General features: G+C 43.8%; 3 protein-coding genes across 5 annotated transcripts; 1 reads left to right on the forward strand and 2 right to left on the reverse strand.

The window, feature by feature from the left end:
- Nucleotides 1-12,381: 12,381 nt before the first annotated feature.
- CWC15 (CWC15 spliceosome associated protein homolog) lies at nt 12,382-27,078 on the reverse strand. 2 transcript variants are annotated; one of them, XM_059465879.1, is made up of 7 exons: nt 26,978-27,078; nt 24,979-25,117; nt 23,297-23,409; nt 22,299-22,387; nt 21,450-21,560; nt 13,122-13,240; nt 12,382-12,836 (listed from the first exon to the last, which is right to left on the reverse strand). In XM_059465879.1, exons 2-7 carry the CDS (start codon nt 25,107-25,109, stop codon nt 12,707-12,709), a joined length of 693 nt encoding a protein of 230 aa, XP_059321862.1. In that variant the 5' UTR covers nt 25,110-25,117; nt 26,978-27,078; the 3' UTR covers nt 12,382-12,706. The 2 variants fall into 2 exon arrangements, with proteins under 2 accessions (XP_059321862.1, XP_059321861.1); XM_059465878.1 differs by lacking the exon at nt 26,978-27,078 and adding an exon at nt 26,728-26,892.
- A 14,684-nt stretch (nt 27,079-41,762) lies between these two features.
- On the forward strand, nt 41,763-51,485 carry ENDOD1 (endonuclease domain containing 1). The gene is made up of 2 exons (XM_059466566.1): nt 41,763-42,194; nt 47,439-51,485. Exons 1-2 carry the CDS (start codon nt 41,901-41,903, stop codon nt 48,570-48,572), a joined length of 1,428 nt encoding a protein of 475 aa, XP_059322549.1. The 5' UTR covers nt 41,763-41,900; the 3' UTR covers nt 48,573-51,485.
- A 6,466-nt stretch (nt 51,486-57,951) lies between these two features.
- On the reverse strand, nt 57,952-102,898 carry SESN3 (sestrin 3). Of its 2 annotated transcripts, XM_059493712.1 has the most exons (11): nt 102,711-102,898; nt 79,502-79,567; nt 76,990-77,187; nt 76,136-76,318; nt 75,491-75,727; nt 73,793-73,940; nt 71,411-71,526; nt 68,854-69,044; nt 67,409-67,553; nt 66,382-66,504; nt 57,952-66,068 (listed from the first exon to the last, which is right to left on the reverse strand). In XM_059493712.1, exons 1-10 carry the CDS (start codon nt 102,804-102,806, stop codon nt 66,418-66,420), a joined length of 1,467 nt encoding a protein of 488 aa, XP_059349695.1. In that variant the 5' UTR covers nt 102,807-102,898; the 3' UTR covers nt 57,952-66,068; nt 66,382-66,417. The 2 variants fall into 2 exon arrangements, with proteins under 2 accessions (XP_059349695.1, XP_059349694.1); XM_059493711.1 differs by having other exon boundaries at nt 57,952-66,504.
- Between the last annotated feature and the right edge of the window lie 41,281 nt (nt 102,899-144,179).

Below are 144,179 nucleotides of genomic sequence, written 5' to 3' on the forward strand. Positions count from 1 at the left end.
TTATTTTTTCTTGAGGGTCTGAGGCTTCTTTATTTGACAGATGTTGGATCAGTGTGTGAGGTACCTAAATATTTTTTATATCTAGATGTTCTTGAATTATATACTGTGCTCAGTAAGGAATAAAGATCAGATCCCATTTCGTGCTGTAGTGCTGGCAAGGGGAATGCTCCAGCCTGGTTCCTATGAACATATTGTTCCTATGTTTGTTTATGCAACTGAAATAAATGGGGGGAAGGGAGCAAAAGTGAGCCAAGTGTCTGGCTCTGAGTTAGGGAGGTTTGCTCAGCAGGCTCTCACATGCTCTTGAAAGTGTCTGTTAAAAAATTCCTGAATCAGGTCCCAGGGAGCTGCAGGCATGAAAGGCATGAATGCCACTGGGGGCCTCTCTCTCCTATGAGTTCTCTGCCTGTCCCAACCTTCTCTCCCCAGATCCTTGCACACATTGAAAAGAAACAACCTGTCCTGAGCAGGAGTGTGTCAGCAAAGATCCAGGGAAGCTGCAGAAGCATGAGGAGAAGTTTGCTTGACCCAGATCCCGGCACCCTGTGTTCCTCATGCAAACACAGGTCAGCCTGACCCATCTGATCGCTCCATCTTCACGATATGGCAGCTGGCAGTATTTGTTGTGCCAAGAACAAAAGTTTGGTGATTGCTGAGATTGTGGCTTTTTGACTTCCTTCAAGTCAAGATTTGACAGTTAAATTTGGCATGTATCTTGTTTTTCAAGATATATGCCAAAAACATGGAAGAAAAGGAAACTAACAGAGGCCAAACCATTATAAGGATGGGAAAAGCCTCCTGGCCAGCTGTGTTCAGGTACAACAAGGAGGGGGCTTATTTCACTTTTGGATTGTGTCTTCACTAGAGATGCTCTGGCCAAAAACCAGAATGTCACTGTAACACTGCCTGCAGGTTAAATATTTTGCATATTAATGTCAGGAATAAACATGCAAAGAAGCAAACTTCCAGAGTCAGTTTGATTAAACATTAAAGTCCATTATTCCAAAAGTAAGTAACAGATCTGCATTGTGTAAAGAAAGAGCTCAGAATAGCTAAAAATATTAGCAAGATTGCCATTTAGAAGCATTCAAAAATCTAGTCCCATACAAAATGACAGGACCTTTTCAGGATTCGCTTGGATTCCGTGCACTGTGCAGCTGTATCATCCCTTCTGTGCTGGTTTGTTACCATTTTCAGGGCTTTTCTCCTCCTAAAGTTTGAAAGGGGCAAATATACAAACAGTAGCGAGGTGCATTCTTGGGAAAAAGCTGTGATTTCACACATCTTTAAATACCCTCTGGGTCTGGACTTAAAGTACATTGCAGTGAAACATGAAAAGTTCAGATCTCACTCCCTGGCAGAAAGGACGCTGCCAGGATCCTGCTTGTCTTCAGGATCCCCAGTCTGGGGTCTGGATGCAATCCAACAAACCGGGCTGGTCTTGAGCACCCCACTGCGTTCCTGGACCACTCTGGGTCAGGTAAGTCAGCCTGAAGGCAGTAACCCCCTCTCAGCAAACCAAACAAGTGGGGAAAGCAGGGCACAGTGTGCACAGTGCAGTCCCACCTGAGGGAGGGGTAAAAACACGAGCAGCTGCCGTCGTGCCGCTGTGATTAATGTTCATCCAGACCTTAAGCTGCAGCTCACAGCCTCGTAAAACCAAACACGAGTGCCCAGCATTCCTGAGCTATAAAAGGCCCAGGAATTCATTGACTCGAGGTATGAAGACCACAAGATATTTTCTTTCATACCGACCACTTCAGCTTTAGATGAACAAAATATCAGTGTGCATATTTTCCAGAGTAACCCTGCATGGCCCTGCTGCAGTCCAGAACCCAGTCCTGTGCCAGTGCCCTCCAGTGTGACACAAAGCAGGGCAGCAACTAAGAGATGAGCCCCAGGTCTGTGTTGGCCCCCATCCTGTGAGAGGCTGAAGACCTGCAGTGAAGTTTAGTGCTGAAAGGGAACATTTTTCCCCCAGTACCACATGATGGACGAGGCAGCGATGGAGCTTTTGGCAAGCTGAACATTGGAGGATGGCAGTGCTACAACCTTTGAGGAAGTCATACTCACACCTGACCTCTGACCATTGTGGTGGCTTCTCCAGCTGCTTGGTGGACTCTTTGACTCCTTGTTCATGGCTCCCTTGGTGCCTGTGTGCCCTGTGTCTGTGGACAGCCCGTGACCCTCCAGGCAAGTGAAGCTTCCTCCAGAACAGCTGGGCTCACAATGAGAAGAGGGGACCGTTGACAGCTGACATCCCTCTGCTGCTCCCTGCTTTGGGCCTTGAGCAGCCCAGGTAGGGAAATCCTGCTGGGAGGAAGCTCCAGAAGGAAGAAAGGTATTGTAAGGTGTGAAGAGGTGGAGGCCCTCTTGCTTGGCCAGTTACTTGTAGCATTTTTAAGACGACCATTTCTGGTAGGCTTGCTATTAAAACTGCAATGCAATTTGGTGTGCAAAAAAATTGCTGCTTGGTGTAAATCCCATCTGAATTCATAGAAGGAATCTTAAAGAGCACATGTAGTTCCAACACCCCTGCCCTGGGCAGTGAGACCTTCTGTGAGACCAAGTTGCTCAAAGCCCCATCCAATCTGGCCTTGAAGGTTTCCAGGGATAGGGCATCCACAACTTCTCTGGGCAGCCTGTGCCACTGTCTCACCATCCTCACAAGGCAGAATTTCTTCCTTATGTCCACTCTAAACTTTTCTTCTGTAAAGCCATTACCCCTTGTCTCATCACTACATGCCCTTGTAAAAGCTCCCTTTCTGGCTTTCTTGTAGCATCCCTCTTGTAGCTCTGGCTTTCACCCTCTCAGTGCACATCCTACCCTGCTCTGCTGCACCCTCACCCTGCTGCCTCCCACATCTTTTTCCAGCTCAACCCTGCCAGAAACAGGCAGTGAAAGCCCAGGCAGTCAGGTTCTCATGTGCCACCAGTTTTACTGTTCAGTTTTGAGACTGAACAGCTTAAGAGGTATGAGCTACCCTCATCTAGGTGCTTGTACAGTGCCTTCACAGTGGGGCCATGTGTGGTAGCCCCAAATCATACTCTCAAGCTGTAAATAAGGATATTTGTTGAAGATTATTATTATGCCAGCTCTGTGCACATCTGCTTTTAAATGAAATCATTGTATGCATTCCTCAAGCCTAAATCTGGCACACAGGTCAGAGCCCTTTCAGTTAAGGTGTTAAATAATGCCTTATCCCCACCGCGGGGCTTTTTTTAGATGGCTGAGCCTTTCTTTTCAGATGCCATGAGTGCCTTATCGTGTTACCCAGATGGCTGTGTGCGCTGGCTCCTCTGCCTGCAGGGCTCTGAAGCCTCACCCGACCCCGAACAGGACTGCAGCACCAGCCTACATCATCCCTGTCCCCATCCACCCCTCCTGTGCCATTTTCCGGAGCCATGGGCCAACTCCTGGGCAAAGCCAGCTGGCACAAGGCGTCTGCGTGGGAACCGCTCCCTCTGCTGGCTCATTCCGCCTGCTCTTACCTGGCACTGAAACTGGGAATGCTCTGGGATGGGGGTTTTGGTGAGTCCAGCACGTGATGAAAATGCTAATACCAGTAGTAAAATAGTTACAGCAATTATAGTAGCAGCGGTAGTAGATGAAGAGAGAAAGCAAGAGGGATAAAACTAAGCCAGACTAGGAGGAACCTGATCTAGTTGAAGATGTCCACTGTCATTGCATGGGGGTTGGACTAGATGGCCTTCAAAAATCCATTGCAATCCAAACCATCCTATGATAAAGCTATAAATAAAAAATAAGAATAGGAATCAGAAAAACAAAATAAGAAAAACAGGAATGGGAATAAGCACAATAAAAAATTTGGTTAATTATAGGGAACAATAAAATTAAGAAGAGAAGAAGGAGAACAAGGAGAAAAATAAATCTGGTCACCTCCAGTGGCAGAAGAAAGTTGGAATACAAAGAATTTGATTCTAGAGTGAGCTAGACTTTCATGCTAAGGGAAATTTTTCTGTTATCCCCCAGTGACTCTGGCTGTGACCAGGCCTGTTCAAATGTGGAACTTTCCAGGTAAAAAATCTTGACCTAAGCACGGGGCTTTGAGCTTGCAGCGAATAGGAGTGTGTGATCGTGGGAACTGGGTCTGCATTTGAACACTAATTTATTACACAGCCCCTGGGTGTGACAGTTCTCTGTGCATCATCCAGTTGAACTGTTCAGACCCAAACCAGCTACCACAGACCAGGTTCATTTCCATTTTAGAGAGGAATTTCATACACCCTTTAGAGCAAACATTTCCTAGCACTCGACAGCCTGCGCCCCACCCATGTCAGCTTTCTCCTTGGATCTTTCACCAGCAGCAAGATTTTTCCCACGTGAGAAACATGCATGAAGTTGTGCTTGAAGTAGAAGAGACTCTGCTCTCAACCCTGTCCCTAACCCTAGGCCTAAGCTTGAGCCCAAGCCTAACCCTAATGGCAGCTTGGCACTGAGGCAGAGGTTCTCATTGCCACAGGTGTACGGATTAAGAAGTGTTGAGCTGGAAATGTAGCACCCTGCCCTGATGCCTTGCACTGCCTTTCCGAGCCCCAGTGTCCCTGGAGCTGCAGGCTCTGCAGCAATCTGAACCCCAACCCAAGCCCTAATGGCAGCTTACTGCTGCTCTGAGACCCACAGCATCATGGCTGGATTCAAATAGTGTACAGTGAGCAGTATGGGCACCCTGCTGTGACAAAACCCCTTCAGTTCATGAAAGTAAACAAAATCTCAAGATTTCAATGAAAATTATTTCATTATTTTAGCTTCATTTTGATGCACTTCCTTTCTCCCAATCCCATTCCATTGTTTTCACTTAATTCCTTCACGAAAAATCTTCATTTATTGAAATTATTTATTTGAAATGTCAAGATTTCATTTCATGAAATAAGTGAAATGAGGAATCAAGAAATGAAGTGAAATGAAAAGATAGCAAAGGAAATAAAATGCCACAAAATGAAATTGAAAAAAAAGTGTTCTGGCCTACTGAATGCTGGATGAAAAACCTCAAAAAGAGCAAACCCTGGACTCACTCCCCCATTTCCAGAAGATGTTTTTGCTGAAGACCCAGTGCCTGTCCCACTGTGTCCTTCATGCTCCCACTCCACTGTCCCCAGAGTGTCTCTGCTGTTTCTGCTGCATTGGCCAAGAAAACTGGTGGGGAGTTTTCGGCTTCCTGACAAATCTCTTTTCTTAGGAAGAGCAGCTTCTGGGTTTTTCCATAATTATGCCATTCAGCATCAAACCACCCCTCCTATGCCCAGCTTGCCTCCTTGGGTTTGGAGATGATTTCTCAGACACTCAGTTATTCACTGTCCCTGCAGCTGCCAGGGGCAGCTTATCCTACTAGACTCCCTGCACTTGGCAGGAAAATACATAGCTGACTCTTAGGATGTCCAGGATATTAAAAAAACTCTTTGGTTTATTGATATTTTCACTCTAGAGATTGTATTTCACTAAAAAAAAAAAAAAAAAAAATTCCAGGTATTTAGAAACATATTTAGAAACGTCTTGGTCTTGCTCTCCCATTTACAACAGCAAGGACCAAGACTAACTCCACCACAGGCAGCAGTAAAACACTGGGATAAAACCAGAGCCATGCCAGTCACAGGACTGACATCTCAGAGCACTGGTTTTTTGAGCATTTTAGGACAGAAATCAGAGCTTTAAAATCTTCCAGCTCCCTTTCAGATGGCTCTTAACTGACCACAATCTCAGATGTTGCTCAGCATTTCCCGCAGACACCAAGACCCTTGGAAAGCCTGGCTGAAAGACAGGCACCTGAACTGGCTCTCTAAGGATCAACTGTCTGTGCTGACTCTGGAACCCGTTCTTTGGGGCAGCTGAAACAAGTGCTGCTGAGCCCTGGAGAGCACACAGAGAGTCCACCTGGGCCCACTTAGTGAGCTATCACCTCTTTGCCCAAAGCACATTGCAGGAGTGGGAAGAGCTCCTTTCTGTCCTTGTTACTCTGCTCATCTTTCCTGCTTACCCATCACACTCCTCCTGATCTATTCCCTATAGCTTTCAAGATCTATTCCCTTTACTGAATTTCACAATTTTATTATATTTTTCCTGCATCTGCCAGTTCTGCACTGTGTTTCCCTCCAGCTGAGTGCAGTCCAAACACCCTCCAGGTCTTCTGTGAAATCCCTCCTCACATTCCCTTGTACCAAGGCAGTTTGTGGCATCTCTCCATTTTCTTGCAACACACTCACTCCAGTTCTCAGATTTGATACTCTTGGCAAGGAGTAATTACTGGGGGGGAAAAAAGGGATGAAATTAAGTTAAAAATCCACTCCAAACCAACAACTGCTGAAGAGGAGCCAGCAAGGCTACGGCAGTAAGGAATGGAGAAACTTTATCCGTGCATGCTCCCATTCGCAATCAGCAATTGCCAGTAGCTTTCTATTAAAAGGAAGAGTAAAATTAAAAAATATTTCTGATACATATCACTGCTAATTGATGAAAAATGTGACTTTGAAAATGTGGAATTTCATTAAAATTTTCATGCCAAAGGCATTCTCCCTCTGGTTCCAGACATGCTCTCATGCTCTGCAGCTACAGCTGAGCTAAGAGACATCCCAGCAGCCAAAGGATGTCCCAAGCTCCATCCTCCTGCAGGAGTCTGACCTGGCAAGTGTGAACTTCCCCAAGTGACCAATGCTGAGCACTTCTCCTGCTATCCCCTGCCTTGAGCAGCATTAACTCAGAGCTTCTGCATCTCTCTTATGCTCTAAGGAGGGTCCTTGTCTTGCTCCGAGTGGTTGAGCACCACAAGGGTAAAACTACACCCACTTCCACCAGGATCAGAGCTGGGATTGCAGCACCCTGTTCTCTCCTCAGATCCAGGCTTGGGACTGGAAGAGTTTACATGCCTGGGCCACTCCTGTAAATTCATAAAAGCTGAAGTAGAGCCAAACCCTGAACCCTGCTTCCCTCCCATCTCAGAGCAGGGCTAAAGTCATTGCCTCATCCCTTGCTCATGCCCGACTCCATGAATATAACAAGTTCTGCAACACAAGTCCATCAAGAGCAATAAAATCCAGGCCACCATCTTGGCTGCAAAGAGACTCCAGAGCCCTGGTTACAATCCCCTGCTCTAATGCCCACATAACACCATCTGGCTTTTATTCTATATTGGAACAAATGGTAGAAAGGCATATTACATAAAGAACAAGTTTTATTTGCCTTTTTTTTTTAATTATATGGCCCCAGAATTTTCTAAAACTATTCATTCTCTCACCTGAAAAGAGGATGCATTGAAAGAGAGAATATACATTTTTAAAAGCATGCGAAAATTAAAATATGAGGTGGGCATAAAACAGCTAGAGATTTCAACATCTACAAATAATTTCTATAGTTCTCAGAAAACATGATTTATTGTTGTTATCATCAGCTTATCTATGTTCCAAATGAAATTAATTCAGCACTCAAAGCTTCAAACTGCAAAGAAGTTCCAATGAAGTCTTACCTTCTAAAATAAATCATGATGCTGCACTATCCAAAAAGAGTGTTGCAGTGAAAATTTGTAATGAATCCATCTATTGCTAGGAGGAGTAATTGGGGAAGTTGGTTTAACACAGTCCTTTTAGGGGTGCAAGTGACAGTTCTCATCACCAGAAGAAAGAAACCCAATTTCTTGCCAAAGAAACCAAACTTATTCCCAAAACACTCCAATTTTTTCTACTCTTTGTTTGGTGTTGATAACCTTTGTTGCTGCCTGGTTTCACCACCAATCCCAGCTTACCTATGCTCCAAATGAAATTAATTCAGCACTCAAAGTTTCAAACTGCAAAGAAGTTCCAATGAAGTCTTACCTTCTAAAATAAATCATAATGCTGCACCCATGTGCCACCAATTTCAACTGGGCAGCCCCAAAAAAGACCAGCCACAAGGGATCCCATCTGAAAGTAAGCAGACTAACTGGCAGATGTATCCTTCACCCTCATCCAACTCAAATTCACAGCTTGTTCTCCCAGTGCAGGAAAAAAAATAACCATTTTTCACTGGAGAAAGCCCAACTGCTTGAAATCCCATCCACTAAACTCAGAAAAAACAGAAATAGCCCAATTTCTTAACAGGAGTATTTCTTAACAGACAAGATCTGGTTGGAGTGGCAGATTTTTAAGTAATGTAGCCACCAAAGGGAGAAGAGCTCAATACTCAGCATCCAAATACAGCTTTTTGGGGGACTGAACACCCTGTTTTCATTCTGCCCTTCACCCTGAGTGCTGAGCATTTAAGCTCTTCAGAATACAGCCTGCTTTACAGCCTCCATTTCCATAAAACTTATCAGAACAGATGCCCATTGTGGTCTTCCAAATGATACTCCAGTATGCAATTTAGAAATAATCTTTTCCTATGCAGCTGATACTGATTTCAACAGAGAGCAATCAGATTTCTCTGTTCCATTCTTTCACTGTTTCATTCTGTACAGCACTTCTTCCCTCTACTTCAGAATGTGTTTCTTAGGCTTGGGGGCAAAGTGGGATTTGGGTTAGGAGACATAATTTGTTTAGATATACATGACCTTTTCCTCTCATTAGAGCTGCACTAGGCACATTAGAATTCTAAGCAATTTTGTGCTTTCTTGTCTGGTTTTGTTTTATAATGAAAATTCTCCACTTGAAAGTACATGTTTTGGTAAAATCAGTGACTTGAAGGTTCTGGTCCTGAGCTACTGGTCAGATGCTACAAAGGGGAAAGAAAACTACTACACAATCCTTTGGTATATTCCAACTCTGAACTAAAGCAATTTAAAACTAGACATAGTCACTATTTAATTTTTCCCCACCAGACACAATATTATTGTCATTCTTGAGTTACATCCCATCATACACCCACCTATGCCAAGAAAACAAAGTCAAGTCTGAGATACAGAAAGGCCAACCTGTCTGACCTCAATCCAAGGAGGAAAGCAGCACAAAGGTAATATCTATCTGTGATTGAGTAACATAAGAATTCAATGTGTTGGTTTTTTGTTTGTTTGCTTTATTTTTTTTTTTATTTATTTCAAATCAGTGACTGGGGCATGTAAGGAAGTATTACTCTTTTTTCTGCTTATCCACAATGCAAAAAGAGAGCTCAGAGAAGCCTTTCTTAGGGAACATGAATTTTCCAGATGTGCCCAATTTTGCTCTGCTGGCACTGTATCTTGGGACATACAGTGTGGTAGCAAGGCTGCACTTGCTTCTATCACTAGATACGATGTTTCAGTCTGCCTTGGTAAGGAAGATACAGCTGAACTCACAGCAAAACTCACAACAAGACTTTGTTTCCTTGGAAGAAGCTTCCTTGGAAGAAGCTTCCCAAAATTTCTCTTCCAAACAGGCATGACAAAATTAGACAGGGAGTTTTGGTTTTGAATAACAACTAATTAAACCCCCTTCTAGAAGCTGACAGGAGATGGAATGAGGATGGAATGAAAACATGGATGAAAACATTTCTGTGGGTACTTCCTTTCCCTCCTCCTGAATCTGTATCGCAGAGCACTATGCCATGAGAAAGAAAGAAAATCAGAGAAGCACCTATATGTGATTGACTTTCCTTACAAAAACAAAAAACCTTCACACTCCAACTAACCCTGACTGCAGATATGAATAAACACTTGAGTCTGAAGCACTTTCTGAGCATCAGCACATCCCTTCAAGGCTTCAATCCTAGATTTCTTTGAAGTGAAACACTTGAGGGCAACATCCCCCATGCATTTGACCTTGTGTTCAGATCTCTCCTCCAGCATGAAAGACTTTCAGGTATTTGTATTGTAGAGAGAAATTTCAGCACCTCAGTGGGAATTGATACCTGCCTGGCTGAAAAGAGACACTGGGCTGTCACCACAGCAGGCACCAGCTGGGCTGCCCATGAGACACTCCAAGGGAAACAGAGCAAGTACCAGTTCACCCCTGCCCCAGGATTTTACTTCAAACAAAATACAAGTGCACAGTAAAACTGGCACTCACCAAAAAAGGTTTGAAGACAAATAGACACTAAATGTTTTAGAACCCTGTATACACACAGCACAATTATTTCCAGCTGCAGGACTACCATTAGGCTTTATTCCACATACTATTAATCCCTTCAGAATTATAAAACATACTCCAAGAAAAATTTGAAAGATGAGGTTTTGTAGAAAACCTTAGAAGTTTAACTGTTAGCCCCCATGGAAAACAGATCCTAGTTTTCAGTTGCAATGCTACTCCAAAGGTAGCCATAAACAATAGGGAAACTGTTTATAAAGCAGACAGGCTTTGTCTATACCTACCTAGTAAGTTCAGATGTTGCTTACAAAACCACATGATTGAATGATCCTGATTGCCAGAACTGCAAAATAATGCCTCCCTTGAAATACTGAACATTAACTTTCTTCCACTTCACTTCCTGGTTGCCTTTTGCCAAAAGTTGCCTTTGCCAGGTTCACTGTCCTTGCTGAAAGCTATTTGTCATACTGAACAGGGGTTCCTGGAAAAAAAGCTCTGCTGAGAGCAGAGGTGTAGAATGTCAATCTGATTTCTTTTTTCAAGAACTCACACTGCAGTTTTACAAAAACAAATGACCTGCTTATTTTTCCTGGATGCATGCAAGAAGGACAGTAGAAAATTAAACATCAATATTGAAAGCACTTCCCTGACAAAAAAATCACAGAGCACTTCAGATTTTCCAGTACTAGTAAAGGAAGTTCAGTAATTAATGATACAAAATCCACCAAAAGGTAAGATTTGAGATTCCTTAATTAGCATATTGTGTTGGTGTATTGCTGAGTCCTCAGACTGTGGGTCAGCTCACACTCCAGAAGGCTAAAATACAAAAGCTTCAAAGGAGAACATCAGAGATAAAATCTGCAAATTCTGTGCTGGAGGTGAAAAACAATGCCAACAAAAACCCTCAAATGAAGCTCCAGCCTGGAGCTCTACAGTCCCTACAGATCTTTCTCCAGAACCTGTGAGGGAGGGAGCTGCTGGGAGAAATGACCCAGCACAGCTTTGTGTCATGCTTCAATGGCATGCTCCTGCAGGTGTGCAGAACTGCTCCCCATGCCTGTGGAATGGATGCTCCTGCAGGTGTGCAGAACAGCTGCCTGCATGCCTGTGGAAGACCTCATTCAACCCCAGCCATCTGACTTCTCTAAAGTTATTTTTTCCAAGAAAAATTACGTGACTTCAGGAACACAAATGATTGTCACTCTGCATGTGTGACTTCCCATGAGGGCATTGAACTGGCATTCCATCTGTCTCCCCACCCAATAAGACTCTGTGCTCACCCACTTTGGCACAGCAATTCGATTTCAGAATACTGCAAGACCAATGTATTTTTTGCTGTTGCCATGACAACTGTGCTGCTAGGTTGGACCTGAAGCAGCAGCTGGATTCTCCACTGCCAGGCCCTGACAAGTACAGCCCTTAACTTTTTTCTTCCCACCTTCTAAACATGTTGCCTATATACCAAGATTTTAGTCACTTAATTTTGAGACTTACAAACTACACCCATTTTTCTGCTTCCCAAGAATAATTTCTACCGTGAGGCAGGCAGCAGAAATAACACAAACACATATTCCTCCAGTAGCTCACATGACCCCAAGCATGCTGAAAATCTCATTTCCAAGTAAAGGCGGGTATGAGCTGCTGGCATTAGTAAGCTATGCATAGCTTAGTGAAAGGGTGGTAAATACAGCTAAAGCTAAGGAAAGCTTTTACAGGATGCCAGTCAAACAAAAATCTGAAATGCTGTGCTCTACATTTACTCTCTTAAGAAAATTGGGTAAGTTTTCAAATTAAGAAATTGAAAATAATACTAAGAAACAGCATCTGTGAGAACAAACTCAACAGAGCATAATATAGGCAAGGAAATGGGCAAGAATTTTACATAAATACATCTGAGTTCTGCCACTGTCACCTCCTAGGCAGAGAGGTAACTGCTCCATTTTGAAAATGTTATGTTCCTATTCAGTGCATTACTTGGCCAAAATTTCAAATGCAACTGAGATGACAGGAGAACAGAACAAAATAAAACCTTCATATTTTAGCTTTTTTTGCAGTCATTCATATTTCATATCATCCTAAATGTTAACACAGATATTAGAAAACAAAGTGCTCTATGGTATCTTGGTATCACTTGTTTGATAAAAGCACTTGCAAGTTTCTAACAATTATATTACCACCATTAAGGGGCACACACACAGACTGAAAAAAAGAAACTAAAAATCAAGATTAACTAAGTTTCTAACTAGCTTTTAAGAGGAAGTCCAGTTTGCCACAGAAAGTATAGTTCTTTTCAGCTCACAATGCTTCCCATACTCAGCTCTTCCTCACCTTTGATTAATACTGACATCTATCTAAGCTGTGTAAGTTACAAACCATCATCACTACAAATACAGGGCATTTTGGAAAGCAATTTAAATGATCAGGAGTATTTATTGCAAATCAGCTTCTCTCTTTTACCATTTACAGGTGGACAGTAAAAGTAAACACACATGAAGAAAAAAAAAACATTCATGAGACACAAATTGGTTTAATTAAAACTGTAAAGAAAAACAATATGCAGGAATAAAAACTCCAGATACATATCACTTATTAATTATGAAGCTGTTGCTGGTCTTGGAAAAGCATTTGAGAATCCATGACCAAACATTCAGTCTTAAATTCTGAGGGAAATGGAGGGAACAGCCATGACCTACCAAGTCCTTCTGCACTACTGCACACTGTACTACTTGATATACTTTTCCATGAACTTTTTGTGAAACTCTGATCGCAGAGTATCATTGACAAATCTTTTGTCCTTTTTCGTTTCGTCTATCCCCTTGGCACAGTTCTTGAAGACAACATCATCATCCCACCTGAAAACAGAAATTTTTCATTTCAGTAAGCTTGTATCAAAATTAGGTGAGATATACAAAAACATATAAATGGAGATTGACCCTCTTACAGAACAACTAGTCATTAGGATTAGATTTCAGTCTTTCAGAAAAGATTATCTGTTTTTCTACTCCAAGCTATCTCCTACATGCTTGTGACAAGATCTGAGGAAGGAAACAGAAACCAGCTACAGTGCTAACACTTTCTGACTCTGAACAGTGAGAGTCAGCAAGAGGATGGGTGTCACTGCACAGACTGCACAGTACCTCCTTTTAACTTTGAAGTTTGCCTGAGGCTGTGCTGGCCCAGTGAGGTTCAGCAGTGGGTTACCACTCAGGATGTTCTCCATCCGAATTCTCTCTTCTTCCGCCTTTTGCTCTTGTTCCTGAGAACCAGAAATGCATATATTATTTTTCTAGGCCACTTTTCTCATCTAGTTGGTAGAGACACACATTATTTAGCTTTGAACACTCACACAGATGGAGCTTTAATTCTTAGCTCAGATTTTTCAGAGTGTTTGGCACTTGCACATGAGGAGATTAAGGACAGAAGCAGATATTCTACAGAGCTTGACTTTGCTAATAAACTGTCAAACTAGCAACACTCATATCAGCTCTACTTAGATCTGATGTGCCATCAAATATTCAGGTAAATTCTAGCTTTACCGCATACATATTTATTATATTAAAAACTGTATACACATTAAAAGTGTTTCTTTATCCTCATGAGAAAAGACAGTACATCATACAATATTCAGTAGGCAGAAGAAAACATACAGCATATTAAAACCTCTATTTTCAGCAGCTGTTTGGATTTTACAACTACAACTTCCCTAGGGACCAATTAAAAAGAATATTGAGAACCTCACCACAGTGAAATGAACAGAGGATGTCATAAGACTATTTAAGAGTTTCAATATTAAGAAGCAGACAAATTTTCTTGTCCTTGTACTGTCAAATGCATATAACTCAAGCCTAAGTGAAGCAATGCACTACAAGTAACACAAAGTAATTTCACTGCCCACACTTTCAAGCTCTATTAGCACATCTAGTGACTTAAATGTTTTCAGACTTCAAAATTAATGTTTAATATTAACTTTATATATTTTTCCACAAGCTTCCACAGATGTTGCAGGGAGTTTTCTTTGATGAAAGAACTAGTAGGGAAAGAAAGTTATTCTTTAAATTAGGATAACTAAGTAGGTTTCCTACTCTGAAGTACAGCGTGAAGACACTGGTTAAAAAATGAACTGAAACCTCATTAGCACTGCAGGAGAATCAAACCATCAAACCATTTTAAAAATTACATAAATTAAAAACAAAGAGATCATGAGGTGAGGGTTTGTCCCCAAGCTAGGGAGAAAGAAAAAGCCTGCAGTAAATTAACTGCTGAGGACTTCTACAGGATCTCAAGACAGGAAACAGTTTCCTTGCTGCAGGAGTTAACAAGGTTTAAAAGCTAAACTTGATGATGATGCTAGCCAGAGTTTCCTAGCTTCAAACATGTAATCAATACTAAGTTATTTATTATTACCTACAATTTACAGTATTTTTCTATTAAATTGATCAGGCATGTGAAATTTTGGATGGATGCCCTATCCTTGGAAGTGATTAGGGCCAGGCTGGATGGAGCTCTGAGCAACCTGGTCTAGTGGAAGGTGTCCATGCCCACAGCAAGGGGGTTGGAAGGAGATGACCTTTAAGGTCCCTTCCAACCCAAATCATTCTGTGATTCTACGAAATTTTCTTTTAAAATACCTCTGCTTTCTTAAGAACATGGACTTAATGTACACACAAACAGTAGATGATACAGAATCACTGGTAAAGATTTTACTTTTCAAAATATACTCAAGTTTTAGTTATAAAAAAACATCTACCATTACACCGCTTCTCACAAAATGTAGAACCAGCTGCAATTAATTGTTAGTGGGATGGAAAAAGTTCCCCAGATGGGCACATTGCTCAAAAGCAAAGTACAGCTTCAGGACAAGCCCTGTAATGCCCTTATTAAAATATATGCCTTGGAAAAACTTGCTCTTTCCTGCTACTGTATCCATGGAGCTTTAACACAAACCACAACAATTAGAAGTTATTAACACAAATCAATTGAGGTTTTGAATTTTCAAACAGCTCTAAATCTAATATTTGCTGTCCAGCTTCTGTTATTATCACCCCAGTAAGTAAGAAAACATGGAGAACAAAAATATTTGATATGGAACAGCAATTACCTCCCATGTTAGAAATATAAACTCAAATAATACTTTTCACTGTGGATCAGAGACAAGAAATGTATGCAGCTGCTTAAGCACAGGATGCCAACCTTTGATTTACCATCTTCCTTCCATGTAACATGGAACAGCCAAGAGCCATGAAATCCCATTTACTGCAGTCTGTTGCCATGTGTTCCCAGAAATCCAGCAGCCCTCAGATTGTTGTACAGCACATGCATGCAAAGCACTGCTTTCAAACCAAGCAAAATCCTGGATACTGGAACAAGCGAAAACCCAGTACTGATCTTCAGGTACCTCCCAGGAGGTGATCAGGTACTGCTTATGGCATCAGCAAATTTACAGCTGGATGCAAGCATGTGAAGTTTTCCCTGTGATGTCCAAAATGAGGTGGGCTCTGCACCACTAACTTTAATCTCCAGTGCTGCATTAAAAGTGAGGCTTTGAAAACACAACAGGCCAGGGAAAAACACTGAGAGCAAATGAAAAGGTTACAAACCAAAAATTCCTAATCAAGAGAAGGCAGCACTATTAAGACCATTGTAAGAAATTAATAGCCCTCTATTGAAAAATGGCTCTGTGGAGTGAACTTATTCCAAGCTTCTATATGCAAACAGATGCAGCAGTTTCTCATTTTAGAGCTGGAGTCCAGGTGAACTCTTCTGAAGGTGGCAGGTAGAGCATGGCACAGTCTCATCCTCTAAGACATTAACTTCAGCCACAATCCAAAGTCACTGAACCTGTGCATCACGCATTACCTTATCTGAGGCAGACATTACTAATTTGGTTTGGGTTTTTATGATGCATGAAAATGCATCCACCCACCACTGACATGCAGAGAACTACAATGCATTTCACATACAATTTTTTTAGTGGTCAAAAATCGACTGGAGTCAGCCAGTACCTCTTCAGGAGGAACTGCAGTTCCTCCTGCCTCCCTTTCCCCATTTCAGATTTAATCTCATCAATTCCTACAAAGCTGACAATTCCAGCACTCTCCACCATGCATGAAGAGAAGCAAAAAGCACTCAGTCATTTGAATGGGAAATATTCAGAATCACTAGAGAAAGATAAAGCCAATATTAAGAATCATAAAAAATAGGCAGACAGTACTCCCTTGTACTTCCTACACACACACAGAATCACATTCTAATCTTCTATACTAAGATTTCTAAAAGGCATCACATACATACATCACTCTAACCTTTTATCTGCTTTGACATAACCCACATGATATCCTTCAGCCTCAATCAGTCTGACATAGTTCAATTTCTAATAACAAAGAAAAGCATTAAGTGACAAAATGCGGTGATAGAAAAAAAAATCAAAGCTGAAATAACACTTTTAAGAAGTGTTATACTACAAGCACTAGTGTAAGACTAAAAGAGGGATTTAGCTCTGGATTAAGACACCAACAGCTGGACATGGTCCCATACGCACCTGAGCTCACATCTTGGCAGATGTGAGCTTAGAGGATACAAGAGGGAGCCAAGACTGCTTTTAGAGCTCACACTAAATTATGACATAGGAGACCAACCACACTCCAGGCTCTACTGCCTGCATCTCCACTGCACCACCATGCAGGCTATGAGACACAACTTGTACATTGGCCCCAACAATTTGGCTTTTCGGGCTCAACTGAATTCTGTCTACAGCTGATTATTGCTAGCAAAAACACTGCATTGACTTAAGTCAACTACAGTTGCAGGGGATTGGGAAGTGGCAGATAAAACAAGTGGTAGAGGCAATCTTGGGAATTTCTTTCCTTGGCATATCTGTTTCTGACTGCAAAGGAAAGAAAAACATCATTACCATGTTTATTTTGAGCATAGTTCCTACCTTTAGCACAGAGCAAGATTACTTTTACAGAAAGTGCTGAAATTCCCCAAATGACTCCATTGTATAAAAGTTAGTTATGCTACTCAGTTTTTATAGATGTTGAGCAGCTGAAAGAAAACCTGAAATACCCAATCTCATCAAAGGCTGAAAAAAAGTTTAAAAATATGAATTGCATAACCTGATTTAAACGCTAATTTTTGAATGACAAACTATGACAGCACTGCCTTTAGCAGCAGGGAATGAAATTCAAGAATGCACAGACACACCCTGTTATCTGAACCTGCGCAAGTTACTAACTGTGCAACACAGAGATTCAAATAATTAATTGGAACTTCAAAAATACAGAGCAACAAGTAATCACAATGGCAGTGTCCACACATAGCTTTGTTGTGATTTTGTCCACAGGGAAAGGGATGTTATCACTAGTTCTTGTCACGGTTTAAGTGTTCCTGGCATGTCTCACACACTGAATGAAGAAACATACTCTGCCATGTGCTTTTTTCTCTTGACTGAAGTTTTCTTAATCACTGATTTGATCTTCTAGTTTTAGTCAGATCCTTGAGATTTAAAGTGAAAAGGTTAATAGCTATCAAGACTCATTTTCTGATGTTTTATTTGAAAGCCTGTGACATGGCTAAAATGGGGGGTGCAGAGCTAAGATTTACTCTGACCACCAGTAAAGTAATATATTCAGTTATAGAGAAATCACTTGGTGAAATAAAACTGTTAGAAAACAAATTGAAAACTTTTTCTGCTCTCAGCTAAGCAAAGAACGACTGGATATTAAAACAGGTTTGCCAGAACTGCACACATACATTCAGCTGCTCACTGGTTTGATGTTTCTTTTTATTACTTCAACTTACTTTTTAAGGAAGCACTTGAAAACTGAAAAACAAAAGCATTGTAAAGCTTAATTTAGAATATTGAAATGTTTCCTGAAACCTATCTGTGGATGGCTAAAACAGACACCGATTTTGGGTTTGTACAGTTTTATACAGACCTAGAATAATTCCACTGAAAGGGCATTCAAAACTAGAATTTCCTGGTCAGCTTAGTGTCTACCAGAAACAATCTGAGATTACAATTGTAGAGGAAACATCAAGAGGATTCCCACGCTCAAACAATTTTTAAAAAACATCCATAGTATTTATTTAATGATTCTACATAACTTCAGGGAATTAAGCATTTTGAGAAGTTAACAAGCTTTGAGAGGAACTGTTTATTTGACTGACAAACAATTAGAATCTCTTAATATTAATATTGTCAAAATCAGATTTAGAGGGTTTCTATGGAAATTGGTGTTGCCCATAAGGGAAGTTAACAGAGAACAGGACACCCCATAAAAAGCAGACTCACATATTTTGTTTTTAACTGCTGTTTCAGCACAGATACATTTGGAAAGAAGCCGTTCTCCTTTAATGGCAACTTAAATAATGGACACCAAAGTTATGAGTGAAGACTATTAACAAAAATACAGTTTACTCTAAATGAAGTCCCAGAAGTAATCAAAATAACTAAAGTATAAGAGAAAATATCTATATATGGCAGAGGTTTGGGATATATTACAGTAGTTTACCTACTTAATCTTGTTAAGACCCTGGAATGTTCCAAGAAGATGACAAGAAGAGACACATTAATCTGTCTGTGTAACAATGGGGTTAGAGAATGACGATCAGTGTGAAGAGAGAACATTCACTCCACAGTTTCTCTTTGCCTGGCCACTGGCTTATCCACGTTGTCTACTCTGGACAGCAGCATTTCAGCAGGTAAAGCATTCCTGAACATGGATTTGGATTAACAGCAACAGCACAGCTAAGACTTTACATGAGATGCTATCCTGAAGTCATCTGAATTATTAATACAAGGTTACCTATAAAATTAGGTCTAAATTATGGCTTGCAGTACATAGTAACATGAAATAACATGCACCTTAAGGGAAAAGGATTTTATCTAAAATAACTCTAAAATGCTTAGCCTGTAACACCTTATTCCAAAGCCGTGGAAAACAAGGCATAACCTAAAGAGATTGCACACCAAAGCCAACAAACAGAAGACTTCTTTCCAAAGATGACACTCCTAAAGACTCTTTCCAAGGCTGTGGCCCACTCTGGCTTTAACTTTTTCCATCAAAATAGTCTTAGTTTGCTCTTCCCCAAAAAACCACAAGAAAATAAATTCCAGGTACCTATAGAGCACCCTCTATTTATTGAAGGTGCCAATTTTAAAGAGAGACTACCTGTGAACACTGTAGGTCTAGATTCGGAGTGTGCAATAGTGGGCACTATTGCAAATAAATAACACAATCTTATTCACTGTGCATGCAGCACTGGACATTACAAGCCCTGCTGCTGGGTAAGAGAACATCAATGAAAGTAACATAGAATATCTGTAGGAGACAGCAAAACAAAACAAGAGCTATCCCAAATACTTTGTGGCTTTTAGCACCATCTAGTGACAAAATGACAATTTCAGAGAGATTATGATATTCCTACTTTCCACACATTATAAAAGAAGCAAGCACTTAGTTATCTGAGCTGTAATTTACTATTATTTTCCTAATGCAAGCTTTCTACACTGAAATGTGACCAGTTATGCTGCTTAATCTTGATGCATAACTTACAACTATCAAGCAAAGTGGAAAATCCACACAGACTGACAATTTCATTTTAAGTACTGTGCAAGGACACATGAAGTTAAAATCTTTCCTACACATGGCTACACTTAATTTGTAGTTTAGTACATTTCACCTAGGAATACATGGTCGAATTGTTGACAGGGTTTTAAGTAATTTTCACCATGTTGTTACTACAAAAGACAAATTCATTCCTTCATGATGTGTGCCTCAAATGCCTAGATAAAGACACAAGAAATACTTTCAGACATCCTTTAATGCAGAAAACCTCTCACAGGCCAGATGGGCAATCAAGTAGCAACAGTCTTGTACAGCACAATTTCTGCAATGAAGCAGCATGGTACAGCTTTTAGCCTTGCATACTATTTAAGTGCAAAACTGCAGAGCTCACTTGTTTTACAGGCCTTGTTGATTCTAAAGGTAAATTTTTATATTGTTAGGCAAGAACAGGCTCACAACTACAATGCTGCCAACAGCAGTAAAAACATTATCCTCTCCTAGCTTTTCCTAGTATCTGCTGGAAGCTCAGCCCTGTTTGCTCCAGCTAAACATGCATGAAAAACACTGAACTATGAATGTGTATGTTAAGCTACAGGAAAGGTTATAAGTAGTTCAGAGGCACTAAAACATGACATTGTCAGAGCAGCCTTTGACTAGTCTCCTAATCAGCATCTAATGTGCTTATTTAGCATGTTCTAAAAAATACCTCAGATAAGTTTACACACAGGTGACAGGTAGCTTGGTTTTCTGATAGACTTTTTGATGGTTTGGGGGTTTTGTTTTGTTTTACACTAATGGAGAGTATACTATAAAAACGTACAAAACCACTCCAGGTGAAGGAACCAAAGTTTCACAAAAGCACTAAAATTATTTAAGCCTTACTCAAAAATAGAAAGCACTTAGTAAAAGCAGATGAGGGAATGCTGTACATACCCACTACTTCTGTTGCACCACCAGAGGAGTGTTTCAGCAGTGCAGATGAAATACCTGGACTCTAAACACTGCTGCAATACAATGTTACCCCAGTACCCAATACAAACCTAAAACCTGGTAAGTTTGACAACACAAACCACTCCCAGAAACTAGTCCAAACTCCAAAGTACAATGGATAGTTAGGAATCTTGCTAATGCACTCCACACCAACAATCCCTCTTACACCAAGGACCACTAGGATAGGATTGAATCCCACTCACAGGAAAACATCTGTCACTACAGGGACTTTCCTCCCCTTTCAAGGGCAGAATATGATGTAGAGAGAGAGATTATAGACAGGTATGAAAGCTGCACGTGAATGGAGTCTCCCAGTTCTGAAAAGACTACTGTATTGTTATTTGGTTTTGCAGAGACAACTTTCAAATGAATTTGCCTGTGTTTAATCACACAAAAATAGTTCTGGTCTTACAGTTCAAACTGGAGCTCCTTGCAACACCAAAGGTGTAACAGAACAACTGCTGTATAAAACCTGTAGCCATAAGAAGCAGCACCAAAAAGCACACATTTTTATTTCATAAATAAAAATATTACTTCTTGTTTCATAAAAGCTAGTTAGCAAACTAAATTACACCAGATTGCATGCAGCTCACTAATGCCACTATATCCTTTGGTATGATAGCTGAGTGCAGAGGACTTACACATGAAATCAAGACTATCTTTACTCACTGCCTGTACAAAGTGTAAGAAAAGGGAATGAAATGTTTCAGTGAGTGAAATATTCAATATGTCTTATTTGGAAAAAAAACCCAGTAATTATTAGACAGAAAAACAAATCCATCTGAGAGGAGGTTTGAACAGCACTTTGTTTACCAGTTCTCACTCATCCCAAGTACTTAAGGCACACCAGTTTTAACAGACATCAGTTCGCAAAAAACAAGTGCTTTTTAATGTCTGAGATTTTACCTTTCGAGCTTGTTCTTCAGCTCTTTCTTTCTTGATTTTTTCCAGTTCAGCCAGAAGGGCTGCAGTGTCATCATCATCACTGTCTTCCAAGTCCTCATCTTCATCATCTTCCTAATAGTAACAAATGGAAAGCAAGAATCAGCTCATTTCCTTTAATAAAAAATGGCCCTGGGCTGCCAAACTAAGGCTACATTTTGCTGCTGGCTGATTTCTGAAACACTTGGGTAGCAACAAATACAATACAAATAGGGTTTTTGCTCTTTTATAGTAAAGTCAAGAGAAAAATATGTTTATGCTTTTGGGATGACTGCAATTAAAAATGCTAGGTAACTGACAGACTCTAGGGACTAGGTGTCCCCAGTCACTCTCCAATCATTGTGATACAAGTAATTCTGTGTGCCTGATTAACCTGTCCGGTACTGCTGGGACCAAAAACCACAGGATTAAAAAACCCAGAGCTTATTGTCAAGCCTCTGACTTAACTCCTACATATCAGCAATAAGAAGCACAGTCATAGGCAAGCACTGGTAGCTCCTGCAGACAGTCATTCGCAGGTACCCCAACAGCTCTACCCTTGGGGAATTCTTACTAAGCCAGTGGTAATTCCCCATACTGCAAGTGGTATTTTCAGTTTCCTAGATTTTTTGTGCTTTCCAAGAATACCACTACAGCATGGACCAGAATCCTCTGAACCACTCTGGACTTTCACCACACTTCAGAAGCTGTAAAAGGAAAATACATTGGAACCTGTCTGAAATCTTTAGGCAACCTAGAAGTATCTATAGCATTAACAGCAAATCCTTAAGGCAGGGTAATAAATGGAAAGAAGACAGAAAAGAAGATACAAACATCAGTAAGAGGATCATCTGCATCAAGATTTGCAGCAGGAATCTGGTCTAGTCGAGGCTTCTTAGACACAGAAGATGATGTTGTATGTTCTACGGAGTAAGAGTAAAAACAAAAAGTGTCTAAGTCACTTCATTTAACAGCATCTAGTGTCAGAAAGCAAAAATCTTCACAATTTGTCTTGCATTAGAGTGAGATAAACAAGCTTATGCTTACTTTCCCCTCACTTCTCAAATTTAATGTCCCTGTTGATTTCCACTGCAGGAAACCTCAAGAGCAGCAATAACATCCCACACTTGTAGTTTGGCCTCCAGAAGTTTTTTTAAGTAATTACTATTGACATTATTATTAATCAGAAAAAAATCCATGAAAAACAGAAGTGGAGAAATATTTTTATTACGTATATCCAACTGGAGGGTTGCCATTTAGGATGATCCCAAAGCATTACTGTTTGCTAGTTTGGTCCAAACCACATCTACTTTCTCCTGTGAATTTGAAAGCCATGCAATAGCTTCACAGCTAAACCTGAAGTACAAGAGGCTGTACTTAAATACTAAAAATTAATATTTCTCAAAAGGCTCTCTGATTTTGTTATTACTTCACCATATGTGAAAAGAATAGCATACTTTCAAACAGATTTATTGTTACACTGGTGCTGTAACAGAAGATGAGTCATTACTTTCTCCTTCCGGTCTTGCTGGTCCAAGTACAAAAAAAAGCCCTTTATTAGCTGTACACACTTGTTGCCAATTCATTACAATTGTCCTGTATCAGCTGGCCATGCTTCTCTACGGGCTGGCCTAGATTTCTGCTAGCATGAAGCCAGCGTGAAAGCCAGTGGACATTCCCTTGCAGGTCAACAGCTCTGAACTATCAGGCCAATACCTTACATTCTACTCTCATGACATGCTGTCTGCAACTGCAAACTTCTTACAACACCAAATTTCATGCAAGAGCAATGTTTCACAAAGGAGTTAATATTTATGTTTCTTGGTTTTTACCTCTGGTTGGTCTGTCTCTGTTCTTTTCTCTGGCAGCAACTCGTTCTCTCTCCTCCAGCTCCCTTCTGAAATCCCGGTTACGCACCTCCTCAGGAGCATCCTGAGTGGTCTGTCTACAACAACAAACAGGGAGAAAGCCTGGAGTTTGACACTCTGCAGCTGGGGACAAGTTTTTCATGGAGGCCACTAAATCCTGGGCTGACAGGTAAGGACAGGGAACAAGAACTGGGTTCCATGTAACATATGTTTATTCACTCTTCAGCAGAGGCCTCCTGTGTGCATGTGCATTGCACACACAGACCTGCCACACCACACAGCCCTGCCCCTCCTGGTGGCTCTTGAATGCATGAAAAGACCCTGCTTAAATTCCTACAAAACTGGATGGTAACATCTGTCTGCATTTCACTAGGTTGAACACATTGTGTGCACAGCCTGTCTTTATGATTAAGCCTTTAATTGGCTTTTGTAATTAAAAAACTGAATTTGGAATCCCTGTTAGAGCTGCAAAATCTCCCCAAACCCTGTGCCATGCACACAAACATAGTGGGATTGAAACACTGGACTTCTCCTGCAGTGATACAGTCCTGGCAATTTAACAAAGACAACTTTTTATTAGCTATTTGGGAGGAAGAAGAAAAGACACTTGATGCTCCCTCCATCTCTCCCTCTCACACAAAAGGAGGGATTTAAAACATATACTGTATAATTCTGTCCCCACAGACATCTTCCAAAACAACAGACTGGTGCTTCAAACCCCACTTTTTTTTACAAAACAAACTACCATAAATTTTCCCCATTTGGCAGCACTTTTTGTGTTGTTTTTTTTGGTATTCTCCAAAACACTTAACTCCCTTATGAATACATATTCTTGAAAACCAAAGGGGCAGGAGGGAAGAGGGGGCAGGGTAAATATCTACACAAAAAATGGCAAAAGTAAAACTTTAATAGTAATTTCACTGACAAGAGTAACATCAATTAGATAAAATAAGCATTTTTAGATTGACAGATTTAATTTAAATTTTATCATACTGACTCCAGGTTTTATTTACTCTTTCAAAAAGAAAAAAAAATATTATTCATTTCAAACATAGGAAAATATTAATGAGATCACTTTATCTTTCTCACTGGTTAAAGAATTTTCTTCTCCTAGGACCTGTGTAAACTACCTGCAGCTCAACATCAGCTCTTCCAACACATCCCACTACCCGAGTGCTATTCCATGGCTCCCCTGCCTCCTCTCAATGCCCTTACAGTGGTCCTTTGCCAAATACATGATGTGGTTTTCCAGCTCTCAAGATGTGCTCAACTTCATTTCTCTCATCCCAACCTGCTCTGTAAGTGACAGTACTCCCTGTGGCTCAGCCACAATGCCAACTCACTTTCCACTTCACTGGCCAAGAAGTCCAGTCTCCAATGTTCATCTTCTGATAATTCATGTACATAAACAGCAACAAATTATCACTAAAATTAAACCTCCCCAAATCACCTGCAATGCATTTGAACTCCTAGCTCTGCTTTTGAGACTTTCACTTTTAGCCCACTTGTTCAGCACTCCTGCACAATCTGGACCTTGCTCAGTGTCAAGCACATCAATATGTATTGAGAAAATTTTAGAGTGCCACTCATAACAAAACAGTCATTCCCAGCCTGCTTTGCCCTGACACTCCAAAAATGATACTAACCTGTATTTGATTTTAGTATGAGAAGGAAGATCTCTGCTAGAATACTGTTTGGATAGCTGGCTTAAGTCTCCTTCACCTTTTCCTCTTCCTCCTCTGGCAGGTTCAAACGTTGGCCTGGCTGCTGTCGTCATCTTCACTCCTACAGAACCAAGGGATGAAACAAGTTGTTACTACAATTCACAGGGTAAGACACTCATTAGGAGCTACTCTGCCCCTGGAACAGTAGAAGCAGTGACAAGCCCCAGGGGTAACACATAGCTGGTATACCAGCTGTCACTCAGCTCATGATCCTCCAAGTTTAAGTAGCATTTTATTGACAGAATCTATTCAGGTTTCACAACAGAGTCTTTTCCAATATGCTTGAGAAATGATACATGGACTCTATTTAAGTATGAAGCTATGTTTGTAAAGCAAATAACGCCAGCCAGGAACTGATCTCCCATCCCTAAAGCAAGCAGTACAGTCTGGTAACTAAACTCTTTCCCCTCCTGAAAAACCACCCTCAAGAAGGACTGCCTACTGGGCTGAGCCCTTCATCACTCCCCAGAGCACTCCTGGCTCACAGGGACACAGCGTGCCTAGGATGGTGCTGATCACTAACCACTCATGAACACCAGGCAACATAAACAAAGGGCAAGGAAAAAAGCTTGGATAAAGGGAAAAATTGTCACCAACTCTCCCCCAGAACATGCAGGAACCAAGCATGTCCTAAAAACCAAACTGGCAGATGCCCAAATTTCCACTATCAGCTCTTCCATGCATGAGAGTGAAACAGGCTCCAAGCAGCCTCAGCCACCCTGGGAGCACACACCGCGTTCAGCACTGCCTGACAGGACCTGGAGACCCTGCAAGCCCAAACCAAGCTTAGTTTTTTAGTTTGTCACTCTGAATGAGAGCACAAAATACCCAACTTCAGCATCAAAATGATAAGATCATGTGTGGCCCAAAGTAACGTCCCATCAGGCCGAACAGCTACTGCCACTGAACTACCACTCAAAAAACAAAATTAACAGAGGGAAAAACCTTTAAAAATAAGTGAGATGGTAACTAGCCTTGGTTTATTTAATCTAGGACAGCTGTCACTTTTCAGTGATGCTGTACCAGTCAGCTGAAGATCAGTGAGCCATTTTAGATCGCTTGGCACACATTCTGCCAGACCCATGATCCAAGAAAGTCACTTGTTCCCACAACTTATCCTGTTCTAATGATGTGTAACAGGGGGATCCATGAAATCAAGTGAAGAATAAGATCTGGTGTGGCTCCAGTATTTTCAGGAAGCATCTGGAAAGCATCCCTGCTTCTCTTAGGTTACAGAATTAACCAGGTTGGAAAAGACCTCTGACATTGTTGAGTCCAACCTGTGACTGAATATAGCCTTGTCAACTAGACCAGGGCACTAAGTGCCAAAATCCAGTCTTTCCTTAAACACCTCAAGGGACAACAGCTCCACTAACTTGGGCGGCTCATTCCAATGTCCAATCACTCCTTCGGTGAAGGAATTCTTCCTAATGCCCAACCTAAACCCCCACTGGCACAACTTCAGGTCATTTCCTCTTGTCCTGGGACAAGAGCCCACCCAACTGGCCCCAGCCTCCCTTCAGGCACTTGTAGAAAGCGATGAGGTTGCCCTGAGCCTCCTCTTCTCCAGGATAAACAACCGCAGCTGCTCGCAGAACTAACTCAGTCTGGATTCAAGCTGGCCTTCAAACACCCAGACTCAACCTTAAACCTCTCGGATTTCAGAAGTACCTGAAGAAGCCTCTTTAGCACTACCAGGAGTTATCGGCCAAGAGGGAACGACCGAGCTCGGCCCGCAGCCGGATCGCCTTGGCCTTGCCGGGCTGAGCCCTGACCGGGGAATCCAAATCGCAGCGTCAGACCCGGCCGCAGCCCGGCCCCTCGCCGAGCCCGCCTCGCCCCCGACACCCCCTGTTCCAGAGCCGCCTTTCCGCCTTCAGACCCCTCCCGCAGCCTCCCCGCCGCTTTCCCAGGCACTCACAACGCGGCCCCCTCCGCTCAGCACAGCCGAGCCCTACACCGCCACCATAACTCCGCCAGACACCCACAATGCCCCGCGGCAGGCCATAGACTCGGGAGCGCTGACCATAGAGACGGGCACAGAGAGCGCGTCCGCCATGATGGGGCCGGAAGTGCTGGAGCGGCAGCGCCGCCTCGGTGGCAATGGCGGCTGCGCTGCGGGGTCAGGGCCGGGAGGGATGGGGTTAGGAGAAAGGAGGGTTGAGTAGCCTTGGACAGATAACAGGGGAGGATAGAAACAATGGCAGGCGGAGGAGAAGGCATTCTCTTTATGCGGCGGGGTGTATTAGGAACATCAGCCTAACTGTGACTGTAAGGTCGCAAGTCACGTCTGACTTGTCCCTGCCCTCCTTGCGAAGAAGTCCTTTATATGGTGTAGATGCTTATACGATAGATTTAGATTGGCTATAAGGAAGACGTCTTTTACTGTGACAGTGTTGAGGCTGTGAAAAACGCCAATCACTTGTTTTTAAAATTTTAAAAGTTTAATAGTCATAAAATTAATATAAAAATAGCAATACAATTAGAGTAATAATAATTTGGACAATTTTAATTAGGACAATGTGAGACAATAGCGACAAAGAGTTACGGACGTCCGGGTACCTTTTTCTGGGCAGCACGAACTCGAAGAAGGACACACATTAACAAAGCATTAATCCTTAAAAACAGCCTGTTGCATATTCATACACTTCATACATGCTGCATAAATTCCCTTCAAGTACAGGATTCTGTCTGGTCATAGTCAACTTCTTCCTCTAAATCCTAACAGCACCTTCGAGGTGGGAAGAAGTTTGTTTCTTCTGATAAGAGGGCAATAAATTCTTTTTCTCTGAAAGATTCAGGTGTCCTGTGGCTGCTATCTCACTGCAAGTCCTTTCTTTTAAAAAAAGTATCCTACATAGCATAGTTTCTATTTTAACATTTTTTATAACCTAAAACTATATTTAACACACTTCCTAAGAGAATTAATACAGCATTACTTTCTAACACAGCAGATGTAATATTCATTTTAATATTTGCAAAAAGCCAATCATAAAATACGCATTTTTCACAAGGGTCTGGAACAGGGTGCACAGGGAAGCCAAGGATGCTCCATCCCTGGAAGCATCCAGGGCCAGGCTGGACGGGGCTTTGAGCCATTCGACAGGGGGTTAGAATAGGTGCTCTTTAAGGTCCCTTCCATCCCAAAGTGTTCTGTGATTCTGTAATCATTGCTGTCTGTGTAAAGAAGCCGAAGGACAAACGACAATCACTAAGGAATTAAATTCCCCCTCTTAAAATGCAGCTCCCTCCTTGTGTTTATCGCTCCTTTTAGATGCACTTTATTGTCAAGCTTCTGTGAATCCACACTTATGCATGTGAAGTAAAAGGCTCTCTGATGTACCTACAAGTGAGCACAGAAACATTTTCCCGAGTGCCGGACATCCAAAATGCAATTTAGGAGAGAGCCCACAAGAGGTCCCACAGATATTGCTGTCCAGGGAGCTACAGTGACCATGGCAATTGCACCCTTTGCCTCAACGAGCCGTCAGAGAAAGCACTTGGAAGAACTGGACCTTTAGTACAGGAAAAAATCAAATATTTTAAGCAAGTTAAGCTTCGCTCTGAAGTTGAATAAATAGTGGCTGTAATTAGTGTGTCAGGTCCTCAAAGCTATACCTGTCAGTAACTAAGTATCCAGCATTGCATTTTCTCATCTACAAGCCTCTGTCAGCACCCTGTGAAATGGGTTTATGATTTCTGCCACTACTAGCAGTTTAAACTCAAGATCAAACCTTGCAGAGAAGTCTGGCTTTGGGAAATTGGTGTTGTTGGGCTACAGCTCGCAGCAGCCTGAACTGAGTGCATCATTCTGCGATGGTGGGTGTTACTCCTAGATTATGGATCTGTGGATGCACTGACTGTTATGCTAATTTGACTTTCGTGGTGCAGCAGAATGTCATGTTTTGCTCATTTCCTGAAGGCAGTGCCTACTGTCCAGTTGTAATATCCATCTGGCAGAAGGTATCAAGTCTTGATTAAAGACCTCCAGAACTGAAGGGACCTCTCCTGCTCTTGGGTTAGAGGAAAAGGCAAGCATTCCATTGTGTGTAAAAAACTACCACAGTCCCTGCTCTGAACAGATTGGAAGATTCCTCAAATAGTAAAGGAATGGCTTTGTGGCTTTGGCCAAAATTGTTCCCCAGGGAGCTTCCCTTCCCCCAGATTGTGTGTACCAAGATTTGGTTTATGGTCAAGGGCTTGATTTCCTTGAGCGCTAAAGAAGGATATTGGTGAAGTGGAGGTGCCCGAGCCCAGACTCCTAAAAATACAAACTCAGTTTTGTTGCAGAAGCACCTAACCTTCACAGGTGCACAACTTTTGGGTTTAAAGATGTCAAATCACACAGAGTTTTTCCCAATCTTGAACTTGTTTGTGTTTAGTTTAGGAGTAAGAAGTTTAGCACGGTATTGTCTCCAGGGCCTAACAATAACAGCTGGTCTATTCCCCAGCTCAAATGCTCAGAGAGCCTTCACCCAGTAATTATTCTCAGAGCACATCCACACTCATCAATAGCACCATCAGCTTCTCAGTCCCTCTGGGTCGTATCACGGAGCTCCTTCCCAAGCAGAGCTTACCCCACACATGGAGAAATATTGCCCCACCAGGCAGGCTTTGACATTTAGGGGCATTCTCTGTGTGGTTTGGACTAGCCAAGCCTAAGTGAAGGGATTAAAGATCCACCAAAATGCAGGGATGTAGAAGGGGACACCACTCAGGTTCAGTGGTAAAGGTGGCAAGTGTGAATTCCTGTGTCCTGGATTCTGCATTGAAATGTCATCAGATAATGTAAGCAAGTAGACAATAACAAATCCACAGATCTTCCCCCTTCCCATGGCTGCTCCAGTCTTTGCTGAGCAATTTGGCTGTGGCAATGCTTAGAAAGGTATTATGTGCTGCATGGAAAACATGAAAAGCAGAAGTCACCACTTCCCTTGATCATTTCCTTCAGTGATTAATTATCCTCACAGTTTAAAACTGTACTTTATTTTTAATTTCAGTTGTCTTTGTTTCCAACCACGGGTGCCTTTTGTGCCTTTGTGTGGTAATTTTAAAAGACTGTGTTCTCACTAGGTATTTATACTTTGTAATCTAGTCTTGCTGCTGCCTAGGCTCTTCTAGTCTTGGGATTGTTTTCTTCCTCACACCAATTATTTGAGGGCTTTTTCTTGCTCTCTATCCAATCCATCAACAACAAAAATATAAAAACTGTTTCAGCATCAGCTCCATCAATGTGAACTAGAGAGATGTAATCATTTTCCTACCACAGCTTTCTATGTAGTTGTTTATCTGAGGATCACGCTGGCCTTTTTACCCACACCACTGCACTGGGTGAATCCAGGTATATGTCCATGGTGACTCTTGAATCCTTCTCAGAGTTGTCATTATCTGGATTAGAAAATTCCATGTAGTCTTTGAGCTGCAATAAATAAACATATTTGGTTGTGTTACAGGCATCGGTCTTAAAAATAAATCCTTTGCTGGTGTCACTGACATAGCCTCTTAGTGTCCCAAATCCTTTATGGTACCTTACACATTCTCAGTGCAATTTTGTATTTGCTTGTGGATCACACCAGGAGACCGGCATTCTTTGGTTATCCCAGTGCTTTAGGATATAGGTCTCACCAAAGTGCTGGTCCTTCTCTGAGATCATGGCAGGACTGAAAACAACATTGTGTCCTGACAGAGAACAAAAACATTTCTAAAAACCTTGTGCCTGTCTGGAGCCTTGTTAATGTTTTTCTCATCTACTTCTTGGCCTGCAGTGTTATGAAGATTGTTTATGTTCCTAATGGACTTTAAAAACTCCCTTTTAGCCTTGCCAGTGTAGGGATTTTTTCCTGTTTCCTGTGTAATTTTTCTGTTCTTGAAATCTTTCAATGTATATTCTTTGGGTTTTGGTTCCCCTTTCTTCCATCTCTAGCATTCTTCTTACTTATTGATTTTCACAGATTTTTTTCCTGGATCCAGAAAGGCATTTAGTTGAAGCAATTGTAATTCCTGAGTTCTCATGTCTCCCACTGTAGGCTGTCATCTTCCCACCCTTAAAGTACAGCAGAACAATGTGCAATCTCCTCTTTCAGAGCAGTGCTCTGAAGGTGAGCATTTTCCCCAGAAAGGCAGAGGTTCAGTGCTGGAATGGAAATCTCCCAGCTTGAATTTTCCCCTTGCCTCCCGTTTCTTGAGAGAGCCTGTTTTTGGCCATCTGAGGCCCAGCTTGCATGGCTGATCAGCAGTAAATGTCAATCCTGTTTCTGCCTTGGAGTGGCCACAGCACCACAGCACCGTTTCCTCCCTCAGGACACTGTGTGCTTTGAAGGTTTGTGTCTCCTGCTAGGAAACAGATACAGAAGGGCACAGGGGATTGTCAAGAGTGGAAACTTGGTGCAGGAATGCTCAGCATCCAAACCAGCCTTAAAAGAAGTTCGTGGGAAGTTGCTGTTTCCTTGATTGGAAAAAGAATAGAAGCTGGGCAGGGCTGTGAGTCAGCTGGTGAGTCAGCAGGGGCTGCTTTCCGATGTTGTGTTCCTTTGCTCTCTGCCACACCTTCCCTGCTGCCTGCCATGGGACAGTAAAGGCCATTTACTGCTGCTTCTCTCTGCTCACAAAGTCATTCCAGCCTGTAGCATCTGCCCTGACTCCTCCCACTGCACCATCTCTCCAACTCTCTGCTTCTGTGCTCCATTCCATTTCATTCCATTCCATTCCCTGAGCTGCTGGGATTTTTGTGCCTTCAGTACTCCAGTCATGGGTGCATTTAGCAGCTGCAGACTCTTGCTTTGCAGCAACAGAGACGTGACCTAGATTGTGACATATTCACCACAGAGGAAAAATCCCAGGAATGAGCAGGAATTCCCTGGAAGAAAAGACACAGGATGAGGGGCTGATCTGGATCCTCCCGAGGCATGATGACCTGCATCAGACACCGCAGACTGTGGCTCCTCAGCCAGCCATTAAACGAGCCAGACCAGTGCTGCAAGTCCAACACACTGGGATTTGAATACATCTTCTGTCAATGGTTTCTTCTCTGTCTGCTTCCCCACAGCACGGCTCTCTGCTGAGATCCCAGTGCTTTTCCAACGTGAGCCATGATGTCAGCCAAAAGGCACTCAGGGACTTGGGGAAGGGAGGGTGCTGCAGGAAGGAGTGGCGCCCCAAGACACACACAGCTAATGCTTCCTGGACTCACGGTCTTGGATGCATGCTCAGCTCCATGGAAGCTCTCTTGTTTCTACTCAAGGGATTTTTTTTTTAGCTTGGACAAAGCAAATAATTTTAGCCATGCACTATTTACATCCAGGCAAGCAGCCAAGACATACCTCTGTCGATGGTTGCATCCACTTTTAAGCAAAAGTCCTACTGTTTTATTTATTAACCAAACATTTCTAATAGCCAAGCTAATTTTATCCTTTCCTTAATGCTGGCTGACGATGACTCAGTCTGGCTGGGAGGAGTCTCAGGAGCACGGTGCCCAGATTTTGAATACTGGTGTTATAGGAGGGAGGGGCTGGCTGTCCATGTTCCACAGTGGCTCTGGCCTTGAATCTGTTCACTTTACCTCTCCCTTTGTGTAGGTGTGGAATAAAGCAACCAGTGAAGTAATTCACAAGTGAGTTTGTTAGGCAGGGTGGAGTGGAGATGACCTTGTCTCTGTAAGAGTCAGCTGCAGCTATAACTTTTAGCAACAACATCAGGAGCTGGTACACATACTTCTCTGGAAGTTTTTTAATGTTTTAATGCTTTATCTATATTTTCTGTCTGAATCAGTCCTCATTTTATGTGCATCTCTCCCTTAGCTTTAGGCTTACTCTCATACCACTCCAGGTAAGTGAGATATCTAGTCTAGGCAAATCTTTAGGGCCATTTATCTGTTCAGTGGACAGTGACAGGTTCCTCACCTCAAGGGAGGTGATTCACTCCCTTGCTTGAGCAATCCCAGCAAATCCTGCTCTATATTTCACTAGTAATTTACAAAGCAACCAGAAGATGTGGAATTTACAATGTAAAACTATCTAAAAAGATGAGGTTAAGTTAAATGAGATCCTTCTGGATTCAAAATTTCAGTTACTGAAAGTTTCAAGATGCAGGTAAGTACTTCTTGTAAACAGGGCTCTAAGGAATAGAGAACCCAATGTGGAAGCACAGAATCTTCTAGTTTATCTCCAGTCTCCAAACCAGGAATACAAGGAAGAGTTTATAAGAACAGTGAAACAGCTCTCTGTCACCCTGAACAAGTTAAAACACAATTCAGGTTCCTTTCCAGCAACATCTCAGTAGTGCAGTCCTCAAACCAATTGAAAGAAGGTCAGCCATAGGATCAATTTCTACTACCTGCAAATATGCCACACAAATATAATATGTGTTCCTACCTAAGAGGATTCTAGCTGGTATCAGCCAGCAGTGAGTTCCCTTAACCACTGTGATAACCTTTAGTTATTCTTAGTTATCCTTTATTTACTGAACTAGCACACAGAGTAAAGGGTTTGGCCAGTAATGAGGCCTCTCGGGCTTGAAAGAGTTTTAATCAGCCACATTGTTTCTTTCAGACGTGGGCAGAAGTGAGTTTATTCTGATTCAGATGGAAACAAAGAACAAGAGCTGGAAAAACAATGAAATCCCCATAAGTGGGATCAAGCAGGTTGTTTTTCTTTTAGTTCTTGATTGCAAATTCACAGTATTTTAGCTTCTGGGCCTCAAGGGAGCCTTTTGCTTTTGTGGAACTAAGTGCAGAGGGCTGGCACTCAGGAAACTCTTATTTTCTTCCTAGCACTGCCACTAGCCAGGGGACCTTGAAAGAATCACCCCCTCCCCCCAAATCTTGTGCATTTCCCTTTTTGTAAAATCACAAATAATTGACCAAGGACTTTTGCTCTGCAACTTGTAGATGTAATGTCCCATTTAAGTGCAGGCTCTGAAGTTTTATTTCCCATATTACAAAGCCCATAGGGCTTTGACATTTAATTTTACCATCAAAACCATCACCTCTATTTGAGCAAGACTTGTGAACTGGGTCCTGTTGTGGGACTCAGACTAAGGATAGAGCAGGCTTCTCTTACCTGATCAGTAACCCTGACTTAAGCCATTTACAGATTACACCAGCCTGGCAAAACTTGTTCCCTTCCTGGGTTTTAATCTCTGCTTTGTGATTTGTGCAGAAAGATGGGAGGGGTTCAGTTGAAGTTCAAGTGGTTAATACTGGTTAGGAGTAAGAACACATGATTAGCAGAATTGGTTTGTTCAGGATTTCTGGTGGCCAGTTCCTTCAGCTGAACATGGAGCTCCACCATGGGTTAAGCAGGAGGCCTTTTGAACGGGGCATTGCATGCTCCCCTGAAGACTTGGAGCACACCAAGGAGGTGTGTGTGCTGCAAAGGCCTCTGCAGATGTGCCTCATCTTGGCAAGACTCTGCCTGTTTCTGTATCACTGCTATTGAGGATGAGTAATTGCATCCAAGCTTTGCAATTCCCTCCCTTTTCCTGATCTCCTTGTCCAGTTGCCTGTCATGAGCATGGTGAAAGCAGCCACATCTCTGTCCCTGTAAACACATGCACAGTGAGCAGCTTGACCTCATTGCTCCTGTCCAGAACTATCTTACTGTGCCCCTAATGACTTGGCTTTGCTATCCTTGCAGGTAAAAATTTAGGCAGGAAGAGAGGGAGGAGGCCTGGTGCTGTGCAAGGTGCTGCATCCCACTGGTGGGGAGTCCCACCCACCAGAGCACGGCAGCTTGTGAGCAGCTGTGGAGGAAGGACCGAAAGAGCTGGTGCCTGTAGGGGTAGAGCCTGCACAGGAATGTTTGGCGTGTGATGAATGTGCCTCACTGTTTACATCTCTCCCCCCTTCAAGTTTTCTTTGTGCGGGACCCTGCCTACTCCAGCAACTCCAGCTCCTGCAGTGTTTACCAGCTATGAGCTTGGTAGTCCGTGCTTCAAAGCACTTCCCATCAGGTGTAAGGATGCTCAGTTAGGAACATGTGGGGTGGTTACACAGGCCTTGTGCTGGAGGGAGGTCAGAAGGCTGTGGTGCTCTCAAGGGAGTTCTGGCTCCTTTGGCTGCTGCACACAGGAGATTGAGAGCACCATGTCCTGGCACAGGGATCGCTGCTCAGAGGCACTGCAAGCAGGGTGGTCCAGGCTGCACTGTGAGACTCTTGCTCTTGTGCTTTCACTAGAGAACTAAGGGGCAGAAGGGGATTCTCCTTCTGACTATTTGTGCAAAGGTCAGTTGCAAGCCGCCCAGAGCATCAGAACAGTGACTCCTGTCACTGGCTCTTGCAGGGGTGAGACACTTGAGGCCAAACCTCCTCTGCCTCCTGATGGAAATAAGATCTAAACCTCAATTTCCTAGATGCTGAACTAGCTTGAGAGAGACAAACAAAGTTACCTTGAGCTTGAGAGAGACAGAGTTAGCTTTCCTCAGGGACTTTGGGTTTTGCACTTGTAATTTACCTGCAATCCCAACAGCCACCTGTTTGTTTAGAGGTCTAATTTGAGGCCAGAACTTCCTTCCACCCTGCTGTCAGTGTGACTAAAAGCATTGCTGCTTTTTTATTTTAGAGGAAATATCCTGTCCTGGCTGTTGTGCACTGATGCTACTCTGTGAACTCTAAGGCAGAATCTGAGCCCTATATTCATGGTAGTGACAGGATCCTGGGACTGGTGATTGTGTTTTCCACATCTGATTTTTTCCCTAGGCAGTACTGGCCAAGAAGAAACATATGTGGAAAATATGATATTACATTTATTCGTAGAGCAGTTGCTATATATATATTTCAGTAGCAAGCCAAGGCCTGAAATGAGAATGGAGAAAGAGCTGCTCACTCTTCTCTCACACAGCCTACACACTTAATTTTTCATGAACTAAGTCTCTGTGGTGGCAGGAGTACATTAGATCCTGCCTGAGGTTTGTCTGACCAGCTGTGGGGATCCTGGGTTCACTTTAAGCTGGTGCAGAGACAGAGGCACAGCTGGAGGTGCCACCTCATCCTCACCTGGCCATGTAGAGTGATGCAAGTCAGAGCCTTGTGGTGCCTGCCTCTCTGCTTTGGCTGTTGGGATGAGTGGGCTCCATAGGGGCCTCTCCATGGCCAATCTGAGTGGCACAGAGGGCGCTGGAGCTGGGGGGCCGCTGAAACCTCAGAGCCATCTATCAGGTCTGGCCAAACCTTTAGTGCAGAACATCTCACTCCTCCTACTACTCCTTGGTTCCAAAAACACAGTGCTGTTTCTGGAGACAGGCAGTCCTGGGTGTGGTTACTATCTTGCCTCTTGATTAGAGGTTCTGGATCCCGCCAGCAGGTTTAGCTTTCTCAAGGGTTATGGCTTTCTCCTTCCCTCTTCTGAAGATGATGCAAGCCTAACAAGCCTGTACTTCTAATTTTCTTCCCACTCACTAGTCTTTTGTCAATGCAGACTGTCAGGAGCTCTCTCACGCCTTGTTTTGGGCAGCATGCAGCACAGCAAGCTCTCAGCGTTGACTGAATCACACCGCGCTTTTGAAAATATAAAATAAAACAAATAGTAAAAAAAAATCAATATTAATACCTAGAAGAAAAGCATGTAAGTGGATAACTTCCCTGTACAAAACAGATTTAAAGTGTGGAAGAACTGTTGTGGCTCTGACTAATTGACAATCTGTAAAACAAAGGCCATTACAGTTGAGACATCATCTCCTTTTTTTTAGCTGTTATCATGTTAAAAAGCACCTCCTAATTTAAAGAATGGACATACTGCAGCTTTCAGCAGATCTCTAAATAGCTCATTTTGACAGATAATCATTTGCACTATTAAAAACATTGCCTTATACTGCTAATCTACATCCATCCTGCTTTTGCTGTCTAGCATGGGATTGTCATTGTGCTTCTTTTAGACAGTCTGAAGATTAACAGAGATCTCTTGGGTATGAAGACTGTGATAAAATGCCAAAGGAAGCAGCATTTGGATTTTCTTAATTTTATTCAGTATTTATGCAATGCATTTATACTTCATGATGCATGGTTCATTTATACTTTACAAGGTGCCTGTCAGACTTCCACTGTGCAAGTTTTTGTACAAAATGAGAATGTCTCTATCCTAACGGTGTTACCATCCATAGATAAATGTGGGTGTTTCACTCTTCCCAGTTGTCACCTTTTCCTCTGATTGTACACCGTGGACAACTTCCTCCATAATGTTTTGTTTAAAACTTAACGCTCTTTTTCTCTTCTGAATTCAACTGTGACACCACTTCAGAGCATCCACTATCTGCTGTGAGTGGACACTGAGTCTGGACAGGAGAAAATGCAAGTGAAGAAGCAGAGGAGCCAGAGCAGCTTCCTTGGCAGTCTGAGGCATTCGTGGCCTCTCCCAGGGCACCCTTGCTAGTGAGCATCATGGCAGAGCTGAGCAACAAAGCAGCACTGCCAGTGGAGGGCCATTCCTCACCAGCACCAGGGACATCATGGGGAAGGTGGGAAAACAAAAGGCAGCAGAGATTGGCATCAAAACCTCACTTTAGGTGGGACTCAAAATCCCAAAAAATGTGGTTTTATGTTCTTCCCTAGAGTTCGTTGTCCTTCTGCCCACCCCTTCCCTTGCCCTTGAATCTCTTAGTTACAATAGGAAAATTGTTTCCCTCTTGCTTTTCCCTGTAGCTCAGCACTGGGCTCCCTTCCCAGAGCAAGTTTTTAAACTGATTTTAAAAAAAGACTGTTTCCCCATGAGACAGTGAGGAGGCAGATGTGCTCTCTGACATGCCATGGCGTGTCTGCTGGCACTGCTGTGCTCCAAGTCCAAGCTTGGTATGCCTACTGAAACAAAAGGTGTCTCTCTGATGAGACTGCTTGCCCTTGGAGACACTGTCTTCTTCCTTTTCTTCTCAGGAGAAAGAGACAGTCACATACAACACTTGAGTCTCACAGAGGCCATGATAGGAGACTGGAGATCCAGTCTGGAAAAATATTTGGAATCAAGAATGTTTTGAGAGGCTAGGGTAGAGGGGTCAAGCATGTGAGTGGATAGATTTTCTATTTGTAGCAAATCCAGTGTCAGTCGTGTGAACAGAGACAGGGCTGGAGAAGAAGTGTGGGAAAGCAGACAGACAAGCCTGGCAGCTTCTTAATGGCTAGAGAGTTTGGATGCTGACATGCTTTTCAGGTTTGTTTTGCAGGGAGGTATTCTTCCTTTTGAGACATTGTTCTTGATGCTTGTTCTTGGTCCTGCTCTTGACCCTTGGAGAAAAACTGCTCATCTATGGCAGGTCAATGAAGATGGATGTAAACCTTTCATTTTCCTTTCCCACTATTCCTCCTCATATTTTCTCTTCATTTTCTTATCACAAGAGACTTTCCTCAGATTTCTCTCATCATCTCACTTGACCTGTCAGAACCCGCACACCTATTTCCATTTGTTTTCCTTCTTCACCTTTTCTTAGCACCCTACATTTTCAGGAATGCAGATCCTCCTTCACTCTAATTTTTGCCCAATATCTTCCTTTTCCTGCTGGTCAATGCCATTTTTTTGGATCCTTACCTCTTTTCTTCCCTTCCTTCTCTCCAGCTTCTCTTAATTTTCCCCAACACTCTACCTGTGTCATGCCTTGCAAACTCTGTGTCTATACAGTTTGTTGTCTACAGCCTCTCTTGTCTCCCACAGCCTCTGCCTGCCACTGAGTGATCAGCTTCCTCATGAGGGGAAGAGGAGGGGCAGGCACTGATCCCTTCTCTCTGGTGACCAGTGGCAGGACCCAAGGGAATGGCCTGAAGCTGTGCCAGGGGAGGTTTAGGTTGGATATCAGGAAAAGGTTCTTCTTCCAGAGGGTGGTTGGACACTGGAACTGGCTCCACAGGGAAATGGTCACAGCACCAACCTGACAGAGTTCAAGAAGCATTGGGACAATGCTGTCAGGTACATGGTGTGACTCTTGGGGCATCCTGTGCAGGGCTAGGAGCTGCACTTGATGATCCTGTGTGTCCCTTCCAACTGGGGATACTCTGCGATTCTATGATCACTTTTCTCACGTGTCCCTTTGGCCACATCACTCTGCATCCTCTCTGGGTTCCCTCTGCTCCATCACATGAAACATCAGGTTCTTGCCTGCACTGTTGGCATTGCTCAGCTTATTGCACTGTCACTCCTTGATGGGTTTGGAGAAGGCAGCCCCAGGTCCCAGGGCCACACTGCTGGTCCCAGGTCCACCAGCTCACACTGCCCATTGCCAACCCAATGTGTATTTTGCCAGAGTTCTTCTGCTCACATCAACAGCCTTAGGGTTGTTTTGAATCTGATCTTAACACTCCTTTTGGCATCAGCTCCTACAGGCATCACCACTATCACAGCCTATAGGCATCACTCCCTATGATGCCTATAAAAGTGTCTGATAGCAGAGAAGCTACTGCAGCACCAGCTCATCAAAACCTCTGGCCAACTCCATCTCGCTGTGTTTGAGCCCTCTGTCTGTGGTGCCTTGGCTGAGAATGTAACCTTCCTAGGGCAGGGCAGTCCTTTTGTCTTTATCTTTTTAGCATGGTGAGTGACACAGCACGATGGTGGCATGAGTCCCTTCAGTAGTAGTGATGTTAGCAAGAGAAAAAAATACACAGCTCTGTGTTCAAGGGTCACAACAGCTATCTTAAATGAGATAGAAACTGGACAGGCACCTCGTTTGGACAGAAAATCAAACTGGGAGCAGAGGAGTGGAACTCCATGCTGGCTTTCAACTGATGCTCCTCATGGGAGGTGAGAACCTGAAGCTCCTGCTCTTCAGGATGAGTCAGATTTAGCTGTTTGCTGGTAAATGCAGACCTGAATTAGCACACAGACCCCAGCCTCACACCCTGAAAGGAAAGAACTCCTCAGAGTTTCCCAAAAGCCCATAAAGCCCTTCAGGCTCAGAAGACAACTCAGGGCTGTACATCTGATGAGTCAGAGTTGCTGCTTTGAGGCAAGGGGTTGATTCACAGGTATAGGACAGACGCAGGATGTTTCCTGGTGGGAATCATTGATCTGTTCAGCTAGTGCCTGCTGTCATGCACATTTTGAGGCACCTCATGCTGCTTTTTCATTGGACTGGGACCATGCCCATCCTGAGGTAATGCATGCCAGCCTTGAAGTGGGGTGTTCAAATTCATTGTCTGACCTAGCTTTGCCTGGTAGTAGAGCTTACCAGGCTTATGAAAATATTTTCTTCTGCTGCCCAGGCAATTGCAAGTCTGGGATCAGAAAAGCACCTAACAGCAAAGGTTCAGCTTCAGTTCTTGATTTTCCAGGAGCCTTTTTACATCCAGGAAAATGAAATTTTATGTCTGTTCTTTCCTTTCCATCACCTTTCCTGAACATGACTAACTCTTTCTGGCAGGGCTGGGTGACCAGTCATCTGCCTGGACCAAACCCAAGCCCACTTACTACATTTCCTGTTGTTCCCCAGCCTGTCCAGGCTGCCTCCCCTAGCTGATATCACCACACCAAGAGGCATTGACGTATTTCCTTGTCTTGCTACTTCCAGAAGTCATCCCTGAGCAGAGGAATGATAGTCATACAGTGTGGTCTATTTTTAGCCTTTCACAGACTCCTTCTCTGCCCTTGGGCAGGCTCACCATCTTTAACCACTCACTGTTCCACCTCATCATTTTCAGTATGGACATAATCCTACCTTGTCTGCAAACTACTTGTGGGATGGTAGCACTTGGGAGGTTTTTTTGCTTGGAAATTGTATTACAAAAAGCACTTGTGCCCTATTGGCATCAACGATTTTTAAAGATTGTTGGCAACACAGCTGATGGCATCTCACTTCTTGGGTGGGAAAATGCTACCTTTTCTTGACTCCAAGGTACTGCTCTGTAATCCCTTTTCCATCTCCATTATTTTGAAAACATCATTTTCCCAGTCACTGAAGGAATGCTGCTTTTACCCAGCAGTGGCCAATGTATCATAGGCAGCTGCTTATTGGGTAGATGGTTACTCTATTGAACATAAACTCACGGGAGAAGCTTCATTTCCTTTTTTTTTGCCAGTTCCATAGGTTTGGCCAAAACGTTCTGTGGTGGATGCTGACTAGGGGTACGTGATCTGAGGGTCCTCATCCTTCTGCCTGTTGTTAATCTCCTCTGAGAGAGGGTCTCCCAAGATGAGGTGATGCTAGAGGGTTCTGAATTCCCCATATAGCACCAGGAGAGATGGGAGCTGAATGCCTTTCCCAAGCATCTAAGCAGCATTTGGCTGGCAGCAATAGTGATGACAGACACCCCAAAAAGGGACAAAGGGGGCTCCCAGCAGCTCCAATGTTGCCACCTCTCTTCTATCTCTCCCTCTCCTTTGGCCAGCCTCACAGCCGGAGAGGACGGCTAATACCTTCTTTGGGGTGGTGGAATCTGACTTTGCAGCATCCCCTCTGACAGCCTCAGGAACATTTCTGGCTGTGTCAGCCAAAATTCCTGCCGGAGACTGCTGCAATGCAGCACACCACACCCCCAGCCCGGACAGCCGGCGCTGCTGCTCGGCCCCAGCCCTGCCGCTGCCACGGCCGTCCCTGCTGCCGCTCCCGTTGCCCGGGAGCAGCGCCGGCGATCGCGGGTTGCTGGGCATCCCGTCCCGCGGGCAGCGCCCTCCGCCCGTCCGCCCGTCCGTCCGTCCGTCCGTCCGTGCGTGCGCGGCGTGTGTCGGAGCGCCTCGCGCACGTTCCGTGTCCAACGCGCCGCCCGCAGAACGCGCTGCCGCCCCGGGCACCGGCCGCGGTTTCGGATTGCATTCCCCGCACACCCCGGCTGCAGACGCTCCCCGGCCGCGCTGCTGCATGGACTCTGCGCGCAGGGCCCTGGCCGTACCCCGCGGAGGCACACGGCGCTCCCCTCGGCTCCAGGGACTGCACCATGAAGACGTCAATTGCGTTCTTGCTTTGCATCTCGCTTTTCCCAGGCTTTTCCCAGGGCAGAGTTGTTAGGAAGGATGAAGCTGGTTTTGCCGAGTGTAACGTGTTCTTCGCAGGACAAGTCCCACCCGAAGGATTTACGGAGCCGTTCCATGTGAAAATCTGTCAGCAGTACAACAAAGAGCCACGCTTTGCAACCCTCTACAGTACTAAGGACAAAATCCCTCTTTATTCGGCTTTTAAGTTTACAAAGTCAGCTCAAAGTGGGAAGGAGAACTGGCTGGTTGAACCGCAGGTAAGGCAGCTTTTCCTTTGCTGAAAAGCGACTCTTCCTGGAGAACGTTTCCTCTGGGGTGAAGCGGGGCTAGAATTTGGCAGAGGAGGCAGGAGCTCTGCTTGTTGAACTTGTGTTGGTGTGAATTTAGCATGAGCAGAACTTATTTTTGTGCTTGGAACTGAGCAAACAAATAGTTTCTTGTCCCAGGGAGCTTGTAATGAAAACGGAGAGGCTGCTGCATGAAAGTGCAGTGCCAGGGGAGAGGAAAGCCCTCTCTGACACCCGTGATGTGTTTGTCCTGCCCAGCCAGCTCTTGTGGGCAGGGAGCTGCTGGTGGGTTAAACATTGCAGTGTCAAATTCAAGTTTGTTCTGCTGCCAGTATGATCACAGTGTTGATAGGGGCTCTTTAGCTTCACTGAGCAGAGATAAAGCATCCATTTGTGGTTCACCAAGTTGATGCTGCAGCTTTTCAGTGTGTCCCAGTGTTGCAGACTGAGGTAGGAAAATGAGTTGCTGTGTTGTGGGGCGTGCAGGTTACAGTCAGGTCAGAAATATGAAGTATAAAATTAATTTTTCCAGAGCCTCAATGATTTTTGTCTGCCCTGTCACTTGGCATGTTTAAGCAAGGCCTTCAGGCTGTTCAATTTAATGGAAATCCTTTAAAAACTGGTGGTGCTGTAAGAAAACTTTAGCTCTTCTCGCCCCCTCCCCACAATGTTTTAGATTTTTCAGCAGTGATAATGACGAATATTGCCGCAACATCAGGCTACCCCATCTGTTGAGCTCAGGAGAGATTATCAGTGTGCAATGTGCTTTGTTAGGGCAGGAGTGGCTGCAGAGTCAGAGCAGTGTGTTGGGAGTGTGGCCCTCAGCTACTGGATGTTGCCACTATCCAGTGGCAGCTCACCCCTCTGTCAGGAGAATGTTGTGCTTATTTCTCTCATGTGTGGGGATGAGAAACTAAGGCCACAAGGCCACAGGCATTGAAGACAGGAGATATTAAGTGGTTATCTTAGCCTGGACTGTCTTCTGGCTCTCTGGGCTGGGTTTTGAGTTGCAGGAGTTTCTAAGGGCGTTTTGATCTGAGCTCCTTCCACTTCACAGGTAAGCTTTGGGAGCTTGCCCTTTTCAAACAGAGGAAACTTTTTGCAGAATCTGTCCTTACTGAGTTGTGGAAGGGTGGCAGATTTTTAAAGTGCAAAGGGGACCTAGGCTGGCAGAATCCTTGGGCAGTGCCATGGAGGCAGCAAGGTAAAGCAGCAGAGATGAGATCCTTTCCCATTTGCCTTGGCCAGTGACACTCTTCATCACCTCTAGCCCCCATATCTGCTCCGGCTTCTTGTGGTCCAGCTCTCCCAGTCCACCTGGGTAGGCTCAGGAGCTGCTCCTGCCATGGAGCAGTGGCCAGCTCCCCCCATCACCCTGTAACTTTGGTCCCCCTGGACCTCCCTTGAGCTGCTTCTCTGCCCTTCCTACTCCATCCTTTTTGACCCCTCATCTTGTCTTGGCTCCTGCCAGCACTTCAGAGTCCCAAACCTTGTGTGTCCTGTCACCAAAACCTTCTGCAGCCTCAGAAATAATAGGGCAGGTGCTGCCTTTATTTGGTCTGGCTTCTCCAGAGCAGCCTCACAGGTTGACTGTAGTTCATAGTCAACACTAATGGGTCTCCTTCATCCAGAACTGAAATGCAGATGTCCCTTAGCAGCACCTGCTCTGCAGCATGGCCCAGTGAGCTCCTATCACCAATTTCCTGGGTAATTTCCTTGCCAAGACAGGCATGGCTGGGTAGGGGCTGCCTCTGCTGCACAGTGGCATGTGCTTGCTCATGGAGATGCAGACACACAGCAAACGGAAAGAAATCACTATAAAAACACTCTCAGCACTCCAGTGAGGGCCTCAGAGTTGTCATATGCGTTTTTTGGGATAATGATGTAAGCGGTGAGGGCACCATCTCACTCCCTCCTCAGGAATGTCTGCAAGAGAAACAAATGCCAAATGTAGCACAGAGGCAGTAATTGGGTGAGAAGTGTGAGGAATGTCAGTGCCACCCACCGCAGATTGGCAGCTGGAAACAATGAATTAATTCAGCAATTAGTGAAAAATTAGAGAGCAGGAAGGGTAGGCTGATGAGCAGGGTACTGATGGGACTCCTCCGGGCACAGGTCTGAAAACATGCTCTGCCACAGATTTCCTAGGGGTTGTGAGCAAATCACTAAGGTGTCTTTTACCTCACTCCATTTTGGTTGTCTGAAAATCTCTGTTTGATTCTTTCTGTAGCTTAGAGAGAGCTGGAAAACTCCGGAGTTGCTTTTTCCATCCTAATTTATGAGGGGCTGGATGAATTACCTTGTGTTTTCATTTGGTTAATGGCCACCACCAGGCAGACAACCAAGGTGGGATTCTTGCCCAGCTCTAGTGCAGCTAGCTCTGAGCTGCTCCTGCAATCTCTCTTAGTAGAGAGTCAAGAGAACAGGCACTTCTAGAGCCACTGGTGAATGTCCTACTGCAGAAACTTCAGTGTAAGGTGCAGTGTGCCTCTTCTCTGAGGTATGAATCCCAACTAAGATTGGATTCAACATTTCCACTTCAATAAAGGTGCAAAGGTGCCTGAGGAAGTGGTGGTGGGAGAGGGAAGCTGAAGTTCAGGGATCCTACATAGCAGGGTGGGGAAGGTGGGGGGTGGCAGCGTCCTGCCTTGTTACATGACCAAACTCAGTGGAAGCTGCCTGCCCTAATAACTGTGTGGTGCCATACTTCTAATCCCCCTCTGCCTCTGTCCCTTCTGTCAAACTGCGCCCTCCACTTAGTGACACACATCAATATTGTTATGTGCTAACTTCCATACAGGCTGCAGGCACATTAATTTTTAAACCCCCATTCTATGACAGGGAGTTTATCTGTCTGCTTGGGTTTTGCCCTAAGCTCTTCCAGGTTGTTTGGACAGGTGGCTTCATGGCTGACTCCATGAACACAGGTATGTTTTGGGGTGACACAAGCCAGAAGCTTTTTGAAGCAGGGAGGAAAGGTATCTTGCAATGCAGATTAGATGCAGTGCTGAGACAGCCTGCCTTTGGGATTGAGCTGGAGGAGGCATGGAAACCTCAGGTGCACATTAGTTATGACAAACCATAATAGGAGTTATTATAAGCATAATTAGGTGATGTCAGAGCCTGACACATGAGCAGCACACAGTTGCATTTTTGTCATATTCTTTTTTAATTGCATCCAAACAATCTTGGTGGTAGGTGCAAAGGCCTGCAACTGGACAGGTAACCAGGGACATATTTTCTTGATAGGATCCTCAAGGTTTGCATGCAGCAGCTCATAGGGAGAGTTTGTTTTGCTTCGTGTAAGTTGGTAATTCCTGCCAGGAGGCAGAGCTGATCCATTTTAGGTCTGTGTGTCCTTGTAGATTGGCAGCATTCACCATGGGAGTGAGGTGGGATGAGTGTCTCTGAGAGGATGTCAAACTCCAAAGGGTCATAACACTGAGGACAGATCCTGGACACAGCCTCACATCTGTGCCCAATCCCCCTCACCTCTTCTGTGCTATTAAACACACTGGGTGCATCCCTTGTCCCATGGCACACCATCATCTCATCAGAAGGGGAGAATGGCATGGGAAGGGGGGGGGGGCAGGAAGAGACAGCGATTTTGTGGAATGCAAAATGTCTGGCCTCATCAGCCAGCTGCAGCCTGTTGTTTGGGGTCAATGCAGCCCTCTGCAATGGCCAGGCTTGGCACTGTGACCAGGCTTGGTGCAGAGGGAGCCCTGTGCCTAGACTGCAGGGGTTTGGCTGGTGCAGGAGGCCAGCCAGAGCTCAGCTCCCAGGTGAGGGTGATGGACAGCTGCTGACACTGGCCCTTTCCCCCTGACAGGCCTGTGCAGAGCTGTGAGAAGGTGATGTGCCACTAAGAGGATGCAAACTCTGTGTAAGGTTGCAAGGACATAGTTGGGTATCTGTCCAAGTGCACTGCAGGGTGGTCAGGAGACAAGGATGGATGACCTGGCAGTGATTCAAGGTTGACTATGAGCTGTCTGTCATAGTGTCTCCAAAGTGCATATTATATAGTGCAGTAAACAATTTATGGGCCAGGGGCAAAGGCAGAAGGTTTAATTGGGCCAGCACAGTGTGGGGAACCTGAGGGCCACACCCTCTGAAACAGAGACTACAGAAGGCAGTGGCTGCCAGAGATCATCTGCCACCTCTGAACTTCTAGCAACATGTTCACCCTCTAATAATTTGAGGAACAAAATGACAATTTGGCACAGCCCTCTGGAGCGGCTGCAGGCAGTGTCAATAGGAATGACTATGGATCAGACAGAGCTGTGGTCACCTGAGAAGGACATGAACACACCCTGGCATTTAGTGCTTCTCCCACTGCTCTTTACCTCCCCTGCCCGCTCCCTTCCCTGGCGCGTGGCTCCAGGACAAATCCCCACTGCAGTAATTGCTACCTCTGGCTGCACTGCATGGAGCCGCAGACACAAGCAGGGAGCACAGATTCCATCGAGGGCCTTGGGTGATGGTACCCTCACCCATGTTGTGCCAGCTGGTCATTAGGGATGAGGTTCAGACTGTTAATGACATGAGGATCAGGTTGCTGATGACCAGCCCTGCAACAGCCCTAGGAGCTCACTGCTGTGTCTCCTGTTCGAGGTGGGGTAGTTCAGGTCATCTGACATGAACTTGCTTCATTCTTGCTTCTTACACAATAAGCAGTGAGAGGTAAATGCCTTCTCTAGACATCTTATGCACCATGGCTTGTTTGAGTTTTGTTTTTTGTTTGGTTTTTTTGTTTGTTTGTTTGTTTTTCTTTCCCCATGACTTGGATTTGATAGTTCAGAGAGTCTTAAGTTAAACCATGGTTAAGTTCTTAAGTGAACTGCAGGTACAACCACAGTAGGAGGTGAAAACATGACCCTAAATCTAGCCATCTGTTGGTCTTAAAATCTCTTCTAGGACAAATTACAAGTCAGAGGCCTGGTATGTGGTGCCTGGTGAGACTTTGAAGTCTGTGCTATGCTATATACCAGGCTGAGAGCTGCAAATATCCTTTGGAGCCTAACCCAATGTGTTTGGCTGAGAAGCTGAGTAGAGAATACACTCCTCTGAAGCACTTCAAGGAAAGTAATGAGAGGATGCAGGATATAATACAAGGCATGGCATGTACTAGTAGTGCTATGTCAGGGCTCATTTTACACGTTGTTTTCTAGGAAGGCGAATTGCATGCAGTAACGCTTCTCCCTACTCTTTCAGATAGATGATCCAGAAAATGACTTGCATGAAATGGTGCGTGAAGCTGATATTGGTGGCACTGTGGCCAACCTTGGTGCAAACCAAGCCCTGACCTCAGACTACGTGGGCTCTGGCTACGAGAGAGGTCTTCTCAATCCCAGTTTGCTCAATGAGAAGGATTTCCAGGTGGCCACTTACACACTCACGAATGCCGTCCCTCTGAGCCCAGCTCTGAGCAAAAGCTGGCACAGAGACATTGGGAAGGTAGTGGAGCAAGCTCTGATCCCTCACTGTTCCAAGATGGATCATCTATACCTCCTTGCAGGTGCAGTTCCTTCCAGTATCCAAGTTAAAGGCAAGGTGTCAGTGCCAGAGAGCCTCTGGCTGGCAGCCTGCTGTGATGCTTCAGAGGGATGGTCCTTGGGACTAGTGAAAAAAACCAGTGATGAAAACAGCTTGGCAGACCTCACAGTGAGAGAGCTGGAGAAGCAGCTTCTCCCAGGAGCTCGCTTTTTCAAGGGCAACTGTGGGAAAGGCAAACAAAGCCAGGAGAAAAGAGAAGCAGTACTGCAAGCTGTCAGTCAGATCCGCTCTGGAGAGCAAGTAGGAACAAATAACAATGAGGAGACCAAAGAGAATGGCTTGGTGAGAACAGTGGCTGGCATCATTGCTACCCCTTTCATCAAACTTCTGGAACTGCTCATCTACATCTTTGTGGAACTGGTGAAATTTGTGTTTTACTTTCTGTGGCTTGTTGTAAAGCAAGTTGTTGGCACAATTCTGGGTGGAGTCTGCAGCCTGTGGAATGAGATGGTGTCCTACCTTAAAGCCATCAGCATGGTGCTCATCAGCATCCCCTATGATGTTGGGAGAGTCATCGTCAACATCTTCCTGGGCTTCCTGCAAATTGTTCAAGATGCGATGTCCCTCACCTACGGGATCCTGAGCATCCCCGTGGAATTCATCCTTCACCTTGCTGCTTTCCCTTACCACTCCATCTGTGCCATTCCCTCTGTCCTTCAGGACATGACCACCGGGATCGTGGGCACCTTCTTGCTGGTCATCGATGCCATGGCCACGGTTCTGCATGGCTTTTGTTACCTAGCTTGGTACATCCTCAAACCGTTTGTGCCTAAAGGCTCTTCTGGTGACTGAGAGGAACAGGAACCAAGGCTGCAGATACATGGAATAAAGGAGGAGCGGGGCAATACTTTAAGATACGTGGCCAAATGCTGTCAATTTCATTCTGGTATTTATTGTAGTGACATTAATAATAATGAACTGACTGGGGAATTACAAGGAAGGCCAAGGCGGTGTCGCTTGGGGCCGCCACCACTGTAACTAGAGTTCTGTCTGCTGTCAAATGTTCGGGTTTTATCGGTGCGGGCCACTAAGTTTCTGTGATTTGCAGGTGTCAAGAGGCTTCCTCTGGGAAATGCACACTAAATGTGGTATGAGGTAATTTCTTTCTGGCTATGATGACTTACGCAGTGGCAGTGAGCTCTGCAGCCCTTCCAAGGAGCAGGTGGTGGTGGTTAGGGGAGGACATGAGTTACAGAGGGTTACTGGGACTTGATGAAAGGAGAGGCAGGCAAGAGTGCAAGGACTTGGGGGTGGGAAACAGCAGGGAGCAGAGTGAAATAGAGGCAAGGTCCTGCTATTGACTGCATTGCTCATTTCTCTGATGTCCCACTTGTGGAGGGGAGGCAGCTGGGTATATCTCACAGTCTTCAGGCCTTTCCAGACATCTGAAATTGCATGGATCTTGCTGCAAGGAAAGACCTACTTCCTGTTTTGTTTTTTTTTTTGCATGGTGGGAAAGCATTTTTCCTTAGCTCTATACCAATACCAAGGTTGTCTTCCTCCAAGCCTTCCTTGCAGTCTGGTGACCACTGAAGGTCTGAGCCCTGAATCTTCAAGATGTGGTGTTCTCTGAAGGTCTAAACCCACAAATACCTTAGCCCTGAAGCCCTCGTGTCTGCTCCAATGCCCAGCAGATCTGGGAGCCACACTTTTGGATTCAAATCTCTTGCAAACTGCCTTGTCTCCCTTGAGAGCTGACTGCTCCTGGAGCACACAGGGGACTATGGACTATCAGGTGGGAGGAGAGGCAGGAGGGATCCCGGGCTGCAGCGCTGGTTTTGCTGGGTGCAGATCCACACACAAAGAGACACCTTAATGTCAGAGGCAGAACCAACTGATCTTCTGCACTGCACATCCTCTCTGCTCACTCTTCACCCCTTCTTCCCTCTGCCAGCATGAGTCATGTCCCCCAACATCTGTGAAATTGGAGCTGGGGCACATGTCAGGGCTTTGCAGGGGACCATTAAGTGTTTGCAGCCAGATGAGGGGCACAGAGACATCTACCACTGCTGGAGAAGGGCACAGGAGTGCTGCCCTTCCCTGGGGCTCAGCAAGGGGCTTTGGATCTCTTGGTGCAGTTGCCCGCAGGAGGGAGGCTTCCTGTCTCAGCAGCATTTACTTTGGTGGGACTCCACGAAGTGTTTGGGAGTCCTACATGCATGGTTCCTTCCTTTCACACCCATCTGTGTCTCTCCCTCCAGTGCCAGCTTGGTGTGGACCCTGATCTACTGTAGCATCCCATAATGAGTCCCAGGAGTGAGCAAGCAGGTGCTGCCATCCCAGTGGTGCTGTGTTGGTGGTGGCCTGCCCTAGGTTGAAGAGAGCTCTGTTACTAACATGGCAGCTTTGCCTCTCTGCATCGTGCAGCAAGGCTGAGCTGGCGTGGATGGATTCAGAGGGAAAAGGAGATTTGGTTCATGATGGGACAGAGCTGTTTCTTTAGCTCAGGGACTGTGTTCAGTCCAACCAGATGTGTGTGAACATCCCAGCCCAGCACACCTGGCCAGGTGGCACCCTGTTCAGCAGTGATGCAGATGGCAAAGCTGGGGATGCCAGCAGTGGTGATGAAGTGGGGAAGCAGTGGCATGAATGGAAAGAGAGGATGACTCCTTGCCTTGCCCTTCATGGGCCACTGCTGTTTGGTGAAGAAAGAGAGGCTGTCTGCAAGCAGAACTGGCTTTGTTCAGAAGGAAAAGCAGCTTTTGGGTGCCAGTATGGGTTGCAGTTGGGTAAAGTCAGTGGCATTTTGATATAGGTATGTTGGGTGCAAGGTCATAGCTCCTAACAGGCAGAGAGCAGCCAGTGGATGCTCTCCAAACTGAACTTTGCATGTCTGCCCACTCAAACATGCCTGGTCTGCTGTCAAGACAGATGTGGAGCTGATTTCCCACTCCTTCATGAGACCCTGTCTTAACCCTGGTGCTCCTCAACAGCTACATGGCAGCTGTGAAGGCAGGAAAGAAGCTAGCTCAGGCCCCAGGGGATGCTAGGGTGGGGTGACAGGATCCCCAGCAGCTTCTGAAGGCAGGTGTGATGGTGGCAGCTCTCAACTGCAGCCCAAGCACTGGGGAGAAGGGGGAGCTGCCCCCCACAGCTGTCTTGCACCTTCTGTGTGACCTTTTTTCTGACCCATTTTAGCTGCATGGCACTGCACAGCAGCCAGCTGTGCACTTCCTGGGGCTCTTCCCTGCACCTGAGCCCAGCAGCCCCTGCATCCCAGGTCCACCAGGGCAGCTCTGCAGTCACAGTGACATGGGGGCTCATGGGCTGACAAGCAGCAGAGCTGAGGCACCTCAGGAGGTCTGCACTGTCAGTTTGCCACCACCATTGCCACCCCACCTAGCTCAGGCCAGCTTGTCTCTGCTGCAGCCATGGCTGCTGACAGCAAGCAGACAGTCCTTGAAATCCAGGGCGCTCCAGCTCCATAGGATTTGGGCAGAGGTGCAACAGTATTATAAAAATTGTCTTAACATGCTCAGATTTCAAATGGTAAGAACAGTAACTGGCATGGGGCATTTCTCTTCTGTGCTGCGTGTCTGAGCAGGCAGTGGGAAATCTGCCTTGAGCATCAAGCAATTATCACAGAACAAGCAACATCCTGCAAAAAAACCACTGTTTGAGATTCTTCTTATCTAGGCATGATTTATGGCTCCTGAGCTTTACTCTATCCTTGGAAAAATATGGCTTCAACAAAATAAAATGACTTTTCCTAAGAGGGGCTGGTATCATTTTCTGTCACAGAAATGCAAATGAGATAACAACCTAGGGTGTCCTGACTAATCAAGAAAACAGCAGCAGCACAGATTTTCCTTGTAACAGCTTGCAATCTGATATTAATGGCTCTTTTGAGCGTTTTGAACACCTTTTCTCTCTCAAAGCACTTTAACACTCAATTAATTAAGCTGCAGAATAAGTAGGTAAAAGCTGAGGTGTTGCAGGCAGTATGACTCTGTGTGTGCCAGAAGAGGGGATTGTTTTATTCTTGTGAGATGCAGTGAGATGCACCTGCAGTGCAGCATGTAGCCAGTTTCATACAGAAATCACTTCTCAGCTCACAGGGAAAAACTCCCTCGTGCGCAGTGCTGGTCCTTGGACTGGCTTTGTCACAATTTCCTTACCTTCTCTAACAGGGGTAATTATATTCCACTGAAGGTATGGAGGTCCTGTGGTGAGTAAACCAGACGCTGGCACCTCTGTTTTGCAGGTACCTCTCTTTGGGCAGATGAACCCCTGCAGCTGAGTGTATCTGTCTCAAGTCTGCAGGGACTGGTGAGGCACTGGTACAGGTTGCCTGGAGAAGCTGTGGATGCCCCATCACTGGAAATGATCAAGGTCAAGTTGGCAGGTTGGATGGAGCTTTGATCAAGGGGGTCTAGTGGAAGGTGTCCCTGCCTTAACCAGATCACCCCGAGCTCTGGCACAGGGGTCTCTGCACCTTGAGGTGCCCCTTGTCTCTGCTGCATCCACCTTGGGGCTGGGCACCCAAAAAGGCAGAGGGACTCAGTAGCCCTGCAGGACAGCCCCTTGGGCCCTCTGGGTCACACTTCTGCTACCACTGCACGTTTTGAAGCTGCTCATCTTGCATGGAGCTCCGTCAGCAGCTCTGTCCCTCCCTTGGTCAGGGAGCAGCTCCTGTTCAGCAGAGAAGTGAGCCATGCTTGCTCACAGGTTTATCTCTCCAGCATAGCCAGTGCCAGAAAATGGAAAAGGTATTGGATAATAAACACCAGTGTAACTCGTTTGGCCAGGAGGGATTGTCTGGGAGCAAGGAGTGTGAGGTGTGTCCAGGGTGTGTGTGTATTAGTGAGGTTGCAATACTGTGGGTTTGGCATGGGCTGATTTCTCTTTGCTGCACAGACTCCTGGGCTCTTGGACTCACTTCGGTGGATCTCACACTGGGTAACATCTGCTATTGATTTCCACACAACTGGTGTTTCCAGCCAGGCAAAAACGCCTAAAGACTTTCCAGTGGTGTTAGTGTTACAGCTGGTTGGAAAATCTCCAAGGAATTATATTCTGTCAGAATGGGGTGATTTATCATACAGGGTTCTTTTCATGGCAATTTACCATTTTTAGTGGAAAATAGTTTTCAAGTCCAGGTTGGAACAAGGACAGGAGACATCCAAGAGCAGCCCAGGGTCTGGATTAGCAGTTTGGATGGTGACATTCAGCACCCACTCCTGCCTAACAGCAAATTTGGCATGTGAACGTGGCTCTTTCTGTCTCAGAGGCATATCCTTCAGCCATGGCCCATCTTAGCACATGTGTGATTTTATTCCATTTTGTAAGGGTGAAAAAACCTTGTCTCCTTTCCAAAAATACTGAAATTGTGACAGTGTTCCTGGGAGGTAGAAGCCATTTTCTACTAAGGCAGCAGCAAAGTTGCCTGCAAAACTGAAGCACAGGCTTCAAATTCTTCTGCAGTATCATCTTTATTAACAAGTTGATGTTTTAATCTAATTTAACATGGTGAAGAATGGACATCTGGAGCAGATGTCACTGTGTGACTTTTCCAAATCCCCAGTACCTGCTGGTAGAAGATGGTTATGGACCAATGCCAGGAACTGCAGCAGGTGGGCAGGACTGTGCTGGTGAGCAGGGGAGGATATATGGGAGAAGAACATCAGACTAAGTAAAAGGAAGAAATTTCCTTTTAAATGAAGGCAAATTATAATGAGTAAACCCCTTGTACACGTTTTCCAGAGAGGTAGTAGGTGCCACAGCCCTGGAAACATTCAAGGTTAGGCTGGATGGGACTCTGAGCAACCTGATGTGGTTGAAGATGTCCCAGGTTGAGCTATGTGGCCCTTAAACATCCCCTCCAAGCCAAGCATTCCATGACTCTGTGAAACCAAAAGGCCAGCAGCTAAACAGTGAGCAGTAGGGGCTGAGAAATGGTCTCTGCTTGGTCTGACACCGACCAGCTGCTGGTGTGAGTGAAACAGCTCCAGAGGGATGATACAATAGGCTCATGGTGACATCACTTTCTGGATTTATGCCATCTAATGTAGCCGTTTAAAAATTCTTCTCTGCAGGCACGGGGGTCCCTGTGTTCAGTATAAATGTGTCACCTGCCTTTCACCTGGGCCCCTCAGCTGGGACCAGTGAAGCTTGGCTGGGGTTGGGGGCTGATGGGGCTTGTCCTATCACCCTTGAAGACCTTTGAGGTGCCCATTGACATGGCTCACCCAGATGATGGTACAGGTGGGATGGTCTTTCCCACAGCCCCTTGGAAGGGGTTAATAAATCCTTCCATGGAGGTAGGACTAATATCAGGGCCTGATGCCTCCTGAGTGCTGCTGGCCATGACCTGCAGTGCTCACAGCCACGTTTGGGTGGTGGGGGTTGTGTGTGGCCCTGTTGGAACAGATGGGATTAACCACAGTGTGCACCTCAACCACACAGCTTGGCCTGACCTGTGTGGCATAAATCCAGCTCCCAAAGAACTTGGCCCAGTTTTTTTGAGTTCATGGAAAACATGTGCATTTGTGGGTTGGATGAGTTCATCCCTCACCCTCAGGCACCTTTGCACTGGAGGTGAGAGCCTGCACTTGAAAACACCACTACACCTGCAAAAATGAGACAAGTGTCTGATGTAGGGCAAGGGGCTGCCTTCCCAGGGATCTGTGAGGGCACAGAGCCCATGGCTGCAGAAGAGGCTTGAATGGTAACAGTGGCTTTCCTTGGTGTCAGAGGGGTGCCAGTCTGAGGCTCATCACCACAGCAGCTGAGGATGAGTACTCAGACACAATCATTAAGGTTGGAAGAGACCTCTAAGATCATCGAGTCCTTCACAGCACTACCAAATGCACCCCTAAACTGCATCCCCAAGTGCCACACCCATGTGTTCCTTGAATTCTTCCAAGGTGGTGATTCACAATTCCCTAAGCAGTCTGCTCCAATGCCTGATCATCCTTTCAGTAAGGAAATTTTTCCTAATCTCCAAACTAAACTTCCCCTGGTGCATCCTGGGGCCATTTCTCTTGTCCTGTCACTTGCTACCTGGGAGAAGAGACCGATCTGCTCCTGGCTACAATCAACTTTCATGTGTGATCAAAGACAAGTGAACAGGCTCAGGCTCCAGTGATGAAGGATAATTTTGTCCATTCCCTGATCCTGTAATACTTTAGATCATGCCCCCATTCCCAACCCAAGGGAGGCTTGGTGGTGCAGGATCTATCTGGGAACCTGGTCCCTGTTCTTTATTTCTCTGAGGAGTTTATTCAGCATCTCATTCTTTCTCCATCCCCCATTTCCAGCCGTGGACAGATGCAGGTGTTCACCATTGAGCACATTCCCACAACATGTCCTGCTGGCGCTGCTGGGGCCCGTGTGGGCACAGCACTGAGGCTTTGGACCTCTGTGGTTGTGGGGATTTGCCCTCAGATCCACTAATTAGAGCTGGTAATGAAGCCTCCAATGGAACTGCTCCTGTTCCTGTTTTTCACAAAAAAAATTCATTTTTGTTGTTTTGTTTTTTCATCAGAAAAAAAAAACAACAACAAAAAACCCCAACAAAAACAAAAAACCAGAAAGAAAAAGCCTAGGAGTTAGCTTAAATCTAATACCACGTTTTCAGCTGATATTTTCAGCATCACTGCTGCATTGCAGATGTGAGCCGCAGTTTCACCTTCTGCGAGCTGAACGCTGCATCCCAGCCGCGTTTCCCCTGACGTGGAGGGTGAGGTGGATCAGTGTCCCCCAGGAGATGATTCAGGGCAGATGCCACCCTCTGGTGGAGTCTCTGCCTCTCTCCATGCATTGCAGAGGGAGTCTAGAGAGAGTGGCTAGGTAATTTTGCCAGGCAAATTAAACGCCTGTGTTCAGGCAGCAGCACCTCCCCAGCCCAGCCCTGCTGGTGCTTTCGGGCACATAAATCAGCAGGACAGAGGTGCTCTGGGCTGAAGCTTAAGCCCCCTCCATGGGGCTGCACCTTGTGGCAGCAAACTGCTGGCAACTCCTTCCTGAGCAATTCAGCACTGAATGTTGCAGCTCACCACTGCTGAAACACTTCTGCTGTGACTGGAATCACATTTTGCTGCATTTGCTGTATCTAGTTTTTGGCTACGTTTTATTGCCTGCATATACAGATACTCTGAACACCAGCCCCAGGCAGGAGAAGGAGGAGAAGGAGGAGAGGAGGAGAAGGAGGGCTTCCCTTCTGCAAAAGCACTTTACTGCAGGTCAGAAAGGTTCCAGGTTTGCTCCAAGGGCCTTAGAAAAGGCTGAGGGAAAAAAACACTCATGGAAGATGAGGAGGGTTTTAATTTAGCAGGGAATACAAATGCAGTGACCATCTTCCTTATGTATTGAAAAGCTTACAAAAAATCAATGTTTCCATGAGCTCATTGGCCTGATGAATGATGTTATTTAAAATCTATGTAATTCCAGCTTGCGTTTGTAGAGCCTCTGGTCCTCTGCCCAGGTGCCTCACCAGATAACTCCATCATAATCCAACTAAAAGCTTCTGGGGGGAGTTTTCATGACGCCCACATTGCATAAAATTTGGTCTAATTAAGCATGTAGTGCAGAAATGAAGTGGTGCAGGTGGGTGCACTTCAGTTAATGTACACTTGGGAGAACAGATCCACTGATGGCTCTGTACAGGATCTGAGGCTGGTCACCATTTCTCCCCCATGCTATGGCACAAGGAGCATGAGGTGATGCTGGGAAGAAGCAAAGGAGATCCCAGCAGAAGTGGAAATCCAGCCCTGCAGCTGTGGGCTTCCTTGGGCCATGAGTGGGCAGGCAGTGTCCATGGGCAGTGGCACACCACTCTGCCAGCCACCCTGGCATGCTCGTGGCTCCTTGGCTCCAGCCAGGAGGCTGGGGGTGCCCACACTCCAGGCTGATGGCCTTGGGGCACACCAGGGCATCCCCCTGTGCTCCCTGAGGAGGGAGGAACCTGGTGAGGCGTGGGGTCAGCCCAGCCAGGTGTCTCCCCAGGGATGTGCTGCCCATGGCAGGGCTGCCTACCTTTATCTCAGCCATGGCCCTTTGCCAGGTCCCAGGGACATCCCACAGCTGTCACCATGGGCTGCGGGGAGATTGTCCCACAGCCAGTCAGTGTGGGCACATGAGCATCCCTGTGACACGGTCCCTGGTCTGCCACCACCCTGTGGTGTCCAGAGTGGCACAGGGGGCACAGGGGGATAGATGGCAGCAGAGTGGTGGCCCAGGAGGATGGGCAAAGAGGTCTTGGGGAATCACCAACACACAAATGTTTTTGGCTCTGAATTTCCTGTGGGAAACCAGCTGGAGAGGTGAGGATGGGGTGTGGGGGAGCAGGGCTGTCCTCTCCTGTGCTGGGTACCCCATCTGAGCACTCACACCACAGACAGGGTGTGAGCAGGGACCAGAATCAGGGCAGGGCTCACTTGGGGGTGGCACTGTCCTGCCCTACTGATCATGCATGTTCTAGGACTTCTAAGGGCTAAAGCAGGAATTCCACAGCAGCCCTTGGCTTTGAGGAATGCTACAAGATTTTTATCCTTTTCAGGATGGTGCTGGTGACATGGTGCCCCTCCCAGTCCCTCTGTGACTGGAGGTGACAGCCACACCACCTGTACCAGGGACCTGGACCTAAGACAACGGATATTCTCAGAGTTTTGGAACTCCCACTGAAAGCAAATAAATAAGCACTTTATATATGTGCAGATATTTATATACATACATGTATTTATCTTATTGTGATGTGTGCATCCTGCAGCTGGAAGCAAAGCTACACCCAAAATATCCCAGGTCTGCAGCTCGTGTTAACTAGTTTAGTTTTTCTTAGGGAAGTGATCATCTCCCCCAGGACAAACTTCCCTGGTGATCCCTCAGCACTAAGTCACCCTTCTCTGGGGATAGATGGGGCAGGGTTTGGGGACTTGGGGACAATTTGGCTGCCAGGTAAGGTTGGCACTGCCCTGAGCCAGCACCCTCAGCACACATTTCCTCTCACCGTTCCTGTTTTTATGGCTCTCACCCACTTCTGCTCTTGGGTTTGTCCAGGTCTCCCTGGAAGAGGGATTAAATAATCTCTGTATTGAATGATACATAAATTAAAACCCACTACAAAGGCATGGAGAGGAAGGACACTTTGAGGACTGGATTTTCCCAAAACACAGGATGTTCTGCTCTAGAGATGTGTTCCCCAGCATGTGGCAAATGATGGCTCAAGCAGGAGTCAGGTTTTATCCATTTTATTTAACCAATGAAATTCCTACTGATAACAATGAAAGTAATTTCAGCAAGTATAAATGCGATACAGTTTTAAACAAACCCCATTGTTCCGTACCTATAAATAGATTTTTCAAAACCTCATAAAAAGTGCAGATTTATGAATTGCTGTTAAAATGTTAATACATGATTCCTTTGTTTAAAAATGCATTTTTGTCTCTTAACTCACAAAAAAAAAGAAAGTTCCTTCTGCATCTGTTCAGATAAATTCAAGTCAGGTAACTTAAAAACTAACAAAAGTCACACACAAAAAATTCCATCCCACTAGGTCAGTCTGTCCTTTAAAAAAAAAAAGAAAAAAAAACAACAAACCCAACCAGCAACAACAGGAAAGAAATGATAAAAGCTGCTGTGGGAACCCACAGTGAGCTCCTAGCAGCTGCCTCACCTTGCAGGCAAACCTCCCATGAAAGCAAGGAGCCCTGGCGTATCCCTGGGGCTCAGGATAGGTGGTGACCTGGGAGCAGGACAGGAGATGTGCCACTGCCCACAGGAGATGCTGCAGGGACTGTGGGACCCACAGAGCTGCCGCACTTCCTCCCTTCCTGGTGGTGGCAGGGAGCTACAGTGTCAGAGCTCTGTCCTTAGCCCTCCGTCCCAAACGCCCGCGCGGCCGCAGCACAGGGAGGCAGGAGCTGACAGCTGCTGGGCTGGGCACAATCCACCCCCTGTCCAGAGGGTCACAGGTGGGAGATGCAGTGAAATGCCCCTCTCTGGGCACGGCGCTGCCCTGCCTGCTGCCCCAGCCTAGGGGGCTCAGACCCATGGCTGCCAACAGGGAGCCAGTGCTGCTTCTCACCCCCATGTGCCAGGCTCTGCAGTCAGCAAATCAGGGGCTAATGTTTGCACTCGAGAGAGGCTTGGAAGCTTTTTGGCTGCAGAAGTGCCATGACCATGTTTGTGGTCCAGCAGCTGCTCTGTCCATCCCTCTCATGCCAGCGAGCTCGTGCGTGCCCCGTGCACTGGTGAGCAGAGTGTGGGAGGCAGCCTGCAGCAGGCTCAGGGGTACAGGGGGCTGAAACAGACCCCAGGCCCCAGCCCTGGCTGTGTTTGGGTCACACACAGGGTGGCTGTGTGGCTCCTGCTTTGTGCAGACAGGGGCTTGGCTCCCACAGTCAAGAGAGGTCAGCTGGTGCTTCTCCCTGTATCTACAGTGGTATCATATCTACAGCAGGGTCTGTTTAGCAAGAGCAGTTTAAAGTGGCTATGTTTATCAAGTTTGCTACTTTATGAATTAAAAAAAAAGAAAACAAACAAAACAACAAAACAAAAAAACCCAAACCCCAACAACTATAAATACAAAGACTCTCACACACCAGACACTTGCAGCCTGCGTGACTCATCAATAACCGCATCAATATTCTGTTAAAAAGCTTATTCTACTTAGAACTATACATAGTACAAGAGACCGAGAGTGGCAGTCGTGTTCGGGCACGCTACCTGCCCCAGGGTGGCCCACAGTCAGGTGCTTCCTAAAAAATCAAGGAGTTACAGTAACATGGCACAGGACTGCAAAGCCGATCACAGCTTCTGCTTACACTGCATACGAAGTACCAAGGGGAACACAAAAAAGAACTGGTGTTAATACTGATGGATTAAAGAGTAACTATAAAGATCAAAACAGACGTTCACAGCATGCTACATATATTGCTCACAAACTTTCCTTTTTTTTTTTTTAAAAAAAGGCTAATACAAAACAAGGAGTTGGCAGTCTGATTTTCAGTTTTGTCGGATAGAAAGGTAAAGCATATACATTCATCGTGTGGCTTTCCAGCAAAAGGAGAAAAGGGTAAAATCCAGAGATTTCAAGTTTGCAAAATTCCTATTTTTTTAAGCTACAGTTCATATCCAGTTCTGGTCGCAGTAGTGAAAAGACCTCTGACTGCACTGCCTAGCAGAGTCCAAGGGTTGTAGCCTACATATTATTATTTTCCCCCTAAAAGTGGCCACATCACCCACCACCATGAGCAGGCTGCTCCTGCAGCCACCTGGGCACATGGCAGCTGGGCTGGAGGGAAAAGGTTTGGGTCTGGTGGCACGACATGAGCATGAAGTGAGGAATGAGACACAGTTTTGGACTGTTGGTGTTTGGAGCTGCTGCTGTTGCTGCCGCCCAGACTCCTCAGCTGGAGACACAATGCTTGGTGATTTACCCATTTTGCATCAAAACTCCCTTCAAAGGGCTGATGGGGATGTGAAAATGCAATTCAACAGCAGCAAGTTTTTCTTGGGCAGAATGGTTCCCTTCCCCTACTCCATCTCTGGAGTAAGGAAAGGGTCCCAGCTCTGTTCCCAAAGAAGCCTTCCGGACACTGTGGAAGGAGGCATCCTCCACCACCTCCCCTATGCACAGGCACACAAAAGAACCTCTTAGACAACTTCCCTCAACATCAGGGAATTTTCTTCAGCTGACCAATCCCTCAACTCCTCCTGAGCTGGCCGTGTCCCCTTGGAGTGCCTGTGCCTCCCAGTGCTGACAGACTGGCTTGCTCCCCACAGTTAGTGTAACAATTGGCATCTCCAGTACCTCTAACTACTGTCAGGAACAAAGTTTCTATTTTCCACAAGCCTGATGATACTCAGTACCCTAGGAACACCCAACTCTGTCTCCAGCAGCTGCTCCACAACATGCATTTGGATTTTTACCCATAGATAAATGAAAAACCCAAATCCACTTGTTTCAGAGGCTGGATGCAGTCTGCCCGGCTGCAAAGCACCCAAGGGACTGCCAGTCAGGTGGCCCTGTAAGCCTGCTTGGCAGAAAGGGACCTCAAATTCCCTGTTAGATGTCCCTCTGAGAAACCTGCACAGCTGATAGCTCAAGCATGGGGCGTTTCACCAAAGAAAGAATTTCCTTAGTGAATCCACTGCATTTTTTACTGTAACTCCAGACACACTCTTTGACTCTGTAACTCTTTGACACACTACTAAGCAAATACTGAGTTTCATCCTTTTGAACCACATTTAGCATTTTCCTGTCCAGAAACAATCTACTACGGCAATTAAGTGTCTCTAAATGCGAGAATGAGCCTCTGCCCTTACCAACAGTCAGTGACAGAGGAACCTTGTTTTCAAGGTTAAGGCTGGGAGGTTATCCCTGCATCTGGGAGGCTGCTTGGGGTTGGGAATTGGGAAAACAGGAAGCACTTGATGCAGGACAGGGGTGGTGGCAGGTTGGAAAATGACAATTTTTCCCCTGATGAGCAGCAAAGGATTAAATATCTGCAAGAGAGACCTGATGCAGACTGGGGGAGCAGCAGCACGACCACCTGCCAGGAAATGTGCTCTAAGGAATAAATTAACACTGATCAAGATGCTCCTGAAGTTTCCTCATACTACTGTGCTCTCTCCATCTCTCACACCTGTAATCTATGCAGTAGGTATGAAATACTATATTAATTTTCATTTGGAGATAAAATATTTCACTTACAATTCCTAAATATAGGAAAGCTGGTGGATGCATCTTTTCAGACAGACATAGTGCTGGGGGACATGAGGAACTGTAAACCTGAAGTTCAGGTAATGAAAACTGACATTTTGTCCAGCTCTTGGAATGACTGCTAACAGCAACTAAATCTTACAGCTTTATAGTCAGATCTGCTCTGGCAAAGTTCATTTACAACAAATCCACTCCCTCTTTTGTTTTGTGCAACATCACCCCTTATTTATGGGAGAAGGATCCAAACATACAGAAAGTAACTGAAAGAACATCACTTGAGATCAAGAAGATTTGGGGTATTTCTTTTGATCCAAAAATGTTTGGTTCAGGCACATGTTATCCACTTACTCCCACCAATGAATGTTTTCTGCAAGTAGAGCCTAAACAACCCAGCTCTTCTAAAAGGGAGTCCAAATTCTGGATCATGAGCCTGAAATGTATGCCTATGTTCATGGAAAACACACATGCATGAGAAACATTGAGAACCTGTTCTGCAAGAGCAGTGGCTTACAGTTTAACTGCTTTAGGAGAGATTTCTCTAAGTCTACATTAGGTCCCCAAAACAATTCATTTCATTAACAATCACTGTGAATCACATGGATCTGGTATATATTATTCCTTTAGTCTCTATGGAAATTAATTTTATTCTATTTTATTTAGGTGATTCAGTTTCTTTAAAATCTGACTCAAACATTCAAATGGGCATTTTCTAGGATTTTGCTGAGTGCCTGGGTGCTTAAATCCCCACTGAAATTTAGGCAGCTAGCTGGTCTTCTCAAATCCCATGAAAATATCAGTAGCACTACAAACAAAAACACACTTGAAAAATCTGGTGCTTTGATTTTCTGCACTCAAATAATACAGCAACAAAATGTCTTCCTTTTTGTTCTCTTCTGATCTGTTCTAAATTTATACTTACATTTGTAATTGTTTACAAGCACTGACTTTCCTGTCCTTAAAGCTTTTTTTTAATACATAGGAAGAGCTGATAGTGGCAATTCTTTAACTCTTACAACTGAAGTAAATCCTTTTCAAGGATCAAGGTGTTGGGCAAGGGAGGGGATTGTCCCACTGTGCTCTGCACTGGGGCAGCTTCACCTCGAGTGCTGTGCGCTGCGTTGGGTGCCACAATATGCAAGATATGAAACTATTAGGGAGCATCCAAAGAAGGGCAACAAGGATGTGAAGGGCTTTGAGGGGAAGCCACATGAGGAGTGGCTGAGGGCACTTGGTCTGTTCAGCCTGGAGGAGACTGAGGGGAGACCTCACTGTAGTTATAACTCCTTTGAGAGGGAAGAAGAGGGGCAGGCACTGATCTCTTTGGTGACCAGTGACAGGACTGGAGAGAATGGCCTGAAGTTGTGTCAGGGGAGGTTCAGGTTGGACATTAGGAAAAGTTTGTTCCCCCAGAGGGTGGTTGGGCACTGGAACAGGCTCCCCAGAGAAGTCTGACAGAGTTCAAGAAGTGTTTGGACAACGCTGTCAAGCATATGGTATGACTCTTGGGCCTGTCCTGTGCAGGGTCAGGAGCTGGGCCTCTTGTGGGCCTCTTCCAACTCCAGATTTTACGATTCTGTGATTTTCATTTTAATGAAGGCTTTAGGACAAAGGATATATGTTTCAGTTCAGCCTTGATGAAAATAAATCCATCTACAGCTCACCAAAATTCTCATAGGACACCACAGCACTAGCTGTAGTAGCTATCTGCACAAACTGCACCCAATTTTAAAATTATTATTTCTGTTTTAATGATTATTTCTGTTCTTGTATAATGATACTCTCATGAAATTCAGCTGTGGGTAGAGTGTTCTGGGAAATGCAAATGCTTTCTCCAGTTGGCACCTTTTTCACTTCTCTTCATTACCAAAAAAATAGAGCAAGGACATACTCTACAGCAACACACAAGTTTTAAGTGACTCTGCAATGATAAGAAGCTGTTCATGCTCAAAAGCTCTGTTCCCTACTCACAGTGTTCCCTGTGCTAGCTGGTTAATTTGTACCTATCAGGCTTTCTCTTCAGCAGACTGGAGACTGTACACTTTGTTTTTATGTTGGTCACGGCTGGGATTTTGTGGACTAACATGAATGCTGGTAATTACCAATTCCAATGAAGGAACACAGAGGGAGAGGATCTACACTTCCAATCATTATGGTACCCTTAAGAAAAATATTAATGAACAAAGTGTGAAGATTCACATTCATGCATGCTTTAAAAATGCAAAAAAATTCCAAGAACACTTGCACATTAAAACCTGGCACAGTGTGAACCTAAAGCACACATGAAGTGTATGGCAGCATTGTCTGACTTTAAACACCTATTTCTGAGCAAACATCTATTAAAAATCCCAAATTTGTGTATAAAAACTAGGCTATAAATTGTTGCACTGTAAATGCAATACTTTCAAAAAAATGCCACGTGGAAAACATTTCCAGATGTTTCAAGTTTGCATGTAATATTAAAGAAAAAAAACAGAAATAGCAAACTAGTTTTACAATGACATTTCCTGTGATGGAATGTCTTGCAGGCCATATGGGACTTGATATGGCACTTAAAAAACCAAAACAAAACACTGGTTTACTACAAGTTTTATGAAGCAATCCATTTATGGTTTCTGTATTTCAAATCTGCTCATGTACTTTGCCCATGAAGGCATTTGAGCTGGCAAGTATATTTCATAAGGAAAGAAGTAAAGGCACTCATGTTTCCAAATGTAAAACTCAACCTACTCCAGAAGTCTTTGCATTTCTGAGGGGAAACAAACCATCATATTAGTTATCCCAATCTAGTTTCACCTCCTTTCCAGAGCTCAACTGTGCTTCTTGAGGACTACTTGACTTTTCAACGCAAAGAAATTTAAAGTAGTACTGAACAGTTCCCATCACTTGAAAAAAACCAGAAGTATTGCATGAAAACTCCTCTCAGCAGAAGCCATTAGGTACGGCCACTACAATCACAAGAGGGGGGAAAAGGATCATAACAATTTAGAAAGTAAATCTAAGTTCACACACAAGAACATCTCAGTATTTCTGAGAAATCTTTGCTGTTAGCTATACAAGATAAGTAAATCTGATGTTCTACCCAATGCTCTCTAGCAGACAGACCAGTGCTGTCTGTTGGGTAGTTTTCTAAATAGCCAACATGACACTTAAAAAAAATTAATTACTGATTTTTTTCTTCAAAAGGTTTTCACATGCAGTCTGCAGTCTGAAAGTGCAGAAAAGTGTACAATCATTGGGCTTTCCAATCTGGAACGGACAGATAAAGCAGAAAAAACAACATGCAAAGTCAAAGCAAGGATCATGAAAAGGAAGAAAAGAGAAAACTAACTTTAGTAGAGTACTGGTCCATGGTTTTGTAAATAGAAAGTGTCAAAATATGACTGGTAGTATTTTTTTTCTAACTATTCTGCAATCACCAATAAAAAAAAAGTCCTGCATTAACTACTGCAATCCAACAGAACATTAAAAATAAACCTGTCTAGTTAGTTTTGAATGTATACCACAGAAATAAAGGTCACCCTCCTCAAAAGAAATATGAAAAGTCCAAACCAACAGACAAATTTGAAGCAGTTAACTTGTGTTCTACTGGGTAAGTTTAAGCATCTCTTTAGGCACTTCACTGGTGCATTAAATGCAATACAAAATAAAGCTATAAATATCAACATTTTGTGCTCTCAAAAATTAGTCAAAAGCAACAGAAAACAGCACAAAAGTGTGACATTTTTGGCAGCTTATTTCTTCCCTTCCCCAATATTACTGGTTGTCCAAAAATGCTTTGTTTTGGGGATGCTTTGGCATCTCAGTATCAAGTTGTCTTAAGCCATAAAAGCTAAAACAAAACTGCTAGGCCTTAGACATTAAAGAAATTTGGTTTTAAAATTTCTTTATGGCTATATAAGAAGGACACTTTAGCAGTGGCATGTCAGGGAAAAAAGCTTGCTTTCTTTTTAAATATTGCACTTTTCTTTTGTTCACTCACACTAATGCATAGAAACTTTTAAAACTTTGAATATTACAATTTCATGCTATGAAAAAGTTATGGGAAATAATTTCTATACATCCAATATGAAAGAATAGATATACTAGCCTTCCTTTACTTTCCTTATTTAAAACATTGATAAAGAAGAGAGTGCAAAAAACCCCACAACCCTATTTTTGGTCAGCCTGTGTATTAATTTTATAGGTGCCAACTAAACAAATTGCAACACGTGATGAGCATGGATGTTGTCAGGACAACTGAGGGTGACTGTCAGTAAAACAAGACTATGCATGATTGAAACACAGTAAGTGTGGCTGAAATGGCAAATCGTGAGGCCTCTTCTCCTTGCGAAGGGGCACGACAAAGCGTGAATGAATTTTGCACTTCAGTAGCATGCTGTAAGATTTATCAAGATTAATTTCACATTAAAGTGTGCTCGATGTTTGCATCCACATCTTGCATCACCTCCAATTGCTGTAGTAAGACAGTGACTGGCAGCAGTCTCCGGGACACACAGGAGAATCCAGTGGGCGATTCAATGCAGCACAGCCCGCGTGTCTCTGTCGCGAGTCACGACGTGGTGGGACGTTCTCAGGACAGGCAGAACTGATCTTCTGCTGGACTCCACTCATCTGAAAAATGATTGCTTGGAAAAAGAAGTCTCTAAGCACTTCACTCCAGTGCCTAAAGAACAAAGCGCTAGGATTGGATACAATAAAACCAGTTCCAGGATTCTGACTGCTGTGCAGAAACCCAGCCGGAAACAATGCAGAGTAGCGCTCCTCAGTGTTACTTTTGTTATCATTAGTAATGTTAAGCATCAAGAAAATAAAACACGTCATTGCACATTACAGCCGCCAAGAAGCACGGCTAAACTTTGACACTAGAGAATTGAATAACCTGATGCTACATCACAAACAGCTTCTGGTGTGTATCTATTTCAAAAGGTCTTTACATACTCAGTAAAAGCCCTGTACTCCTGGCCAGCGAGTGCTTCAGGTTAAGTGACGAGTTATGGCACGAAGGGCATACAGAAGTTCGGCTTGCATCCGAGCTTCCATCAGAAGTAGATTGACATGAACCTGTAAAAAATTGCATCAGCCATTTAGCTCACCTCTGAATGCAACATGGTTTATTCATTCAGGCTGAAAATTCTAACCTTTAGTAAAGTATAGCTGCAAGAAAACTTTGCCATTTCTCCCTGTACCCTGCTGCAGGACTACAGTTCCTCTAGAAACAGCTGTGTAGTGATGCCAATATGGACAACATCCCAGGATGTTGTCAGGACAACAAACAAGATTGCTGCTTCAAGCAATCTTCCATCTGAGAAGCCAACCTTAAATATTTTTTTGTATCCTAATGGAATTAGTTCTTTCAAATTATATTTGGTTATCCTTACTACCACCTGGGACCATTATATAGGAGAACAGAATAAGGAACAGTTTCCATGCCTGATAAGCTAGAAGGCACTCATGCACTGAACCCTTCTCAGGAAGCATTTAATATGATATCTGAAAGCACGTTGACATTTTTATTGCTGAAAACCACTATAAAATATACATACATATATATATATATATATATATATATATATATATATATATATATATATATATATATATATATATGAGTTTAGGTATTTCTTGATATCCAAATCCCAAGTATTGGCATAGTTGATCACTTCTGCATTCTCAAGTTTATCTTTAAAACTTTTTAAAAGTAAACTATCTTGACTTTTCTTTTACAGTTGCCCATTCAATTTTATGGAGAAGTGACTCAAAATAATAACAATAAAAGTTATTTCCAGCACACTAAGAAGCATTTTTGTCAAACTGCTATCTAACACTCAAGGAATGCTTCTCATTTGTTTTTCTCTGATTTAAAACAGTTCATGTGCCAGATGCTGCCATTTTAGGTGTCCTCATATTTTAATTTTCAAAGAGCACAGGGCTCTGTGTGAAGCCACTTTGGTTTTGGAGCACATACCTTCTCCGAGTGCTTGAACTGGCGCCAGTAGCTGTCGTACATGCGCTTGGTGGTTCTCTCGGGGTAGCAGGTCACTGTCTTTATGTAAACCTTCAGGCTGCGTTCAAGTAGCTGATTCACTTCTCCATAATCGTAGTCATCATACCTACACAACACAAGCAATCATTCTGCTTGATGTAACTTTCTAAAAGCACTGTCTTTTGCAGCATCGTGTTCTTAAGCCTGGGAACTGGAACGTTTATCATACATGACCAAAAACCATGTGCTAAGAGAGGATCTTAAAGGCTTAGTAGGATCATAGAATTTTAAGGCTGGAAAAGACCTTTAACATCATCAAATCCAATGGTTAACCCTAAACCACAACCATGTTCACCATTAAACCACGTGCCCTATCCACCATTTTATGAACACTTCCAGGAATGTTTTTTCTCCCACTTCTGTGGGCTGTTCAAATGCTTTACAAATCTTTCTGTGAAGAAATTTTCCCTAATATCCAATCTAAACCTCCCTTGGTGCTACTTTGTTCTCGTCCTGTCACTTGTTACCTGGGAGTAGAGGCTGACCCCCACTTGGCTACAGTCTCCTCTCAGGTTGTTGTAGACAGTGATAAGGTGCCCCCTGAGCCTCCAGACTAAAGACCTCCAGCTCCCTCAGCTGCTCCTCTTAGGACTTGTGCTCCAGACCCTTCCCCAGCACCACTGCCCTCTCTGGACATGCTCCTGCTCCTCAATGTCCTTCCTGTAGTGAGGGACCCAAAGCTGAGCACAGGATTGGAGCTGTGGCCTCAGCAGTGCTGGGTACAGGGGGACGGTCACTGCCCTGCTCCTGCTGGCCACACCAGTGCTGATCCAGGCCAGGATGGCATCGGCCTTCTGGGCCACCTGGGCACTGCTGGCTCATGTTCAGCTGCTGTTGTCCAGCACCCCCAGCAGCACTGAGCAGCTTCCCAGCCACTGTCCCCAGCTGTAGCGCTGCCTGGGGTTGTTGTGACCCAAGTGCAGGACTGGGCACTTGAACCTCATACAATTGGCCTTGGCCCACTGATCCAGCCTATCCAGAGCCCTCTGTAGGGCCTTTATCCACAGCCCTCTGTAGGGCCTTTATCCAGAGCCCCCTGTAGGGCCTTCCTAGCTCCTTCCAGCAAATCAACACTCCTCCCCAACTGAGTGTTGTCTGTGAACTTGCTTAGGGATGCTGTTTTTCCTAAATGAAGGATACAGGCTGGCTTCAGAGAAGACATTTCTGTGAAAATTTCCATCCTGACTAATTTTCTGCAGTGGAAGGGGAAATTATACTGATATGCCAGCAAAACCACTCTAACTTCCAGACAGAGGTATCATCTCCACTTTAAACACCCAGCGTAAAATGATGCTTTACACATGGTTTATTTTTCTGTTTACATAGTTTTACCATGTATTCCTAAGCCAGGGAATTTTTGTCCATACCTGATTCCATACATACAGTGGACATAGTTAAATAAAGCTCTTCTTAGTGTAGTTGTATCAACATCTTCATGTGTTGCCATAGTGTTATATGTGAGGTTATACACCATCCGAAACTTCTCATCCAGGAGATGCCCAATATCAGAATAAAGCCTGTTTACAAGGGAAAAGCCATGATTTTCCCAAGTATAGTCCTGCAGGAAGAGAAGAAAATATATAAAGGCACAAATGAAGTGAATTCCTTAGGTCATCTTCTCTACAACTCAACAGTTTTTGTTGTCTGATAGTTATGACTTTATTCTCTTCCAAAAGTTTGCATTTTGAATCCTTCATCCACATCACTTGCTCCATTTACCGAGAATTCTTGGCAATGAATATCACATTGCAACACCCCAACCCTGGATATCATTAGCCTACAGGCGAAAAAATCCCAAGCTTCTCCTGAAGTGCTTATGGAATCTTCTTCTGCTTTTCCACTCTGACCAGTATCATTCCATGTGGGATTGGCTTTTAAGTTGAAAAACTTGCTCCTCTTGGAAGCTTTGGTGGTTAGCCTCAAGCAGAGATGGAATCTACTTCCAGCGAGGATGTACAATCATTGGGATAAGTACTGAACCATCCCTAAAAACCAGATAAAATCCAGGCTGCTTTGGTCTTAGACAGCCACCTGGATTGCAAGATAAAAGCCTGCCTGCTTATATGAGGAATTGGGAATCTTTGCAGAGTGGTGGCACAGCAGGAAGAACCATCCTGCTCCAGAGCAGGGAGCAAAGGCGCTCCGCACAGCCGTCACACGGAAAGTGAGAGTGTGCCCACATCCTTGTCAAGTGCTCTGTCATCCCATCACTGATGGCATCTTTACAACTGAGGGCATCATCTCCATGTCCTTCCTGTTTCTGGCTGTTTTCCAAAGGTACTGCCAGGCCAGGATCCTCACCTGGGCACCTTGAGGCATGTCCACTGTCCTGTCCCCCAAGCAGGACAGCAGGGAAGAGCAGAACAGTGCTCCGTTGTCTCACAGAGGCATCAATACAACATCTAAAACATGTCACACTATCATGTTTGGCCTCTGGCTGCCAGCACAAAAGACAATAAGGCTTGTGAGAAATATGCCATACCCATACAGCCCTGGAAAGGTGTCCAGGACATCACAAAAGCCTCTGAGAGCCAGAAGGCCCAGAGAGGAGAAAGTGCCGTTGACTAATAGCAATTGATCCCCATTATCAGTGAAACCTCCAACCCAAAAACAAGCTTAAAGACATTCTGCTGTGTATAGAATACATTTTCTCTATTAATAAATTTAAAACCATAGAGACAAAGGCAGTTTCGGTTTTTCAGAGTAAAGATTAGACTTATTGCAGGTATCTGGGATGCTTAAAATTTAAAATACCATTAATAGGAGAAAATTTGGGAGGCTGTGGGTACATACATCCAACTGCTAAGAGTAGGACATAATAAAGTTAAATTATCAAGGTGACTCCTTTGAATGTAAGCCAGAAGCTGTCCTGTTTATTTAAGAGCAGAGAGGTTTCAGTTCCAATTTCAGCTTCTTTGGAGCTTTTTTCCAAGGGAGTCTGTTGCTCTAAAGTAGTTAGGCAGATTGTTTGATATATAGGCACTGACTGTGCCTTATTCTTTTTGGCAGTAATAACCTACTTCAGGCTCATATAAAGACCACAGAATAAATTATCCAGTTCAGCAGAGACTGCTATAAAGCTAAATACATTTCCTGAGAGCAATCGTGGATTCTTTATTTTAAAGTCTCAGATACATCTTCTGACCATGGAGTTTTCCTGCACCCACTGTCATTTTAATTGAAGTTCTCTGATTTGAAGATTCCTTCCATTGCTTTCCATTTACTTCTAGACTGCTTATGAATGTGCTCTGTAAGATAGCACAGAACCACCTAGAATATCCCTTCTGTTATATATAATATGAACCTCATGATTCTGGTCATGGCAAAGAATGTCAGTATAGAAGACAATCTACACATAAAATGTATATTCTGTTCTTCCAACAGCACTGAGAAATACATATTAAAATACTGCAAAAACTTCAGTAATCATATTTCAGAATTCCTTTTCTTTCATAGCATTCCAAGTCCAGAGATTTGGTGCACATACGAGAACAATACTCCCCAAATCACTCTCACAGACCTGTATGTATCCAGGTATTGAAACCCACAGGACAGAGAGTACTTGGTAAAGTGACAGGAACAAAGAGTTGCTCCAGTGGATTTTTTTCTACAACATCTGAAGGGATGGGAAAGAAATTCTTGCTTTTCTACCTTTCCCTTTTATTTCAGATATGCTTTACAGTTTTCAAACAATAATACTATTAATAACTGAAGTAAGGTGGAAAGCCAAGTACTGCCTTGCCAGAGACTGACAAATAGTGAAAGACTCCATCTCAGGGAGATTTATGCAAGGTTGTGAGTTATTTAATGAACCAGGACAAGAAAAGGAGCATGCAACCAACATACCCCACTATAATCCCTTCATGTTTTGTAGTGCGATATATAAACATTCTTTGAGTTGAATGTGGTTTTAAGAGATGGTACCTGAGCTCTGAATGTTGGCAGATGGTCTTCTCCTCGCCTTGCAAAGTCTTTGTACCCAAACCCAGGATCTTCAACATAACGGGAGACATCTGTAGAAACTATTTCATCATCAAATGCTGGGAATAAAACAGCAAAATGCTTTGCTTTAGGCAAGAACATGAGTTAATGCTGACTTCCAACTACCACTCTACTACAGGACTAGAGGACAACTTTAGAAGTTATGCAAAGGAGAAGAGTGATACAAAGGAAAGAAACATTTCAATCCTCATATGCTTATATTGGATACATTACTTTCATTAAGCCCATTAAATGTCAGCCTATACCAGACATCTAATGTACTTCTACAAAAAGAGAAGAGATGGGCTATACTTCTGTCTGGAGGTTTCCTTTTCTCTCTGTTGACTTCTGAGGGAGGCTAATTAAGTCAGGAAGATGAACATCATTAGCAAAGTCACTGTGTTAGCATAAGAAACAAAATAATGGATCCTTGACAGCAGGATTGTTGTACTGATTAGCCTTTGTGTCAGGAATCACACTGGCTCTGTCTGTAAGCTGGAGTATGAGCACCAGACAGCAACACAACACTCCATTGGTAAAAATCAGCTGAAGACTATATGAAAGCAAAGAGCTCCACAGTACATCAGGGTGAAATTCTGCCAGAAGCGTAGTAACTAAGCATATTCAAAGAGCTCCAAAACATATCACTAAGCACACGCAGGTTCTCTATCAGGAGTCAGTCTTTCCCTCCCGAATAAACAGGTGGCTTGATTGTGTAACTACCTCTGCAGAAGTTGACTGCTGCATAGCTGACTGCATTTGACCCTGATGTTAAAATCATGGCTTGCTTCCACATGCATTGGTAGAACAGTTGCCATATGTCCACTGTTAGCACCTTGAAAAGGCTGTTAAGCTAAGAATTGCAGAAGTGCTTTATCTCCTCTTTGCCTCATTAAACAATCAAAACATAACCGTGTAGGAAGAAGCTTGGACAACATCTGCTACAGTAAATTCTCAGCAAAGAATAAAAAAACCTCTACACATACACTCCTCTGCCCTGACAAGGACTGGATTTCTTGAAAGGGGAAAGGGCCAACACACACAGACTCCTCAAGTGAAATCAGCAAATGATAAAGAGGAAAGAAAGTCAACAAAACTATCAGCAATCCTACTCAAAACCCCCTTCTGTCTTGAATGACCCCTTTTCCTTAAACACCTGAAGTTGCACAGACTCATGGAAGTCCTGATTTGATAATGAAATTGCAATGAGTGTCCATTTAACTGCACTGCTTACTGCCTGACCAAAGGAAACTACAGCAGGAATTTACAATGTCCATTTCAAAAAATCCAGCTTGATGTTGCTGGATGTATCTTCTTTCACAGATTCTTCCATGTTCCTGGAGAGCCACAGAACAATCTCTTTGCTGATCCTCAGTGCATTCTTCCTCCCTTTGGGGCTCTTTGCACAAACCCATTGATTCTTTCAAACACATTTGGTCTGAAGCTGTGGAGATCTAAATTCACTAAGAACAGTGCAGTAAAATGTGAAGCATTTTAGTGGTCACTTTTTAAAAAGACACAAGCAATCATCTTCAAGTAGCTTCTAGTATGAGGAAATAGCTAGAGATTCTGATTGTCTTAATAATATTCTTTCTTCCAACACTTTCTTGGGGGAAAAAACACTTTTCTGTCTGTATGAAGCAGCCTTCATTCAGTAGTTTGTTAGAGATGAAGGCATCCAGAGCATATGAAGAATATAGAAAAAGAAGGTTTCAGCTCAAATTTTGGAAAATAATTTAAGAATAAAAAAATGCTATCAATCTCTATCACAAGATAGGCAGTGGAACAGCACAGCAGTATGATCACTCAGAGCAGCAAATTGGTAATGTCCTTTCCAGGTGGGCAGTAAATGGTAAAGTAATTGTCTCATCATCTTATTCCTAAAGTAAATGTCATATGTGAAAGCTACTTATGAGTGTCATTGAAGTTCTAAGCTCCACAGAACCTACACCTGTGAAATATCACTGAATATTTATTACTAATTTATTAATTATAATTAATACATTATTAATTAAAATTGATAAAGTAATTGTTTTGGTTATACAGAACATATAAAGAAAAATGGCCACCCTACTTTTTAAGGAAGCCTACAGGCCTTTTCTCCCCTTAATATACAAAAGCTAAATTCAAGTAGTAAAAAGGATATTTGCCAATCAAGAAATCCTAAGATGATGAAGCAAAAGGTAAGACCACCCTTACTACACACTTCCTACATGAAGAGCCAGAATAAAGAAATGGACAGAAAACGTTTCAGTCACTGAACTAGCCTCAAGCATTTATTTCTCAAAAAGCACACAAGAAATTGAACTGGAAAAGCCCAAATACCTCCACTAATGACTAGCAGACTCTCCTTTTTCTCCTTCTCAAAGCGAGTTGCCATTTCTTCCTGAGAGGCTTCTTCATCCTCTTTATCTTCCTGTAGTCTCTTCATCCTTTCCATCAGGGCCTCCAGCTCACTTAAAGAATCTGCAATCTGCAAAAAACACCATGACATTCTGCAAAATTAGAAGATAGACAACCTGTGTCATCTTTGGATTTCATGCTTGACAGTAAATGTTCTCAAAACCAGCCTGCAGCAGCAAACACAAAAACTCAAGCTAGAATGCATTTTGTCACACAGATCATAGACAAACAGCTTTCACACAGCAGGGAGACAGGAGCTGCGAAGTGTTAATGTGGCCTGCTGCAGCAATTTACTGCAGTGGGATTAACAGTGAAGAGGTGGTGTTTGAGTGTGGAAACCACAGTCACTCATATTCCACCACATAGACAGCTCAGGAAAATCCATCTGCGTGCCCTACGTCTCCCATAAACAACTTTTCATACTAAGGGAACTATATTCAGTCCATTGGCAATGGAAAATATGCTTCTGAAGAGATGCAGTGCAGCACTGCCTTACAGTAACACAACCTGAGGTGGAAAATCAGTATTTTTCTTTCATTATGTGTAACCAAAACAGCCACTTTTCCTTACTTTTGTGAGGATAAAAGACCTCTTTTAATTAGAAATGAGACAAAATTTTGGGTGCCCTGTACCTATCATTCAGATTTTTTATAAGATAAATTATTTTGTTTTTCTTTTCCATCTTTTTGAGTCTGTTCTTTTGCCCACAGTTACAATTCTAGCAGACTCCTCACTGCTTAGCAATAAGCACAGTCAGCAGCAACGCTCTGCCCTCTACAAAGGGGAATAAGGGACCTCCATGGCATGAGCTGGCATGTTTTACAGCCCAGAAATTTAATACACAGTGATTGAACTGAGTGATGACATGCTTACATTCTACTGGTAATTGTAAAAATTGTATCTAGCAACTCTGCTCATAATCCTGATTTTCCATCAAAGGCAATGAGGCTAATTCATCTGTCGGCATTAATTCAAGGGCATGTCTTCAAAAGCATTCTAGAGCACCTTCCAGGAAAAAATGTCCAGTTAATTAACTGGTAATCAAATTAATCAAGTTAATTAACTTAGTAATCAAAGTTCTCTGTTGATTCAAGACAGGAATGCCAGCATGAAGAATTAAGTAATTCTATTTCAGACATTTTCTCCCATCTACATGGAAGTGTTTCAAACTGTTTAGTGACTGTAGGCCTTGAAGTAAAAATAATAATAATTATTATTATTACTACTACTACCACTACTACTACTTGTATTTTTTTTCCATCTTTCTTTTCACTCCCTGTGTTAGGAACATGAATGGATCAATGCTCTAGTCAATGCCCCACTGTCTAAAGAAACTGGGACTTTGAGTTTTCTGCTGAAAGCAAAGTTCTCGTCTTGCCCGATGGGTGGTGAGATTACCTATCAAAATCACACTGCTCTGACTGCCATCCACTGTTACAAGGTGGTTTTCAACAGATTACACTGGAAATTGCCAGAGTATATGTAAGAATTATCAGACTCAAGCATTCCTGTAAAGTAGGCAAAAAGAAATTTCAAACTAAAATTTAAACAGAACAGAATGGAAGTAAGTTTTCTAATGCAAAACAGAGGCAAGCAAAAGAATTTTCTTGCAACACTAACCCCGAAGTTGCTACTTGTGAGTGATGCATTTTCTATGTTGTTGTCATTGGCAAGATCACAGACACAGAAGTTGTTGACTGCTATAAGTCTGACTCCATTGGATGTATCCGGATCTCTCTCTGGATTAATGCCACTACCAAACACAAAACTCGCCAAGGCATGATAATGGGCCAACAGGACAACAGCATGAACCAGTTCAGGAAGAGACCAATTATTTTCCCCAGTCTTGACAAGTTTCTGAAATGAGAATAAAAAAAGTGTAAATATAAAATTTCTTTTGGCCCCCAGATTTTCTATAAAACACTACACATTTCAAAAAGGCATCAATTCTTTCTTCCAATAATACCATATTCCCCTTGCACACAAACTCTCATGGGACAAAAAAAGAGACACCTAATATATTACTTCTTTTCTTTTGGGCTATTTTAGCCAATGCTATTCCTCAAAAGAAAATCTTACTGGCTTTGTCACACAGGAGAATCAGCTTGTTTGGTGCACTAGTACTTCCCTGAACTTTTTAACTCAGGGTAATGAAGCCTAACTAGGCAGAGTTCTGCCTGTAGTTCCAAGCCTACCTTGCACAGTTCTAGGCAGTTTTTTCACCAGACATTTACTGGTATTTGCAGGGCATGACTGAAGAGGTACCTGGATGTGCTCTTTTGTGATCAGCCAGGGCCGGTGTGCAAGAAGTTTGTTTATTTCGTTCAGGTTTTTCAGTCTTTGGGGAATGTATTCTAAACCATTCAACCACTCTGCAATCCCACCAGTCTTCAGAAACTCATCAACGTGCATATTTATTAGGTAGGAACACTGATGTCTGGCAGCAGCCTGGAATAATTAAACACAGAGGGAACAGTGCAGCACATTAGTGTGTGATCTGCTTTTGCTGTGGGTGAGAGACAGGTTAATAACACAAAACAAAAGTAAAATATCATTCCAAAAGGCCTTGTGCAAATACATCTCAATGCACTTCTATACAGTATAGAGGATTCTCCAACAAAAATATATTTGATTACTCTGGAGTGCAAAATATAATTTTGGGTGGAAGTGATCACTAGAAGAGAAACCTCACAGAGCTGACTTAGAACTTGTTGCTTGGAACCTTGTCCAGACAAGATCTTCACCCTTGGAGATCACAGAACCTTTCTTGCTGCAATGTCTCAACATCTTCAGAGAGAGAATTGTTTTCCTTGTGTCCCTCTGGAATTTCTTGTGACTTGAATCCACTGCCTCTCACCCTACTGCTGCACAGTGATGTGGGCACGTGAGAGGAGCATCACTGCGGGAAACAGGGCATGATATAGGTTGCCGATTCTCCCCCCTCACTGAAAACCGTCTGGCTAGGCATGCTTTACTGTGATTAAAGTCTACAACAAAAATTCAGCCTCTGTCAAATTACCACCCTAATTTCTCCTTTCTAAATTCTTCCTGCTTTTGTTCTTGTTTTTACTACAGAAGTCAGAGCTGCAGGAGAGGAGGCCCAGCCTGCTGGTACATACCATGATGGCAATGTAGTGCCTGTAGGGCAAAGGAAGGGGCCCATCCATGCGCAGCATGTAGAACTGGCTGCGGAGAAAGGACTCCAGGTACTGAGTGTGGATGCTCATGACCTGGGTGATGTTGTCCAGGCGACCAGACGTAGAATATTCTTCCACAAGAAGATTAGTACGTTCATCCAAACCATTTGCTTGCATAACCTTGAAAATAAGATGGAGAAATGTTAACAGAGGGAGAGATTTTCTCTAGCTTTAGCCTTTGGGAGAAACACACTGTGGTATGAAAGGTTTATCTGTGTCTAGACTTAAAGACAATGACGGAGTTCTGGATGTGTATTTGCAAACATACATGCCTGCATGAATGCAAATACACACACACAGATCCTGCTTGTATACTGTGAGAACTGAAGAGGACTTTACACTGAACCTCTGTTATTTTTTATACGTTTCTAAAAACCCAAAGCCACTTTTCTATACATCTTCTTGAAACAGAGGAAGTCGCAGATGCTGAAATCAAACCTGTACAGGGAGCTGAAAGTAGGTAAGAGCTAAATGGGAAGTAAATTCTTTATGGAAGACAACCTGTTTAGACACACACCACCTGAGTGCTCAGCCCTAAAATCAATTTCAAAATTAATGGAGAGGAACTGAATTATGTAACCAAATTATAGAAACAGCCTGGCAATCTACCCCTTCTGTGCTTGTATAATTGAACAGGAGATCAAATGCTAATTTGTCCATAACATTCAGGTATTATTTAGAATAGGAATTTAATGCTTTCTTTAAACAAAAGCTGTTCTTTAATTATTCCAACCAATCCAAACGTTGGGCACAAGATGAAATGAAACAGCAGAAGAGTAAGTAGCTCTTGCATTGCAAGCCCTGACACAGTATGAGTGCTATTACTCAGTGTTTATCACCAGGAACAGCCATTCTCAACATGTTCACCACTGAAGTTACAAGCACAAGACTAGAAAATCCAGTATTTATTCTGACACTGTGCAGTAATAAACCAGCCATCTTACTATTGCAAACACCATGAAATGAGAACATATTTTAGTTGTTTTACTGCACATGAAGGTAAAAGTGCCTAAAACCAAGAAACACAATGCTTTTGCTGAAATATTCTATTTAAAATATGTTTTCTTCTTTATGATGGACTGATGAGTGGGCCATGTCTCAAATATTTTTCTACCAGATCTTATATATAAGTCACATGCAAAGAAACAAAACAACATATTACATCTTCATTTATCACCACATTTGTGGGCCCAGAAAGAAAGGGGAGAAACAGCTTCACAGTTAGGCAGCTCCACCTTTTTAATATGTGTATCTTCACTATGGCAGCTTTTCTGTGTCTTATACCCAAACTGATGCCTTCTCAGTGGTCCTTAATAATGTTTTTACCATCAAAATTTTAGTCATACATTAGAGATAATTTATCTTCCTGTATATACCTCACTCCACTCCTAGGAGTCCCCCTTATTCTTCAGCAAGTGTATCTCCCATGTATTTAAGAGATTCTTGTCTCATTTAGTGGCTTCTTGGGGAAATAATATTTTTTGTATCTCCAGTAAGGTTTCTGATCTTCTCCAGCTTGTCAGGAATTTTTCTTGTAACAGTGCAAGTTATAGAAAGAAATTCTGCTGACAGAATCAAAATATAATCCTGTAGGACTGCGCTGTTGCTCTGTTAGGCATAGCAATATGCCGTATGATTATTTCTAAGCTTTATCTTCATCTCTATTACTATCCTCTTCATACTGTGCATGTACTTCCTCCTGATTTATTTCCATCCACAGACTTTTTTTTTTTAATTCTGCTTTCCAAGCCTTGTGGCATGTTAATAGGAACCTTTACAATTAAGTCATTATTCTCTGCCCATATTCTTTCCATTGCAACAATAAAGCAGCCTTTAACACCAGTAGTGTTATTATCACTTCAGTGTGTTACTATTCTGTCACTAAACCCTCTCTATTCACTGCACTATTTCATGACAAGGAGTGAGGGAGAAAGGCAGTCGTTTGTTCAACAAACCACAGTCGGCATTTGTCATGGTAGAAATCTCCAGTCTGAAATCCACTCCTTCCTTTCAACCATAAATTCTCTCAAGAGCCACAGCTATAGTCTAAGGAGTAAAGTCATATTTGCAGGTTCACTCAAACTGAAGATCAGGCACTGCTCTGAGAGCTAAATAATCACGCTGCTGCAATACTGGACAGGCCTCCCCTCAGGTCTGGCATTATAAATAATGTGTTCACACCCACCTGAGAGGAGCAGAGCTGTCACTCATGGCTGTCTCTGGGAAAGCTGGTAACAGAAAAGATGTCAAACAGTACCACTTGTGTGAAAGGATGGGGTGAGTCTTACCCACTGGAACCTGCTCCAGAGACACCATTGCTTTTGCTTTCAAGGGAGCTCATCCAGGTATCATGGAACAAGCAGGGTCATAGAACCATCCTTCAGTGTCATTATTTTCAGAATTATCACCCAAGCCCAGCTAACTGCAAACTTACTTCATTCTCTGGTATAAAGGCACTTGGTCCTCTTGTCAACGGCGGGGAGACCTGTACTCTCTTTTCCTGCAAAACAGTCACACAGTTCAGTCACTGTCAGGAATTACATATTCACCTCAGGATGAGATCTTCAAGGTCTGGATTCTATTCTCTTCTCAAAGCCCCCTGAGTGTCCACTGAGGATGTATGGCACCACACCACATTAGATCAGCTTTGCATCCCCTGTACTTTGCATGATGGAATGGCATTCATTTTGGCAAGGAACAGAACCAATTTTGGGCAGGGGTAAGGCAGAAACAAACCCCAAAAATCCAATTCCAGTTGGTTGACAGACTAGTTTGAAGATACACAGACAATAGCAACAAAACATGTGGCATGATGCTAAAATTAGCCAATTTACTAGATTGAATGGAAATTTGAAAACAGAGGGGGAAAGAAACCGCACTCAGGAAATTATAAGCAAGATGCTGGCTTTTTTCAACATTGGCATCTGATGAGATCCTTACTGTTGTGAAGAGTGTAAGAACTTTTTGTGCCAAATATTGGCATGAAAAGCAAACCAGCAAGACCCAGTTACATGCATTTTCAAGAAACCTGATGAAAAGGCCACCTGATTCACTGCTGAGCCTGGAGCACACTGCAAGCAGCACAAGCCTCGGTGTGCAAACCCCAGCTACAAGGCAGGAGGATATATTTAGTACAGAACAAGCTGATAGTGTAAGAAGAGCTAGAGGAATTTTTTGATTTATTAGGGATAAGAAGCTGGATTAAGATAAACTGTGCTGCCAACCAGAGGAGTGAAGGGGACCTGGGAAGGCTGTCTGCTCCTCCAACTCATCAAGGGCAGGACCAACACTGTCCACATGATTCCTGAAGAGTGTTGGTCCAATTCTCCTGGACGTTCCTTCCTCTCCATGGGTCATTTATTTCAGTGACTAACTCCTCAAACTGTTAAAGTTTTCCTAATGCCTAATCTGAATTTCCCTTGCAATAATTTAAAGCAGTTGCACCTTGTCTTTTCTTCTTTTCCTCTTTATGGTTATTTTCCACCTATCTGGCTGGCTGCACACTTGTCTCAAGTCCCTAATTACAACCACTGTGTTGGTGACTCTTAATATGTTATCCATAAACAGCAGTATTGGATTTGCATACTAAGTATTTCGTGCCCCTAACATAAAAGGCTGAAGTTTTCCATAACAAATGACTCTTAAATACCTCTACCAGGGGGGCTTTAGGCTTAGCTGCCAGTGTGCACAAACAGCAGTGCCAGTCCCATAATGAATGTGCCACTGATTTTCACCCAGGAAAATTAAGCCACTGGAGCTGCGTAACTGTTGTCCTGATCCTTAAAAACATCCTGTCCTTTCTAAATTAGATTAAAGAATAACATGCAAAAATCAGCAATGATTATTCAGGAAAGATGTTCCAAAGCAAACTCTCACAGGACAATTGAATTTGTGACTTTGGAACAATTAGCTGCTAAAAGATGCAGAAATAAGCTGGATCAACCACATGAAGCCCAGAAGCCAGGAGACAACTTCCTGCATCTGCTGCCTACTGTCACAGCCCCAAAAATCCTGTAAGACACTTCTCATGTACAAAAAGTACTCAATCTAAGTATGAAGAAACGGTGAAGAGAGTCCTGGTATCTGCACATGCAACCCCCTCCTCACACAGTTACACAAGGCACAGGAAGGCATCTTCTGCCCTCAAATACACCGTCTTGCCAGCAGCCAGTCATTTCCACCAACATTCAAAAAAACAAATGCTTTCCAAGATTGGATCCAAGCTTGGATTTTACTTGGTTCATGAAGGTTATCTGGAAATTAAGTTTTAAAACCATTATTTCACACTACATAATCTGGAGGAAGCAGCTTGTGTGAGTGATACAACTTGGACACCTGTACACTGTCAGCTTTTGCTGGAGCATACCAGAGCTCAACCTTCTCCATCCTGCTCTCTGATCTGTGCCTTCTTCAGGCTCAGCAAAGCTGGTCCTTAAGGCCAGACCATGGCAAAAAAAAATCCCTTTGTTGCTTCTGGCAGGATCTGAGCTCCATTCCCCTGTTCTCCCATTCAGTGTGACTGCAATTACTCCTTTGTGCCTGCAGATAAGCCACTGCCGAGGAAAGGAGGAAACAGTACTTGGGTGGATGAATATAGGCAAGTATCAACAGTTAATTCCTGTGAATGATGACAGAAAGTTCAGGAGATAGTCAGACATGAAAAATGTGTGCAAATCTACTACAAAAAGAACAAAATCTAACTCCTTTTGGGTGGTGGCAATTCTAAAAAAAAACAAGCCTGGGGAAAAAAAAAAGACAAACAACCAAAACAAGAACAAAATCCCAAAAGCCTGAACATGATCATTCAAGCTGATGAGTCTTATCACTAGACACTTACAAGGAGCTGGGCTTTTTTGATATTAGAAATTATATTCTTCTCTTCCACCAACAAGAAAGATTATTTTGCCTTCTTGCCAAAGCTTTTATTTTATTAAAACTGGTTAAAACAAGATTGTGAGGAGAAAAGGAGCAAACATCATCTGGTTGCCCAAGTTCTTGGGATGCTATAAATAAAACCAAGTGAAGTTTGCAAGCATTGAGAAAGATAATGTTGGCTTTGTTGAGCTGCAGATAAGAACCACTCCTTCTGGGCATGCTTTATCTAGAACAATGATTTAAGGTCTACCCGAGAACCCAAACATAAAAACCAGTTCATGGGAATTAGAAAGCAACAGTGCAGATTTATGGTCCTTTATGGTGAAAATTCTTGCAAAGCTTCTTGTTTTCCAAGAAAGCCATTTTGTTTTCCTGTCCAAGTAGTCTTTGCAGATTACACTATCACTAAGTCAGCCAGGGTCCCATATATCTTATTTGAAACTGGATTCTTTTGCTAAGAGGCTGAAGCAAGAAACAGGTTGCTCAGCAACTAAAATGCTGCACGCACATCTACCAGTCATTCTCTGCTTCATGATCCTCCAGAAACAAAATTACTTGAGTAAGAACAATTTCCATTTACATCAACACTAATACCTTTTTGAGGGCTGTTTCCTCAGAAGGAATGAGATATGAAGGGCTTCAAAACAGAAAAAAGTGTGCCTGAGCATCTTCCTGAGAGAGAGGCTGCTGCAAGCCAGAGCCTCAGAGCAGGTTTGGCAGCAGTGTCACTGTCACACTGTGGTGTCAGACAGCAGAACAAGTCCCCTGCAGAGCATGGGAGAGCTGATGCAGGAATTAATGAAAAATCTGACGTAAGCTCAGCCTGTGACTTCTGTCCTTAAACTGCACTTGCAATGGTGTTAGAACCTTCGTCAGGAATCTGAATGGTGACAAAGTAGCAGCATTTCCCCTTTGCCCAGGATAAACTGTAAGAAATACCTTTGTCCTTGGGCGAGCTCTGCACAAACCCCACCACAAATCTGCAACTTGCCATCTCACGGGTTTATTTTCAGTTGTGGCAGTGACTGCACACCCTTCCCTCCAGAGCCAAGATGGGCACTGGAATGCAGCACCTGCATCCCAAATAGCTGCCAAGTGGCAGAGCAAGGAATGCCAGAGCCACTGGGGTTGGTGATGTGGCCATGAAGGCCAAGGGGCAGCAAGCACGAGCCCAGCTGGCACTGGGATAGCACAGCGGCTTTCGTCCCAAAGCCCAAAGCTAAAGAAATCACCTTTCTTCCTCTCCACCACCACATGAATCACCGTGTCCTCAGGCTTTAAAGAAATGGCTATTTTTAGCAAGCTGTAAAAGGAGGCTGTTCTGCTTGAGAATGGAAGTGCTAGCTAGTGGGGCTGATCAAACAGCTGCTTTAGCAAGCACTTCACTTTTGTGAATCTACGGATTCACAAAACACGGGCAAGAAGCATGAGCTTGCACTGCTATGGGTGCAGGGAGGATTCTTACACACATGGCACATAAAATCTAATTCATCCTGAGCTTGACATCAAGGTGGCCATGCTTCAACAGGATGGGGGGAGGGGGATCACAGGGAAGAAACATTCAAGAGGGAATTTTGTGAGCCATGACAGTGCTGCCACTTGTGTCCCCGCAAACTCTCAGCGCAGTGCAAGTGTCTGGGAAACACGAAGGGGCTCAGAACCTCCACTCTCACAACACCTGCCACCACTGCCAAGACATCAGGATAATAAACAACACCAGATCAAATATAAATCCTAAGGGCATCCCAAAATTAGCTTTTCCTGAGGAACAAATTATTTTTCTTAAACAAGCAGAAATGTTTTGGGGGGAAGGCAATGAGTAACTTATTATTTATGAAACCTTTTCTTATATTATAATCTACAAGCCATTTTGCTACCATCTAGGATTTGTAAGGATCTTTGTTATTTAAATTCAGTGGTCCATCTCTTTAAAATACTCATTATCATCTGCAGCAATAATCTGAGTCAAGTGCGTCACTGGATGGGAGTGGAGAACTAGGTTTAGGATTCCCTATCTGGGGCTGAATCTTACCAAAGGAATAGCTTTTATTCCCCAGTCTCAGTTTTATCTTACAGTTCTTCAAACTCAAAATACATCAGCTCAATCTCACAGACTTAATGTAATGGAGCACATAGTTGCTTTTCAGCTGACACACACAAATGCCTTGAATTTTAGTTCACATTACAAGCAGAATTATTTACTGCTGCTGCTGCTGCTGCTGCTGGTTAAAACCTCACCTATAAACTGCTTTCTCCTACTCCCACTGTTGTTACTGAACATATTTCATTTTTTGTTCTTGGATCCTGGAACAGGGTCTACCCTGACTGGCTCTAATTACAGTCAAATGCTCTGATTTTTGGTAAATTGTAACACAGTTTTAGTCATACAGTCATACTGGACCATCTGCTTATTCCATCCTCACTGGAAACAGAAGAAAGCATTAAAAAAAGTTATCTGAATACCAGTTGTGTCTTAGCATCTACTTTTATTCAATTTTTTCCCTAGGATGCAGGAGGGATTTTGTCTATTTCTGCACATGCCAAGTTGCCTTTTGATTTAGCTCCCCAACCTTGGCAGAGGAACAGTAGTTTAGAAATGTGGCAGAAGTTTAGGATGTATCTAATTCATTTTAGGTGGTAACTTTATTATTTGTTGTAAATTTGCAGAGGATTAATGTAATAGTTAAAACTACACATAGTCTTGCTGACTAAAATGAAAACCTCAATAGTCACAGTTTACCTGTCGTCACATGTCAGTTCTCCTGGGAGCGACTGATTTACAAGAACAAAGAAGTATATTCAGCAAAGTCGAGAAATTTTGACATTTATTGACAACAATTTACTGATGTATCGTTCTTTAAAGAAAAAAGAAACTGTTTATCGTATCTAATGTAATAAAACTGTGAGCTTTATAGCTTCAGAACATATTTACAATTCATGTCACATTAAGTTTCCATTGCAACTTCAAAATTTTAGATATACATTTAAAGGGTAAACCTTGGTGTCCTGTTATTCAAAACAATTTATGTAGAAAAAGAAAAGCCAAATGACAGAAATGTGAAGAGCAATGATTTGAATGATGCATAACATTTTATTTGCTGTCAGTGCAGAACTCCTCCTTACAGCTGACCTATTCCTATAACTAAACCCAGGATATAACTCCAGAAGCAATAAAAGAAATGTTCAGAACAAACAATGTCAAAATGTTGAGAGTTCACAAAGCAAAAGTCCTTGCCTAGGGTCATTTGTTAGGGGTATTTCAAGTGATTTTGCAACAGTTTCTTCCTCTTAACAGACTGTCCAACTCCAAAAACGCAAACTAAGCCATAAAGATGAAAATTAGCAGGGGAAGTCAAACAGCAGGAAATCTTGTTTTTAAATGAAACAGCGTTTCAAAATACTTAAACCAGTAACTTTTAACATTAAGAATTTGGCATCTTTGTGCCTCACAGCTGATGAAGTGGTGCAAAGAGCTGGGAAAAGAGCCAATGTAGCACAATTGATGGAGAGCTTTTGCTCTGGTAACAGGTTACAGCCCTTTTGGATTTCACACAATAAAAGGAAGCCTATCCCAAATTCCCATCCCTCTACCAGCTATAAAGAACACAATCCACACTAATTAGAAACCAAAGGTCAGCAATTTCTACCCAGCCCAAGATGGATGGTCAGGCAGGAGAAGTCCCACAATGGCTCCTTGCTCTTTGAAAGATATCCGGTACACAAGGGACAAAAACTCAGCAGTGAACACGGAGTTATGGCAGAAAAGCCCATCACCTTTTCCATAAAGGAAACTTCTTCTGCATCCTTACTGCTCCTACTGCTGTGTCTCTCTCCTTGTGCTGGAGATCATTCCTATGAACCAAAACCAGCCTCCAACTGCACCTTGGAACCTCCAACTGCACCAAGGACCACAAGTCACATGGCACAGTAACAAGTATGCTGAAATACACTTCTTTATTTAAGAAACCTCAACTGTATTTCACCTTTTTTTTTAATCAGAACAGATCAAAATGTATCAAGTTAAAGACACACCTGTAACTTAATATTGACTGAAGTTCAGGGTACATCTAGTTGTGTAACTAAGTCTGAGGCTCCTCAATAAAAAAATGGAAAGACCTTCACAGCAAAATTCACACAACTAACGGTGCCAAGCCAAACCTAAATATTGATTATTAACACCTGAAAAGGATGAGAGACAAACAACAACCTTTTCTACTTCCTTGTTGCTTGAGAATCACTTCTATTTAATAGAAGCCAAACCTCAAAGGCTGACTTTTCACTCATGCCCCAGTTGTTCTCAGATACCAAGGATGAAACTCAACTGACCAAACACAAGCACTCAAATCAGAGTTAGCCAGCTGCCTGCTGGTTCAAATGAAAAAAGGAAAGTGATGTCTAACTCAGGACTGTGTCATGGAAAAGCCTGAATTTTCACCATAGACTAAAAGGACTTCATGGCTAACCAGGTATTGGTCTGAAGACCAGCAAAACATGCATCACCAGCAGACAACAAATGGTCTTCTGGTCTATTTCAGCCTTCAAAAAACTGCTCAAAAAACCAAACAAAACAAAAAATCAAAATCAAAATTATGGGGAAAATAGAAAAAAGGAGAAACAATGCTTCTCTCATCCATCCATGGAGAACTTCCTCCTTCCCTCCCTGCACACCCAGCAGTAAGACTGGAGTTGTGTGCTCCTCAAAAACTGCCCTCAGGACAGAAGATCTTGTGAGTGAATGTCTAGATGACTCAATACACTACAAGCACAGCAGAAAAGCATTTTCTATGTTTCAACAGCACCAGATATTAAGAGCAAAAGTTAGAAAACTTCAGTGGTTTTAGCTGGGACTTGTTTCATCTGTACCTTGGCTGCCTTCCACCTTCAGGTTTAGTCCACATCTGACATACTGAGACAGACCAGCGTTATCTAGTTTGGAGAACATAGCCTTTAGCCATTAAGTTGGCAAAACTGCAGAACTGCACAGAGTTAATCTGGCTGCTCATCAGCCAGGACAGGAGCGCTGCGTGTTGAGAAAGGCTCTCTGAAGCAGCACAGCATATCCTTTAATCCCCTGCCTCCTTGCAGAGGGCTGCCTTGTCCTGCCTGAGCAAAGCCCATCTAAGCAAGCCTGGTTTTGCTCTGCCAGAAGGGTCCCATGAGCTCAGGAGGCTGCAGGCTCAGCGTGGGCAAGGGCAGTGACTGTGGTGACACGTGTGGCCTCCATCCTCTCAGGGAGAGACTGGATTGACCTCCCCGATGGATCCATGCAGCAGAACACTGCCAACAGGTACAGCAAACATTTGCTACCAAGTGCAGACAGAACAGCAGCTGCTTTGACAGGCCTGAATTAATACCTAAATTAATGACTGAGAGCACAGCCTCTTTCCAATGCAGTAATTGAATGGTTAAATACTTCAATTCATAAACACACACACACACACACATTTGATTTATTTGGCATACTGCCAATTGGAGATTAAAAAACAAAAAGCGAGAAAGACCCCTGGGGTATGCAAATCCATCATGTATCTCTGGCAGAACTGTCTCTCAAGAATGCTCTACCGAATTTTTAATAGAAGTATTGTCTAAAAGGCATGCCTTGTAAGCAAGCAAAATAGAATGGTATTCATCCATACTGTAAATGCATAATGGCATCCTCCTACTGTTAAGAAAGTGGCCCAGGGTTTGGTGGTTTTTTGTTGTTTGGTTTTGGTTTTTCCAAGTATTTCAAAGATACTAAATGATTGAAACACTAAATTGATGTAAGGGCAGTACGCTGCACAACACTCTGACAATTTTTAAAAGAAAGTCTTGAAAGGAATCCACTGCAATTCATGCTAGAAAAACTTCAAATGCTACAGTATTTCAGCAGAGACATCATCACCAAGGGTTTATAGAAAAGAAGATGCATTTAACAGCATGTTACTATAAAAACAAACCGGTTGAATTTTTAACTAGGGACCATCATCAAGGCTCCATTCTCTCATCTCTCTTCTTTGTTACTGGTGTTGCATTCATTATGACAAACAGCAGAGAGAGAGAGATTTTAGGCACAGTGTGCCCTAAAACATTAGGATTTGGATTTTTACCAAGGTAAGACTCTTGAGGTTATGCCTACATTGCAGTCACTAGCACAACTGCTCTTCTACAAGTCAGCTTTAAAGAAGTTCTTGAGATTCACTGGTTTTGAAGAAGTCCTTGGTTAACAGTTCCTAAGTCAGGCAGGCACATGAAGCTCTGCTGCACAACAGGCTTGAGAAACCAGACAAATGTTGAGTCAGCCACTGCTGAGTTTCCAGTTAAAAGGATGAAGCTTGACAGCTCAGAGTGAACATAAAGAGATCTGCTAACAGCAAGTATGGTGTCCTACCTTTGCACTTCAATGGAAAAATAATAACAACATCTTCCTCTGATTAGCATCTCAGTCCCCCACAGCTGAAGGGGAGGAAGCTGGGCTCTGACCTCTGCACCAGCTCACTAAAATTATTTTCCTTCCCAGCTTCAACTTACCTGCATGACAGACTACCAAAAGCAACAAGGTCTCCTGCACTGGTCTCCTGGCCACAGAAAGTATTTTGCTGCCTGAGATGTTATTCAAGCAATGTTTGTGACTAATGTCAGGCTACCAAACACTGAAAAATCTTCACAAGCTGAGTGTGGTGGAAATCCACCACAGAATTTAACTTGAGAAGGCAAAGGTTGAGGACCTTTTCCATGTGAAAACCTGTTTGACCTGTAACTATGAGATTTTAGATCACACAATCCAGCTTCCCAGGCATTTCCACTCCTTTTCACCCTGCAATGTCACTGTACAGCTTACTCTTCTTGTAGTTGTTCTTTTAAAATTCAGTAGGAGGTGCACTCTGCCAGCTCCCCCGATTGGCCATTGAACCAGGACATATAAGTGGGAAGTCTGAATTTTATCAGAAGAGCAACAAATCCGCTGCAGAGACACGTTTTGCTACCTGGAGCACATCACAGGTGCTTCTTTGTTGCATTTCAGGGAATAGGTACATGAGCAGAAGCCCCACCCTCCAGAAATAAACATAGCATGTGTCCCTGCCAACACTCCTTTCTGATAAGTCTGTGTCCTTGTAGTGTTTTCAGCTCAATAAAAATTTCTAGGAGACCATCTCTTTGCTGAGTAGTAAATGCTGCTGCAGACATACACTCCAAAGCACCTTTCACTAACCAAGTAGTACATAAAACCAAATTCTCTTCAGAGACATAAGAAAGTCAAACAAATGGCACAAGCATGGGCTTTCAAACTGCTTTCCCCATACCTTTAATGTACCAAATGATCATAGCAGTTTTTTTTAATCTCTGTGTATGAACAATCTTAAGTGACATGGAAGTAACTTGCCAAGCTTTAGAAAACAAAATCCTCTCACACAGATTAAAGAGGGAAATGTGCTCTGCTCAGTACTGGAGCTCCTTTAGCTAGTTTTCTGCCATCTTTTTCATACAGGATTGTGAAACACAGTAGCATGAATCTTAGAAATAGCAACTCTGTCACAAGCAACATCTTTATTTTAATTGATTGCCTCCTTGCTGTCACAGTCCATGCATAGTGTGCTTGTGCCACCTTCAATAAAAAATTATCAACCAACCAGCAGGCGACAAGCTCAAGCAGAGATACTTAGCTTTTTCCACAATGTGCAACTAAACTGTGGAAATCCTTGCTGTAAGATGCTAAGGACAAAAAGCCAGAGTGTGTTTAAAAGTGAAGTGTTCAAGTTCATGGAAGAGAAATAGAAGAACAGTTATTAAATACAGAAAATTCACCTCCAGCTCAGGAAGATTTCAAATGGCAAACACTTGGATAGAGGTAGTGCTGTGGGAGTGCATAACAAACTGCTCCATTTTGTGTCTCCTTTCTTTGATATCTTCCCCTGGCCACTGTCAGGGACTGGAATCTGAGTTGCAATCCGACCTACTGTATCTGCCCTAATGTTCTCATATATCTGCAATAGATTGGCGCGAAGATAATACTTATTTTTTATGTCCTATTAAAAATGGAACTTATTTCCTAATAGAGACAGGAACTGACATCCCCCAAGCAAGGAAGCATTTTAGCTAAACTGAACCATTTCAGAAATAAGCATTGTGCTAATCCAGGGTAGATGACGCTAGCCATGTTATGGAGCTCCTTAGTGCCTGGGTGAGCACATTTCTGTACTGCCTGTTCAACACAAGTGGTATCATATAATTTACTTCAGAATCTGAAGTACATTACACTTTAATTCTTTACTAATATGGTTTTAGGAAGCTGGTGTTATTATTCCCATTTTCTAAATGCACCTCATCAGAAATGTCCTCAATTTAGATTTGAAAAAGGTGAAGGACAAAATGCCTATTGTCTTTATGTTTTAATGCCTTAAAACATGAAGACAATATACTTATGATCTTCACTACTCACCTAATGGGCAGAGGACGTTTGTTTAGATAGATGGTACTGGAAGAAAAGCATATTTTGGCTATGCTACCTCACCATGGAGAACTTTAACCCATTTGCATTCACATTCAAGACAACATCAAACATGAAAACATGAGCCAGAAACATAAGGTTTCTAATTTATAGCAAAATTTGTAGCTGATGTTCCTTAAATTTTAAGTTAATCAATTGAAAAGCTTTTAAAAGAAAATGAGAAGCCCCCTTGGCACAAGTTTCTTGGACAAATGCTCGTGTGCAACTGATGGTCTCTGACATCTTTGCAACAGTTCAAGCAATGTAAGGCACACTGATGATGTTCTCCTCGCTCTGCCTGGGAAGGGATAGCCCTCCTGGACATCCAAAAGGAGCAATATCCTCCTGCTTTAAGAGAAGCACCTTTTTTCCTCCATCTTTCTTTGCCTGATGACTCAAACAGAGAGAATGTGCCAGACAAAAATAAAATCTCCCTGACTAACATGCTTTACGTCTAGCCTAAAGGTACAATTTCCAAGAGCGAGCGCCTTGCTGTCTAAGCCAGGAGTTTAAGCCTCTTTTGATTAGTTGACTTGTAAGCATTTTTCAGAAGGAGGTGGTATCCACACCAAGCCTCTGAGTTTTCTGAAGTAAGTCTTCTTACACAGTCTTCCTGAAGGAAGCCCAGAAAAATCCTATAGGTGCTAGGGCCACAGATGGAAAACCATGGGTGAGCCCTTTCGATTTTTCGCCTGATAGGAAATCCTAAAATGGTCACCAATTAGAACAAATTATTTCTGCAAGGAGTCTTGTTTGCAAAGGCAGGAGACTGTTTTACAATGAGCAGGGAGCTGACACACTGTTTTACATTTGATTAGTCTGGGAAAGTCTGGCTAAGAGACAGACAGGGAAAGGCTTCATCCTAGTAGCACATTCGCAAGCCACCGACTTGCTGGAATGACCATAAGAATTCTTGCAGTCAGGCTGTTTCTTCCCTTTTTTTTTTTTTTAAAGAACATTTTGCATCTTAAGTTACATCTTACCAAAGTGAGTCATTAGTGAGATACAATCTTCAAAACACACTGACTTAATGTAGCTGAGCTGGTGGCAGCAAAGACCTAAGATACAAATGTATTTTCATGATGGAGCTTAAAAGATATGCTGATTTTCAAAAATGAAGACTCCTAACTGTTAGAGAAGATTTATTGCATGTAAATACAGGATTCATCCAGAGATAGATCAGCTATTCCTGCTCTCTCCAGCCACCCAAGCCAGCAGACTGACAGAACTTCAGATTTACCTCCAGCCTCTGCTGGCAGGTGCTACCATTTTCTCAGAGTACTGCCTATACTTTTACTAAGAGGGCTTTTGCTACAGTTTGGTGACTTAATGACTCTACCAAAAAAAAAAAAAAAAAAAAAAGCACCAGCAATAAATAAATTTAAAAAAATAATAAACTCATTTTATACTGTTTGAATAATGACTTCTGTAGCTATGGGAGAGTGATTTACATGCACTGCCTAATAAGGTTCTTCATTGCCCGCCACTCGACTTGCCCTTTTTCTTAATGAAGTCACCAAACCCAAACTGAGACCTTTTCAACAGAGTAAACACAGCTCCAAGGAGACATATTCACAGCCTTTACTTGCCCCAGCCCTAACTCTATACAGACAGAGGTGCAATTTTTTGTCCAGCTTTTCTGGGAAACAAGAACTAACGCCATAGACCTACCTTCTCAAACAAGACAAATTAATCATTTTGGATGGCTGGATGCTGCCTCTATGCATTCATGAGGCACAGCTTAACTCCAAGGAGTGTTCCATACAAAACAGCAACAGCACTGGATAGTCAAACTGCTTTTGCTTGTATGGCGAGTTTCTGTTGGATAAATAGGTCAAGTAACTACACCTTTATCTAATACCTTTGGCATTAGTGGCCTAAAGAGCAGGGGCACAAAGGGAGACCCTCCTTTCCCCTCCTTCCCCTTCCTGCTTTTCTAAGCCATGTGTGAAAGATGTTTGCAGCAAACCCTCCATGGCTGCAGCCTGCTTTCCTTCCCCTTGGACTCTGCCTGCTGGAAGAGGCACCAAGCTCCATGTCTCCTGAAGAACTACAATGCTGGCTGCAGGCTCCTTCAGCCTTTAATTATGTTAAGCTGACCTTTTCAACCAACACACCTTTCCTCCTAACTACTTGTCAAGCACCAGCACAGAAGTGAGACAACTTCTAAATTGCTGGAATAAAAATCACTTATTTCAAAGCAGATTCTACTTGAATGACCCCCAATGTTACTGCCTCATCCAGTCTTTCCTCAGCAACACAAAACTTAAAGTAATAACGTAATTGAACAATTTGTTTGTGTTTTCTGGAGGGAAAAGAAGATGAAAATATTCTGTGAACCATTAATATGGCATAAACTAGTCAGGAGTTTTTCTAGTTCAACCACTGCATTTGTTTAAATGTGACAACTGCAAAATGTAAAAATATTAAATATGGTGGAGAAACAGAACTGAAAAAAAACCCCCAAAAAACAAAAGAAAAGAAAGAACACAAAAGGCCATGTCTGATTCTAGTGAGATGTATTAGAACCTGTCTTCTGGATTTCACAGGGAGAAGGCAACCAATCAAAATGAACTGTTGACTCATGAATACCAAGCACCTCAAGTGTTCCTTAAGTATTTTGATACATCTCCTACCACTAGAGACTGGAAGTTTCCACCACAGGATATCAACAGAGTTCCAATTTAGAGTTTTCTAGCCATAGTGGTCTAGAGTGAAACTGGCTGCAACTGAATTAAAGAGGACTTACAAAACATGGGTGCTCAAACAGCTGCCACTGCATATAATGGGTGTTGCAATCAGCTTCTGGAGGGAACTGAAGGAGCCAGCTCATAATGGGGAGAGAAATGTGGTGCTTCAACTTTAAATTCTTATCAATAGTGTGTTGTTGTCACCTTATTACTGTACAACAACAGGGACAAAGTGGGAACTTCAGCATGTTTCTACCTCATATACACATCAAGCTGTGTATAATGTATGTGCACAAGCACCTGAAGTCCAGCTTACAGAGTTACTTCTCTATTAACAGTTGCCTTAATTTTCTAACTCTAAGCCAGATATTGCAGTCAGGCAATCACTGCTCACTGGAATAGTCACATCCTGATGCTGATTTCCAGGAACGCACAAGGTTTGCTCTGCCTGCTGAATACCCAGTGGGTATTTGCATGCAGGCAGCACGTTGACTTCAAGACACAGAACATATTGTAGTAAAGCAACATTTCAAGTGTTCTTCCACACTGGATGAGATCCAGCTGGTGTCAGGTAGAATATTTAGACAGCATGTAGGCGCTCCATTTCATTAGAGGTCTAATCAAATTTCTAAATGCTAGAACAAATTACTATTTCCACACCTCTAATCAGCAAGGAGGGTGCTTTACTGAGAGGAATGTCAATCAACTCAGAGGGGAATATTTTTTATTTTTTTAGTTAATAGGCATAATTACTTTAAAACAGATTTAGAACCATATGGCCAAAACCCCTCCAGATACATTTAGACAATAATGTAACTATATTCCCTTTACCACATGCTACAGCAGGAGATATTAAACATATTTACAAGCACGTGCTATTAAATTAGGTTCAACACTGTTAAGACACTGTCTTATTAAACAGTTTTTAACTGCAGAATTCATATGGAGGAGAGAACATATGCTAGCTTTCAATTGTTCTGTTAGTATCAGCCAGAGCAAATCCAATGCAATAACAAACTGCCCAGAGACAAATAAATGATGACTTTGAATAAGCAGCTGTGTACTGCTCTAGAATGGTTTACACCAAGACAGCTTGTATTCCTTCACTGTCATGAGCATAACTTTGTTTACTGAGGTTATGTGCAATTGCTCAGAAGCATGAATTTTCATTTGAAAATGTTAAGTGAGGAGTCATTCCTGCAACCATTCCTCCCTTCTAAGGAACAATTTTAATCCATCCTATAAAGTGTCAAATGACTCTGAAGGAATTTACATTTCTCTCCAGTTTAATGACAAAACTAATTTGAAATTTAATATGCTTTAAAACAGATACACAATTACACATTTTGATTCCAAACTGCAGCAATTGTATTTATGACTTTACTGCTCATTCTGAATAGATAAAAACCTGATTTTCAAGTTACCTTTTACTTTTCTTCTAAATGTCTTTTGCACTTGCAGAGGTAACAGATCTATGACTCCAAAGAATTCTCATGAATGCGATTCCTCCTGGCTTTCCTACACTTTAACCTAAATTAGTGTTTGTTGGAAGACTTAAATCACAAGCCAAAGGGTGGTCCACACACTGACCACACCATATTCCCTTGTGATAAACACTTATTACTTCTGTTCCAGCCTACTCTCAACACATGGAGCCAAGAATACTTCATATTCCACTCCATTATTGCTTTTTACCACCTGATCCCCTGAGGAGGGGGACTACAGGTAGCCTCACACTATTACCAAGTTCAAAAGGTTGGAGGCTGAGCTCAGAATCCATTAGAAATCCATTGCTAGTCTAACAAAACAAGGTGCTTACCTTAGGAGTAACATGAGAGTCATTAACAACAACAAAAGATGTTTAATCAGGAGGTTGTATCTGTTTATTTATCTTACCCTAATTCAGGTAACCAGGGACATTCAGGAAAGAATTAATATATCTTGCTCGACTAAGAGCACTGACTTCTGTCTCTTACCCTGAGCACCATCACTTACATCAGCCTCTCCCTAACTTAAATCCATGACTGCCACAAAGATTATGCCCACAAGAAAAAAGCCCATGCTTCAAAACACCTTCCTCTCATTTTAAGAATGATGTGAGAATGAAGATATCTGAATAAATAAGTGGTTGATATGGTCTGTAACAGGAACAAAATAGTTATTCAGCTTCATAAACACATAATATTGTCTACCATCTCTACCAGTATTTTGGCCCAAGTGATAGTTATCTAATGTCTGATATGCAAGAAGCATCCTATAATAAAAATTTGAAACTAGTAATTAAGAGAGACATTTAAAATTAATAACCCTTGATCATGCCTCCCCTGTTATCAGTAACACTGCTCTGCCCAGGATGGCATACCAAGAACTGCATAGAATTTCTTGAACTATCTGTAATGTATTTCATGGACTGACTGATAGGCAAACAATCAGAAAAAAATTGTTTGTGGGGAGTCTCCCTACTCCCCTCTAATGGCATTTCCCAATTTGATTCATCTGCATTACATTTCCTATAGCTTCTACTCAAAGCACAAAGACTACCAGGCTGGGCTGCAGAGACAACAATGGGGAGCACCTCTGCATACAAACAGGAACACCTGCAAAGAACAGAGAAATTAAACAGCATAAATTATTTCCATACAGGTTTTTCCAAAGATGATGAGGTGCAATTTCTCATTAACTGAGGTCTCCCTCCTGAGAATTCAAATTTCTTTTCTACTGAAAATGCCCCATTTCCCCCTGGTCCATCCTGACCCACTTAGACAAAAGCCAATATTCAGCCCAGACATGCAAACTATGCTTGAGATCCCCCATTTTTCTCTAGCCCTGTAAATGGAAATCTGATAATAAAATCTCCAGACCCCAGCTATGCACAGCCAGGGGAGAATTATACAACTATCTTCTCTCTCTCAAATCTCCCTAGCCAGAAAAAAACCAGTTCAAATCAAAAACTAAATGAGTATTAGCAGCTCCCTCACCAATGTGGGAGAGAGGAAAAACCAAGGATGCTTAATGAACCATAGTATTTTTTTCAGATTTCAAAACACTGCCATTTAAAGAGATGTGAGATTTGAAGCCCTAATTAAGTAATATGCATAAATTTAAAGCAAATGTTCACAGAGTCCACATCTCCAAACCACAGCCTGTGATTTGGCTAATGCAATGCTCCACTCCCAGAAGTAAGTCTAGCAGAAGACAACCTCCACACTCGGCTAACCCACTCGCAACACTAAACCTCAAAGTTTCTTTTGAAGAAAATCCTCCGGCTCACTTTCTTTCCTTTCTCACCTCCATTCCCTCCCTGTAATTCAGGAAAGATTTTGTTTTTGCTTTTGTTCTTTTTTTTTTTTTTTAATAGAATGACTACTCTAAATGAACATGGTTGCTACAAGGCCACCTCTTACAGCTTTTCATTGCAAAACAGCGTCGTTCACCAGAGGTTCATTTCACTCATGCCACTCTCATTACAGGTCTAATGAAAATTTAATAGTTCTGCCATCTCATTTTCAGCCAGCAAAACTAGGAAAACACAAGGAAGTTTCTTTACAGTAGTTTTTAAGGCAAAAGTGGGAGAACCCAGGCAGCCTTAGGCCCAGCATACATGTGCAAAGAGCAATACTGCCCTTTGATTTCAGGATACAAAGACTCTACTCAGGGGATGGGAGAGCAACCAGTTAAATGGATCAGATTCTGAAAAGGTACAAATTACTTAAACACTCATAAGGATGGGGAAGGAGAAAAACCAGTCAGCTCTGGATTTTCACTGCATTTATTTCACAGGAAAGAACCTTGTTCTTAGTTGTTCATTTGTTGGGAGATTTTTAAATCAAATCTTTCAATAAAAAAATGAGAGTGAATTATGAGAGTGAGGGGCCTGTTGCTGTCAACTTTAACTGCCCTAAAAAGTTTAGTTTGTTGCTCTTGGTTTACACCTTTACATTTTTGGATCCTAAAAATTCCATCTTGTCCCCCAGCTGTGCATGCAGGATTAGTTGGAGGAGTGACCTGAGCTGGTTTCACCATGTTTCACCAGGGTTCCAGGGAACTGAAAGACACAAACACTGAAGGCAGACACAATGTTTTACACAACAGAATGTTGCTATAATTAGAACCAATGAAAACAGAGTTGATTTTTCATGACAGACTTTGCAAATAATTTTGAGAACTCCTTTAAGAAGAAACATATTGAAGATTTAAAGCCATCTAGGCAGCTCCTCACACCCCCTGCAATGTGAAGAGAGATTATTATTAAGAGGCATCAAACTATAGAAGACATAATTTGGTTTTACAAATTAAGATTCTCTGTGACAGCCAACGTTTGTTGATGAGATTTCCAAAGCCAACTAGACTATGCAGCACAACAAACAACAACAACAACAACAACCACCAAAAAACAAAAAACAAAAAAAAAAAAAAAAGAAAGAAAGAAGAAAGTGCTGCATTGTGGAAAACCCAAGGTGTTTTCCAAGCAACGACATAGCAACTCTGGTTTGCCTATGCTCAGAATAGACTGAACCAAGCTGACTTCCTGCAAAATAACTGAGATATCCTTGAAAGGCCTCTGGATTTTTACAGTGCAGGTAACAGCATCTCCATGCATCTTCATGACTCATAGTGACACATATTTTAACTTACACAGGCTTATGAGACCTGACATTAAACTATTTTTGGCTCACTTTTGGGCTACTTTCTTATTCACCCACACAGAAGAATAATGTGAATGAAAGTGTGTATTTTATTTTTTTTTGGATATGACCTCAACTCCCTGAGCCCAGGTTAGTGCTCTTGTAAGCACAGCATAATTTAATGATGTTCACACATTTTTCTATCTTAAAAGCAGGTGCTTTTTTTGGCAGCATCAGAACTAGAACAAACTCTTCCAGATCCTCGTACCTGTGGACACTTCAATTTTCCAGCCTAAATGATTTATCACCATAATACACCCATCTACTCTTGAGCTAATTTCTCCTCACTTGCTCTTACCATGAGATGTATTTATAGACACTGATCATATCCCTCTTAGCCTTTGTTTCTGCTGGACTAAAAACCCAAACTTTTTTAGTTTCCTTCTGCAAAATCAGCACACCCTTTCTCCCAGCACCCAGCCAGCTCCCCTCTGTGCCTGTTTAATTAGGAACCATCCTTCCCAGCTTCCCTCCTCTTCAGCACCACAGCCCTGCAGGGGGACAGGAAGGTGCTGCTCCTGCACTGGCATCCTTCTCCCTGCTCCTTCCAAGGAGCTGCTCTTATTAAAGTGATCAGCAGCAAACAGCCAAGCCTGTAACTCTCACCTTTCACACCACTGGATTTCACACCACTTCAGCTATGCCTGTGCTCAACATCTCCCAGCTCTCCATGAAATGTCCCTGTCTCCCTGGACCAACAACATTTATCACTTGTATTGTCCTCTCATCACAGTGACTTCTCCTTCCAGCATGGCCCACCATAATTCCCATTCTCTTCAATTCCTAATCCCTGTAATTAACAGTAACAGAAAAATAGACAAACTGTGTCAGATCAAAGGTCCCTCCTGCCCAGTAACCTGTCACTCCCAGGGGACAACAGGATACATGTAACAGCCAGGAAAGCACACAGAAACTATACTGAGAGGTCATATTTACATGTGTTGTTTAATTTTTCTGTTATGAGTTTGTGCAAATAGTTTTCAAATCCAGTTAAACTTTTTGATATATAGAACATTTGATGTAAGTAAATACAAATATTTAATTAGCACTGACTTGCAGTGTCAAGTTAAACCTTTGATGTTACTTCAGATGTTTAATGACTACAGTGCAGTTTTAGTCCATTGAAAGCTTTTTAAAGAGAACACTCTAGTAGCTGTCTTATTAACAGAAGACCACTACATTAGTCTAGAATGGCCTGCTTTTGGTGATATCATGTAATATATTTTTTTTTCATATTTGCTTTAGTAACTTTGTACATATTGAGAGTTGTACTAAAGGAGGAGACATGCACGAGAGGATGAGGAGCAAATTATGTCCATCATTTTTATGGGTATTTCCCCTCTCACATATCACCCTGATCAGGTAGGTCTATAAATACCAGGAAAGGCCTGGATTTAATATGCCTTGATGCTGTACTCCAGCACAGACACTGGCTCAGGCCAGGAGGGTCAGCTAAGTCAGCTCCACTTCCACCTCACCAACACTGAAGGTTGCTTTTAAACCACACTCCCCTGTCACACAGCTGGCCACTGCTCTTCTATCTCCCTCACTGAAATCTAACACAAACCAAATATTCAATCCTGGAACCATGTTTATACTTTTCTGTCCTATCAACTTGTATGTACACGCAAAAGAACCTTTTACTTCACACGCTTTGCAATTTGCAACCAAGCTTGAACAGTTGGCAAATCCTCCCTGTTCCTACATTTCCTGACATATCAGGATTTTTCCATCCCCTGAAGACTTTTTGCTCATTCCTAAGAGCCTTCTTGAAGCAGTGATTTATCCAAATAAACACTGAGTTCTTCCTATATAATATTCTCTTATTTCTTGCTTGGATATTGATTTTGTTTAGGCAAGAGAACCTTGGGTTTCCATCAGGCTCCAGGATAACACCCCAGAGCTCCCCTGCCCAGGGACTCCCCTACATGTATTTTCCAAGGGAGAGCTGGAGCTGTCCTGGTTACTGAAGTGGCAGCAACTCTCAGGCACCTCTAGGAAAGACTTGGCAACAGCACCTCTGTGCCCTGCTAGGCACTTTCCCCTCCTGGTATGCCAAGGTTTGTTACAAAGGCTGACCATCCATCCCATGAACCACAGCTACTCCGCTTGTTTTGGTCATTCCTCCATGTATTTAAAACTGATTTTTAAAAGCATTAGCCTTGGATGTGTGTTCAACAAGCTCACTCACCAAACCCAAGACAGTATCACCTATAATCACCTATTACTGGCTGTCCTTTTCTTTTCCTCCTAAACCAAATAAGGATGCAGTTGTTGTACCTGTGACTGTCTAAGCCCTTCTGATTAGCAACAATTCTTCTGCAAGCAGATCTGATTATCTGTAGAGTGCCATAACAATAAACTCAACTGGAATATATATCCTTTTATTATGAGAAACCTTCTTCATAGGTTTCATCCTTAGCAAGATTCTCAGTGCTGCCCTCATAGAACTTTCCATAATAAATGTAACTTTGATTAATCTGAAATTGAATGAAGCATAAAGTGCTGCATCTAGCTTTTCCTGTTTCCCAGTTGAAAGAGAAACTTACCTTCACCCATGAGAAACCAAAACCTGCTAGACTATTTCAAATTTCATTATATGCCACTGAGTTGAAAGCTTGCTTTGCCCCTTATGATTTTGACAACAGCTCTACCTAAACTGTGAGCATTCAAATGACTTCAAATAAAGACTTAAAACGGAGGAGGGCAGAAGAGATTCAACATGTTCCAAGGCCAATCATTTTCTCCAGTATATTATCACATGAACATTAAAAAAAAAAACCCCAACACCATCAAAAGAACAGATGAGGCAGCACTTATCTGAACATTATTACTCCTCAAGATTCAGGTCAGATTTACATCTTGCTTCTATCAAGCATTTTGTTTTGGTTTTTTCCTCATGTCTTCTACTTGCATGCTTGCCCATGAGGTGCAAAAGGTTAAAATTTGCAGTGATTTTTATTACACCAACTTTTAAATAATGACAGATGTAGTCAGAAGCTTTGCACTTCTGTTTTTATTGTCCAGCCTACAACAGAGATGGAACCATGTCCCAGTGCCACCACTGAAAGCACAGAACACCTTTCAAGAGGCTTTCATGACTCAGTTTCTTTATTCTTCCCCAATTTTGTATGGTTGGAATGACCACAGCCAAAGCAGAGCAGCACTAAATTGCCTTCCTCAACAGACTCAACTGGGTTCCTACGTTTCACCATCATCCCTGAACTACTTTAAAATAAAATTAAAATACAACAATAAATCAAATCCAGCAAGTTTCCCGTTACCAGAAAAGTACTATCTAACCTTGCCCCCACCCCCTACCTCCCACTGATATTAAAGAGGTACACAAAAAAGTCCTACCCAGCAGGATGGGAATACGACTTCAAAAAAATTCACTAACTTAAATTTAATTTTAGATCTACAAGTGCTGCCAAGCACCACTTTATTTGTCAACAAAACATTTTGATTATTTGGCAGAACAAAGCAAGCTCCCTCCCTGCTTGTTCTACAGACATATTTGGCACTGGGTAATTTGTATGTCTTCAGACATATGTCAAGTCTGAAGCTGTTACAGGCTTTAACCCTGCAGAACTTCTCTGTTTTAAGTACTTGTTTTCCTTTAAGTGGGAACAGCAGCAAGCTAAAGCCAAGAAGGGGTTTGGTCCTGCAACGAAATGGTTAAAAATCAGACTCTGCTGATGTGTGCTTCTCTGATCCATTACATTTCTCGCAAGCTGAGCTAAGAGCTGAGCACCAAGTATCAACTGTAATATGATCCAAGAGTTTATGGAAAAAATAACTGCACATACCAAGCATGCACATTTAATAAGATTTTGTTTCCATTAAAATATTCAAGAAACACGATTTTTAAGATCTGCTTTTCTCTCTGACCGATTTTTAACGTTTCTCCTCCCCCTCCCCTAAATACACACCTCCTTTCCAAAAACCAAACCCTTAAAAAAAAAAAAAAAAGGGAAGAAAGAAAAAAGCAGTCCTACTGCAGGGAAGAGAGGCTTGAAAAACAACTTTGATTGGCACTTGGCCTGACCCACAGAGGAAGAAAAACAGTTTTCGGACAAAGAGCGCAAATATTTGAGCTCATTGACTTACAGGCTTTCTCAGCATTTGCAAGAACCAACCTGGAGCAAAATGTGTTGGGAGAGATTGAATTAAAATAAAAGCAAAACCGGCATCGCGTTCATCTCGGGCGCTCGGAGCCTCGGCGCATTTGAACAGCTCAGCAATTTTAATTCATTTGCGCTGGACAAACAAAAAGCACCTCCACCGATGCTCCCCGAGAGGCAGATGCGGGCACCGGGGGGTGCAGCCGCCGCACCCCGGGGGATCGGGGAGGCGGCCGGGGCTGCTCCGGGGCTGCGCTCTGCGGGCCGGGCCGGGGGCTGCCCATTCCTGCTGCTTTCCTTACATCTTTAAAGCTCTGATCCCAAATCCCCCCCGCACAAAGACTTGAGGAGATCGCGAGGGTGAGTTTCGCCCCTGCAATACGTGGAAAATAAACTTTACGAGCGCGGCGGGGCCCCAGGTCAAGCCCCGCAATGTCGAGCGCCCCCCAAACCCTCGGGATGCAGGGGGGCAGCCTGGGACAAGCCTGGGCAAGTGACAGCCGTCCCAAGAGGGATGGGGGTGATGGGAGCGATGGGGGTGCGGCACTTGGCACCCTCGGCGGCCCCCGGGTTCTCCTCGCCCTGCTCCCCCCTGCTCCCCACACTCCCGGCACTCTCCTCCTGGGAAGCCCCCATCCCACCCCTTCTCCATCCCCCGCCCCACTGCCGCCCTATTGCCCACTTCCTCTCTGGCCACTGCCGCCGTACGCGTCCCACCCGCCAAGTCTGTCCCGCTGCCCCTCGCTCCCCGAATCCCCCCACAAACCTCTCCCGCCGCCTCCTTGCGGGCGCCCCCCGATACCTGTCTCGGCACCTTCCGGCAATTGCCGCACACCCGGTACTGCCCGGCGGCGGCAGCGGCGGCGCTGCCCACGGGTCCGGAGCCGAGGCGGTTCATGGTGGCGGGGACGGCGGCGACGGCCGGGCGGGACGGGGAGGCCCAGGACGCTCCGCGCCGCTCAGCTGCCCGCACCGCCGGCCGCCCCCATCCCCGGCCGCGGCCCCAGCTCCCGCTCCGCGCCACCGCCCCCCGCGCACACCCCCTCGGGCCCGGCCAATCCGCGCCGTCCGCCCCGCCCACCGCCGCCGCCGCCGGCCAATCGGAGCGGGCCGCCCGCCGCCGGCCAATGGGCAGCGCCCGCTCCGGCTCCCATCTCCGGGCAGCCTGCGAGAGGGGGCGGGGCAAGAGGCGCGGCCGGAGTTGCGGAGGGGCGTGGCCGGCGGCGTCTCTGGGCAGCCTTGGGCAGAGAGAGGCGGGGCCCGCGCCTCGGCGCGTGCTTCCCGCTGACCAATAGCGTGGGCGCCATGCAAAGCAGGCCCGGAGACCACGCCCACAGGGCCGGGGTCCCGGCGGCCGCGGCTCCCTCGGGGCCGCTCCCGCTCCCCTGAGGCGTCCCCGGGGTCCCGGTGCGGGCACCGCGGGCATGAGGGGCCGGCCCCGCTCCGCTCCCCAGCCAGCCCGGCTGCCTGCTGGGGTCAGAGCCAGTCCCCGGCCATCGCCTTGCTCCTCGTCTCGAGATACCCCGGCTCCCGGGGCGGGGGGCGAGCTGCTCTCGCCGCCAGGGCGGCGAGCTGCACATGCAGGAACACGGCTGCGCTGGAGCAAGATGAGCTGCTTGCTCTGGGGGAAACTGGGAGCAGAATGCGAGACTGTGTGTGTGTGTGTGTGTGTGTGTGTGAGTGTGAGTGTGTCTGTGTCTCTGTGTGTGTCTGTCCGTCTGTGTGTTTGTGTGTGTGTTTGCCTCAGGTCGCCGGGATTGTTAGGGATGATGAGTCAGGTTTTCTAGGCTCCATGCTAATGCACGGAGATGGAGTGTATAATTAGGACAGAGGCAAATCTATTATCTGCAGCCTCGGAGAGCTGGAGTATGAACCTCTTTTTTTTTTTTTTTTTTTTTTTTTTTTTTTTTTTTTTTTTTGCATCACGGAATCACTGCAGCTTCCCTTGCCTGTGTGCTCCTTAGCTTTTAAGTGTGCACAGAGGAGCTTCAGCATAAGTAGTCCCACCGACGTCAATAAAAGTTCATTATATGTCGAGCGTTACATAACTCATATTTGAAAGATGATGATATAGAAGGATTTTGTTTTTTATTTTTTAATGGGATCAGAATGCTATTACTCTACAAAATTTCTAAGCAGATTTGGAATGTTACATTTTTTTTCAAGTTTTCTCTTGGAGAAAGAATTTGAAATCAGCTGCTTTTGCTTTGCCTGGGAATACTTTCTATTTTTGTAAAATGAAGTGTTGTATAATTTAGTCAACTGGCTGGCTAAAAAGGGCACAATGCAATTAGTAATTTACATATCTTAAAGGAGACTGATTGAACCTAGATCTGTCTTTGAGGACTACCGAAAAGTTTCACAGATCAGACTTTGCCAGCTTAAGTAAAACCACATCCACAGAAACATTCTCCTCCATGCTTTCCCTTCTATCCATTTGAAAAGGGATCTTTTCCTCAGGCAGAGCAGCCTTCAACAGACAGACACTCTGTGGACTCCACTGTTGGGAATGCATCCAAATGTTACACTCATAGGCAGCCATACAAAATGCTTGGAGAGGAATACATGGAAGGGGGTTGGGTTCTTTTGTTTTGTTGTTTTGGGGTTTTTTCCCCCAAACAGTGTACTAGAAATGGCATCCCAACATGAGAAAACAGTTTGTTTGTCTGAGCGCAGGTACTTGCTGTTGTGCCATGTCTGAATCCCACACACTGCAGCATGGTGCTATTTAAGCCAGGGGAGAAGGGCAGCCAAACAGGTTAGTTTTCATCATGTAGTCTAAATGTAATGCTAAATTCTAAGTAAACTATGTGAATGATGTAAACAGCCTTTTATTTCTTGCTGAACTTCAATATAATGTTATCTGAAATAGGAATGTTTAAAAGAAGCAGTAGAGGGTCAGTGTTATTAAGCCACAAGCAAAGGGGAGTTTTCAGCTCAAGTAAGATCACTTTGAGCCATTTGCTGTTAAAGTGTCTGGTTCAAAACTCAAACCCATTGGCAATGATGGTAGCCAGGTAAGAGAAAGATTTTGGCTGAGTTACTCCTAACATTTAAGATCAGAACATTTGCAAATACTCAGATATTGGTAATAGCATCCATTCATTTATTTTATATCTACAGTGGCAAGTATACATGTCTAAACATTATTAGAAACCTGGTTGGGTCCCATTCTCCTGCTGAAATTGTTTCTGCCTTGAGTGACAACTTCAGATCTTCAGCATAGTTCATTAAACCCAGGAAAATTTTCCATTAGCCAGGTGTGAAAGTTAGGCTGACTTGTAAGGCGGTTTAAAATTAAAGAAATTTGGTATCTAGTCTCTGTTCTGCCACAAACATCTTGTGAAAGAAAGCAGGACATGCATGCCTAGATGCTTAAGTATTTGGTTGACTAACCCTTAATTAAACAAGAAGCACTTAAGTACCTTTGTGGCTCCCAGTCTTGCCTTTCAGTACTTTAGTATCTGAGAAATGTCAAGAGAAATATAAACTTTGAAAGTGTTTCATTGTTTTTGGAAACAATACAGCAAATAGAAGTTGCCTAAAACCCTTTTTTGCCTTCAACAAAAAATCTATTGGATATCTTTTCTGGAGTTCATTTTTCCCGTCTGCAATTTTTTTAAATAAAGAGTTTTAATGCTACTAGAGATCAGACATGTACTTAACAGGGCCAATGCTTACCCAGTATCAGTCTTAGAAAACTTGTGTATAGACTGGAGACAATATGACAATTCTCAAAATACCTGAACTCCTAGATGTCGTATTTGGAAATGAACTGCTGGGCTCTGTGTGACAATGCTCCTGTAAAACACTGAGTTTGTGCTCTGTTTACAGCATCCATGCAGTCCTGCTGTCTGAAAAGGCTTGAGCCTGTGGGCTGGATTTTGAGCTCTTGGATTACTCCATTTTGAGTTAAACATGTGCATAAATTCTCCAGAATAAAAGCCTGTCTTTGTATAGGCTGGTTTCTTGGTGAACATATCTGCATTCTTGAAAGTTCTCCTTGTAAGCTTAGTGCTCAAACAAAGTATGCAAAAATATCCAATGCTCCCTTCACAATTGTCTGGCTGTTCTTATGATTCAACTGTACCTCACTTGCCATCCACTGCTGTGGATTTCCTTCAGTTTTTGCCCAGCTGCTGAGTCATAAAGGAAAGCAGAATGCTGAAATTAAGAGGTACTTGAGTTACAAGCAGCATAGCATCTTGACCTGCCCGGGAATTTTACAAAGATTATCAGTTCTGTAAACCCAGTCAGTTGTCTCTGCTGAGCTCACCTAGACAGGCTGTGAACTGTGGCTGTGCAAGGGTAAGGTGGAGATATTTTTTTAATCTTGATGACATGGAGCATACTGGCTTGAGACCATCACATCCTTTCACAGAGATTTCTGACCTGCTGGGATAGATTTGCACAAGTGGTTACTGGTTTAAATAGATTTTTATCATCAATGATCATAACTTTCCTAAAGTTTAAAAAACAAACACTGTGATGAAAAAACAAGGCAGGAACAAACTTCCAAAGGAAGTAAGAATTACTCTGCCTCCTGAACTCATCAGATGTATTTTTGGCAGACACATTGCAGCCAGGTGTGGACTGCTGCCCTTGCCATAGGAGTGGCTGAGATGTGATGGCCTTTGCTAGAAGGTCAAATCTCTCCTAATGCCTTATGCAGCCTTCAAGCTAATGTTGCTCAAACAGATTGGCTGAGAGACGCAGGTGCATCCAAACACTGAGCTGCCTTCATCCCCCAGAGCATATACCCATGCTGTGGTTTAGCAGTGTGATACCAGCTTTGAACCCCTGCTGAGGCTGCACTATTTCCACCTGGAATTTGGACAAAATGCATCTCCACTGTCTTCCAGAGAGCATCACACCCAACAAGCATCTGCTGCACAACCATTCTGTAAGGGAGCATGGAGTTATAAACTTTTTTCAAGAGCAATAAGAAGATTATCTGTAGATTGACTGCACTGATCATATTGTGTGTCCCAGAACAGTCAGCCTGGTGACAATGTGCTGTGCAGGTGCTATGGGATACTCACAAAATCTACATGATCTTTCCCTAAATTATGCACCTATTCTACAAGTGTGCAGTGCTTTTGTTGTTCATACATTATTGAACAGCTTGATGCTTCCTGAAAAGGCTAGATTGACAAGATCAAGTGCTGTAAAATTGCACTCGTTATGCAGTGGGAACGTTTGTTATTCATAGACACCCAGCAGCTTGGAGAGAGAGGACAGGAGGGGGCAGCTGCCATGCAATAGCTCTGACTGGATTGCTGCAAGACTAGAAATCCCATACGAATTTAGAAGATCCTCAAGTTTTGCCCAGAAGCAGGAAGAGAGAGCATACCTGAGCACCCAGTTCTGGAGCCTTACCCAGCTCCCTGACTGCCACAGTGAAGTGCTGTGATTAAATGAGCTGATTGACACATGTCACTTGCCTTACATTTAATGAGTTATTCAGTAAAGCCATACTGAACATGTATTCACAGGCAAATAGTTGTAGTTTCTTCAGGCCAAAACTCCAGCCCATTAACATGAGGTCAAATGAGTGATAGCCCTGCCTTCATTATCATAATTTTTGTTGCACAGTTCTAATATCATTTGCACAGCGTTTATATTATGTTGTTAGGGAAAGGAAGAGCAACAGGTAAAGTCTGTGCCCTGAGTGATGTTATGCGCAGTCTGACACTATAAAACAACTTCCCATCCTTACTATTACACATCCTAATAATTATGTGAGACAGGGAGATGTGATAGTTTGTGGAATTCTTCCTTGAGGGTGATGGTACACGCCTTTTCATTTGCAGGATTTAAACTCTAACTAGGTAAAGCTCTTGAATTTATGTTTATCATAAGAAACAATTGTGGCCTGGCCCAGGAAAGCTGAGCTCAGTGACCTAATAGGCCTTTTTAATATCTGATTTCTTTGACAGAAAACATTAAATCACTATCCGACCAAGAAAGCTCTTCTCTCTCTCTTCATGTTCTTCTGTGGTTTGCATGATAATTCACTAAATGTATTTCAACATGTTGTTTACTTCAATTTAGCCTTCTGAGACCACACTGGCCAGTGCTGCAAGCCCATAAATAGGGATCATCTGGAAAAAAAATACTTTATGCTTCAAGTTAAAGCTGGAAATGTTTCAGCCTGTACAATTTCTGGGAGCGATACAGAGGGGAAAAGTATTAAATGGAAAAAATCATATCTGAAAATCAGGACAAAGGCAGCCTGGTCTAACACCCTACAAAAGGAGAACTGCAAGTAATCCCTTATAATTCCTATTAATATTGATGGTAGTCCTACAAAACAGATTTAATGACAGCAGCAAGGCTACCTGTGGGGTCAGAAAACGCTCTCCCCTCCAGGACTGGAGGTGGAGTTCATGGGGCAGACAGGGATGCCTGGGGACAGGCAGGATGCAGAGCAGGGACAAGTCTGGGTCTCAGCGCTGGCTGTGCTGCCGCAAGGAAAGGCACCAGTTCCAGCCCCGGTAAGGATGTGCCCGAGGTTTTGTCCCTCTCCTAAACATGTGTGCCTGCATCAAAGCTGCAGTTGTGACATCTCTGTCAGATGTAAGTGTCCTCTGGCACTGTGGACCAGTGGCAAGATTTCCTCAAGAATACAAACATGCTGCTGGCCTTTGGGTGAGAAGTGGGAGCTCCTGCCTTGGCTCGCAGCTACAATGTGTGTCTCTGAAGAGCACAGCCTAACACACCTGTGTAGCTCAGGCTGGGCAAAACACCTCCAGCTTTCCCTTTTGCAGCCAGGATGCCATGAGGCCAAGAGTTCAAAAGCCAAGGAGCCAGAAGAGGGCAAGCAGGAGGCAGCTGGCTGGGGAAGAGAACTGGAACCTGGGGGTTTGCTGCCTGTTTCCTCCCACTGGTTTGGCTCAGTTTTGTGCCTGGCCAATGCAAAGCGCACAAATGTCTTTGACTGAAAAACTGTAATGTTTTTCAAGCAGCAGAACTTGTCTGTTTGTATTTTGCAAATGAAACACTTGGTACAGCATGATGCCACATTAAGGATGGAGCTGATAAGTGAAATTAGCTTCCTGTATTCACTGGCAAAAATATGGCTTTCATTATTTTCAAATACAAAACACAAATACAAAAAACCCAAAACCAGAACTTAGCAGCCTGTGGGATATGGCACATATTTTAGCTCCATTTCTCCTTGAAACCCATGAGATATGAACATAAATATGTTGGAAGATCAGGCTAAATTATGGCAGAGTTTTATTCCTTCTTTTTGGACAAAGAAGATCTAAAGTGCTGAAAAATATGAATCTGTTAGGGACTTGGCTTATTTTTATTTTAAAAATGTTTTTACCCTAGTTCATTATTTTTCCAGTAGTTACACCCTGAAAAACCAGAGTGTCAGTGCAAGTGGGATTTTCTGAGAAAGTACCATACTTAGAAGCAATTAGGCGTGTGAGTGGAGGCAGTTAGCACATGGGATCTTCCCCAGCAAAATCAGCAAAGTGCTGAAGGCTTGTTTGCATGGTGTGTTTTCTTTCATTCATCTCTGTCTGGATGCTGGCGACGTTCTTGGACAGGAGAGGCGTCGAGATTCATCCTTAAAGAAAGCCCCCTGCAGGGGAGTTGGCTGACTGAATCAGCAGCACAATTTGCCTGTGCGGAGCCTCACAGCCTGCTAACCTTGGCACTCGCACCTCCCTCCCTCCTGCACAGCTAGGCGCGCCTGCTGCGATACACCGAAATGCAGCGAGCGGGACGGACCGGCCATCTGGCGCTGCAGAGCAGAGAAAAGGAGCAGCAGTTTCCCTGGACCAGCACCAGCCAGCTCCTTTCTGCTTCTGCCTCCTCGAGCCTGCTGCTTGTCTGCTGCTGGATGGAAATTCATGACTCCTGCATGTAGATTTTTCTTTGAAGGCTCCCTGACCTATTTCAGCTCAGTGTTGCAGTAGACGTGAGCTCTGTTTGTAATGTCAGGAGAGGGGAAAGGGAGGGTCAGTCTGGAAGGGAACAGAGGTGTAATCAATGCACCTTGCTCTGCTGGTGAAACCCTGACAGTCACTGCTCCAGTGCTGGGTCTCCTGAGCTGGAAATGGCAGAACCCAACTCCTGTTTGGGCAAATAATACTAACATGGGTCATTGCATCTCGCTCTGCTAACTTCCAGATCTGTCTGGTATAACTGAACCTCAGGCACACAGACCAGACTACTTGCTAAGGCCACTGAAGCATTTATATTGATGAAGATTCGTGAGAATACTGGATAGTAGAAGCAGAGACTGCTTTATAGGTGATGTCTTTGTACAGCACAGGGTTTGAGATGGAAAACATAAAAGGATTCTATTTCCACAGCAAGGTCATGTCATAAGAATTTTATTTGTCCTTATTTCTATTAAAAGGTCATTTTACAGGGAGAAATAACTTATTTTAGTCAGGTTGTATTGCTCCTGAACTTAACCTTCCTCTAGCTGGACTCTAAATCACTGGAGAGCATGGATTTTCTTGTAAACAGACTTCAGAGCAGTTTTCTTTTTTGCATTATTTGGCTCCCTTGTTTCAGAAAGAATATGGACCAAATTCCTCCCTGGCATAACTCCAGTCCCAGTCCTACTATTCCTGTTCTGAGAATATTGGGCCAAATTCCCACTCCTTGTTTTGTCAATATATGTTCAGATCAACTCTGCTATAACCGCTGGAGTCATATATCATTAGCACTAATCTACTGCTGAGCAGCATGCAGCCCCCTCTATAAATATCACTTTGGTGAAGGGAAGTAAGGAAAATAATGCTGAATGTGGCCTTAAATGTATTACTTACTCTGTTGAAAGATCATTCACTCTTGGCTTAACTTATTTCAGGCATGACAGTCCTGGAAAAAATGTATATCTGTGAGTGGCATAGGACTCAATAAGAGTCAATAAAGGCCTGGTGTTATGTGGTATTAATAAATGTATATTTGTGCTGAAGCATGCTAAACCTCAAAGGCTGGGTATAAATATCAATGTCTATTGAATTTCAGGAAGAGATGGCTGGCGGTAACTACGCTCGATGCCATTCTCCAATACGCAATCTGTATTTACACAGTGGCTATTCATAGGCACATTCCTGCTGGTAGGCAGAGAATTGCCTCTTTCTAGTCAGTTCATGAGAAGTGAATTTCTTCCCTTACATCCCTGGCAGGATTGTTAGATTTCCTTTGAGTAAAGCAGCAGCGATGTGCTATCGAGCAAGTAACGTGTGAGCCACAAGCACTGGACAAAGAGTGCCAAGCAGTCCACTATTGGATGAGGACAGCACTTGGCTAAAGGCAAAGGGGGTCCTGGTGCCTGAAGCAAGTTTCTGCAGCTGGTGGGCAAAGCATCTTCTGTGCAGACTGGGGATCCTCTGAGCATCCGCAGTGACTTCTCTCTGCGATGGAGCATGGCATTCATGCATTTAATCAGAAAGTGTGTGTTGTAAGCAGTGGCGACAAGTCATTCTGCAACAGAAGGATGTGGTTTCCAAGTGCTGTCTGCAACATGATTAAGCTTGGAGAGCAGAAGAAAGTGGTTGGTAACTGTTTGTCAGTGTGGTGAACAACTTGCAACTGTGCCAGGTAATTTTCTTGGTAGTGTTCTGAGCTGCCACGTGCAGCTGTTGTGAGAACATCGCCAATTTGTTTGGCTGTGGGTGGGAGAGAGGGTCACAAGTGAATAAATCGCGTCTTTGGGTTTGCATACCTGTAGCTAGCCATCCCAAAGCAGAGAAGCTGGCATTTAATATGAAAAAGGCTGGAAAAAATATTGTTTGATTAATAAAATAATCAAGGCATGTCCTATCTGTAGCATATTTTCCTTTTCCCCACTGGGATGATGTTCATGAGAGATTATTCAGAAACAAAAATGGAAGCTGCTCAGCTGCTTTGGAGGCACCCGTCAGGGGTGGGCACCTGGGCACTGTGGCAGCAGTGAAAATCCTAAATGCTAAAAAATTTGTCATTTTCCCAAGCCACCTGGTACCTGAGGCTGAGTCTCCACTACCTCCTTGCATGAGACTCACGGTTAAAACAAGGCACAAGGGGCAGCTGACTGCTGCCTTCTGGGACTGCTACATACTTCTTGTGTCTTCTATGTGAAAATTATTTTCTAGAGACACAAGGTCCACCAGCATACAACTTCATCATGAAAAGCAGACAGGATTTGTAATTCTGTGAAACTGGATTCTGCTTTCCCACACCTCAAATTGCTTTGCAGGCCTTTAAGCTTTATGTTATTATGAAGGGCAGCACGAGGTACTGGAGAATCAGACATCTGCCTCCAGATATTCCTTTCCAGAGCTTCCTGAAGTATATGGAGATCCACTCCTGTAAGATGCTTGATAAACAGTGAAAATAAAAGTCCAGAAATAGCAGTTATTTGTGGAGTTGTCAAAGAACAGTGTCTGTACTTGATAAGATGCAGAGAAAGTAAAACAGGAAAGTACTCATACTGAAGACAAAGCTGATGTGGCTGCTGAACTCTTGATAATAGCATAAAGGGGAAGAACCCAGCAGATCATGCACAGAGTGTCTGAAGTTATCTGAGCGATAGACAGAAGTTTTATTCTCCTCACCAAGAAAGGCAGTGTGATGGTTTTAATGTGAAATAATTTTCTTCTGCTACCTAGAGTTTTCTCACAGTTGATGCTAAAATTATCCAGGTTGGGGTTTCCTAGGCCAAAAGGCATGGGGGGACATTTGCCATCTAATTAGCTGCCACTGGTTAGCGCAGGGAAAAAGCTGAGCAGCAGCTTCTCTCTCCCCCTCAGTACCATGGTTGCATCCATCCCTGAAAGCTGGGATGTTGTCAGAAGAGCAGAATACTTCTGATCTTGAGGGAGCCAAGGCATGGTCGTGGGCTGTGCTGGAGCATGGTGTCCAGACTGACAATCTTGTGTTTCCTAGGATTTGTAGTGACACACAGGACAGTGGTGTGCTGGGGGTGATTCATGAGCAGAGCCTATTAGCTTCCCCAGCTCCGGGTTGAATGCCTATTCCTCTCTCAGCCCTTGTGCAGAGCCAGTGAGCAGCACCACAAGCCTTAATCCCATCACATCCTGTTCCTTGACAGGACAAATACCTATCTGAGAAGAGCCCATAGGAAGGCAGGTGTGTCCTGGGCCTCTGAGTTTTCCTGCATGCCTTGCCTAACTGCTGCAAAATTTCTCGGGGACTTGGAGTTAAGGTGATCTATTCCAACGCCACGCTTCCCATGAGAACTGCAATGGCCACCGATTTTTTGCATGTTTTACTGATCTGCAAAGTTTACATTTGCACCTGAACACCCCTGCAGCACAGCAATGGTGTGACAGGGGGTTTCCAGCCCCAAGTCCCATGCACTGCAGCTGAAATCAGAAATGGACCTGCTCTGTGCAGCAGCATTATGGGCATATGGTGGGCTTGCCATTTTCCCACACAATCTGTTGTTTTACCATGCCTCGCTCTCCATCTCCTAAGAAGAGGTGCATGCTGTGGGCTCCTCACTCCACTGAAGGTATTGGGAAAGGTTTGGGGTTTGCTGAAGAGCTACTAAAAACTGCTGGCTGAAGTCAGTTGCTCATGGTATAATGAAAACCAAAGGTAGTGTGCACTAGGAGAATATCCTGAGCAGCACCAGGAAATTTGCATAAAGTTCTTGCACAAATATGCATTGGAAGGAAGAAATCCTCAAATATTTGTGTTTAAGGCTCTCTTTTGCATTTCTGTACATGAAGACCCACGGCAGACTTGCAGCCTGGGGTGGTTAGCAACTTTCCTCTATGATTAAGAAGCTAAAAAGTTGAAAACAGGAAGAACCTCCAGAGGTCAGGACAGGCACTCTGCCATCACAGGCAGCATTCAAATGACTCTGTAATCAAAACTGTACTTCACAGCAAGCGAGGTCACAGCAGTGAATTTGAAAGAAACTGCAGGCAGAACCGGACATTTTAAGCAAACTTTGCTGTTTCTAGGTCTCCTGTGGCTTATCCAAATGGCCCCAGCTCCAAAGGTTCCTCATGGCCAGAGGCTGCAGCACTGTGAAGCAAGAGTCCTGACGGTAATTGCAGAGGTCAGGCAAGTGCAAGGCTTTTGGCTTTTGGCTGGTGAAAATGGGACTCCGGAGCCGCAGATGAGAAACAGTGATACTGAAACTCCATCTGAGACAATCGCTACCAGGAAGATGAAACCAGCAGTTAAGGGTGTCGGTGTGAAATGAGGCAGCCAGTCAAAGAGGCGCGTTGGCTTCAGGCACCTAGGAACAAAAGGCTGTTTCATGAAGACATGCCCCGAGAACAGTGTTGGTGGGGGGAGGAGGGCAGAAATCAAAGAGTGGGCAAAAAATAAGGTGGCTGGATATCAGTGGACAGGGTGACTCCAAAGACTGCCAGTCCTCCCAGCTGAGATGAATGGTTTCTTTCTATTTACGTAGATCTGTATGCAGAAAAACATTATAACTATGATCTAAGCAGAGTCACAGACATTTTGGCGCCTGGGCTGGTTCCCTTCTCCCACTCCAAGGAGCAGGGCTTGACCCGAGTGGTGAAAACGCATCCCGCCAGCGCTGTGCGTGTCACCCCGCCATACTGAGCCCTCCGCCCGCCACTTCACCCTCGGCCTCCTCTGGAGGGACTGGGGTGACCACATCACTTGGGGGAGGTTGTGTGGGCAACACATCCCCCTGCCCACCAGTGCTGCAGAGCTCTGTCATGCCCCACACCTTTGCATTACATCTCTGCGAGCGTTTCACCTAGAATCCAACCAAGCCAACAGAGCCTCAGTGGCCATCCCAGGCTGAGCATGTGCTGGAGTGCTCTGGGAGCAGCCAGCTGAGTCATAAGCCGATCCAGCAATTCCCATTCAAAGGCTGCTGTCTCTGCCCTTGTGGAAAATGCATTTATTGTTTTGGTTTTTTGCTTCTTTGTGCTAAGGTTCAAGCAGTCCTTTTCTTGTTATTGCACGTAATGGTTTGTAGGCAGCACACAGCCCAGCGAGGCTGATGCCAGGTTGCAGCAGGGCTGGGACTGAGCAGGTGCCCTTTGTGAGCACAGCACAGCTGTGGCTGGCATGGTGGAGCTGCACTGGGCACCCCCTCAGCATCAGATGAAATGGGAAACTCAGGAACTACCAAGCTAAGATGGGTCTGAGCACAAAGCTACCAAAGGTACTTGCTTGCCTCAAGACTGAATTTATTGAACTGCTTACTTACCTTAAGATTAAGTTTATAAAATTATTTGTAAGTCAAATTTTTTTTCTCTCTGCAGGCTCAAGGTGTAATATGTAAGTGGATAAGATCTGAGGAAGGTCTCATCTCCTCTCTTGCTTCACAAATCTGCCTGCAGGCTGGACTTTGCCACAGGTTCCAGGACCCTACAGCAAGTAATTTCACCTCTCACCTTGGGAGGGGCGATTCTAGAAACCCGCTTTGGCATTTTATTCATGCAAATGAACAAATGGGAGGCAAATCTTGCTGTGGACTGGAGCTCTGCCCCTGGGCGTCCCACCTTTCCCCAGTGCATTGCACTGTGCTCAGCCCTTGGGGGTGGTGATTCCCTCCCCAGAACCTCTCCAAAAGGTCCGTGTGTGAGGTGGCTCTTGGGTGCTGTCACCTTGCTGGCATGGTGTACGTGCACGCTCCAAGGCCCCCAGCACTGACGCCAGCTGTGTGGTGGTCACTCCTTGTCACCCACCCCGGGCCATCTGCATCACCTGCTGGCAACCAGGGTTCTAGGAGGAGAATTAAATGAAGATGCACATTGTTGTAGGCAGAATAATGACCCATTATCCCCATTTTAGCAGCAGGCTAGTAGGACACCACACTTCATAAGAAGCTAGCCATGGAATCAACAACAATAAGATAGAAAGTCTATGTTTCCTCCTTGCCAGCCCCTTTTCTTACTCCCTGGAGGGCTGCCCTGAGCAGCACATAGGGAGCAGGCAGATTTTGGCTCAGCAGTGCTGTTTGGAGGAGGGGAGGAGTGCTGGGCCGCCAGCGTCGTGTGCGGCAGGATGCAGAGAAACGTGGGGCTGGCCTGATGGAAAGGGTGAAAAAACCCCACTGACAGCCCCACAGCCTTTGAAGGGCAGCATCCTCCTTTGTAAACAGAATATGCAGATATATTATGTAACTCCTGGTAAATTAACTGTTTTTCCATACTGTTAAAAGAGACAGTAATTAAATGTTTGCTTGTCTAGTGCCTTTGCAACAGCAACAGTTTGACTCTCCACTGCTTTTACTGTTGTGGCTGTGTCATTTGTGTCCTTTCTGTGTTACTGCCATTCTGCTAACACCAAATGTCAAAAATAACCCCACCTCACCTCTGCATATATTCTCAGGCATGAATAACTAGTGTGTGCATTTTCAAGCTTGACTGAAAATCTACTTTTCTTTTAAATGAAAAATTAATTTAGTGCAACATCCCAAGAAAGGGTATTTCATTACAGCCTCCAAACATGCAGACCTTCAGTAAATCCCCAAGAACTGGTAACACTGGCAGTGCCAAGAGGCACAAATCAGGCTAACAGCTCTGGTTTACTATGCATTGTACAAACACAATGAAACTCATCTGCTCAGCTCACAAGCTGTAGAGATAAATGCAGAAAGGTTGGAATGGAAAAGGAAGCATGAGAAGATGAAGTGACTGGCACAGGTCACAGCACAGGTCATGGGCACAGCTGAGAACTGAACTTTTGAATCTGTCTTTCTAAAGTGGTGCACTCTAGAAACAACTTGATTTGACTGTACTCTTACTTAGGTTGTACTGGGAGCTCTCTCCCACCAGCAGACAAATCAATTACCAGTAGAGACTCTTTTTAGTTGAGGGTATCACACAGGATATACCAGTGATAATGCAAAATCAGCACCTAAAGGGATGGTATCAACAAGTGAGATGGAGATTTTGAACAGCAGTACTTTTGTAACAACCACTGCTATGAGAAGCCCTTCTTGTTCATGTTTCTGCTTAGTTATTGCAAATAAAACAGGTCCTTGGATGTAAACCTTGTTTGGAAAATCCACGATGGAATATGGTGTTCAAATGTCTGCTTTTATTGAATGTATGCAACAGCAGCACTTTGCTGCTCTGGTTGGTATCTGGTCACTTCTGTTGATACATAGACCGTGGTGAGGGGCACAAACGTACTTAGAGTGCTGCAGGTCCCCTGCTTACTCTCTGCACTTGCCCATCACACAAGAATGAGGTAGGATAAAAAAAATGGTGCTTAGGCAACTTCAAAACTGAATCCATATTAAAAATAATGCCTCAGGCTTTCTTTCAAACCAAACTGCATCTTCCTTTTCAGCTCATATCCTCCTTTTGCCACCTGTTTCAAAATGCTACTGCATTGAGAACCCCTGTTTGGCACACAGAGCTGATCTCCTTCCCTTGCCCATCACTATTGAGCCAAATTCCTTGGCCTGTTTTAGCAGTGCCCCAGATAAGGGGTCAAGGAATGAACAAACATTTTCCTCTCAGGAGTTCAGTGTGTGTTTGCACAGGCTTGTGGACAGCTCTTGGGCATTATTCAGCTCACCTAAGCTCAGTTAGACGCTTGAGGTCAACCTTGGTAGCCATGCTCCAGCCATGGGTCCAGGCCAGGGAGGCAACCCCGGTCTTGGTGTTGGTGAGTCCTGTCTTGGCACAGGCAGGAGAAATCAGGAGCCACAGTGCAGTGCAGCTGTGTTGGCTGTCACTTACTGGCCTGAGCCTTGGTGGCCTGACCTCAGTGGGACGTCACACAGGCAGGTGAAGGGGAGGTGGGTGGTGTGGGTTTTTACAGATATACAGCGCACTAACATGGGATGGACAGCAGTGGGTCCCAAGCACTGCTCTACCCAAAGGGGGCTGAGCAGCTGAAATCCTCCATCCATTTAATAAATGGAAGGTCTCCAGCCAAGCCCCTGCACCTGGGCTGACTGCCCCAGCCCTGCAGGAGGTGGTGAGCATTCAGGGTGCTGCAGGAGCTTAAGGGGGCCCCCAGACAGCCAACCTGACTGCTGTCTCAAGTCTGTCCTCCCATTTCCAGCTCTGAGTTCTAGTTCCTGTCTTTTTTGAGTTCCCAGAACAGCCCTTTGTCAACTGCAGTAGTTATTTATAAAGACAAATGATATTAGGAAAGAGCTTGATATCTTTTAAATTGCATCTGATGAAATCTGCTTGCAATGGCCACATGTGTGAGAATGTCCTTTTGGCTCTCTTGGAGCCTTTTAGCTCTTAGTGCTGGGCCCATACATCACAGCCATTCCATTATCCCTAGCTTAGGGCGCTCATCTTCAAGTGGAGAAGCCCCTGCCCTGTCAGCACTCATGAACACTTTATCCAGTTTGTCCCATGTTCACTCCAAAGCTGGAGCTTTGGCCACTGCAGCTGGCAGTCACTAACTCATGGGCCAAGGCCAAAGCTGGAAGGCTCTGAATTTTGTTTCTTACATGTGAGAAGTATCCAGCATTCTTCTAAAGTCAGTACGAAACTTTCAGGTGACTTTACCTTGCCATGGTTCAGACTTCAGATTTGAAATTAATTTTTGAGCCAGTCCCATTAGTATCCAATGAGGGATGTGCTTTGTACAAGCTGACCATCCTCACCTCAAACACATACACAGACCTGGGAGGAGAGAGAGGTAGAAAAAATAATAAAGTGAATATAACAGAAGTAAATCAATATGAAAAAAATAAGTCTTCCATCTTAATTTCAAACATTATTAGAAATGGCATAACATGAAGAGGTGAAACTCTTTCCCTGACAGGCAACCTACAGACAACCCAAAGATGGCCACGCTGTTAAATCTGTTCATGTTCTAATAATGCCAAAGAAGCTCAAATGGAAATGGAGCCCCATTTTCCTATGTGCTTTCCAAAGCCAAGGTTTTTCCTGCACTGCCTCCTTGCCTCATGCTTCCAGGGTGGTGAGCTGTAAAACGAGGTGCCTGTGTCGCTTGGTGGATGTTCCTGTGCTCCCTTGGTGCCAGGATGGGCAGTGGCTGCACCCATGATGACCTGAGCCAGCAGGAGACAAATCTCTCTCCTAGACTTCCTTATTACTGCATCTCAGTTAATGTGAGTGAAATTAATGTGTATTATTGCTCTTAATCCCCTAGTTGCTCCAACCTGCAAAATTTCCTGTGAAACTTGAAGCATGGCTCAGAGTTAGCTTTCCAAAGTGGCAGGTACCAGCGAGTTTCATTGCTGCTTGGTGGATTTGGGAATGCAAGATGATTGAGAAATTATGGGTGCAGATGCTCTGTATGAATAGGACTCATGGCATCCAGTTTTGGTACTCTGTAAGCCAAGTGATGCATTTTGGTGGCTCATCTCCTCTGGTCACCTGCAGAAGCAGGAGTGCTCAGCAGATGGTTTATCCCTTCTGTTTCAGAGGCTCAGGGCTGTGTGAGTCACCATTCCTCTCTGTGGATTTGGAGGGCTCATGGCAGGTTACTTGCTCTGCTGCACCATCACTGCCCCCAGTCACAGAGGGGCATGAGGTGATTCTCAGAACAGCTGCTCAAATTTGTGCCAGACCACACCAGGGGAAAGAGTAACAAAACAGAGCTGTTCTGGCCAGCCCTAGGAAGCTGGGCTGGTTTTCTGCTGATGTGGAAACAGAATCTGCACTATTGTTCCTACCCAGGGCTGTGAGCAAGGGCACACGCTGTGCTCTGCCTTTGCCGAGCAGGTTCAAGGTCTCCATTTCCTGCTCACCTTACAGCAGTTCTATAGATAAACATCTGCACTTTTCTAGGCTGAGAGTGCTAAAAGCAAATGCCACCCCTGCTCAGCTTTTCAGATGGTTGACAAAGCACTGTAAAGGTCCAAGTTTTATTTGGAAATGAAAAGATCTTTGTACCAAACAGAATATAGCTTGTGCGCTGCTGAGGCCGACAGTCACTAAAAGCGAGCACATCTGCTGATGCAACCTAATTGCTGTTTTGATTGCCCAGCCATGACGGGGCATAAAAATATTGTCTGTCTACAAAAAAAGAATGAAACCTCACTTGATCGTTTTGTGCCCAAATACCTTGGCACCCAGCCCTGCCGAGCTAGAGTTGGGCAATCTGAATTCAAAAATTTCCCAGTGGAACCAGCTCCTAACAATACAATGCTGTGTCTGTCTGACTGGATGGGCTATTTTCATGACTCTGAATAAAAACCATGTCTAGAGCACTGCACGTTTCTGTGGGGGCTGTGCAAGCAGGCAGGCACGCTGGCCTGTGCCCAGGAGCTTTCCAAGCTAAGTAGGTAGAGAATGAGCCACTGTTGAAAGGCAGTCTCTCAAGGCTTATGGGCTTTCTGCTTGCCAGTGGACAAGGATCCTTACAAAACATCATTAGGAACATTTCTGAACCAACATGGCAGGGCTGGAGCTAATAGCTTATTAGGAGAGGCCACATCTGCTTACTGAAAGAAGTCCTTGACTCTTGTGGGAAACAGAAGAGTGGCCTCCTCAAATTCAGGTATAAATCACAAGGATGTCTCACTTTCACTTGATTTCAATGAAAACCAGTTGTTGTACCTAGCCCTGCTGTCTAACAGGACAGCTTTTTAACAAGTTACACCAGCATGGCTGACCCTAACTTTTCTCCTCCCTGCCCCAAGTAATGTGGACATTGCAGAGCTCCAGTTCTGAGCTGGGGCTGGACTGGGATGGGGTGGGGACCCTGCCACAGCCAGCACAGCCCTGCAGGACACTGCTCCAGCACAAGTTTTCTGGGTCAAGTCCAGCCTCCCACAGTCCAGCTCTTCTGGACTTACCTGGTTACAGGAAGTGAATAGAAGGGAGCTGGGGTAGCAGTAAGCACAGAATCATAGAAACAGAATTCTTTGCATTTCCAAGTCCACTACTACACATGTTCCCAGTGTGACATCTACACATCATTTAAGTACCTCCAGGGGTGGTGACTCCACCACTTCCCTGGACAGCCTGATCTGGTGCTTTCTTTTAGGTCAATATATTCTTTGTGATATCCAAACTAAACCTCCCCTGGTGTATCTTGAGGTTATTTCCCCTTGTCCTATTGCTTGCTGCTTGAGAAAATAGACTGACGCCTACCCCACTACAACCTTCTTTCACAGATCAATAAGATCTCTCCTCAGCCATGTTTTCTCCAGGTTAAACAACCCCACTTCCCTCAGCCACTCCTCATCAGAGCTGTGCTCTATAAACTTCAACAGCTTCATTGCTCTTGCAGAGAAAGAGATTGATCCTTCCCTCCCATTAAAAGGGGTATTGATTGATCTGCCCATTTAATAGGCTTCACCTGCTAAACCCCAGCTTGCAGCCTGTCTCTGCCTCTTCAGCCAGCTCCTCATACCAATGCTTTTGTGTTTTTCTTCCTCTGTGGTGGAGCCTTTCAAGTTTTTCTTTAAACAGTGAACCAAGTGATTTCAATCAGCTGCCAGCCCAGCCCTGTACCAGTGAGGGGCTCCTGGCTGCTCCCTGGCTTGGCATTGCAGCATATGAAATCCTCAAAATCCTCTTCCCTAAATACAAAAATGTCAGACTGGCTTAAGACTTTTGAATGTGTGTGGGGGTTTTGTTTGTTTTTGGAGGTGCTTTTGTTTGGGTTTTTTTCTTTTTTTTTTCTTCTTTTTTTTTCTTATATCTTTTTTTCTTTTTTCTTTTTTTCCCCCTCAAATTCCTCTTGGGAACCAGTGTGTTTTACACACTTGTTCAGAGACAAGCTGCTGTGCAGCAGAGTCAAGCTCTTGCAGAGCTCTGACTGCAGCATACATCAAACACTGTGGGGCATCGCATTCACCTGATCACAGGTGAGAAAACAATGGAAAAGATGGGCTGCCCCTTTTCACAGCCTGCTGGGCAGACCCTAACTGCAAATCTGGCTGTGTCTCTGCTGCATTCAAACCTCCAAGGAAAAATCAGTTCTGAGTCTAAAATCAGTCCTGAATTGCATGTTTTCTCTGAATTATGAGACTGTGTAATAGAGTAGTCAAAAGAGCTGGCATGGCTTTCACCACATCTCCATGTTGCCATAATCACCCTCACCTTGCCTCCACTGGGTTCTCTTTGGATTATCCTTGGCAGTGTACCAGTGGTTCCCATGTAGAACCTCACCTGTGTTCTCCAAACCAGAGGATTCAGTGCCTTGACTTTGGCCACTGTAGACCTGATAAGAAAGGAATGCTGCATCTTGCTGAAACAGCCTTTCCTTTTGGTCACAGGGAACAAGGGAAGTTGTCAGGATTAACATCTTTCGATGTCCCACAGTCAAGAGCCCTTTGGGGGGATGTGTGGGAAGTGGAACCATTTTTGGAGATCTCCCAGGGAGAAAGAATGAAGCTGCTGAGAAGAGGTTGTGTCTACTCCCAGCAGCATTTGCAGGCAGTGCAGCAACACCTTGCTGTTGATAGAGTCAGAGGTAACCAGTAATTTGAACAGATGGATCTACATTGTATTCCATGTTCAGCTCCACAGATGACACAAAAAATTAGTTTACTCCAAAATAAGTAAGCATTTGCAATGGTGAAATTTCAGAAGTCATTTGAGAAAACTTTTAGACAGAATTTTGTGTGTCAAGCATTTACAAGTATTCCCAAGGCTCTCAGAGAGAGGGCTTGGGGAGGATGGCTTTCTTAGCATGGTAGCCCTGAGATCGCTCACCTTTCTGTGCAGCAAAGGGAAGCTCCAGGAACTTGGTAAACCCATGATCCTTGTGCCTGGGACCCAGCAGGGCAGCCTGCCAGGGGTGCTGTGTGTGAGCTGACAAGAAACAGGAAGGGTTTGGAAACCCACCTGGCAAGTGAGACTGTATTGGAAAATTGCCTGGTTTCTGTCAAAGTGTTGTCAAAATCATCCCATTCTCAAAGTATGGGTTTTTTGTGTCAGGTCAGCATTTTCAGGGTAAAAAAACCCCAAACCAAAAAACCCCCCAAGGAAGACAACAAAAAAAAGTTGGAAAGTTTTCAACCAGCAATCAGCCCAATGGCCGTATGTTGTTGGCCTTCACAAGTCTCCAAAAGGAGGTTTCTAAGCTGACTTGCATTTTACACAGAGAGAGTGAGGAGGGTGAGGGAGAGCAAAGGCACTTGGCTCCTCTGGGACCTGCTTCTTCACAATCTGATCCCAAAAAGAAAATGCTGTAGCTGATTGTGACCAGAATTACAAATAGTCAGCAATGACTTGAGCAAAAACCACTTATTGACTCCTTCAAAGCAAAATCAGTCTGTCTTGATCAAAAGCAATGCTGAGCATTTCTAAGTCAAGGACCGGATATTCTCCACCAGCTTTCATCTGCCACAGATGATACAGATGCAAGATATTTTCTTTTTTTTCCAACATCTACACCACCTAAGCAGTACCTGTTGTCCATGCTTTACAGAAGATGAGTACTGTGTTACCTTATGGGTTTGTTCCACCACCAAATCAGTCCTATCCACAAAAAGGCAATTCCCTTCCTCAGTGTAAGAACCTGGCTTTGCTGTGAAAGCAAGATCATCCAGATTTACCAGTCTGTCTAAGACCAGAAGAAACCTGTCAGAATTCTGGATAGCAAAAAGGACAAAGCCATGCCATGCATGGAAAAGAGGTTCTTTCAGGGAGGGATCTGCTTCCCCTCTAAAATACTGAGGTAGTGGTTGATGCACAGTGTAAGATCTAATTTACTATACTCCCCAGTTGAAAATGAGATCCAAACATTCAGGTATTGGTAATCACTGATGTGTAGCTGCTTTATGAACAGAAAATTCACATCTGCCTTCCCAGATCTGCCATTTCCAGGCAGGTGGACAGTGCCCCAAGTGACCATGTCCAGTGTCACTGTACCAAAGAATGCATTTAAGCTGTGAAGTGACATGAACTAAGCTGATGGTACACCTGGGGAAATAACACACTAAATCCAGTGTCATTTCATGCTGAAGTAGACATTTTCATCTCTGAGGACAAGCTCCCTTCAGAGATCAGTACAACCTCCTCTTCTCCCCAATGGTCTTAAATCCTGGTCCACTGCTACATGATGGGCATGTTCAATACCATTCTTGTGCATTGGTAACACACTACTTCTAATTTTTGGATTGCAGGTTGATGATTTTTCCACCAAAAGAACATTTCTTGTAGTTAACAAGGATTTTTGGGTGGCATTAATCTCACCCTATTTAAAAGTCCACAGTAATAATCTATATCTGACCTGATTTCTCTGGGAATTTTTTGATGGTTGTTGGAAGAAACAGGCAATGCAATGTACCTGTTTTACTTTAAAATTCTTATTTAGGATTGAAACAATGCAAAGTGATCTCAAAGTCTCCAGGTGAATTCCACCCTTGTATCACAAGGATTTAAGATCCTCAGAGCATGAACTGTAAAGAACTAAAATTAAACTCTTTGTGCAGGATGTGCAGTCTCTGTGGTTTCCCTTACCTTGTTTCAAGGAGCCACTGGGACTGAGGACACAAGACTCTACTGCTGATGTTCTTCTTGGGTCCCTGTTGTTGCACCAGTGGCAGCAGCCTCTGATGAAGGCAGCTGACAAGCAAAGAAGTCGATAACAAGAGTGACCTTGTACCACCACACCAGAAAAGAACTCAAATTTTCTGCCCAGCTCCTGCTCCTTGTCTCACAATGAGAGGCTTTCCAGGCATTATACTTCTGCCCCTCTTCTGCCCTTCTAAAATCCCCTTTTGTCACTGTGGCCAAAGAGAGGTGAATGTGAATGCAGTCACTCCTTAGGCTGGTCTCTGGCTAACCTCTAAGTCCTGCTGCCAGAGTCCTAGGAGTGAGGGGAGAGTCAAAATTGGTTTGTCTCACGCCAGCAGGGGTTTCACCCATCTGCAGTACAAGCCCTTCCTCTCTCCTCTCCCCATGATAAGACCACCTTTAAAGAAAGAGATGACTTCTTATGCAACTAGAAGGCTCCCTAGAGCCTGTCAGTACCAGTTGTGCCCATTTCTGGCTGTTCTTTCTCTCACAGAAGCCAAACTATATGAATTGCATTGGGGATTCAGCACTTAATGAAGTCTTGTTCTTTCCTCTTGCTCACACAGCAGAACCATCACACCCTATCCCACTGAATCTCTCAATATAACCAATATGTAAGGATTGGAAGGAAGGAATTTTTATAGCCAGGGAGGTACGAAGGTAAGTCCTTATCCTAGATATGAGTTCCCACTGAATGAGAAACTCCTCTACCCACCAGAGTGGTGATAGATGGGGAGAAAACAGCAAGACAAGGTTCTGAGCTGTGTGGTACTTCCCCACTGCCTGGGAAGAGCCCCTCTTGCAGGCCAGGTCCCTTCTCTAGTAATCCTCTCTGTTGCTGGCAATGTGGGTCTGCTATGTAAGGTGAAATGAATTAAAAAATCCAAACTGGTATTGATGCAAATGAAAAACAGGGAATTTTTTTTTAACAGCTGTCAGCTATTTGAATTCTTGCAAAAGTCTTACTCAGAGTTGGAGCTGAGTCACTCCTACAGTGCATGGCCAAACTAACATCTTGTGGGGATATGTTTGGGGAGGGGAGTGGGAGTAAAGGGGAGGGAGGGGGCTAATCATACTCGTAATTTCTCATCTTCCAAAATAATTTGTTTTCTAAATGCACTGCTAAACCCTTGTGCTAGCAATCCACCATCTGCTCCTTCTTTCAAAACACCCACTATGTAGTCTGCTGTCTTGTTATACTGCCAAAACTCTCTATACTGTGGGTAGAATAGTCTCTTCTTTCAGATGCTTTTCTTAGGTGACAGGGGAAAAGAACCTTTGGAATTAGCACCAAATATAAGTTAGTGCATGGCCATGCAGCTTGCTCTTATCCTGCAATCTGTGATGTAATCTCAGCAGCAAATAAGCAACTAAATTTTATCCATCTAATTCCAGGCAGGGGCTCTGGTATCACCCTCCAGCATAGACTGGAGCTGGAATGTTTTGGGTAATCTCTGGAATGCCTCAATAGAATTATAAATCCATAAATCAAAGCAGTCATTATGTATTTGAATAATATGTGGATCAAAGTCTCAGATTGAGGGCCCCTTTGTTCCCATGCTCTTTTTATATCTTAATCAGTGAGCATCTATTCAATGAGAAACAATTACAGTGAATTTAGAGGAAAAACATACAGTGCTAATGGAGCTCTGAAGACCTCCTCTGGCAAAGCATTTGAGCATATGCTTAATTTTAAGCACATGAGTAGTAAGAGTGAAACTGCACACAAAAGAGTGGTATTTAGTTCAGCAATATGTTGAATTGGTATCTAAATTTAAATTATCAATCTCTCCAAACTGAGCCTGTTCCAAAGTAGTTCATCTTTACTCTCCCACCCAAACACTTTGTTAGCAGCATTTCACACCACAGGTCTGTGCAAATACTGCACTAAATCCTGCTCATCCTACTCTAAGGCGAGTCTGTCCTCAGTAGGAGCAACTAAAGAAAGAGGAGCAAGACAAAGGCCATGTTTTGTTAAACAGTGCAATTATCCTGGGATATATGAGTGCTGGTTTTTTGCCAAAGGGAAGCTGAAACAAAGGAACCAAGTGAGTTATGATGTGCATCAACTCCGTTCCATGACAGACACGGGACCAGACCGTTGGATCACAAAATGCCGCCACCAGAAACATCAGCCAAAAACCTTCTGCCTCCAGTCCGGGATAATCCCAGCCAGTCCAGGGCTCCTTTCTCATCTGAAAGGAAATTGTGATGAAAGGCAATGTTTGCAACACTGTGCTGGTAAGCCTCTGAAAAGCAGTACAAACAAAGACAGGTATGACTGTACCTCCAATAAAGGAAAAAGTAGCACTGATGGATCTGGAAAGGTTCTTCACATGGCTGTGCTAATGCTTGCCAGGCAGAAGTGAGGCCAGCGAGACAAGGGCTTTGGTGCACTCTGTTTACACATGGGGAAGTAGAAAACCCCCTGGCTTTAAACCACCTGTGGCAAACAAAACAAATCTGACATCTTTGCTCTGCTTTGCTCCAGAGAGGCTCCACTGGATGTGCTCTGATGCTGAGATGAAACGAGGCCTTGAGGTGGCCTGCACAAATGTTTGGGAAGGATGAGGACCATCCTCCAGCATAGCTCCTGCCCCAGTGCCTGGGCTCTGCCTGAGGAGCCTTCCAGCTGCTCAGGGGCCACTTCCCCGCTCCAGCTCACGTGGGTGGTCCAGCTCAGTCCCTGCCTGACAACTTCCCGCTGTGACTTGCCCTGTCACACTGGCAAAAGTAGGGATTGTGAAACATGTGTCAAGGCAATTGGGAGCACAAAGGTGGTCTGCTCACAAGGTGCAAATGAAAACATTATTTTAAAAGATAGATGTTGCAAAATTCTTAATAAGATCAGAAGATTGTGTAAATAGCAGTGAGAGGAGCTCACATCACTGAGAAAATGAGCCAATTTTTCTTTATCCCACAACCTGCTGTGTGGACTGGGGTAGAAACCTTTCCAAGGAGAGTGAAGGAGAAATGGATAATCTTTTCCTACAGAAAACAGGAGAGTTTCTGTCTTGCTTCAGCACACATCAACTCACCTGCATAACTTTAAACATATTCCTAATGCTTAAGGTCTTTCCAAGCTGCCAAATCCTGGATCATCTTGCTCTATTAAAAAAAAAATAAGTTGGTTATTCATCAGCTACAAAATCTCCTACTCTACTTCTCACATAAACACCAGACCAAATATGAGCCTCCAACCAAGCAGCAAAGATGAAATTCTTTCTAGACTTGTAGTTAATGAACATCCTAAAGACTGCCATGCTTTGTCTTAGAATCTCCCTGTGGGGATGCTGCTACACAACTTCCCTGGTGGACATGATTAAAATCCAATGAAAATAATGGCAAAGACTTATTCAGGTCAGCTACTGTAATGTGAGAAAGTGTTGTTTATGTGTAAGCTCTTTTTCCCTTGTATGTGTTTCCCCCTTTTTAAATGCTCTTCAGTTTGGCCCCAACTGAATCACAGATCAAAGCATTTCGGCTTTTGAGACCAAATTGCAATTTATAATGTCTGTGGTTTGAGCTAATCTGTCTCTGTGTCATCTCATTTTAAATCAACAGAAAGCAGCACAAAATAACTCATTTTGGTATGCCCTGCTGAATGAGGATTTTAACTCAAGCATCCTGTTACCAGTTCTCTCCACAGGTAGATGGGGTTTTCTGCCTTTACCTGAGAGTGTTTTGTTCCTATTGTAGATATCAGTTTTGTAAACAACTTGTGTTCTACTGAGGTGAAACAACCACACCTCCAAACTTAAACTCAAGGTCTGGTTTGTCTCCCTTCTTCTGACTTTAACTGTATCAAATGGTAGCTTAATGCTGTAAATAGCCTTTCATTTTTAATTAAGACAGTCCTAATTTCAAACCCACTTGAACGATCTGGGTTTAAAAGTTCAATTCATGATTCATGCCACAGTCTTATTTATTCTCCACAGCAAAGACCATAGCAAACAGGCCAGTTCTAGTGGAAGCACTGCTCCCCAGCTCCCAATATCACTGCTGTGTGACTCCTTGCTTCGTGCTGATCCTGTTCCCCTGACAACAAAGGGGATGCACCAAAGCATCATGAGGATGAGTCAGGGTACAGCAGGGTACAGCCCCAGGGTACAGCACACACCAGCATGTCACTGGCACAGCTGAGTGCATCTCCATGGGCTCTCTGCTGGGCTATCACCATCCCTGCATCCCTGCCCATTTTGCTGTGTACCACTGTTTGTGAAGAGAAAATCCAATCTAATGTACTCATTTCCTATTCTGATTTCACTCTTCTAGCTGACCTTCCTCTCCTTTTTCTTGCAGCCTGGCAGACCCTCTCATGCTGTGCCTGGCTTAGTTGTCTCCCTATTCCTGCATCCCCCACCTTGAGCCCAAGGGAGAGAGAGGAGGGTGCATGCTGGATGGTGGCTGGAGCAGCCATGGGTGACTTTTATGTCATAATACCCTGGGAAAGTCAGAGACAGAGACATGGGTTCCTGGTGTTGAGACTACAGATTAGCTCTGTTGGAGCAGATCTCCTTGAGGAACGAGTAACACATGAAACTCCCACTAATGCCAACCTGGCTTTTGTTTGGTATTGCTTAACTTTGATGAATAATGGAAGAGTCCGGCCTGTGGTTCTTTTTATTTAACCACATCCCTCTTCAAAACAAAACCAACCAAAACCCAAGCAAACAAATACCCCTCCAGAGCAAGCTGATGTCTGACCTAAAGTGTGGCTCTACAGAATAAGGTGCACTGGAGAAAAATGAGCTTCATGTGCATGGCAGAGATGCTGTGTGTGGAGGGAAGAGCCACCTTTTGCAGCCAGGGCAAAAGTCCACACAGCTCAGTCCATGCTCAGTCTGGTCCATAACAGGAGTTCAAGTAAAGAGATAATAGCAAAGAGATAAAGCAAAGCCAAGATCTTCTTGGCCTGGAGGTTGTACCCAGAACATTACTTTCAGCAGCCCGTGGTAGATCTGTCCTTTATGAACTTGTCTGAACTATTGGCCTCCAATATCCATGCCACCAAGTCCCACAATTTAATTTTGTGTTGGATGAAAAAGTACACCAACTTGTTTGTTTTAAAGTTCAGGCTGGGCAATGGCATATCACAGATCAAATACAGTAAAAGCTAAAAGAACAAATGAGATTTTCAGAGCTATTATTTGCACTCACATTCTTAAAATATGACCCAATTTCTTTCCACATTGGTTGAATAAGTTAATACTGAGTGACAAAAATGACTGTTGTATATTTGAGTGTTCAGAGACCAAAGCCTGTTTAGGGCCTCAAAACTCCAGATGCTGCACTCCTGTTCTTGGGGAGTTTTGGGTGCAGGGGACAAGGGTTTCCAAGGATGAGGCCAAAGCAGGGCTGTCACCAGACCCCAATGCGATGAGGGGCAGATGCTGTAGAACAGCTTGTCTTTGGTCCCCATCATCTCCCCATTTAAGTTTGAATCAATTTTCTCCCACACCAGTGTAAAGTAGCCATCTTCTCCCAGTCAAGGGAACCAAGCCCATCCTGAAAGGACATGGGCCACTCTTGCTGCTGTAGTAATTTCCAGCGCCCAGCTTCCTCTGACAATGTGTCCTAAACCTCTCATGTTGCTGGTGAAACTCTGAATAGGAACATGATTGATAGCCTGAATGAGCTTCCCATGGAGAATGCACAAGCCTGCAGACAGAGCAGTGCTGCCTCCAGCTCTGCTGCTGGCTCATCCCCCAGAGAGAAACACCCACCTGGCTCTGCCCAGCTCTCCTGGTGGCACACAGCCTGCCTTCTGGGCTGTGCAAAACCCCAGGCCAGCCAGGATGCCCATCCTCCTGGGAGACAGTGAGGGTTTGTGTCACTGCACACGGGGTAGCTGAAGGGAGACGTGTTAGACCATGTCAGCAGTGCAGTGCTTTAAAAGTTGGGGTGTATCTTGGGGAGGGATCCAGTTCATCCAGTTCAGCAGGGGTAAGGGGGGAGCGTGGAGGAGGAAGGAGAGCAATGCTGTCAGGAAAGGATAGCTTACCTCTAAGCCTTTTTCACTGAAAAAGAGCAAACGGCACTCTGCCTGTCAGACAGAAACTGAAATAAACTCTGCAAGATGGAGAGATTCCTGGCATGGCTGAGCTCTGCAGGAGCACGTACCCCAGTCATCTTTCCAGATCTGTTGCCACAGGTTTACAGCCAGAATATAGAATTGCCTGAAAAGCAGCATTCCAAGAAAACAGAGTTAAAACAGCTCAAATGTGACAGGCCTAGCCCTACCCTGCAGAAGGCATTGGCAAAAATACCTCTTGATTTCTTCTTTGTGGTTTTCATTTTATAGTGTCCTGTTTTGCCCTCGAGTACCTATTGGTATCCCCTGTAAGGGGTGGGTAGCAGGGCCCAGTGCCCAGGAGAGGTACACACTGGCACAGTGAGTCAGAGGACCCTCCCAATGTGCCCAGAACCCACCACTGGGAGAAGCTAATGCTGGCTGGATTCAAGCAGTGGGCTGGGTAGCAGGAGGAGGTAACACCCACGAGTGACAGAATGGGGAGAGTATGACCAGACAATGGCCAAGGCTGGGTGGGGACACGTGTGCAACCCCAGAGATTGGGAAGTGAGGAGAAGACACCAAGAGAAGGATGGAAGAATGAAGAGGTGAGACAGCGGCAGAGACTGTGTGGTGGTGGCCTCTGATGAGGATGTGATGAGACATTTTCAAATGGTTATTGAGGAATGTTTGGAAGTAGAAAGTTTTTTAATTTCAAGTGTAATTTGAAATACTTTGCTTGGCTTTCAAGACCTTCTTCTTCTTCATGGCTTCATCAAGGTCAGGACCTGCCTGACCAGCCGTGGGCAACAGTGGCCTTCTATGATAGAATGATTACAGCAGTGGACAAGGAAAGGGCCAGAGGTGCCATCTACCTGGAATTCTGCACAGCCTTTGACACAGTCCCCCACAACATCCTCTCTCTGAACTGGAGAAGAAGGATTTGATTGGTGGACTGTTCAGTGGAGGAATTGGTTGGATGGTCACATCCAGAGGACAGTGGTCAAGACCTCAGAGTCCCAATGGACAGCATTGTCTCTCCATGGAGTTTGGACCTCCAAGTCGATTTGCCAAGGTGTATACTGAAGTAATTTTTTTCCTTTGGCTGAGTCCAGTCCTTGGAATATCTTCCATATTATTTAGTACAGTCCTGTAAAAGCTCCCCAGCATTTTGAAAGAAGCTGCATTTATGCTGGTATGCTTCAGCACATAAATATAATCATGATCAATATTAAAGAAATAACTTTGCAGGGTGCCTTGATGCAAGTTTTTTCCATTGAGGTAGTCTGCATGAGTTGTTCAGACTTACATATATTTGAGATTTTCTTCTTTTGTACCAGTTTGAGACAAAACAGTTTTACAGTATTTTAGTAATTTCTGCAGCAAAAGAAATGCTGTTCTTTCCAAGTCTACCTTGACTTGGCTGCAATATCCTGAGGAGAACGCTGTTTGTGCCTGTTAATAATTGCAGTTGTTCTGCTAATTGCAGATGGAGCACTTATCAATACAACGGCTTTGTGAGTTTTAATTCTGCTAAGCTTATTGACAGAATGGAATCTCTAAGCTCTTCAGGCTGCTCAGCCATTGTGAAAAATCAATTCCTTTGAAAAACATCCATCTTCTTTATTCCAACCAACTTCCTTTGCTCCTGGAGTTGCAAGAATGGTCCATTAGCCATCCAGCCCAGCGGAGCCCAGCAGGGAGTGCCGATACTTCTGGGAGAACATAACCCATTTTGGAGTGATGCCTGGCCTGCCAGGGCACAGGAATCATTGCCTCTGACAATACACAGCAAAGTGCATTTGGGAACTTGTGCTCTGCACCACTCGTTACTGACCTGTGATTCATCCTCTCCTGCTCTGAAAGAACCTATGACCTTTCTGTCTTTATTTTCTTCTTGCCATATCCTTGCAGAGACTGCTTTAAAGGGCACCAAACAAACTGGGTACTGCAATACCTGCAGCCTATGTCATGCTTTCTGAATTTCCCTTCCTTGCAGCCATGTGTGTCACCCTGTTGGATGATTTCATTTCAGGAGCACCTTGAGCTTTTCCTTGGGGACTGCAGATAATCCTCATGCCTGGGAGCCTGGGCAGCTCATGCTGCTCCTGACAGCAACTCTGCTGCTACATTTTATCATTTTATTGATGCAGCTCTGGAGCTGATGGCTTTATGAAAATTGTATTGCTTTTCTGCGCTGGGATGCAGTGAGCAGGAAGGATCTGTTTAATTTTAGGGTTTAAATCCAAGGGGGTGCTTTCCCTTTCAGGATGGGACAGATTAGGATTGCCTATTTTTGCTATCATAAATCCTAGCAGAAGGCTTGAGTGTGGCAGTCCCCTGCATCCCCTCCTTGTGCTCACCACCCTGCAGAGTGGCTGTGAGCTGTCTCTGTCCCTGCCTCAATTTCCCTATCTCTGAGCGGGAATTATTGTCCTGAAGAACCTTGGGACTTACTGATGAACATGCAGTTTAAGCCCTGCAGTGTGCTAGGGACCCTGCCTGTTCCCATGCTTCCAACTTCATTAGACAGCTCTGAAAGCGGCATTTATCATCTGTATTTCAACAATACGACCAGCTTCTCCAAAGCAAAGAACCCCTTATCCCATGTGTTATTTGAGCATGGTCTGCCTCCTGAAAAGTCTAGGAATCTCTTTAGTTTTGGCTGCAATACATCACTTTGAGCCATTTGCAGATCTTTCCCTGTGCTTCTCTTCCTCCCTGCAGGCACCAAGGAGTCCGTACAGCTCAGAAAGCCTCTGAAGGGACATGAAGTGTTCTGTCTGGTGTTGCATGGACCCTGTCACCAGTGCCTGGGTGGATTGCTGCTCCAAACCAGGCGCTGAGGCAAGGCCATAATGCTGGGATGTGGAGGATGCCTTTGAGCAGGAATCACTGCATGTGGTGCCCTGGAAGATGACATGTGTCCTGCTTGTCCCTGGCACCCATGCTGAGACACCAGAGGGGTCCCACACCCCTTCCATGTGTCACAGGGCAGGACAGAAGCCACAGAAGCAGCGAGGGAGCACAATGCAGGAAGCATTGCTAGGTCTATTTTTGGATTTTCACCAGAGGGTCAGTCACTATCAAGACATTTGACAGGCTCAGCAACAGGTCAGAGATTGAGCTACCATATCAGGATATGGTGGTTGAATGTCCTTCCCAAGCTGGAATACAGGCAGAGCTGCTGACCCTGTGAGAACCAACACAAAACAGATCTCAAATGCAAGATATGAGACCAAGAAGCAGGAGATTTAAGTTCTGATACCTCCCCACTCACCAAGGGTAGCTGGAACCAGTTTCTGTGCCCAGACAGGATGCAGGATTTTTAATGATTAGCCTTTCTGGTCCTTGGTGATCCCTGAGTCATTACCACTTGGGCAAACTTGGGCAAATACTTGTTACCTAGGCCAATTTGAGAAGCTCAGCTAGTCCTGATGGAGCTGGGAGGTCCCCTCTGGTACAGCAATCAGTCCAGCTGAGCTTAATGAGAAATCTTGCAGCCTTTGTTTCAACCTTGACACTGCTGGTGCTTCTCAGTGCATGGAAATCCCAATCCAAGGGTCAGAGAAATCAGTCACAGAATTTTCATTGGTTCTGAAGAACTTCAGACCTAAAAGGATTGTTTCATGGTCCATTTTATATCCTCCCTCCCCCTGCTCCCAGCATATCTTGTCCCTCAGTAATGCTGATAACATGGTTTTGGCAGATATTGACTGACCATATTCCCAGTTCTGGGAAGAAGCCCGCAGTGCCAGGTATCTAGGGAGCATCTAACCTTACTTTGCATCTCCTCAGCCTCCTCCTTGTTCGACTTCCTGCCTCTTCTCCTCCTGCACCCAGTTTCTTTTATATCTCATGGAAGCAGGTTGGCTCTAAATACACCCAAAATGTAGCAGCAGGCAGATTCTGCCCATACCTTTGCGCAACAAAGGAGAGTGAAGAGAGCAGGAAACAAAAGTGAAAAGCAATCTGGAAGGAATCTACGTGGGAAGAGTATTGTGCTTTGGAGGTGTATTTTATTTTTTACTTGTTTGTTTTGTAGCTTTGAAGCTTGTCACAGGAGGTACAGTTTGCTCCTGGCAGCAGGGTAGGAGACTGTGGGGATGAATTCCCACTAAGTGCCCAAGAAGTGCTCTGACTCAGTCTCCGTGCCCACAAATAGACGTGCAGACCATTTCATGCACAATGAAAGAAGCTGCACCGAGAACTACAATGCCTAACCTAGTTTTTATTCGTCCTATTTTGATCAAGGCCCCTAAAAGGTTTCTGGCTCTTTTAAAACTATGGCAAATGTGGATAGATGCCCAGACGCTGTCCTGCTGACAGTGCACTTCTCTGACACATGTACCCTGTGCTGCTGAAGCGCTGATAGTGGTTTCTCACAGAGGTCTGCAATCTATTAGACAGCACTTACTGCTATGTTTCGATGCATCCGCCGATCCAAGGCTGAGCAGACCATCAAAAATTATTAAATATTTGGCTACATGGCAAAAATCCTTTTAACCATCAATGTGCATGTATTGCACTGTGCATGGATATAAATAGTACACACCCACACAAAATCAGTGGCATTGATCCTGATAAACTGATTGTGTACTGCTGCTCCGCTCAGCCACGCTATTTCATCTCCTAAGGGTGCTTCTCTCACTCCCAAACCTCCCAAGAGGCTGTCAGCAGGAGACATCATTGATGTAAATCAACTTGACACAAAACTGCTTCACTCCTTACCCCACACTGGGAAATTCCTCTCCCACCCACCCCATACAATTTCACATAGAAAAGCAGACTAGACAATATTATGAGTTCTAGACCTAAAATGAGATTGAGGTCCAATTTTTGTTTGATCGTGCAGGACAGAAAAAAGGGAATTTTATATGACAGGAAAAGGTAAATTCTCAGCCTTCTTCTAGGACCACTGACATAATCTTTGACTGTCAAATTGAGACACAACAGACCTTAAAGTCATGATGTTTTCAGCTCCAGCAAATTTAATTTACATGATTACTGGAGATGTTGAAAATTCATTAATTGGAGGTTTTACTCTGTTTTAGTTCCTGGGCAGTTGAACTTATGCAAAGAAAGATTTGACTTAACATAAAAGGGCCTGTAAGGAATATTTTGTGTTAATATTACCTTCTCCAATTGCATGAAGGATTTTCTTTTTGAAGGAAAATGCACAAAATGCATGTTAAGAGTTGAGTGACATAAATTGGTTTGTTCTCTTTTAGGTTTCCTTCCACAATCAGTTTATCATAAAATCATTAATGTTGGAAAATACTACTAAGTCCATCAAGTCCAACCATTAACCCAGCACCACCATGTTCACTACTAAACCATGCCCCCAGATGCCACATCCACGCAACTTTTGAATACTTCCGTGCATGGCAATTCCACCACTTATCTGAGCAGAGTATTTCCATGTCTGACCATCCTTTCAGTGAAGAAGTTTTTCCTAATATCTAATCTGAGCCTCCCCTGGCACTACTTGAGGCCATTTCTTGTTGGCCTCTCACTTGTTACCTGGGATAAGAGACTGACCCATCTCTCCTTTCAGGCAGTTGCAGAGAGCAATAAGGTTTGCCCTGAGCCTCCTTTTCTCCAGGCCAAGCACCCCCAGCTGCTCCTCATAGGAGTGGTCTTGGTTATTGTGTTAACCAAGAGTTGACACACATTTATAGAGACTTTGGATCCAAGCATTGCTCTGCCATGTACGATACATGGCTCCAAGCATTTGTGCAGTAAAATCTTTATGCTGTGCCTTATGCTGCAGGTGGAGTGGATTTCAAGTACTGTCTGAGCACAGGTTTGAAAGGTTCCTCAGAGCTGTGTTCTCAGAATTACCCGCTTTTAACCCCCATAATTTAGAAAGCAGTTCGTCTAAACACCAAAAAGCCTCCTGAACAAAGATCCATTAAGCTTGGCAGACCCTTCTGGCTTATGTTTCTCTAAAAGTGCGCTTGCAAGGACTGAGATGATGTCAATGTGGTAATGGCCTTTCCTATTTCAACCAGCACTCAGATAGGACTGCAGAAGTGATGTTAATATTGTGTCTGCTTCATTAGTTCACCTACTGGCAGTTGTCTTGCTGAGATCACTGTTTTTTCCCTTTCTGTATTTATAGCTTTGTGTGCAATTTTCAGCATTCAGATTATCAGAGTCCAAATCACCACATTTTGTAGTTCATCAAGACTTTGTTTTGCTAATCATGAAAAAATAATCTCAAGCAACAGGGCGGGAGGGAAATTTTATTTCTCCCTTTTTCTTCCATAAATTTGTGTATGTTGTTCAAGTATTTAGACATACAGTAGCTTAGAAAATAACTGGTGCAAATGTTGTCATTTCCAGCATGAAGCTGCTATCATGTAAGATCTTTAGAAATGTTTAAAGACCAAACAGGCTCAACTTATTACTAGCTTGAGAGGTAACACAGGACAGGAGAATGTTTACAGATGGACATGCTGTTTACATGGAGCCTGTGCCTGGGTTTAGGACTGGTGACCAAGTTCTCTTCATCCTTTCTCCACATCTACACCAGCGGGTGCTTGGCAGACAGAGCTCAATCTGCTGGTCATTCTTGAGCTTTTGCTGTTTTAAAGCATTAAAGCTTTTTATTCAGGAGACAAGTGATCTCGCATTAATATCAACCACTGCCTTTTAAGAGAAAGTTTGATTTTTAAAGCTGAAGATGAAGCTTGCAATCAAAGTGAGAGTCTAAAATCTTGGATGCCAGCAAGTAAATGAAGAAAGACATACATTTCCTATTAAAAAGAATGGAATGATATAATTCTTGGCTGAGAGGCATTAACTGCTGTCAGCATTATTTCCGTGTGCTAGGGCCAGGGCTGAATGCACAGGGCATGTCTGTGCTCCAGAATGAGCCAGTGAGGGCTTCAGCTGTGTGCCAGCTCAGCATGCCCAGCCCAGCTCTGGATGGGGTTCTGGATGATCTGGATGATGACTGGCCATGCTAATGGATGGCTTCTGGGCCACTATGGCATTGATATGTCTACACCCAGCCCTCATGTCACACTGGGCATGGCTCAGAGGCACCTGGGGCACTGGCAAGTCTCTGCATGAAGGCCCATCATGAGACAAAGGAATCTACTAGAGGATTCCTTTTCCATTTCATTTTGATGAAGGGTTATTTCTTGTATCTTGTTGCTTTTAAGAGAGGGCTTTGGCTTAAGCACAGAAATGTATATTTCCCTGAATGCTTGTCTTTTTTTGAGTAGTTTCCCTTTTTCATACCTCCTTTATAAGATGCTTGGATCCATTTTTGTGTGGTCAACAAATAATTCCCACCAGCTGAAAAGGAAGAAAGTTTATAATGTCAACTCCTATTGGACTGACTTGGCTGATTGTTGGACAATACAAAATTGTTCTGTCAATGTGAGGCAGGTTCTTGGACAAGAAGACATGGATAGTAATTGAGGAAAATTCAGTTGTACAAAAGGTTTTGTGTGTAGTGTTCAAGATTAGATTAAAACAATAGCATATTGTGACGGTGGTGTACTGTAAGACAAGTAATGCCAAAAAAGATGCCTAAAGCAGATGGGATTGATCACCTTCTGATTTTACTTCTTGTTCCTCATCAGTGGCCCAGAAGAATTAAACAATTACCTCACACTGAGTACTAAGTCATCATTAGGTTACCTGAAACCAGCATTTTGAGCCATTTGAGACCCTTGAGGCCACGTGAGACACCTGCATGAGGCTGGTGGGTATGAGTGCCCCAATGAGCAATGGCTGGAAGGCAGGCAGGACAGTCAGGGGCACATCACATGGCACAAGATATTTGTGATGGGCAGTGACACTCAGCCTCGAGGGTGGGGTGCAGCTGCCGATTCAGACACCTGCTTTTAGATATTGACTATGTGAGTTGGGTGTCCAAACTCTCACTGTAATCAGGGCAGACCTAATCCCTGTAATCAATGGAGCCTAGAGAGAGATTCAGGTGGGCACATACAGATAGCTACTTACAGGAAACATGAATTAGTCTCTAGTCTCCATTGACTCAGGTAGGACTTGGTTGTCTACTTGTGACACGTAGTGCTACATGAGATGATTTGCTGTATCAAGATACCAATATAGGGTGGGTAGATTGGAGCTTGACCTGAGACCTTCTGGAGACTAAGATGAAGGATAGGCAGGATACCCTGGGACATACCAAATACCTGCACCATGTGAATCAAGTCTCCAGATCTCAATGGGTATGGAGGAATTTTGACACACAGCTAACATCTGCACCTATGTGGCAGACATCCTGATAAAGCTGTCTCAATCTACAACTCCTCTCACTTCCAACTTTCAGATGGCAAAAAAAAATAAAATTATTCATTTTAAAATAGATCTTTACCCTTAACATCTCATGTTAGTTCACAAGATCCCTTGAATTCCTAACTTCTCATTCTTTTAAGGACTTTGAGAAGGAAGAGAGTCATTACGTTATCAGCTAGGTCTTACCTTGGGAGTTAGCTGCAACTCAGGATACACTTACAAACTCAGTGCTCACATAACTGGAGAACACTCATCTGCTGGTTTTCTCAATCAAGAGTCTGCAAAGTTTAGAAATTCCATCAAGTGCCTGATCTCTTGCATAACAGAGGGCATATAAGAGGGGTATAAGTTTTGTCCACCGGCTGAAGCCAGAACATTTAAATCTGTGACTTCCATGAATCAACCAGAACTAAGGTATGACTTCTGTGGAAAAACATGAGCCCTGAGTTTAAAATTTCCTTTGATAAAGAATTCTCCACAGCACTTGGTGACCTAATCTGTTGCTTAACCCTTTCACATTAAATCTTTCTACTCTGGGTGTATGCCAAATGCCAGCTTATAGACATTGGATCATATTGTAGGTTTGCCCCTGATAGTAGCTAACACTTTGTTGTTCCAATACCTGCATGAGGCACTCAGCATTTTTATGTTTGTTCAATCACTTTGGCTTCATTTGCTTTTGGCTGCAAGTATTTATTTACCCACATGTGGCCTTAATAATTGTTTTCCTTAGCATTCCCTGCTTTTATGTAAAACCAATACTCTTTGTTGTTAGATATTTACTCTGTCAGTGATGTACTGTCCTCATTAGTAGCTACTGTGCATATATTTATACAATCAACTTTATTAAAGAATTCTTTTTCCATGTCATTGTCAGAAAAGTTAAATAACATGAAGTCTCGGGGGATCTGGTCTGAGGATGTTTCCCTGGTTACCCTTGGATCTGAAATTTGTCATTGCTCGCAGTTAACCAACTTGTCCAACCATGTGCTGTTCTGTTTTTCCCATTTGTTGAGCCTGTGAGTGAAAGTGCCACATATAAGGCCATTCTGGTCCTTTCTGGGAATCTCTTGGATGAGCATTACACCTTTATCAACTCAACCTGTGATTTCATCAATAAAAGCTAGCAAGTTACATCTTGTCACAATATTTTATGTACCAGTATCCTGAGGGAAGGAATCCCTTCTCTATCCAGTGGCTTTTCCTTTTCAATAGGGACAGTCTCGTTCCTTGTCTTCAGGAGGAAGGACACACAGAAGACAGCAGCGGCCCAACACCTTGTCACGCACAAGTTGAATTGGGTGACAGTGGAGAGCTTCATCCTCACAGGGCGTTGCTGGGGCTGCTTGCCCTTCCTGCTGCCCAAGGAGTGCTGCTGAAACAGGGCTCAGCTCAGCAGCTCAGGGGACCCACACCCTGCCCAGGGGAGCTGGGCTGGGGGCACTGCCACAGCTCACTCAGCCCCAGCGCTGCTGTGCTGAACCCTTCTGTCAGGGGGACAATCACAGCAAACACCCACCCACCTGCTGTACACTGGCTAATTACTGCTCAAGCTGTCCTTTGGAATTGCAGAGCATTGTGAAGGCATGAGGTGTTGTCACCAGTAAATCAGTGTTAGTCCCTAGTTCTGCTTAAATTTACAGCTCTGTGCTAGAAGGTGTGGAAAAGAGCATCACGAGAGGGGCTGGACTCCAGGCGTACGCTCAGACTTTAGCAGTGCTTTGGACATGCAGTTTGAATAATTGCAGGATTATGGAAGATGTGGGACTGAAAGGTTACAAAATATGCACATTATTATACTGCCTCCCTGCACTGCTTCAGCTCACAGACAGCAAATTCACTGAAGTTGAGGGAATGATATCAAGCTTAATTTGACAGAGAGCATTGGTTAAAATAACAGTAATGTACCATATGCAGTAAATTACCAGGACCTGGAAGGAGGAAGGGAAAAATCAAAGGTATATATATTTATTGTTAGTGCAATTGATTATGGCATGCATAAAATTAATAATTAGGTTTAAAATCCTGAAAATGTATTTTTGGTTCTGTGAGCCATCTGGGCAACTGGATTTTTAACAAATCATAGATAGTATCAGAATGCAGTGCTGTTACAGTCATCTGCTTGTGCTCACATGGTTTTGTCATAAGGCTCGTGCTATTTTGTGAATTCTCTCTGGATCATCAGTGAATATCACTATCTTCAGCTTCTGTTTACTGCAGCTTCTGAATATTGTAAATTTTACAGGCTTAAAAGAATGATGCCAGAGGCTCTCAGAGTCTGGACTTGGTTAAAATTTGTGGTGCAGAGAAAAGAGAAAGGAGGTGGAGTGGAAATGAAGATCTCCATCTGAGGTAAATTAAGATAGTGCTACTCCAATCTATGGCAGCTCAAGACCACTTTAAGGAAAAAACATATGCTGAGAGCTCATGGAGGTTAGCTCAGAGGGCCCCTGCTGAGTAGCCAGCCAGGTGGTATTTTAATCCTTTTGTTTTGTTTAGCTGAGAAACCTGAATTAAGTTCATGGTTGTATTCTGGTTTTGTTTCTTCCTCTCTACTGTACTGATAGTGCAGTGGCAAGAAAAAGAAGTCTACTTGTAAACCAACTACTTGCTTTTTCCAGATAAAAGTTTAGATATCCTATTTGAGGTGGGGTAAAGTAAGAGAGGGTGGTTCTGAGGCTGGTGATTTATTTCCTGACTTTAGAAGGAAAGAATTAATTGGCAAAGTTTACAGGAATTTCAACTATTGCAAACCCTGGGATATCCTTACCTAGATTTTGAATTTCAGTCTCTATGTCCTTTAAGGAAAAAACACTAAAATGTTAAAGTGGTTTGTGACCCCATATTCTGCCCTTCTTCCGGCTTCTTTCAAGTACTTTCACAATAAACTTCATGTTATAAAGGGCAACTCAAATTTTCCAATATTTTAAGACAGATTAGGGAAACGTCTCAGTTCTGGTATCACAGAATGTCAGCCTTCACCTTCCAAATGTGTGTGTTGGGAGCTTAGGTGGTTACAGCTTGGGAAGTATTTGGTACTTCATGAATTTCGTGCATTTCTTGCACGGCTGCGCACTTCACCTCCTGTGCCACCATGAGGAACAGACTCTTTAGACAACTAGCCTCAACAAGTATGCCAAGGTGAGCTTGCTAGTCAGCATTCACAAACTCTTTCCTTATTAAGGATGAGGCCAGATTTAGTCCATCATCCCAGGGGATGCAGACTCAGGAAGGCTACTGAGCATTTTCAGCAATTGCAGTAAGTATTTTCTTGAGGTCAGCAAATGCTTGTCTGAAAATGAGTTTTAGGATTACAGCTGGAATGCTTCAAATGGGATTGAAAAAATGCATTGCTCTGTTTCCCTAGGCTTCCTAAGGTGTTATTCCAGTGAATATGACAACTGAACCTGGAGTGATTTGTTGAGCCTGGATCTCAAAGCACCTCTGAGCTTGTATAGCATTCAGCTGGGCATCTGTGTTTGGGGTGATTTACTATCAGGATTACTTCCCACTTGTTTGTTGTACCTAAATCCTGATGCTGGTTTCAGCAGTCAGAAAAAGACACCTTTTCCTGAGTTATTTTACTAGTATTGCACAGACTTACAGAACAGAGCTTCATTTTACTTTTCCTTTTTTTTTTAAAGAAAAATTTTTCTCTTTTTTTCTTTTTACTAGTCAAATACCCTATTAGGTATTTCTAAATGTAGCGCTTTTATACATCATCGTGGATTTGTTAACAACTGTGTGCATCTGGCCTAAATTAGACCACCTATGAAGGTCGCCTACAAAATCTAGATATTACCAGAGGAAACAGTGGAAAAGGCAGTTTACAACCAAGAAGAGAAACATTTTAAAGCCAGCCCACCAGCAAAGAGACCCTGGCAATCCATAAAGAACTTTTCAATAGAAAGTGGAAGGTGCATGTGAAGGACAGATATTGATCCTAATTTCTCCAAAGGTAATTAGCTGTGTTGACCTTGGGGTACTTGCTGCAGCCTTACAGTTGTGGGGCAGAATGATGCATAGAGAGAAAGATGCAGTTCTGAGCCCCTGTGAAGCCATTGAAAATTATGTGCTTAAATTTCACCTGCAGGAAGAGAAACCCACTAGGAAACCAAAATATTTCAAGAAATTTTTGGAGAGCATTGATAGCCTAGAACTCTGCTAGAAGTAGCAGGCTGTAACAAAAGTAAAACTTCATGGCTTGTAGTGAGTTTGACCCACATAATAATCCAAAAAATAAAGGAAATTAAAGTGAAGATGCATACGATTAAAGTACTTCCCATTTCCTCTCTGCAGAGCTGAGTATTGATGCTTACCTCACACACCAGAGCAGAAGGACCACATGCTGTCCTGTATAAACACTGCCAGTCCAAGTCTGATTTTATGGAGTCCAGGTTTGGCTCAAGAAATTAAGGCTGCTTGCAGCCCTATGCACTCACCCTTGGCTTCATCACCATTGCACAAAGCTAAGTGGGAATAACAACTCTTACAAACAGGGTTTATCTCTCCATTACTGAAAGAAAAAGGAGTGTATTATATTGTGGCAACCTGAGAACAGGAACTGAGCATAGAGTGCCAGTGTTTTTTGCAGACTGCTGTTAGAGATCCTGTTATATGTCTGGTATTCTTTCAGCTAAACCATCACAGAGGATCTCGTGCTTGGTGCTCAGCTGTTGCTATTTGCTTTTAAGACTATTTAGGTGGTGAAATATTTGGAATAAGATTTGAGGTTGGTGCATTCGTCCACCCTGCCGGATGAACAGAGTGGTCCAGCAGCCTTGAGGGGAAGCACACGAAATGTGAGGTCTTTCCTGGATCCTCTTTGTTCTCAGGATGTCTGGATGGGTGCCTCATCCTACAGACTCAGGTGATTATGGTACTCTTGGGTACTCCATTAGGTCCTCTGCTAAACCCTCAGGACAGCAGCCAAGAGGCAGAAGTCTCTGGCATGAGTTTAAAGGTGAGCAGGGGCTGTAGGTCATTAGAATCACCCTTTTTGGGTAGTCCTGCTTGCCATTTGTGTGAATACTTGGTCTCTCTCACTTTGGGGCTTTGGCACAAATGAGGGAACAGCAGTGAAAGACCAACTTAAGCTGCTTCAGAAGAAGGTGTAAGAAATCCTGTTAGGACAAATTGACTGTGAGAAAAGTTTGTCTCTAAATTTTATGAGACAGTAGTTTGTTTATACCAACTCTTTGATTGGTCAAAGGCATATCTCAAGCCTAGAAGATTAATGAGTTAATGTGGTGGAGACATGTTGGCACCTGAAGAGTGTTTCCATCTTGTCCATCCTCTTTGGACTGTCAAGTCCAGACTCTGTGGCACAGCTACAAACCAAGATGAAGGATTGAGTTTATACCCCTGAGTGAAGGACAGGAGCCATTCAGACATGAAAACAAATTAATTACACAGACTGGCTCATTGCCTTATGCTGGTGCACTGTCCTGAACAAGAGGCACTTCGCCTTGTGCTCCTCCAAAGCCCTAAATCCCTCTGGTAAAGCAGGCATCATGTATACGTAGGCTCTTACTCTTACTCCTTTCCTCACAGAGTGGTCTTTTTCTCTGCTTCAGACAGA

This window comes from Ammospiza nelsoni, chromosome 2 (genome assembly GCF_027579445.1).
Source record: "Ammospiza nelsoni isolate bAmmNel1 chromosome 2, bAmmNel1.pri, whole genome shotgun sequence".
NCBI classification, from domain to species: domain Eukaryota; kingdom Metazoa; phylum Chordata; class Aves; order Passeriformes; family Passerellidae; genus Ammospiza; species Ammospiza nelsoni.

Bases quoted from the DNA above. Each gene is read 5' to 3' on its own strand.
- CWC15 (XM_059465879.1), bottom strand. From the start codon at position 25,109: ATGACGACAGCAGCCAGGCCAACGTTTGAACCTGCCAGAGGAGGAAGA. The intron at 23,410-24,978 runs GTTAGTATCATT...TTGTTGTTGTAG, and splicing joins CATACTAAAATCAAATACAG to ACAGACCACTCAGGATGCTC. The intron at 21,561-22,298 runs GTTTGTATCTTC...TGTTACTATTAG, and splicing joins CAGATGATCCTCTTACTGAT to GAAGATGATGAAGATGAGGA.
- ENDOD1 (XM_059466566.1), top strand. From the start codon at position 41,901: ATGAAGACGTCAATTGCGTTCTTGCTTTGCATCTCGCTTTTCCCAGGC. The intron at 42,195-47,438 runs GTAAGGCAGCTT...CTACTCTTTCAG, and splicing joins ACTGGCTGGTTGAACCGCAG to ATAGATGATCCAGAAAATGA.
- SESN3 (XM_059493712.1), bottom strand. From the start codon at position 102,806: ATGAACCGCCTCGGCTCCGGACCCGTGGGCAGCGCCGCCGCTGCCGCC. The intron at 79,568-102,710 runs GTATCGGGGGGC...ACTGTTTTGCAG, and splicing joins GCCGGAAGGTGCCGAGACAG to GAAAAGAGAGTACAGGTCTC. The intron at 66,505-67,408 runs GTATGTGCTCCA...AATTTTTTACAG, and splicing joins AGTTCAAGCACTCGGAGAAG to GTTCATGTCAATCTACTTCT.